Genomic DNA, 144179 nt, shown 5'->3' on the forward strand with positions numbered 1-144179 from the left:
AAATTATACCCTACATCCACTTTTTAATTTTCTTATTCAACACTATAAAATAGATGCTTTTCAAATGATAGGGTTTCTGGAGATAGTTGGAGCAGGGGCCTCTTAAATAGCAGTAAAGCAGGTCACCATTTCCATTTACCCACCACATGGGCCATGACCTACCTCCTAAGGCTACTGGGAGGTACTGCTGAGGAGTGGTACATGGGTGAGGTACTCTTTGGCTGGTACTGATAACAATAGACAAAATATACTTTAATGTTTCTCTGAGAGCCAAGTTTATAAGATGCCCACCCCTCTAGCAAATACCCCCTGTGGAGTCTTATGTTGGTCCTTTGGACCCTTGCTTTCCCTTCATGAGTCTCACTTGCTAAAGAATGGGGCTATAGATCATGGTATGGCTTACCTCCACTCCAAAGAGGGTACTTAGCCATGGGCTTAGGAGAAGATTTTTTATCCTTGTATGTCTTGTCCCTGTACTGGAAGTAAGAGCGGGTTGCCTTCCAGGAACAAAACCTGTGAGAAGAATGCTTCTGGTCACATGGAGAAAGATACCACCAGTTGAAGAGGCTGGAATGCTGAGCACAGGGCAACTGGATTAGGACCAGTCCTCCCAGAGAGTGGAGTGTCAATAGAGAAGAGGAAAGACTTGGCCTTGGAGTGCTGCCCATCAGAGGCCCTTCTTCTGAGCCTTCTCTGTGTCCAGGCTTAGCTCCAGTGAGAACCTGGCATGAACAGTATGTTCGGATTCCCTTCTGGAACCAGTAAATGGAATCTGTAAAGAATCTGCTATATCCAGGTGTGAGGAGGGGTCAATCATTCTGATGCATGCTTGAGCATCAGACTATGAGGTTCCCACTTAACTACACCTGCTGTAGCCAGAGCATCTGACTGGTTTCCTCTCAAGTTCCAATCCCTGGTTTCATCCTGTCCCTTACTGTAGGTCGTGATCTTGTCATCATATCCCCAGCAGTCCTTTCCCTGGAGTAGACCACTGCTCCTCACATGAAATTGGACTTATAATAGGCACAGCAATCTGAGACCTGGAATCCCTTACACCACTCTTCATCTCTCCCTGGCCAACTCCTTGCTGTTCCTCAGTCTATCCTTTCATTGGACCCCCTCAGAGTTGGTCTTGGCTAAGACTGGATTTTTTTATCCTGCCTTTGCTCTGATGGTCTTAACTGGTGTCCTCTTTCCCTTTCACAAGGGGCACTCTATTTGATCACATTCGTTTTCTCTTGTTCCACTTGCTAAAATGAGTCTCCCTCCCATTATGGAGCTCCCAGTGTGCCACAATGCATTCTTTATGGCGCTTAAGAAAATAAGAGATCTGGTTTTTAATCCTGGTTTTACTACTCATCTATAAAATAGGGATAATAACTCTTTGTCCCACCCACCTCATAGGGCTATTGAGAGGTTCATCTGGGATAACATATGTAAACACAAGTTGTGCAATATAAAACTCTTTATATAAGAGTATATAGGAAAGCAAGGGAAGAACCAGCTGCATAAGGATTAGGGATTAAAAGCCTCCCTGAAGCACTACTCTACTTCCCTATTAGTATGAGGGAGTGCTGAGCACTGACTTAGCCATGCATTTCCCAGGGGTTTCTGATCCTAAAGAAAGTTTCAGGACAAATTTCTATTTAATCCTGCTTAGCAGAACTAGAATCAAGTCTAGCCTTGGTGCTAGATAATAATTGGTGTTCAAAGGATAAACTGGTTATCTTGAACTTCGGTTTTTAATTCTTCCAATCCTGTATTAAATAATTTATTATCATAGAGATTTTATTTTTTTAATTGAACTGAGTGATACTTATTTTTCCCTAATTTTTATTTAAATTCTAATTAGTTAACATACAGTGTAATATTGGTTTCAGGAATGGAATTTAGTGATTTATCGCTTACATATAATACCCTGTGCTCATCTAACAAGTGCTCTCCTTAATACCCATAACTCACTTCGCCTATCCCCCCACTTCCCTCCATCAAACCCTCAGTTTTTTTCCTATCATTAAGAGTCTCTTATGGTTTACCTCCCTCTCCTTCTTTTTCCCTCTCCCCACCATTCATCTGTTTTGTTTTCTAAATTCCACATATGAGTGAAATCACATGGTATTTGTCTTTCTCTGACTTATTTCACTTAGCATAAGGCACTCTAGATCCATCCACATCACTGCAAATGACATGATTTCATTCTTTTTGATGACTTAGTAATGGTCCAGTGTGTGTGTGTGTGTGTGTGTGTGTGTGTGTGTATTACATCTTTATCCATTTGTTAGATGAGGGATACTTGGGCTCTTTCCATAGTTTGGCTGTTGTTGATAATGCTGCTATTAATGTCAGGGTGCATGTACCCCTTTGCATCTGTATTTTCATATCCTTTGGGTAAAGACTAGTAATGCAATTTCTGGAATGTAGGGTAGTTCTATTTATCATAGATATTTTAAAATAAAAGGTTGGAGATTGGTAAGCAATCCTGACACTTCTAAAACATAACTTTTATGTGTGTGTGTAGGGGACCCCTAAGAGCTGGAATCACATAATCTATCCTAATTAGACCTGTCTTGTAACATTTCAGCCCGTTGTCCTCTGGTCACTGTCACCCAGGGCACATGCCATTTGCTACATGGAAGGTATAGGGTGAAGCTACAATGTACCACAGGAGTAAATAACCAGCTGGGAGGACCTGGGCTAGTGTCTCAGCCCAAACCTTGACAGGCTAGGTTAGAAACCAGTGGGCCACAGGTTGCATTTGTCCTGCAGATATTTCATTTACTTCATTTTTGTTTTTGGCCTTCGTAATTTCCTTACTATGTTTCAAATTTGAGTTAGTTGCCACATTTGCCATTTTAACTTTGGGATATATGACCCCAAAACCTAAATTTTGGAGGCACCTGGGTGGCTCTGTTGGTTGAGTGACTGACTCTTGGTTTTTGGCTCAAGTCATGATCTCGTGGGTCATGAGATGGAGCCCTGTGTCGGACTCTGGGCTCAGCGGGGAGTCTGCTTGAAGATTCTCTCCTTCTGCCTCTTTGCACTCTCTCTCTCTCTCAAGTAAATAAGTCTTTAACAACAACAACAAAAACCCCTAAATTTCTAAGCTCCTCTTGGAAATTGAAATATCTAGCAACTGTGCCTCTACTGGTAATTATGGTAGGTAAAATTCTTTTGTCCTACTGTCTCAGTGAAGCTCCTAAAAGCACAAGTACAATTGTGTTAGTTTTGACTTCCCAGGTAGCTATAGTACATACTCACACTTTGGTGAGGAATCTATCCTAAGAATACTAACATCAAAAAAAAAAAAAAAAAAGAAAAAAAAGAAAAAGAAAAAGAAAAAAAGAAAACTAACATCCCTTTTCCTTTTTTTAAAAAAAAAAAAGATTTTATTTATTTATTCATGAGACACCCACAGAGAGAGGCAGAGACAGAGGGAGAAGCAGGCTCCGTGCAGGGAGCCTGATGTGGGACTCGATCACCGGACCAGGATCACGCCTTGAGCCAAAGGCAGATGCTCAGCCACTGAGCTACCCAGGCATCCCTAACATCCCTTTTCCAAGCAAGCACAGGGGAAATAGAAGCCAAGCACTCTGGTCCCCAGTCTTACTTAGCCTCCCATCCTCTGATTCAGTTTCATTGTGAGAGTGTGAGGGATGGAGTGTATCAAGTAGGATAAGAATATACCATTGTAGTTCCCAAGAGACTGGAAAACTGTGAAGCAGAGGGCTAGAGGAAACAGAAAACTCTCTAGGAAATAAAATGTGTTTTCCTGCCCTCACAGTCCTCGGGCAAAGGGAAATAGTTACCTTTTCCAGAAGTACATAATGACAGGGAAGAGAGACATGATAGGCCCGTGGAAGATGTTCCGATCTAGGTGGCCCTCTGAAATGGCAGCAAGGATGGCATCCTTCTGGGATTCAGAGATGTTTACCTACCCATAGAGTGGGAGCCTGTTACTGGGAGAGGCTCCAGGGAAGACAGAAAGCCTCTTTTGATCCCCAGGACCTATAAGACCACCTCCTCCCCAGAAGGCAGCAGATTTTCATGCAACTGCTAGGTAAAGTTTATCTGGTTGATCCAAGACTTAACAGGTGCATATCAACTTTCAGAGTTCTTGTGGAAGAAATGCTTCTTGGCAAAAGCCCAGGGAGGAGTGGGAGTCCCCTTTACCCTCAGCCTTGGAGGGATTTCAGAATGCAGGAAGAGCTTTAGGATGATGTTAATTTTGGACCTCATTAGGATCACATCATTCTCATTGTATGCCCGGTTGACTTGCAGCATGTGAGCTGAACTCACCAAATCATTAAACCTAAAAAGAAGCAATAAGTAGGAAATCAGCGAGGAGAAGATAAATACAGCAACTAAATAGGGCAGCCAGCTTAGACCCATTTCTGGCCTAAATAAGACAGGGCCGAATCCTGGCCAGGTTACAACTTAATTCATTCAATCATAATGCTTCCATTGGCAGATACTAACTAATTGAGCACCTACCACATGTCAGGTGATATGCTAAGTGCTTCTTCAAGTGTATTTCTTTACCACAAACTCGCTTATGTATTTCATCTTGTCTCCATCCTGGCCTCTGTACCAGTGTTGCCTCTGAAGACTTCAAGGGCTAAGGGCTGTCTTGCTTTTTCTTTCCCCTTCTGTGCTGATGCTCTTATAATTCCTACCACTCTATGAGCAACATATTCCTTTTCTTAATTTTTTTATTATAGTAAAATATATGTAACATAAAATTCACCAGTGTAATTGCTTTTATTTTTATTTATTTATTTATTAAAATTATTATTATTACTTTTTTAGTGTAACTGTTTTTAAATGTACAGTCAGTGGCATTAAGTACACTGACTTTGTGGTGCAACCATCAACAGAATGCATCTCCAGAACTTTTTTAATCTTCCTCAGCTGAAACTCTATGCCATTAAACAATAACTCCCCATTCTTCCCCTCCCCAGCCCCTGGCAACTACTTTCTATCTCCTAGGAAATATATTCTTTTACTAACCATCAAATATATCAGTTATACCTTATCTTGCTTTAAGTACACAGTTTATTTTTCTCAGGCCTCTTTAAATTTTAATCATTTAAAATTTTCCTAAGAGTAGAATACCAAGATTTTCCCATTAGAATCTTGTTTTGCATACCTATTCATTTATTTAACCAGTGGACATTTATAAAGGCTTACTCTATGCCAGGTGCAGTTCCAAGAGCAGGGATTCAGCAGTGAACATGGTAAACAAAGTCCTGTTTTTCTTTTTAGTTGTCCAAATGCACTTCTTTCACCTACCATCCTATTTCCTAACTCTTACTTGTGTTTTGTCTGCCATCCAGATTAGTTTCTAAGATCTTAGAGAATAGAGAGCACGTCTTAATTTTCTTTTGTATCTCTAATTCCAAATCCAGTGCCCAAGAACAAGTAGCAATCAGAAAGCAATTGTGGAACTGAGTGAATGCCTCATGGGAGTGCAGTGGAAGATCTTTTAACCAAAGTACCTTAACTAGTGTGCTGAATTACCAGGTGTTCTGCACTTCTGAAAATACATTGAGTGATGCCTATGACATGCTCACTATATACACTGGTGTACCTTCTGTGATACACGCACATTTTCTCAATGAGTTGAGGCGATATATACTGAGAATTACTCATGTTTCTTTTCAAATACTTTTGCTATTGTACTTGTTACTATAATTTGAATGCACAAAGATCGATAAAATATGAACATAAAAGGAAAAAGTATTTGTTGTTTCTGTGAAAATAAATTTGAATGTGTTGGAATGTTCCAGTAAAGACAAGCTACTTTTTAAAAAGTTACTAAGCTAGATGTGACATAGCAATTTAAGACTTTGAAAAAACAAGTATAAAAATCCAGAAGGATTAAATTTCCTCTAAATTCTCACTCTACTTTAAAGAGAGAAAAATTAGAATTAGCAGATAGCATTTTGGATATAGTTGATGCAAGAAAAATATGTGGATTTCCAATTAGAGGAATGGCTTTGACTTTATATTTGACTTTATATATTTGATGGTGAGTGAAAATATATTAGTATAATTTAACATAATAATATCTATTTAAATATGGATGTTCTTCATAAAATTAAAAATAGATTTACCATATGATCCAGGAACCCCACTACTGGATATTACCCAAAGAATACAAAAATTCAGAAAAATATATGTACCCCTATGTTTGTTGCAGCATTATTTATAATAGCCAAATTAATGGAAGCAGCCCATGTGTCCATTGACAGATTAATGGATAAAGAATGGTGTGGTATATTTATACAATAGAATATTGCTCAGACATAAAAAAGAATGAAATCTTACCATTTTCAACAACATGGATGGAGATAGAGGGTAAAATGCTAAGTGAAGTAAGTCAGTCAGAGAAAGACAAATACCATATGATTTCACTCATATTTGGACTTTAAGAAACAAAACAAACAAACAAAAAAAGAGACAAACTAAGAAACAGACTCTTAGCTATAAAGAACAAACTGATGGTTACCAGAGGGGAAGTGTGGGGAATGAGTTAAATAGGTGATAAGAATATACTTATCATGATGAACACTGAATGATGTATAGAATTGTTTCATCAATATATCCTAAACCTGAAACTAATATAACACTGTATGTCAACTCTACTGGAATTAAAAATTTTTTAAAAGCTAATCAGTCAGAGGCAAGCAAAAACAATAATAATAATGATACACAATGAGTGAAGTAATATAGAAGATTGAATAACCTGTATGTATGTATGTATGTATGTATGTACAGGAGACTTCTAACTTACATCAATTTAAAAATCATTTATGCATTTCCATCTTTATTTCAAAATTAGTTTAGAACTTCTTATAGTTCTCAAAAAAAAAAAAACACCTACCACATTCTAAAACAAAGACTCATAAGGCAATCGAGTCATTCTACTTTATATAAGATACCTAATCATGTAGTACATTATTTCTACAGGTGAAATGTATTCCAGATTTCAAATCAGTATTCCAGGAACATGCCATTTCTGATAGTGGCAAAGATGTTCCCATTGATGAGGATGGAGAAAGAAGTGGAGACTCATTTCTCTGATAGTCACTTGTTTCTATATGCAAATATTCAAGAGAAATTTTAAGTCAATTCTTTCGGAGGGGCTAGATCCAGGTTCTCAACTGTGCTGCACATTAGAATCACATGAGCAGCTTATGAAAATACCAGTTCCCAGGCTCCATACTGGACCAGTGAAATCCAAGTCTCAGGGATGTTGGCATTGGCAGTATTCACAAGTCCCCAGTGAACCTGTACCAGGGTTAAGAACATTGACTAACTCCTCTATTCCAGTATGGTTGTTTTGCAAATTCAGGCCCTGGGCTCAGAAATTGGAGAGCTGTACACATGAGACACACTTGGTTAAGAATATTTCTAAGTAGAGGGGTGCCTGGGTGGCTCCATCACTTAAGCTTTGGACTCTTGATTTTGGCTCAGGTCATGATCTCAGGGTGGTGAGATCGAGTCCCATGTTGGGCTCTGTACTGTGTGTTGAGTCTGCTCCAGATTCTCTCTCTTCCTCTTCTTCTACCCCTCCATCCCCCTCAAAAAGAAATATTTCTAAGTAGAAACCACACTGAACAACAGTAAGAATTATATGACCCAGACCAGAAAGATGTTTTGCTTCATATATTTCACCAAAAGCTGAAACAGAATGATCTCCAATTTTTTCCTACTACTTGCTTTTTCATAAGATGGATGAATAAAAGCAAGGAATTTTATATAGATATAGTTATCTGTTTAATGTCATCCATACACACAGACACACACAATTTTTATTATTATAATTCTTTGCTCTAACTAAAGAACTATTGGCCCTATGGTGCTATGTAAGAGGATTTCTATCATATTAACAAATAATAGGGGGGGAAATGCTCCAGTTCCTGAGTATAAGTATCATTTCAATATTTCAATCACTTCAATATTGGCAACTCCAGAATACTGAAGAGCTTCTAGGACCTAAAGGGAAGAATGGGAGAAAGTGATACAGTGACGGAATTCAGTGAGATTTTCAGTTGGATATCCCTGCCTGGCAGGGCTGAAATCACTGCTCCACTTACAGGCCCCTCCAGTCTTTGCTGGATGGTACTAACCAGGGAAAGTCATGATCAGGAGAGATGGGAAACTTACTTTTCCATTTCAGAAAAAAAATATAAATCATTGATTGCAAAGTTGACAATGATAATTCTGTGGCCAAATATACGGCGCTTCATAAGGATTATATCACCATTCTCAAGGTCTGCATTCCGGACATTTGTGGCATATGTGGTTGGACGTCCTGATGAATTTGGTGACGTGGAGAAATCTGAGAGAGAAAGAGGAAGGAATTAAAATCTAGTTTGAGCAAGTCCCTCTTAAACTTGAAAGCTTTGGCATGGGCATAACAAAATGAAGAAAGGAAACTATGGACCAATCTTTGGGCCTATTGAAATAGTGATTTCCTACCCTTGGGCTCAACCTTTACTTTGACTTGAAGGACTGCTGAAAAAGCCGTTTGCTCCGATGGTATGACCACATACATACCAAAAAAAAAAAAAAAAAGAAAAGAAAAGAAAAGAAAAAAATCAAATGAGTGCTGAAAAGTGTTTTCCTGGTACTTGTCTCATAGAAATATAATTGCACCGTAGTTACGCTAATCCCTAACATTTCTGCAGAAACTGAATATGCAGATGTGACCTTCAAAATGGAGTCTGTGGTTCTTACATCACTTATTCTAGGTTTATCAAGGTAAGTAATTTAGAAGGAAACTGGGAAAGCAGCACAACAAAAAGCCAAAACATCAAGAGTATAGAAGTTTATTAAAGAAAAAGAGAGTAGGGTGCTAGAGTAGAAAACAGACAGAAATGAGCAAAGAAAAACATTGAAGATTCAAGAAGGTTTGGATTGTGCCTCAGAAAAATATGACACTTTAGAAAGGTTCTTGACTAGGATATATATATATAAAGAAATCCATTCATAGGGATTTAGGGCTAAGAAGATAAGAGTTTTGCGCTGTATCAGGCAAGTAGATCCTGGTTAATTGCCTGGCCAGGTTTAAGAAAATTGTCTAATTCAGCTCTAGAATTTACTATTTTTCCTATAAAATCCATTTTTCTGGATATCTGTTCAGGAATCATTGATGTGGGTGTGGTGCTTCCTGTGGTATAAGTGGCATTCCTTTTGGAGCAGTGTTATATATTGGGTGGGAGGGTACTACAACATTGTATAAATAGCTAGAACCTATTTTATGTCCCAGACCCCATACTAGGTCCTAGGGTTACAGCACCAAATAAAGCAAAGTCTCCTTCTTTTTATCTTACAATCTCGCTTTATCTCTTAGACTTGAGTTTGAAGGGGGAAAAAAAGTTTGCATAGTAGTGGAAGTTGGTATGATAGGGATTTTAGGAAAATGGTGTGCTAAATCCACTCAAGAAATCTGGGAGCAGTGATACACTTGTAAACCAGCTATGACAGGGGAGCAGGAGACTTGATTTGTAGTATTTGCTGATTTCTGTAATAAATACTCCCACCATAGTTGATTTCAAGCTATCAATGGCTCACAAAATGTCCTGAATATTTAACAGTTCATTCTCAATTGGGTTAAGATTGTCAGGTTGGATTATTTTTTTAAACTAAGACCCAACTCCATGCTAGTTACAAGAGGAGCACTTTAAATGTATGTCATAAATAGGTTATAAGGAAATGAAAAAGATAATACATACTAACATTACTAAAAAAAAGCTGGAGTGATTATTTTAATATCAGACAAAGTAGATTTCAGAGAAAAGAATACTATCAAGGATAAACAAAGTGTTTTTTTTTGTAATGATAAGTGGATTAATTGATTGAAGGACAGAAAAGTCTAAATGATAGTGATAGAAAGCAGACCACTGGTAGGTAGATCTCCCACCGAGTTACAGAAGCTTTCTTCTTGGGCTATTCTCATACAATGCTAAGGATGTGGGAAGTTGAATTATGTCTGAAATTGGACTTTGTACCATTCTGGGGAATAAGGGTTTGAACTAATTTTATTTAAAAAAGGAAACAAAAGAGCTAGAACTATTCTAAAATCCTAAATGTTTGTGAAGCAGTTCGTAAAACAAATTAGAATTTGTTTTTACATTTTATATTATAAAATATATTATTTATATTATATATTTTGCAAAAATATATGTAATTTTGAAAATTAGAAAATATATTACAATTAAAATTCCAATAGAAAAATACACAAAAGACATAAGCAATTCAAAAAGGAATACAACTGACCAACAAATAAAGGAGTTCAATTACTAAAGAAATATACATAAGAACAGCACATTAGTTTTCACTTACCAGATTGACAGTTTTTAAAAAGTGCATAATACTCCATGTTGGTGACCATGTGGCACTTATATTGTTGGTGAAAGTTTAATTAGTGTAGTCTTCTTGAAGGACTGAAATGTAACTTTTTAAGCATTTACCCATTTCTCCCATTTTAAAGGATTTATCTCATAGAAATACATGATTGCAAAATCTGTATGTTTTGTAGCATTATTTTTTTTAAGAATTTTATTTACTTATTTGACAGAGAGAGAGAGAGCTCAACCAGGGGGAGTGCAGGCAGAGGGAGAGGGAGAAGCAGGCTCCGTGCAGAGCAGAGACCCAGTTGTGGGGCTCCATCCTAGGATCCTGGGATCATGACCTGAGCCGAAGGCAGACCCTTAATGGACACAGCCACTCAGGCACCCTAAGGATTATTTGTTATGGTGACAACTGGAACAACTTAAAGTCATCAAAAGAGATGAAGGTGATGGGCATTAGGAGGGCACTTGATATAATGAGTACTGGGTATTATATGCAACTGATGAATCACTAAACTGTACCTCTGAAACTAACATTATATTATATGTTAATTTAAATTTAAAAGATTCAAAAAAATGAGAGATGAGATTTATCATTATCAATTCCTTCAGTATTGTCTCAGATACTTTCACCATCTCATTAATCTTAATGAATCATAATCATTAATCTCCAGTCCAACTGGCCTGATTGCAGTTCCTGGAATGTGCCACACTCTTTGTTATTTTTAGCATTCAATGCAGACCTAGAAATTGCTCCCTGCCTATTTTGCCTGTCTAACTTGCTCATTCCTGAAGGAAATTTTATGTCATTTTCTAGAAATCTTCCCTGATCCTTCTCCTTGACTAACTAGGGTCTCCCTACAATTATCATTGGGATCACTCACCACATAATAATAGCAATAACACTGGCTAACCCGTTTATAGCAATGGGTAAAGATACTTTGTGTGTATGAACTCACTTAATTCTCACAACAATCTAAGGGATGAGCACCCATCCCATTATTATTACCATTCTACAGAGGAAAAAACTGAGGCACAAAATCACTTTGACAAAGTCCTTTAGTTCAAAAATGGCATATTCAACCCAGGAAATTTGGCTTCAACATCTGTGGCTCTTACTTTCTGTCCTGCCCTCAAAACGTAAGTGCCATGAGGACATGTCCTGTACTACATGGTTACTACTGTATCCCCAGCACCTGGCAAAGTTCCTGCCACATAGTGGATTCTCAAAAAGTGTGATGAATGAATAAACTGATAAGCGAGGTAGTTGAATAAATCTATACAATGGACAATAGTTTTGTGAAATGTAAGATTTTGCTGTGCTTTAGATTAGTCATTCTCTACCCTTTGCTGGCTCTGTGAGCAGAAGCCACTGGACTTACATCCTGTCTAAGCAGTCTTGAACTTGGTTTTGCACCCAGGACCTGGAGTTCTTGGTAGACCCCAGGCTAACACAGGCATGACATAAAGCAAGAGCTCTGCAGCTTCTTATGTGGACTAACCCCTGTGTCCAAAATATCAACAGGAAAGAGTGAATAGTGAAGTGACTTACTTTCCTTGTTATTTTGCACTTCTAGGTGAAGATATTCTTCAAATTCATGGCACTTCCTGGGATCAGACATAAATCTGCGGTACTTGCAAAAGCTCTTAATAAAGCTAATCATTTTTATCCAGCCTCTCTTCTGGGGAAAGAGAGAGGGGTATGCCCCAATCATTAGTATAGCTGCTGTTCACTGAAAGTCTACTATATGCCATAAACTTGACATTCATTATATTTCATCCTCACCACACCTGCTCTATAAGGAATAATCTTTAGTTCCAATTTAAAGGTGAGGAAAAACAGGTCAGGGAATTATACGCCTTCCCCAAATGAAGCAACTAGTGAGCAGAAGATTCTGGCTTTACCCAGGCATGGGGCCATTGGCAATGCTGTCTACCACAGTTTTTCAACAATAAGATTTAAGATGCCAAAATTAGAAAAGAGAATGTGAAAGCTAAAAATAGGGAGAAACAGAGGTCGGAGAAAAGCATAATTCACAAGAAGGGAATAATGGTTGGGGAAAATTGGAAATGTTGAAGAAATAAAGGAATGAGTAATATCACTTCTAACAATTAAAAAAGTATAATTATGTGCACATACACCACACACACACACATCTTATAAGTTCCTCATCTGTTTCTTAATACCCAGTGACTATTCTGTACTTCATTTATCCCTTGACAAATTGATATTTAGACTCAGAAAGAATCTTAGTGATCAACTAGTTCAGTTGTCTTATTCTACAAAGAGGGATCCTCAATGCAAGTTAGAGAGCCAGTAGTGAAATACAAGAGTCACTGGATTTGGGATCAGAAACTTTGAGTCTGGAGCCTAGCTTCTCCCTAATTGTATAATTTGGGTCAGTTTACTTAATCTATGTCTTGTTTTCTCCATGTGTAAGATAGAAATAACAACCTTCAGGGTTGTGGTGAGGGTTAGTGATTTTATATGTAAACTCCAATGCAGGGTTTGGTACAAAGTAGGCACTAAGTACGTATAGGTTTCTTTTTATCTTTTCTTATCTAAGAGCAACTGGAAGACCTGAAATTAAAATGAAGTCTCCTGGTTCTGGGTGCCATATTCTTTTTAATGTCCCACAAGAGCATTCATGGTACCCCAACACAGAGTTGACTTAGGCATGGAGGGGAAAAGACAGGAGAAAAGAGGGAGGCACAGGCATTGTTTTCAGAAAAAGCATGATTTTTGGAGTCAGAGATGGGCTCAAATTTTTCCGATACTAACCAACTCTACAACACATTGAGCAAGTGATTATTTAAAGGAGCATGTATTTTTTTTCTCAAATCATATAACGAGACTTTCCTGAGTAAAATTCCTGTCTGAGAGAGCATGTGTCTTAGTGGATAGGGGTCTGAAGTACACTGTACCTTACTGAGAATCTTCTTTGTAAAGATGGTATTTAATTATTGCCATTTTCTTAAAAAACTATATTTTGGAAAATTGTACACTATCAATTAAAATGCTTTTGTGCAAGCTGGAAAAGAATTCTATCTCTTCTTTCTTTCCTTTCCTTTCTTTCTTTCTTTACTGTTTGTGTGGAGAAAGAAAGAGTTAAATAATTGATGAGTTTGGAAGAAGAAAATGGATGTGTTCTACTCTAAGCCCTCTACATTCCCTCTTTGGGAATGGCTTGTTTGTAGGATACCTGTGTTTAGGCCTACCCTTCATCATTCAGTAAGGGGTTCACCCAGGTAAGTGGAGGCCTAAGTTGTTCTGTTATGGCAGTGGCTGCACATGTAACTAAGTTTAATTTGGATGCAGGGAAGATTATCAAACCCATTGGGCTTTATGACCAAATCCATGTCCTTCAAGCTAGCTTTTAGCAGTAAAAAAACTGACCTTTTGATCTCCTTGAATCTGACTCGGTGTCTATCCCTCAATGGGTTCTCGTCACAGAGAAATGAAGATAAAGATTTTTCTTAAATTCCAACTGTAACAATTTTCTTTGAGCCTAAGAGTCCTTTGTAAAATGTGAGTTAAGAAGCATACCCAAAGAGCAGTTGTTTTGTGAATAAATACACTAACAATGAAACTCTGCCTACGCAGCACTTTTCCTATCCCCCATGTCGTGTCTTCATTGTCTTCCTCACTGACCTGGGATTCCTGCAGGTGAGTTGTGGTTTTTGAGGGCTTCTTAGAAGTTTGTACGTCAGTAAATCCTTCCTGAGGATGAGGTGGGAACAGCTCTTGGTAATCTTTAAACCTGCCAGAAGGAGATCAAGAATATCAAAGAAGGCAAACACCTGGTACATAAAAAGTAACCGTTAAGGCAAACCTATCTCAGCTTTTGGAGAAGGTCAAAGTGGGAAATTTGGGGAATGGCGAAACACAAATACTCTTCTTAACATTTCAATCCTTGGCTAATGTCCTTCCTGATCAATACTGTATCGTTCCTTGTTCTGGTAAATGAACTAAAGTGTGTATGTGTGTGTGTGTGTGTTTGTGCATGTACACATGCACCATGTATGTGCATGCACATGCATGTGCACAGGTAAGTAGGTAGAGGATTCAAGATAAATTTGGCTTTTCTCTTGTAGGGAGGTCTGGCAGTGAACTATAAGAATAAATTTGAAACTCCCTAGAGTACTATGGCTCTAAGAAGCCAATGAGCAGCTCCAGAATCATCACCTTCGCTGAGCAATACTCACCACTTTTCTTCCAGAGATTTCATGACAAAGCCCTGTAGCATAAACAATGTGGTTGTGCTGACATGACGCATGTGAGAGATTTCTTTGATAATAGGAGCATCACACTGCAGTATTTCTTCTAAAAAATGCAAGAGAGAGGAAAAAAGTCATCATTTTCTTATCTACCTTTTCTGAGGTAGCTGGTATGTTTTTCATGGGATTATGCTTACCTCCCTTTTCCCCCTCTAGGGTTATAGATTAACAATTTATTTGCAAATACTGTTTCTGGCCATGGGTCAGATTGCCCTACCTTCACAGACAAGTAAACAAAATTTAGGACACAAAGATTTTCAAGGAGACTGTTCTTCCCAGTACAACTCTCTCTACAACCCATAGTAGGTGACCACTCCAACTTTACATACAGCTAACTTTTGCTTTTGTATTTAAATTACTGTCTAGTTGATTTAAGAGTCGAATGAATTAAGTTTGAATTCAAGTTTTCTGTGTTTCATCTTCCTCATTAGTAAAATGGAGCTATTCATTCCTACCTCTCAGAGATTAAATAAAATTCTATTTTCAGTACAAAATATAATTAAATGAGAGGATGGATATATTTCACATATAAGTACAAGTGTCTTGCACTTGGCTTCTCGTACTAGTATTTATTTTAGATTTATAATTGTTGCTCTCTGCTTTTACTGACCCTCTTAATCTTTGTCTCAGTTCTGCCCATGTGGTCACTGCTCTGTTCCTATCTTACAGGGGGCACATGAGACAGGTTCTCTGCCAACACTTCTCCTAAGAGGCTAAAGGGAAAAGGAAACCATATCTGGAGAACAGGATGCATACCAGCAGAGACTTTGCCATGGAAGAAAGTCTTGATTATATTTTCAAAGAGAGACTTGTACATTTTTTCATTTGTCTCAATACTGATCTTATGTATGGCTACCAGGAATTGCAAGGGGCTTTCAGCCTTCCGTTCTTTGAGAAACTCCCTGAAGAACTCCAAGTGGTGTGTATTTAGGAGGACTTCTGTTAAGTTTCTGGAAAATAAAAAAAGCATCATTGTTGAAGAGAAAAGGACGGTGACCCTAGATTCTGCTACAGTTAGGGAATGGGGAAGGGCATCTCCAAGACTTTAGCCATGTGTGAAAAGGAGAGTGAATAAATTGGTTACTATGCCTGTTTCCTTGGAGATAAATTTAAACTTTTATATATCTATCCTGAGCTTGGTCCAATCATTTGACAACCCTAGTGGAAAAGAAGGAGAGGTATTTTAAAGGAGATAATGTCCCCCCACCCTGCCCCACCCAAGGAAACCCTCTTTTTACACTGCAGATTCCAAGCAACCTTTAAATGGCACTCATATCAGTGAGTCAGAGCATGAGTGATCAGTTGTTACTGATCAATATTTCTAAATTTCTTTTGCTGACTTATTCTTTCACATTTCCTTAATTATAGGTGCTCCTAATGTTTTATCCTCAATCTTGTTTATTTTTGCTTTATGACTTTTTTTCCCCCTAGGTCATATCTGCATCCTCTGGATTTCCAGTTTTCATTGATATGAAGAAGTGGTGTCATTTCATTTTGATTTTCGTTGATACCATATCTCTAATTCTCATGACCTCCCCTTCAAAATTTCAACTTCCTATTCAACCTCATCTTTGTCATAGTTATTATTTAAACCTTTATACCTACATCCACATGTTGTCCAACTTATTCTCCCTCCTTTATATAACTATCTCATTAAATATGATGTTAGCTCTAAGTTTTTTTAATAAATGACCTTTATTCAAATAAGAGGGTACCCTTCTATTTTAATTTTACTGAAAATTTTTATCATGAATGGGTGATGGATTTTGTAAAATGATTTTTATTCATCAATTGAAATAATCATGTGGAGTTCCCCCCTTATTTTATTCATATGGCATATTGTACTAATTGATTTTTGGGTGTTTGAGCAACTGTGCATTCCTGGGATAAATCCCACTTAGTAACGCTATAATACATTTTTTATATCTAGCTGGATACACATTCTTTTTGAGTACACATGGAACACTCTCCAGAACAGATCACATACTGGGTCACAATCAGCTCTCAACAAGAACAAAGAGATGAGACCATACCATGAATATTTTTGGACCACAGTGCTATGAAACCTGAAGTCAACCACAAGAAAAAATTTGGAAAAAACTCAAATACGTGGAGGTTAAAGAACATCCTATTAAAGAATGAATGGGTTAACCAGAAAATTAAAGAAGAAGTAAAAAAAAATACATGGAAACAAAATGAAAACATGACAGTCCATAACCTTTGGGATTCAGGAAAGGCAGTCCTAAGAGGGGGAAATATATTGCAATATGGGCCTACCTCAAGAAGCAAGAAAAGTCTCAAATGCACATCCTAACCTTACACCTAAAGGATCTAGAAAAGAAACAGCAAATAAAGCCTAAAACTAGCAGGACAAGGGAAATTATAAAGATTAGAACAGAAATAAATAATATAGAAACAAACAAAAACCCAGTAGAATGGATTAATGAAATTATGACCTGGTTCTTCAAAAGAATTAGTTAATACTAATTGATAAGCCCCTAGCCAGACCTATCAGAAGGAAAAGAGAAAGGATTTAAATAGATAAAATCATGAATGAAAGAGAAGAGAGATCACAACCAATATCACAGAAATACAAACAATTATAAGACAAAACTATGAAAAATTATATGTCAACAGATGAGTCAACTTGGAAGGAATGGGCGAATTCTTAGAAACCTACAAACTACCAAAACTGAAGCAGGAAGAAATGGGAAATTTTGACAGACCCATAACCAGTAAAGAAATTGAATCGATAATCAAAAATCTCCCAACAAACAAAAGTCCTGGGCCAGATGGATTCCCAGAGGAAGTCTACCAGATATTTAAAGAAGAGTTAATACATATTTTCAAACTGTTCCAAAAAAATAGAAATGTAAGAAAAACTTCCAAACTCATTTTATGAAGCCAGCATTACCTTGATTCCAAAATCAGACAAGGACCCCACTAAAAAAGGAGAATTACAGGCCAATATCCCTGCTGAACATGGATGAAAAAATTCTCAATAAAATACTAGCCAATATAATTCAACAATACATTAAAAAATTATTCACCACAATCAAGTGGGAATTATTCCTGGGATGTAAAGGTGGTTCAATATTCATAAGTCAATCAATGTGATATACCACATTAATAACAGAATAAGAACCATATGATCCTGTCAATAGATGCAGAAATATTTGACATAACATCTATTCTTGATAAAAACCCTCAAGAAAGTTGGGATAGATGGAACATACCTCAACATCATAAGGTCATATAAAAAGATTCACAGCTAATATAATTCTCAATGGGGAAAAACTCTGAGACTTTGCCTTATGGTCAGGTACATGACAATGATGTCCACTCTCACCATTACTATTTAACATAGTATTGGAAATCTTAGCCTCAGTAATCAGACAACAGAAAGAAATAAAAGGCACCCAAATTAGAGAGGAAGAATTCGGACTTTTATTATATGCATATGACATCATACTCTATGTAGAAAACCCAAAAGACTCCACCAAAAAAATTTCTAGAACTAATACATGAATTCAGCAATATTGTAGGATACAAGATCAATACAGAAATCTGTTGTATTTCTATACACCAATAATGAAGTGGCAGAAAAAGAAATCAAGGAATCAATACCATTGCAATTGTATCAAAAACAGTAAGATACGTAGGAAAAAAACTAATTAAAGAGATAAAAGATCTGTACTCTGAAAACTACAGATCACTTATAAAAGAAATTGAAGAGGACACAAAAAAATGGAAAAAAATTCCATGCTCATGGATTAGAACAAACATTGCCAAAAGGTCTATACTACCCAAAGCAGTCTACATATTTAATACAATCCCTATAATAATATCACCAATATTTTCCACAGGGATAGAACAAACAATCCTAAAATTTGTATGGAACCACAAAACCCCAAATAGCAAAAGCAATCCTGAAAAAGAAAAACAAAACTAGAAGCATCACAATTCCAGATTTCAAGCTATATTACAAAGCTGTATGGTAGATAGTATGGTACTGGCACAAAAATGGACACATAGATCAAGGGAACTGAATAGAAAACCCAGAAATGGATCCACAACTATATGGTCACCTAATCTTTGACAATGCAGGTCACCTAATCCATTGACAATATCCAATGGAAAAACACAGTCTGCTCAACAAATAGTGTTGGGAAAACTGGACAGCAACATGCAGAAGAATGAAGCTGGACCATTTCTTACACCATACATAAAGATAAATTCAAAATGGATGAAAGATCTAAATATGAGACAGGAAACCATCACAATCCTAGAGGTGAACACAGGCAGCAGCCTCTTTGACCTCAGACATAGTAATGTTTTACTAGACAAGTTGCCAGAGGCAAGGGAAACAAAATCAAAATTGAACTACTGGGACTTCATCAGGATTGTTTCCTTTTGCACTGCAAAGGAAACAATCAACAAAACTAAAAGGCAGCCTACGGAATGGTAGAAGATATTTGCAAATGACATATCTGATAAAGCGTTAGTATCCAAAAATCTATAAAGAACTTACCAAACTCAACACCCAAAAAACAAAAAATCTAGTTAAGAAATGGGAAGAAGACATAAATAGACACTTTTCCAAAGAAGACGAACAAGGGGTGGTGGAAAGGGAGGTGGGCGGGGGGTTGGGTGACTGGGGATGGGCACTGAGGGGGGCACTTGATGGGATGAGCGCTGGCTGTTATGCTATATGTTGACAAATTTAACTCCAGTAAAAAAATATACAAAAAAAAAAAAGACATCCAATGGCTGACAAGACACATAAAAAGATGCTCAACATCAGTCATCATCAGGGAAATACATCAGGGAAATACAAATAAAAACCATGATGTGATACCACCTCACAGCTGTAGAATGGCTAAAATGAACAACATAAGAAATAACAGGTACTGGTGAGGATGAAGAGAAATGGGAATCCTCTTACACTTTTGTTGGGAACGCAAATGGGTACAGCCACTCTGGAAAACAGTATGGAGGTTCTTCAAAAAGTTAAAAATAGAGCTACCCTATGATCCAGCAATTGTAGTAGTAGGTATTTACCCAAAGGATACAGAAATACAGATTCAAATGGGATATATGCACCCTGATATGTATAGCAGCATTATTAACAATTGCCAAACTATGGAGAGAGCCCATATGTCCATCAAGTAATAAATGGATAAAGATGTGAGTATACATATATATATATATATATATATATATTATTACTTAGCATCAAAAAAAATCTTGCCATTCACAATGATGTGGATAGAACTAGAGAGTATAATATACTCAGTGAAATAAGTCAGAGAAGGACAAATATCATATAATCTCACTCATCTGTGAAATTTAAGAAAGAAAACAGATAAACAATGGGAAGGGGAAAAATAAGAGGAGAAAGGGGAAAAATACAAGGAGAAAGAGGAGAAAGAAATCAACCCTTTGATGGAGGGAGGTGGGTGGGGGATGGGCTAGATGGGTGATGGATATTAAAGAGAGCACTTGTGATGAGCACACTTATGTAAGTGATGAATCACTGAATTCTACTCCAGAAACCAATATTGCACACTATATATTCACTGAAGTTAAAATAATTAAAAATAAAATACAAAGTGTGCCTGTGTGTATGTATGTGATATATGGAAAGAAGTAAAAAGCCCAAACACAGAAAGATAATTTCAGCATTAAACATGTTGAGATTAAAGAGAGCTTGTGTCTAGAGACCATTGCTGTAGCTAGATCCTATGTCTTACCTGGGTCTTAACGAGGGCTTCCTTACACCAGTCTTTCTGAAGAAAGACATTTTCCTATATGAGGGTGAAAGCACCTTTGGTTCTCTGACAATTTCCACTGCAAAATCTAATGAAAAATCATGAAGTTAGGTAACACCCTGTTATAAAGAACATTTCAGAGAATAAGAAGGCACAAATTAAAAAGGATATTTATCAGGGGATCCCTGGGTGGCTCGGCGGTTTGGTGCCTGCCTTCAGCCTGGGGCTTGATCCTGGAGTCACGGGATTGGGTCCCGCATCGGGGCTCCTGCATGGAGCCTGCTTCTCCCTCTGCCTGTGTCTCTGCCTTTCTCTCTCTCTCTCTCTCTCTCTCTCTCTCTCTCTCATGAATAAATGAATAAAATCTTTTTTTAAAAAAAGGATATTTATCAGACATTGCATGCATGTGGAAAAACCCACCAGTCCCCACAACTGCCAGCATCTTAGGCCATTACTGCTGAAAAGAGACTTAGGGATGATTTTTACCCCTGACTTCAGTCCACATTGTGTTTTTTTTAAGTCTGTTGACCATTAGGCCAAGAACTCACCCTCCTCAGAAGACACCTAAGACCGAATTTATTTTATTTCTCATTTTAACACCAAATGTCATCTATCCTTACCCTAACCAACCATTTTGACCAGATCATACTAGTCAAGTATGACATTCAGTCTGCCTTGACACCTCTATTATCCTATCCTAAGCCCTTTCATTTGCTCTCTGGAACTCCTGCTCTGTAATCAGCAAACTCTCACATAGTTTTTAGTTCTTTGTTAAATGTTCCCTCTATCTTCTTGCTTTAACTGGAATCATTCTCTTTTTTTTTTCATTCTCTTTTCTGAGAACACTGCTTCCACTGCAAGCTTCTTAAAAGATAGTCTATTACACCATATATAGTTTAGAGTGCGTGTTTGGCTCCCTATTGCCATATAAAAACCATTATTTTAAAAAATATATTCAAATATTACTATTGAAGAATAATAGATTCCAAGGATCTCAGTATCTTTGGAAAGTCCTTTGAGATGAATATTGTAGAAGAAAATATACACTCTCAACTAACTAAGGGAAGGATGATATATTACTTATCTTACTCCTAGAAATTAGAACATGTCCCAGTTATATAGTCAATGCTTTAAAATGTTTATTAAATAGTATATAGGTCCCACAGAAAATATTTGTATGGTTTGGTAACACCTTCAGTGATAGCACACAAAAAAGATAGAAAGCTATGAAAGTAAAGTATATTCTGGTTCTAAATAAATGCAGCTGAATAGGTGAAAAAATAAAATCCAGACTATGGAAGACTAGATATTAAAAAAATATCCACACAAAAGAAATTCAAAAACTTTCTAATACAAAAATGTAGTATAAATGCTGGATAAAAAAATAACACGGAAAAAAAATAACATGGTTTTATTTATTTTTTAAAAAGATTTTATTTATTTATTTATTTACTTAATAAATAAATAGAAAGAGGCAGAGACATAGGCAGAGGGAGAAGTAGGCTCCACGCAAAGAGCCCGATGTGGGACTTACTCACAAGACTCCAGGATCACGCCCTGAGGTGAAGGCAGATACTCAACCGCTGAGCCACCCAGGGATCCCAAAATAACACGTTTTTAAACTCATATGTAAACTTGTAGAAAATTATAACAAAACAAAATAAAAACATAGAAATTAGAAACAAAGAGGATGTTAGAAACCAGAAAGTTAAACTGACACCCTGGAGGTATTTGCAGTGTTAAACCACAATAGGGGGCAGCCTGGGTGGCGCAGTGGTTTAGCACCACCTTCAGCCCAGAGTGTGATTCTGGGGACCAAGGATAGAGTCCCGCGTCGCCTGATTCTCCCTCTGCCTGTGTCTCTGCCTCTCTCTCTGTGTGTCTCTCCTGAATTAAAAAAAAAAAAAATCTTAAAAAAAAACTAAAAAAAACACAACGCACTAGGTCAGAAGACAAAAGCCCTGGCCTTTAGAAAATGGACACAAAAAACTTGGCACTGCATTTATTCTCAAGACACTTGTCAATTATGACAGTTGCTACTGAAAAATTTAACAAGGCTTTTGGCAGAGTCTCGGGGCAGAAGAAGACAGAATCGCAAAACAGCAAAGTAGAAGGGGTTCTGATAAGTACCTCAGTCTTTCAATTGTGATCCCAAGAAGTAAGGGAAACCAGAAATAGCTCATCCATCAAAAGGAATAAAAGCCAGCTATGAACCAACTCAATCCCTAAATGAATTTAAGTTATTTGGATGCTACTAACTTAGTGAACAAGATGTAAGATAAAACCCTCTCTGGAGGAAAATAACATTACCTAGAGACTCAAATTATTGCTAGAATTTTTTTTAAACCAGCAATGTTCACACATAAAACAGAAATAACAAGGGATTTAAAAAGACCTGACCAAAAACCAAAGGGGAAAAAAATGGTAGTTGAAATAGACATAGGGAATCCAAATATGAACTTTAAAATTACAATTATTCATATAGTTCAAGAAATTAAAAGGAGGAAAATATCAACATAGACTGAATATCATACAAAGAAAAATTGAAAATTTTAAAAAAATAAATTGGTTTAATGACAAATTATACACAACAAAGATTACTGAACTAAGAGTTAAATCAAAATAAATTATGCAGGGGATCCCTGGGTGGCTCAGTGGTTGGGCGCCTGTCTTTGGCCCAGGGCATGATCCTGGAGTCCCGGGATCAAATCCCACATTGGGCTCCCTGCATAGAGCCTGCTCCTCCCTCTGCCTGTGTCTCTGCCTCTCTCTCTCTCGCTCTGCGTCTCTCATGAATAAATAAATAAAATATTTAAAAAAAGAAATTATGCAGACTGAAACATATGGAGAAAAATATGGAAATAAAAAAATCATATAAGACATAAGCATATGACTATGTTTAATGTGTAATAAAATCATTAGAAAGAGGGAAGAAATAAAATAAATGGAGCAGAACAAATATTTGAAGAGATAATTACTGAAATTTTTCTAAAACTGACAAATAATATCAAGTCAGAAATGCAAGAAGTCCTGAAACCACAAATAGCATAAATTCTGAGATCCATCTTAGTAAAATCCCATAAAAGTAAAGAAAAAAAATGGGGGGAAGAGGAATGAATAAAAGAAGTATTTCCTTCTACTAAACAATGCCAGTGAAGACTTCAGACTGACTCCACAAAATGAACTAAGGAAGCTAAGAGATGGTAAAATAATATCTGTAAAGTGCTAAAAGAACATAATTCCAACAAGAACTCTACAACCTAAGACTATTCTTAACAAATAAAACCAAAATAAAGATACTTTCAAAATTCACACTAAAAGAAATGCCAAAAGGCATTCTTAGAGGCAACTAAGAGGAGCAGGAAATGATGAAAAAGAAAGAAAAAATGAATATGTGTCTAATGCTATAAACATCGGGGTGCAGGTGTCCCGGCATTTCATTGCATCTGTATCTTTGGGGTAAATCCCCAGCAGGGCTGAGTGAAATAAGTCAATTGGAGAAGGCAAACATTATATGGTCTCATTCATTTGGGGAATATAAAAAATAGTGAAAGGGAATAAAGGGAAAAGGAGAAAAAATGAGTGGGAAATATCAGAAAGGGAGACAGAACATGAGAGACTCCTAACTCTGGGAAACGAACTAGGGGTGGTGGAAGGGGAGGTGGGCAGGGGGTGGGGGTGACTGGGTGACGGGCACTGAGGGGGGCACTTGATGGGATGAACACTGGGTGTTATTTTATATGTTGGCAAATTGAACACCAATAAAAAATAAATTTATAAAAAAATGAATATGTGAGTAAGCCCACCTAAATATCGATATATAAAACAGTAATATATATGCAATAAAAGTAGTAACTTACATTAAACTTTAATATGTCAAGGATGCATTTTGAAATCTATATGGTAACCACTGAAGGAAGAAAACATGTAAAAACAACACATTAGCAGAAAGAATATATAGAATTATTAACCAAAAAAATTTGTAATCTTAAAGCCAAGAGGCGAGGAAAGAGAACATACAGCAAAAGGAACAAATAGAAAATAGTAAGGTAGCACTTAAAACCTAAAATATGAGAAGTTACAGTGAATGTAATCATACTAAATAATTAAAAGGCAATTCTCAAATTGAATTTAACCAAAAATGCAAAATACCCCAAAAAAGAGAGATTCTGCTTAAAAGAGGTTCACCTTAGATATAAAAGGAGATGTTAAAAAAAAAAAAAGGAATGGAAAAGGATATAACAAGCAAACACTAGCCAGAAAGAAAGGTGATGACTATAATAATATCAGACAAAGCAAACAATAAAGTAAGAAGCATTATTAGAAATAATGATTTGCTCTATCAGGAGCTATAATGATTCCAAATTTGCTTGCACCTAGAGATGTAGCCTCAAATAATGTAAAGAAAAAACTGCAAGTCTTTATTTTTTTTTAAGAACTATTTATTTGAGGGAGAGAGAGAGAGAAAGTAGGGGGGAGGGACAGAGGAAGAGGGAGAGAGAATCTCAAGCAGACTTCCCGCTACATGTGGAGACTATCAGGGCTCAATGTCATGACCCTGAGATCATGATCTGAGCCAAAATGAAGAATTGAATGCTTAACTGAGTGAGCCATGCAGGGGCCCCAGAAACTACAAGTCTTAAAAAAGAAGGAAAAATCCAGAGTAGGGATTTAAAAATTTCTCTTTTGATAGTGGATACAAATGTAAACTAAAACTATCATAAAAGATATTGAAAATTTGGGGCCTGGGTGGCTCAGCTGATTAAGGATCTGTCTTCGGCTCAGGTCATGATCCCAGGGTCCTGGGATAGAGCCCCACATCAGGCTCCCTGCTCAGTGGGAAACCTGCTTCTCCCTCCCTGCCACTTATGTTCTCTCTCTCTCTCTCTCAAATAAATAAAATCTTTAAAAAAAGTTATGGAAAATCTGAACATAGTCAAATATACCTACTTGTATATACAGAATATTGGATTCAACATTACATGCCTTATAGATAATTAATTATAATTAAGAGAGTATCACAACTTAACAAAATATTTGAAATTTCAAATGAAATAATGTAGAAATAATGTAGAAATAATGTAGAAAAATAACAACATATTAAAATGACACAAGAATAAATAGAAAGTCTGAAAAGTCCTATATATTTTAGAGAAGTTAAGTTTGTAATTAAACCTCTCCCTGAGCACGGAGGGGGACACTTGACGGGATGAGCACTGGGTGTTATTCTGTATGTTGGTAAATTGAACACCAATAAAAATTAATTTATAAAAAAAAAAAAAACCTCTCCCTGAGATTGAGACAAGTGTGCTTGCCCACACTATTTGTATCTAAAAGGGGAATGGAGGACCTAGTAAGATGAAGAAATGAAAATAAATAAAAGGAATAAATATTTTAGCACAATAAATAAAACTTTTTATTGGCAGAGAGCACAATTTTTATTCACACAACATTTGTATAAAAATCAAATAAATTTGTAGACAAATTATTAGAATTTATAATTTAGGAAAGTGGTGGAATACATGACCAATATGTGAAAATCAACTATATTTCTAAATGCCAAATACAATTTAAAAATGAAACTTTAAAAATTATACCATTTACAAGTGTATTAGGAAACATCAAAGGCCTAGAAACAAATGTGATGGAAGCTATAAAATAATATATGGAAAAACATAAAACATTTTTGAAAGAAATTAAACTTAAATAAGTGGAAAAATACACTAAATTCATTAATTAAAAATTATAATAGGGAATGGCATCACAGAAAATTATAAGTAGGGAGCTCCAGGGACCCACCCTCCATAAAAGCAGCTAAAGATGTGGCAAAAATGGTCAGAATCAGGGTTTTACAGAACTCTGGAATCTGGAACTTATAGTAACCAGGGGAAGGCTTAGTGAAGAAATAAGAGGCTGAATCTGGTAAGAAAGTATTGTGGTATTTTAAATTGTCCACCTACCATTGCCCCATCCACATCAGTGGTGGCCATATGAAAGCAGCCTACATACAGAGGTAGCAGTATGGATCTAATTTTCAAAGAATGTGTTTGTCTCTTTTTAATGAAGTTGTTTCTTGGCTTCCTGAAAGACTGGTACAAGGACTAGCCTTTGTTTTGCCCTATTTAGAGTGTTTTCAGGGAATGTGTGGATGGCTCAGTAGTTGAGCATCTGCCTTTGGCTCAGGTTGTGATCCTGGGGTCCTGGGATCAAATCCCACATTGGGCTCCCTGCAGGGAGCCTGCTTCTCCCTCTGCCTATGTCTCTGCCACTCTATCTGTGTCCCTCATGAATAAATAAATAAAATCTTTAAAAAAATAGATTGTTTTCAGGGCTGAGAGGCATCCTATGTGACATTTGTTGAGAGCATTTATAGGCACAGGTACTGGCTATAGTAGGCTGGGCCAACAGCTGGGACATCAGACAATATAAAGCTGGGGAAAGGTGAGGTTGTAAAAGTAGATACATGAGGTAATAAGGGCTTTTAAAGCTTCCACATATACTGGGGAACCAAGAAAGCTATTCATATGCCCAGAACTGGATGTGTGCTCAGAAAAACCATGAGAAGATACAAAACTTTCACCTCTGGCTGAAATTCAGGGTCCAGGCAAATGGAAATGAAGGTTAAGGCAGAGTTGTAAATAGCCTGGCTGAGCAATGAAAGAGTATTCTAAAACAGCGAATCTGCAAAGACCAGTAGAATAATTTTGTTTTGTTTTGTTTTCTTTCTTTCTGACATTTAAGGAAACTATCAAAACACTAGTTGGCCACAAACTAACAGAACACAGACTTCAGTGGTTGCACATAACAAAGAATACAGACTTTACAAAAATAGTTGAGAAAAGTCACCAAAGGAAAAAACAACAACACTTACAAAAGCAGCAGCAGCAAACTTGAAGGAGAGGGGAGAATCTGATTTTCAGAGTTGTCATATTATAACGTCCAAAATGTCCAGTCTTCAACAAAAAAAATCGATAAGGCATGCCAAAAGCCATATATGGCCCATTCACAGTAAAAAAGAAATCAATAGAAACTGTCCATGAGAAGTCCAGTCGTTGTACTTACTAGACAAAAATTTTAAACCAACTGTCTTAAATATGTTCAAAGAGCTAAAAGAAAGCATGGATAAAGAACTAAAGGAAGTCAAGAGAATGGAGTCTCACCAAATAGAGTATCAATAAAAGGATAGAAACGACAAAAAGAAATCAAGTAGCAATTCTGGAGCTTAAAAGTACAATAACTTTGAGCTAAATGAAATAAAGAACATCACATACCAAAACATATGAAATATAGCAAAAGCATTGCTCAAAGAGAAATTTATTCTTATAAATGCAGATATTGAAGAAAAAAACTGCCAAATCAGTAAATACAACTTAGACTTCCAGGAACTAGATAAAGAATAGTAAGCTGAACCCAAAGTTAGCAGAAAAAAACAGAATAAAAAAGATTAGAATGGGAGTAAACAAAATAGGGAATAGAAAACCAATGTAAAAAAAAATCACTAAGACCAACAGCTCTTTTTTGAAAAGATAAAAAAAACCTGATATTTAGTTAGACTAGGAAATAAAAGACTTAAATGACTAAAATCAGAAATGAAAGTAGAAACATTACTACCAACCTTACAGAAATAAAAAAGAGAACATTATAAGCAATTGTATGCTGATAAATAATCTAGATAAATTGAAAAAGTCTTAAAAATTAACAACTATCAAAAGGAGTCAAGAAGAAATAAAAAATTTGAACATACTATTACAAGAGACTGAATCAGTAGTGACAAACCTCTCAACAGAAAAATCAAGGACCACATGGTTTCACTGGTGAATTCTATATTATAACAGTAAGACTGTAGATCTTAACATTAAAGACAATGCAAAGAAGTTACAGTTAAAAAATGAGTATCTCTATGGAGTAAAGATACTTAAAGCAATAAATGAAATCAATTTAATTGGATTATAATTAAAAGCTCTGTTTGTTAGAGATACCATTGAGAGAGAGAATATAATCCTTATAATACATATGACTGATAGGTGGCTCATGTATAGAATATATAAATAACCCATACAAATCGATAAAAAAAGACAGAAACCAAATAGAAAAGTAGGCAAGAGACTTAAATAGGAATGTAATGCACACAGACACACATACAATATCCAATTGAATATTAAATGAAAAGGCACTCAACATTATTACTCTATAGGGAAATAGATGTCAAAACAACAAATGAGACATCACTATATATCCACAAGAATAGCTAAGAATAAAAATTTGGCACATCAAATATTGGTGAAGTTGTGGAGCAACTGGAATTCTCATGCCCTGCTGATAAGAGCATAAACATGTGCAAACACTTTGCAAAAGTATTGAGAATTTTTATAAAAGTTGAATATATGCAGATATTATGACCCAGAAATTCTAGATACATGTTCAACAGAAATGTATTCATAGTGTGCATCAAATAATATGCACAAAGATGTTCATTAGTATTAAAAAACTGAAACAACTCAAACATTCATCATTTTTGAAAGAATTAAAGATGATATATTCATATATTAGAATACTCTATAGCATGTACTCTCAATGGATGATATTGTTTCCAACAGGTGAAAATTAGGTTTTGAGGGTCAGAAAAATTGTACTCTTTTGTATGCCATGCATATATATAGTATTTCAGTGGCACCGAAATTTATGTCTAAAGAGGCTCCTTGGTGGAACAAGAATGAAAAAAATTGAGGCGAGGCTTACACAGCTGCTCTGCATTACTAAAAATAAGTCAACAATTGCTGCCTTCAACATGACTGAATTCATAAACATAACGTTGAGTTAAAGAAGCCAGTCACGGGAGTATATTCTGCATGACTCAATTTATAAAATATCAAAAAATTATGTAAATTTTAAAAATGAGATAAAGCCAAATTACCATTACCCTTGGAAAATAGGAAAGGATTAAAAATTTGGAGGTAATATAAAAGCAACCTTTGTCCAAAAGAGCAGTTGATCAGACATATTCTTCCTTTTCCTATTCTTCACAATTATTAGTAATTACTAGAAAAGAGGAAATGGGGGTTTAGAAGAGAGCAAAGAACAGAGGCTGGGTCATTTGAAATAGAAACTTTTTAATGCCATATTGGGAAAAATTTAAAAATGCCATCATGCCTTGGCTCTTCATTCCCTTCTGTCAGGGAGAGCAGAGCTGAGATATTGGGATGGGGGCATGCTAACTGCATCAGATCACAAGATCTGTTAAGGGACTACAAGGTATGCATAGAATAAAGCTATATAAACTGTACACAGGAGTAGAACTGGAGAAACACACTTAGAATAGGCATAGAAGTTCTCCCTGTGACTGTACTGATTTAATCATGCTCATTACTGTACCCTAAGCTTTTTCTGGGTCTAGAATACTGCAGTTAATGCTATAGGATTGCAGCTCAGATCCCACTCTGCCTATCTGAGTTGAAGCACTCATTCTCCTAACCTGCTGTGAATTTTGCCTGCTGATTGTGCACAGTTGGCCCTCAGCTGGAAGAGCTGCTCAATCGAGGGTGTGAGCCTTTCATAGGAGCAGTGAACCCAGCTAACATGTATTGGCAGAAGCTAGGAGACAATGTATGGGAATAATTCTGAGGATGCTGGCTCAAAAGGGACAGAATATAAACTTGATTAAGGGAGAGTTGATTAATATGGGAGCATTCTCCTAGGATATAGGAATTAAGAGAGCCTGAGAGGGATCCCAGGAAGCAGTGCAACACTGCTAGGCTGACTCTTAGAAGTTTGGGGAAAGCAATGGCTCATACTAAGTAGAAATTTTAGTGGCCAAAACAAACAGGTGAGGAAGACATCAAATGGCTCATAGAACTGAGCCTGCTACAGAAGATAAACTACATAAGACTAAAAACCCCACAAGGCAACAATGTGCCACAGAGGGCTCAATCCTTTGACTAAAGTCAAGGTGGGGGCAGAAAGTTAGAAGTGCTGATAAGAGCAGCATTAGTATCACTGAGGAGCTTTTTGGTGACTTTCTGTGATGAGAAAACATCCATTTTGAGTAACTGCCTAACATTTTGCAGTGCAACAATTCAGAGTCTGGGTGTTTAGATAAGAATCCAAGCTTAGGATTTTCACCCCAAGTTCCTGCTTTGCTTTTCCTCGGGCATCTTTTAAAATGGTCATTCAAATTTGGGTCCATGAAAAATTAGTGACAGTTGCCCTAACCTCCTTATAAGTAATAGGTAATAAGTAATTTGCTCCCCTGCTTGTGCTTTCTCTCTTGCTCACTGGTGACCTCAGATGTCAGGAATGCTTTTTCCCTGGCCCATTGCACCTCATTTGGGGACTTGAAAGTAATAAATTTTGTGACTTTACTTCTTCTGTGTGAGTATATAGTGCTTTTAATCAAAATGGCCCTAGAGTTTTCTTCCATAGTGGGATCTCAGATGCCAAGGGAATTACCTGCCAACCTTGTGGGAGTGGCTTGTGCCTTCTCACTCATAGTCTGCATAGTCTTAACACACCAACTCTGTGTTTTCCAACACATTTTTCTCTGTAGGTCAGGGCCAACTATTATTAAATTGAGGTCTCTGATAGCAATGGAAATCAAATCCCAAAATCATAGAGATAAGGTGGGAGCACTTTGCTGCCAGAAGTAAAGAAGGTGCTATTTTTATAATGAACAATAAAGTGGCAGTAGAACAACATAGTGGCAGCTAGGAGGACCTGACCCTCAGAAAGCTGTAGGTATGGTTAATAGAACATAGTATTCCTAGAGGCTAAATAGGCAGCCAAAAAAGTTCCTGCTTAATATATACAACTAAAAGACACCAAGGATAAATGACTGAGAGCACTTGCACCAAAGAAAGTCACAATCTCTTGTTCAGTTTCTAAACCTGAGTCAATTTTTAGACCTGAGATGCACTGACTGAAGAAAGGTCTCCATGAAGGAAGACCCTACAACATTATAGAAACTGAATTCTAATCATACTCATAGTCCCTCTCCAATGGGGTCTTTGAGCATTTATTCCAGTAACTGGAAGAAAAATATCCAGTTATTTTAAAGACTATTGAACCCAAGGTCCTAGTTAACACTATTTGGATCCCCAGAACATCATCATGGAAGCCACTAGAGAAGACACTTATGAAAATTAGGTAATAAGTGGAGTCCTGGCCCAGGTACATCTCACAGTAGGAACAGTGGGTCCACTGGGTCCACAGATCCATTAAGTAGTCATTTCTCCAATCTCTAAATGTGTACTGGAATGGAATTACTTGGTAGTTGACAGGATCTCCATATTATTTCCTTGGTCTAAGGAGTAAGAGCTATTATGGTGAGAAAGATCAAGTGGAAGTCTCTGAAACTCTTTCCATGCTCCTAGTCAAGATAATAAAAAACAATATCATATTCTGGGGATAATGGCAGAAATTAATGCCACCCTTAAAAACTGAAAAGATGACTTCATATCCTAAATAATTAAGTTATAAAACCATTATTAAGGGCAGAACAAGATATTTGTCAGCATGAAAATGGAGAAAGCCACAAATTGCAGGTAGGGTAAGGGGGACTTCCCCACAGAAGTACTGCCCTACACTTGGTGCTGAAGCTCAAGCTGAGTGAGGAGAACATTCACATGAAGGGCAACTTGGATTGGAGAATTCAGAACTCAAGCAGGATGAGGAGGCATCCACATAAAGGGAATCCCAGAATTTGGGGTTCAACTAGGGTGAGAAAGGCACCCACATTGGGGCACAAAGGAGCAGACCAGGAAGAAGTGTGGAAACTTAAATAGAATGAGAAAGACAGGGACACCTGAGTGGCTCAGTCAGTTGAGAATCTGACTCTTGATTTTGGCTCAGGTTGTGATTTTGAGGTCATGGGATCAAGCCTGGCATCTGCTCCATGCTCAGTGGGGAGTCTATGGCCTCTCCGTCTCTCCCCCCATGTGCACTCTCTCTCTCTCTCTAAAATAAATAAATAAATAAATAAATAAATAAATAAATAAATAAATAAATAAATAAATCTAAAAAAATAAATGAGGAAGATATTCTCATTAGGTGTGGCCTACCACAGGGTATCAGAACTTGAGCAGGTTGGAGGATGTCCATGTTAAGGGGTCACCTGGTATGGGGTGACAGAGTCCAAGCAAGATGAAGAGAGAGTCTACACAGGAAATGGGTGCAGCCTGGTATGGAGCATCAGAGCCTGAGAAAAATAAGACCGACCTCTCCATGGAAGAAGGATGGTCACGTGCAGGAAATCAGAGCCCCAGTGGCAATGAGGAATGACTACATGTAGTAGTATCCTGGCACAGGTCATCAGAACAGAGTGAGGAGAGTTTCCTCAAGAAGAAGCATCCTAAAAACGGTATTACAATTCAAGCAAGGTGAGGAGGGTGCTATGCATGAAAAGGGCCTGGTGTAAGGTGCTGGGCCCAGGTAAGGGGAAGAGGGCATCAGCAAAAGTGGCAGTGTAGACAAGGTATTAGTTACATAGAAAGAATTAATCAAATACATAAATACATTTAAGGCAAAGGGAGTCAATTTTCTCATTGTCAGAGGAGACGTAAAATTATGGAAAAGGAAAAAACTAGAATAAACTCAAATGTATTTAAAGTATAGATATTGGTGGGGTCTCATGGTTTTCAATATGTAGATATGGAGAAATATAGCTATAAATGTGTCTCTGTGTATGCATACACACATATATTCAAACACAATGTTCTCGAGTTCTGTCCATTAAGAAGATTTGATTGCAGTGATTTCAATAGCAATGAACTACCTAAATATCATTCTCTAAGAGAAGGAACCACACTCTTTAGAGAAATGGCTAATTCTGGGCTAGAGTAGGGAGAGTACAAGATGAGCTTGGAACAGATATCTCATACAAGAAAGTAAGACAATGCTCAAGAGACCTGTCAAGAGGAGACAGATGCCAGCTTTGAATGGTATGCCACTGGCCAAATAGGAGACAATTTGAACATCAAAGTAAGTAACCATAGTAATAGATTAAAATCCATTAAATAATATCAGTAAACAATGAATCTCTCTGCCTATCTATCTATCACCTATCATTTATATATCTAAATGAATAAATTAAAAGTGTGGTAGAAAATGGGGTATTTATATAATTTCAAAGTATCCTCTCTCCTCCACACACATAATATTTATTAATTACAAAAGGGAAAAACTAATTTACAGGGGAAGATCCTAGGAGGCACCATATAATTAAGTGATCAAAGGAAATATTACCAGTAATGGAAAAAAGCAAAATGGTGCACCACCTACTGCACTGAAAAGGACTGCAATGATATTTCTGAATGGATAATCCAAGTTTAAACATGAGAAAACACCAGACAAATTTATTGAGAGACATCTATAAAAATAACCTTGCAATTTTTAAAAATGTCAAGGATATAAGAATCAGAAAATTTGAGGAACTGTTCCAGATAATAGACATTTGGTGAGACTTGAACATAGCCTGAAAATTAAATGTAGTAATACATCATTGTTAATTTCCTGATTTTTCTTAAGTTCACAGTCTAGAGGCATAGGCTTACTAAAAGACTGAGACCCAGGACTATAGAATGCTTGCCCTTCCCCCACACCTCACCACCACAGTACTAACGGCCCATTTACAGCAGTTCCTTTTACCTTGTACATCATGTCCTGATATTAGGACAAAAAAATATGAGGCATACCAAAAGGAAAAAGCCCCATAATTTAAAGAGAAGAGCAAACATAAGAAGCAAACATGACAGGGATTTTGGAATTATCAGACTAGGAATTTAAAACTATGACTAATATGCTAAGGGCTCTAATAGATAAAGTAGATAACATGCATGAACAAATGGGCAAAGTAAGCAGAGAGATGGAAACTCTAAGAAAGAACCAAAAAGAAATGCTAGAGATCAAACCACTGACAGAAATTAAGAATGTCTATGGTGGGCTCATTGATAGATTAGAAATAGCTGAGCAAACACATCTGCACTTGAAGATATCTCAATAGAAACCTTTAAAACTTAAAAACAAAGAACACAAAGAGACTGAAAAAAACCCAAAACCAAAACACCTAAAAATTGTGTGAGAACTACATAGAAGGTGTAACACATGTATAATGTGAATCCTAGAATGAAAAGAGATAAACACAAGATATATTTGAAACAATAATGACTGATGATTTCCTCCAAATTAACGTCAAACACCAACCCACAGATCCCTAAAGCTCAGAGAACAGAGCAGAAAAGATGAAAAAAAAAAAGGATAACAAAAAAATTCTGAAAGAAGCCAAGGGGAAATAAAACATCTAACCTAGAGAGAAGCAAACATAAGAATTACATCTGACTTCTCTTCACAAACCATGCAAGCAAGAAGAGAGTGGAATAAAATATTTAAAGTGTTGATTAAAAAATTCCCCCCACCAGCCTAAAATTCTCTATCTTGCAAAATTATTCTTCAAAAGTGAATTAGAGGGATCCCTGGGTGGCGCAGCGGTTTGGCGCCTGCCTTTGGCCCAGGGCGCGATCCTGGAGATCCGGGATCGAATCCCACGTCGGGCTCCCGGTGCATGGAGCCTGCTTCTCCCTCTGCCTCTGTCTCTGCCCCCCCCCCCCTCTCTCTGTGACTATCATAAATAAATAAATTAAAAAAGTGAATTAGAAATAAATACTTTCTCATACAAAAGAAAAAAAAAAGGAATGAAGGAATTTCTTCGAGTAGACCTGCCTTGTAAGCAATGTTAAATTTGCTAGAGAGAAGGAAAATAATATATAGGTCAGAAACTTGGATCTACATTAAAAAAAAAGGAGAGGATCAAAAAGGGAATGAGTAAGGAAAGTCAAAACCCTTTATTTTTCTTCTCCTTGATTGATCTAATGAGTAATAGTTTGTTCAAAATAAAAATAGTAATGATGTATTCAAATAATAGTAACAAGGTATTCAAATGATAGTGGCAATGTATTCAATGATATAATGGTTAGGACGAAGGAATTAAATTATTTTGCTATTATAAAGTACACAAAATACTTGTGAGTGCTATATACTTATTTGAAAGGCGAAGGCTCTCTGCCCCAGAGCCAGGCAGTGGAAGAAGCAGGCTATCTCCGCTTCCTCTGGGAGAGATGAAGCCGCTGAATACCAAGCTGAGGAAAGCTGTCCCATCTCCTGACACCCTTCAAATTGTACGAATCAGTGCCCCCCTCCACCTGCCCCCAGGAGGACCTGAGCCAGTGCGCACTAAGAGACTATAGTTTGGCACCCGCTGGGAGCTCTTGGCTCTGGGGCTGGCTGCCACCACTTTTTTTCCTCCTTTCACCGTGGAGACCATTCGCCCTAGAAAGGCTCAGTCTCCAGGGAACGAGGACCTCACAGGACAAACAGCTTACACTGAACCAGTCCACCTGGCAAGGGGCGGGGCACTTCTGCCCAGGCACAGACACCTGGGAATCGGTGCAGCAGCCTCTCCCCTAGAAGACCAGCTAAAAGAACAGGGGAACACCAAGTTTACTGACCAAACAGCACTGAAAAGCTGAAAAGCTTCAGGACTGAGGGAAAATAGTGTATGGAACTCGAGGTTTTTTCCTTAAGACTTGTTTATCTTTCAGGTTAAAAATTTCCAATATTTCTTTTTTCTTGCTTAACTATAATATTTTATCAACTCTTTGTTTTTAAGTTTTTTCCTTCTTGACTTTCATATTTTTACAATTACATGTCATAGATATATTCCTCATTGTTGGCTTCCTTTCAACATATTCAATTAAATTTTTTTGTATTCAATTAAATTTTTATATGTACATAAGTTTTTGGTGTTTTTGTTTTGTTTTATAATTTTGAATTTAGTACCTTCTAACACACAGACCAAAAATACACTCAGAACTAAGAGGATCACCATCTTGGTCCACTCTGTGAGACTATATTCTCTCTCCCTCCTCATTTCCTCCCTTCTCCCTTTTTAAATTTTTACAATTTTTTAAAATTCATTTTTCACTTTCATAGTCTTTTAAAATTTTCTGGTCCCTGACCTCTTCAGAATTCTTTATGGTATATTTTTCTCAGGTCATGGTTGATATTTTTGACTCTGCTTACTCAGACAGTCATTCTGCACTGGACAAAATAACTAGAAGGAAGAATTCGCCACAAAAGAAAGAACCAGAAGTAATACTCTCTGCCACAGATCTAATGGATATGGATTTAAGTAAAATGCCAGAGATAGAATTCAGGATTACAATCATACAATTATTGGTGGCTCTTGAAAAAAGCATAAAAGACTCTAGAGATTCTGTTACTGCAGAGATGAGATCTAATCAGGCCGAAATTAAAAATGCTTTCACTGGGATGCAGTCTAGACTGGATGCTCTAACAGCTAGGGTTAATGAGGCAGAAGAGAGAGTGAGTGACAGAGAAGACAAGTTGAGGAAAAGAGAGAAATACAACTAAGAGCCCAGGGGAAGAGACTCCAAGAATTAATAGTTTGAGAAAGAATAACATTCATCTTATTGGGATTCCAGAGGACGTAGAGAGAGAGAGAGGATCAGAAAGCATATTTGAACAAATAATAGCTGAGAACTTCCCTAATCTGGCATTCATATCCAAGAGATAGAGAAGACCACCCCCCCAAATCAACTAAAACTGATCAGCACCCCAACATATAATAGTAACGCTTGCAAATTTCAGAGATAAAGAGGAAATCCGAAAGCAGCTCAGGACAAGAGATTCCTAACTTATATGATGAGAAATTTCAAATTAACAGCAGACCTATCCCCAGAGACCTGGCAGGCCAGAAAGGGCTGGCATGATGTATGCAGGGTACTAAATGAGAAAACCATGCCAAGAATACTTTAACCAGGAAGGCTGCAGAAGGAGCCACAATATCCTTCAACAGATGAATGGATAAAGAATATGTGGTATATATATGTACAATGCCATATTACTCAGCCATCAGAAAGGATTTATACCTACCATTACCATTGTTGTGGATAGAAATAGGGGGTATTATGCTGAAATAAGTCAACTGAAGAAAGACAGTTATCATAATGGTTTCACTCACATATGGAATATAAGAAATAGTGAAAGGGACCAAAAGGGAAAGAAAGGAAACTGAGTGGGGAAAGATTAGAGAGGAAGACAAACCATAATAGACTCTTAACTCTGGGAAACAAACAAAGGGTTGCAGAAGGGAGGTGGCAGGGAATGGGGTAAATGGGTGATGGCATTAAGGAGGGCACATGATGAGATGAGCCCTGGCTGTAATACTATATGTTGGCAAATTGAATTTAAATAAAATATTCAATTAAATAAAATATTTAAAAATAAAATAAAAGGCATAAGAAAATAAATGGAAGGAATTTTCTCTAGTGAGGGAGGTTAGAGGTTGAAATTAGGCACAGATATAAAGGGGCTTTGATTGTTTCTATAATTTGTTATTTCTTTGAAAAATGATCAAAAGCAAATATGTCAAAATCTTAAGACATTAAATCTACGTGGTGAAAAAAAACAACTCTCATAGAAAACCAATAGCCCACTTGGTGAGAAATTGCTGACATTGGATCACTTCAACTCTGGAATGAGTATCAGTGTATCTTGCCTGGAATTGACAAGAATTCCTGGCTACAAAGCTTCAGTAAGCATTGCTATCAGGAAGCTTACAAGAAACCTGAATGCGATCCCATGTAACATTTCCTCTGACCAAGTGATATGCTTTAAAGTGAGGCTGGCAATGGACATATGATGATGGGATCCATTAGTTCTATCGACTATGATAGCTGCTGGCCCGGTACAGCAATGGAGCCATTCTTTGAAGGTGCAACTATGAAACCAGCTTGTTTATGATCTTGGGAAATGGGACAACATCCACGAGGATAAACTGGAGACCATTATAAGATGTTATGTCCCCAATAAGTAGAATACACAGGTTATGAGGACAAGGAGTAAAAGTAGGGGTGGCCCATTTAACATCAATATCAATGATTGATTTACTTAGGGAAATTTCTTTTTTAAAAAATTTTATTTATTTTTTTGACAGAGAGAGAGAGAGAGAGAGAGAGAGAGAGAGAGAGAACACAAGCAAGGGGAACAGCATGCAGAGGGAGAGGGAGTGGGCAGGCTCCCTGTTGAGTAAGGAGCCCAATGAGGGGCTCCATCTCAGGACCCTGGGATCATGACCTGAGCTGAAGGCATATGTTTAATCAACTGAGCCACCCAGGAGCCCCATACTTATGAAAATTTTTAATCCTTACAATTTTAGGTTCTGTGGGTCTATACCAGTGCTGTCCAATAGAAATATAACATGAATCACATATATAATTTTAAATTTTCTAGTAGTAACATTAAAAAGATAAAATAAAAGGTTGAAGTTAATTTTGATAAAATGTATTTTGTGTAATCTATTAGTATCAGATACATTTCAAGTATTCAATGGCCACATAATGCTAGTGGATCCTGTACTGTACTGGACAGTGCCAGTCTGGAGATCCTGGTTCCCAGAAGGGGAATGCTTCTACTAGGGACACAGTAGGCACAGTAAGCACTTTTAGCTCCTTAGGCCAAGAGGCTAGCAGGCAAGCAAAGGAGTTACTGTACTGGCAGAGTAATTGACTCTTATCATCCCCTGATAACATCAGTAACACAGCAGGAGCAGAGAATTAATTTGGCATTGGGAATACTCTTAGTATTCTACTGCCCAATTTTGATGATAAATTGTCAAACGCAATAACTATAGCCTGAAAAATCACGATGATCAGGAAGCTTAGGCTCCTTAGGGATGACAATGTATGTCATCCTCCCAGGTAAGTCCCCTAAGACCAGCAGAGACACTATCTAAGAATAAAGGGACTCTAGGATGGGTAGCAAAGAAGGGTGAAGAAGAGTATTCGGTGTGGTCTCCAGATAAGCTCTAGGAGTGTGAGTGAGCTCTTCTAGTATAAGTTCCCTAGGAAAAAGAAACCAACCAGAATTCTGGGGTAACTATTCCAATATGGAGTGAAGTTTCCATACAAAAAAAGTCAACAGGGTGCTGTGGTGCACGGCTGGTGCACAACTCAGATCCTCCTTTTAGGATCTAACCACCCATTCCCAGCTACCTGGAGTATTGGATACAGATAGCTCATAGTTGAGACCCCCTCTGGGCATTGCCTCAGCCAAAGGGTGTTGCCTGACCCAAGGTTGTATCCTCCCCTTGTTCAGCCAAATCCCTTTTGAGTCAATGTGAAAGTGAAAAGAAAAAAAAGGTCCTTTGTCTCAGTAAGGGACAACTCTGAAAGGCCATCCTAGCTTTTGAGCTTCTTCTATGGGATCTGCTGAGGTCTATTGTAACTGCCTTGCAGTTCAACATCTACCTCTGCCAATTCTGCTTTCCTCATTTCTTTAAAGGGCTTATACTAGGAACACACACCAACAAACCTCCTTCCACATATCTCCGACTCTAATGAACTCAGTAGAAGACACATCTGCATTATTTAAAACCCCAGAGTGATAACTAAGTGAGAAAGCAGGAATTAACAATTTTCATCACCACCCTCATTCATTTATAATTGCCTGTCAGTTTCAGGATGCCCTTCTATGGCTGTGTAGAAGAAAAAAGACATGGCAATTCTTCCCTGACCATCCCTCATTTCAAAAGAAGCACAGTTCCTCTCTTGGCTTATGCTTCTTGAGGTTGGAGAATCTCTTACCTGATTGTCTCCAATTTATCTTTGAGTTGTAAATACTTACCTGTTTTAGGTGCTTTTTCACAATATATTTTGTAGTCATCACTGATTCTCTGTATGGCCACCTTTGGATACTTATAGCAGAGTTCCTCAAAGGACATTTTCTCTATGTCTACCAAGTAGGGAAAAAAAGGAATAGAGCCTGATTGTCCACTCTGGCTCAAAGATTCATGCAATTTTATTGAGGATATTACCTTTAAAATATTATTATTATTTAATAAATTAATTTTTATTGGTGTTCAATTTGCCAACATACAGAATAACACCCAGTGCTCATCCCGTCAAGTGTCCCCCTCAGTGCCCGTCACCCATTCACCCCCACCCCCCGCCCTCCTCCCCTTCCACCACCCCTAGTTCGTTTCCCAGAGTTAGGAGTCTTTATGTTCTGTCTCCCTTTCTGGTATTTCCCACACATTTCTTCTCCCTTCCCTTATATTCCCTTTCACTGTTATTCATATTCCTCAAATGAATGAGAACATACACTGTATGTCCTTCTCCGATTGACTTACTTCACTCAGCACCTTTAAAATATTATTTAACTAAGATAAGAATGTTTTAATAAAATGTTCACACAAGGAATATAAGTTCCTCAGGCCAAATCAGAAGTAAGGGAATATAGCTTTCCCTCCTCTCCAGAATGTTAGAACACTGCCCTTCTTGGGGACCCCTGACCCATTGAGATTTTCTGCCTGAAGGATGCTGGGGTAACTGAGTTATGGTTTTGAAAGAAATACTAATATTTAACACATATACAAGAAGTAATTTATCCAAATGAATATTGACCCCTTCGAAGCAGCCATCTGTTATGGGAAGGAATTGCAAATGTATTCCAAACATTCTGCTATTGCTTCAAAGAATTTGATACACTTAGGGATTGTATATGGCAAATAACATGCTAGGAACGTTCTCTCTTGCTTGGCCCTATCTTTGGGAATTACTTTCAGAATTGACAGTTCATATATGTGAATATCATTAATAGTTGCAAATCATTGTCCTTTGAGAGAAAATTATTTTTTCTAGAAATAGCCATACATTATTTCTAGTTATACATAATGAATTGAGAGGGAATACTTTTTTGTATCCAAAATAAAATGAGGCAGCCTTCCTTCTAGTCATGTACTAGACAATAGATACAGATTAGCAGCACCTTACCTCCTACCAAGGTGAAAACACTCAATCATGTTGTGAGTTCTGGGGTTTAAAATAAGTCTAATTGCACACAGTTCTCCAGAAACTCTCCCAAGGCAGTCTAATGCTTTCTGAAGATTATATTGGTGGAGTCTAGAAGGAATGCTGGGGGAGGGACCCACAAAGATTAGTTGTCCTTATGTCAGCTTTGTCATTGTTATCATTCTCCTCTCTCAGCCAGGTGAATCTGGCTGTTAAGTTATAAGAGCAGTAGATCATTCCTACAATAGATCCAGATTTCTAGTCCTGGACCAATCCCTCCCTTATTAAGCAACCTTGGCCAAGTCTTTCCACTTCTCAGAGACTCATTTTCTCCGTATGAAATCTGAGAGAAGTATTCTAGCTCTGATGCTCTGTGAGATTATGGTGCATCCTGAGTGGAGGCATCAGTCCATCTGGGAGTCAGGGCCCTGGGTTGAGCAAATATACAGGAGGACCTTATCAGGTCAGACTTGCATTCCAAAAAGGCAGTGGTTGAGGGAATAATGATGTGTGTTGGGGGAGGGAAGAAGCAGCTTCATGGAAAGTAATTCCCACTCTTTCTGGTCATCCCTCGCACTCCAAGGCCACCAAACCATGCCTATTGCCAAGTATGTGTGTGGTGAAATTTATCAGCCATCCTTTCTTCCACTTTTCTCTTGAACAGGTTGTGGCATGAGAAGGTGAAACTCTGATAGGAAACAGAGGACTTGTTCATGCTAGATTTAAATAACTCATGCCCAAGCATGGCTCTTGAGAGGCAAGCATTTAAGGCACCCTGTTTTATATATGGAGTGCAAATAAAAGCTTTAAAAAATAGAATGTTACTTTTTTAGTGTAATCTACCAAATATGTATTGAGCACCTGCTTGCAGTGTAAATGCATTGCCTTCAATCCCCTCAGCAATTCTACCAAGTAGGGGCCATTATCCTCACTGTATACTTGAGGAAATGAGGCTCAAAGAGATGAGGTGACTCTCTGAGGCTCACAGAGCAAGGGAGTGGTGGAATTGAATTTTCAAAGCTTTGGCTTACTCCTCCTCTGTGTTTTTAAAAGTGCAGGTCACGACTCAATAATATGTCAAAAAACTGTCATTGTCAGCTTTTACAAAATAGAATAGAGAATATTAGGGGAAATCATCTTATATAATAAGGGTAATATTGCTTTGTGAAAATGTTGTTCCATATATATGCACACACATATATACAAGTACATGTTCCCTGAAGTCAAATGTTTTTATTGTGGGTTGAAGTTTAAGAAATGCTGCACATACACAAAAATAAACTCAAAATGGATGAAAGATCTAAATGTGAGACAAGATTCCATCAAAATCCTAGAGGAGAACACAGGCAACACCCTTTATGAACCTGGCCACAGTAATTTCTTGCAAGATTCATCCATGAAGGTAAGAGAAACAAAAGCAAAAATGAACTATTGGGACTTCATCAAGATAAGAAGCTTTTGCACAGCAAAGGATACAGTCAACAAAACTAAAAGACAACCTACAGAATGGGAGAAGATATTTGCAAATGACCTATCAGATAAAGGGCTACTTTCCAAGATCTATGAAGAACTTATTAAACTCAACACCAAAGAAACAAACAATCCAATCATGAAATGGGCAAAAGACATGAACAGAAATCTCACAGAGGAAGACATAGACATGGCCAACAAGCACATGAGAAAATGCTCCGCATCACTGGCCACCAGGGAAATACAAATCAAAACCACAATGAGATACCACCTCACACCAGTGAGAATGGTGAAAATTAACAGGACAGGAAACAACAAATGTTGGAGAGGATGTGGAGAAAGGGGAACCCTCTTACACTGTTGGTGGGAATGTGAACTGGTGCAGCCACTCTGGAAAACTGTGTGGAGGCTCCTCAAAGAGTTAAAAATAGATCTGCCCTACGACCCAGCAATTGCACTGCTGGGGATTTACCCCAAAGATACAGATGTAGTGAAACACTGAGACACCTGCACCCCGATCTTTCTAGCAGCCATGTCCACAATAGCCAAACTGTGGAAGGAGCCTCGGTGTCCATCGAAAGATGAATGGATAAAGAAGATGTGGTCTATGTATACAATGGAATATTCCTCAGCCATTAGAAATGACAAATACCCACCATTTGCTTCGACATGGATGGAACTGGAGGGTATTATGCTGAGTGAAATAAGTCAATCGGAGAAGGACAAACATTATATGGTTTCGATCATTTGGGGAATATAAAAGATAGTGAAAGGGAATAAAGGGGAAAGGAGAAAAAATAAGTGGGAAATATCAGAAAGGGAGACAGAACATGAGAGACTCCTAACTCTGGGAAACGAACTAGGGGGTGGTGGAAGGGGAGGTGGGTGGGGGGTGGGGGTGACTGGGTGACGGGCACTGAGGTGGGCACTTGACAGGATGAGCAATGGGTGTTATGCTATATGTTGGCAAATTGAACACCAATAAAAAATAAATTTATAAAAAAAAAGAAATGTTGCAGTACTCTGATTGCCTCAGTTTTTTTTGTTCAATTTGGATATTAATGGCTGACATTATGGACTTTTACTGTTGCCAAACATTGTGGTAACAGCTTTCATAGGTGACCTGGGGGCTTCTTCACAACAAATCTATTATTATTAGTCCCATTTTAAGGATGAGAAAACTAGGGCTTAACGAGAGGTTAAATACATTTAAATACTTAAATACTTAAGTTTCCAGTCAGCAGGAGAACTAGGATATAACCCAGAGCTCTGGGACAGCAGAGCCTTGTGCTCCCAACCACTCCTCTCTACTCCGTGAGTCAGCTACTGTGTTATGTTGGGCGAGGTCAGTAGCTATTAAAAATATATTCACAGAAATGCTTTGAACCTGACTCTGGAGGAAGTGTGGTAAGGGGGACCATGCTTATCAGATGTACAAAAGTGAATTATTCTTTAATTGAGGTGATGCTTTGGTGGACATGAGTCTGGCCAAACTTCAGTGCTCTGGCTCCCTTCAGAGCTAGAAGAGGCCAGTCAGTCAGTGAAATCCAGGCTCTGCCACTTACTGTGTGACCTTGGGAAGGTCAATTATCTTCTCTGTGCCTCAGTTACTCAGTACTTACCTCACAGGTTATTTTGAAGATCAAATGAGGTAATCTTTGCATTGCACAGTGCTGAGATGTAGTAAACATTCACTAAATGTTAAATATTAATATTTCCAAGTGGCCTATATATTAGGATCAAAAAATTATGGTGACTGCCCTTACCTGCTTGGAACACTGGAGAGTTCAGTTCTACCTGGAGAGACCCGCATTGTCTCAGGTCCTCAGTAGCTATCTTTTGCCATTGCATAGAATCCATTTTCTCCATGTTAGCCAAACCCTGGCTTAACTCCAGGGATTCCTCACACCTCTTATAAAGAAGAATGTTCTCTTCTTTATTTATAGATCCTTTTTTATGCCATCTGCTGCTGCTGAACGTGGTCTAAGAGAAGAGGATGAGGGCAGAGAGCACCTGCTATAGGAGCTAGACGAGAAGCAAGATTTTTTAACAGCCCAGTCCCCTGTGCTTCCTCGTCACATGTCATTTATGCTGCTGATTGCTTTCATTTTGTTAAGAACCATTGCTCCTTTACACACCACCCCTCCACCCTCTTCTAATTAAATCCATTTCTATAAGGAAGAAATTCTATTTGAATGTGACTTCTTCAAAATCAGCTATTGCACTTGAGTCTTTTTCCTTAAGGTTTATCTTTAGAACATCAGGGACCTTGTCAACACCTAGTGGCCTCTAGGAAAAATAAAAATTTCATTTACTTTGACAAATAAGGCTTCTAAGGGAGCAGTTACTCTTGTTCTCCCCACAACCTCATGATTTCTCCCCAACTCAAGGTCCCTCCTACTGTAAAAATGAGAAACCAGTAGTCCTCTTCATCCAGGAATTCATCATACCAGGAGCTGAGCATCTGAAATCCAAAGAGGACATAAGTGTTATAAGGTGCTGCTGTTTGCTGCATCTCTTGTGCCAGTGTTCACGTGGGAGAAAAGCAGGCTGCAGATTCTGGATTCTCTGATTCAACCACAAGACAATCTATGTGTCTCTGAATATGGCAGTTCGTGCAGTCTCCTTCTCAATCTCAGAGAATGGTAGTTGATATTATTTTTTTTGGGGGGGGTGGTTTTCACATTTTATTAGCTACAGCATAGACCCTTGAGCTGCCTCATTCCCTCCCCGCCCCCTCCATGGGGTCAGGCCTTCCCAGAAGCCCCTGCCTTGGCTGCCTGGGCCCTCTGGAACTTCTGCTGCAGCTGAGCCAGGGTCTCCCTCTGTTGCTCTGACTGCCGCTCAAGGTCCCGGAGCTGGGATTCGTATCGCTTAATTTCAGCTGTGATATAGTCCAGCCTCTTCCCCACTGTGGCGCGAGCCTCTCCCAGCTCCTGTTTGACCAGCACAGGGCCCAGAAGTTTAAAGACCACGTTGGATCCATCTAGCAGGGCCAGCTCCTCCTTCACGATATTATTTTGTTAGCTGCGCCTCAAGCTTCTGTCTCCCCGACATGGATTTACTCAAGTCCTTCTGTAGCTGCTGATATTTCTCCACTTCTCCCTGTAGCTTCTTCTGGATTAGCTCAGCCATGGCGGGGACGAAGGCCCGCTGGGAGTAGGAGCGGGCGCTGGGTCTCACTCTGGGAGGTACCTAAACTCCCCTTTCTGGCAATTTACTTAAAGACAATTACTTGGCATCTTTGTACTCCCTTGTTCTTTTCTAAATAAAGTACCATCTCATTTGATTCTCAAAATGGTCCTAAAAACCAAGAATATTCTTTCTTTCTTTCTTTCTTTCTTTCTTTCTTTCTTTCTTTCTTTCTTTCTTTCTTTTCTTCTTTCTTTCTTTCTTTCTTTTAAGGGTCTTCTTTTAAAGTGTATTCTCTTAGTATCTCACACTCCAAGACCTTACTCACTTCTGAAGAATATTTTTTTAATTTTATTTTTTTAATTGGAGTTCAATTTGCCAACATATAGCATAACACCCAGTGCTCATCCCATCAAGTGCCCCCCTCAGTGCCTGTCACCCAGTCACCCCCACCCCCACCCACCTCCTTTTCCACCACCCCTTGTTCATTTTCCAGAGTTAGGAGTCTCTCATGTTCTGTCTCCCTCTCTGATATTTCCCACTCATTTTCTCTCCTTTCCCCTTTATTCCCTTTCACTATTTTTTATATTCCCCAAATGAATGAGACCATATAATGTTTGTCCTTCTCCGATTGACTTATTTCACTCAGCATAATACCCTCCAGTTCCATCCACGTCGAAGCAAATAGTGGGTATTTGTCGTTTCTAATGGCTGAGTAATATTTCATTGTATACACAGACCACATCTTCTTTATCCATTCATCTTTCGATGGACACTGAGGCTCCTTCCACAGTTTGGCTATTGTGGACATGGCTGCTAGAAACATTGGGGTGCAGGTGTCCCGGCATTTCACTGCATCTGTATCTTTGGGGTAAATCCCCAGCAGTGCAATTGCTGGGTGGTAGGGCAGACCTATTTTTTAACTCTTTGAGGAACCTCCACACAGTTTTCCGGAGTGGCTACACCAGTTCACATTCCCACCAACAGTGCAAGAGGGTTCCCTTTTCTCCACATCCTCTCCAACATTTGTTTCCTGTCTTGTTAATTTTCCCCATTCTCACTGGTTTGAGGTGGTATCTCATTGTGGTTTTGATTTGTATTTCCCTGATGGCAAGTGATGCAGAGCATTTTCTCATGTGCATGTTGGCCATGTCTATGTCTTCCTCTGTGAGATTTCTGTTCATGTCTTTTGCCCATTTCATGATTGGATTGTTTCTTTGCTGTTGAGTTTAATAAGTTCTTCATAGATCTTGGAAACTAGCCCTTTATCTGATAGGTCATTTGCAAATATCTTCTCCCATTCTGTAGGTTGTCTTTGAGTTTTGTTGATGGTATCTTCTGCACAGGTCTTATCTTGATGAAGTCCCAATAATGCATTTTTGCTTTTGTTTCTCTTGCCTTCATGAATGTATCTTGCAAGAAATTACTGTGGCCAAGTTCAAATAGAATGTTGCCTGTGTTCTCCTCTAGGATTTTGATGGAATCTTGTCTCACACTTAGATCTTTCATCCATTTTGAGTTTATCTTTGTGTATGGTGTAAGAGAATGATCCAGTTTCATTCTTTTGCATGTGGATGTCCAATTTTCCCAGCACCATTTATTGAAGAGACTGTCTTTTTTTCCAGTGGATAATCTTTCCTGCTTTGTCGAATACTAGTTCACCATAAAGTTGAGGGTCCACTTCTGGATTCTCTATTCTGTTCCATTGATCTATGTGTCTGTTTTTGTGCCAGTACCACACGGTCTTGATGACCACAGCTTTGTAGTACAACCTGAAATCTGGCATTGTGATGCCCCCAACTATGGTTTTCTTTTTTAATATTCCCCTGGCTATTCAGGGTCTTTTCTGATTCCACACAAATTTTAAAATGATTTGTTCCAACTCCCTGAAGAAAGTCCATGGTATTTTGGTAGGGATTGCATTAAATGTGTAAATTGCCCTGGGTAGCATTGACATTTTCACAATATTAATTCTTCCAATCCATGAGCATGGAATATTTTTCCATCTCTTTGTGTCTTCCTCAATTTCTTTCAGAAGTGTTCTGTAGTTTTGAGGGTATAGATCCTTTACCTCTTTGGTTAGGTTTATTCCTAGGTATCTTATGCTTTTGGGTGCAATTGTAAATGGGATTGACTCCTTAATTTCTTTTTCTTCAGTCTCATTGTTAGCGTATAGAAATGCCACTGACTTCTGGGCATTGATTTTGTATCCTGCCACACTGCCAAATTGCTGTATGAGTTCTAGCAATCTTGGGGTGGAGGCATTTGGGTTTTCTATGTAGAGTGTCAGGTCATCGGCGAAGAGGGAGTTTGACTCCTTTGCCAATTTCAATGCCTTTTATCTCTTTTTGTTGTCTGATTGCTGAGGCTAGGACTTCTAGTACTATATTGAATAGTAGTGGTGAGAGTGGACATCCCTGCCTCGTTCCTGATCTTAGGGGAAAGGCTCCCAGTGTTTCCCCATTGAGAATGATATTTGCTGTGGGCTTTTCGTAGATGGCTTTTAAGATGCTGAGGAATGTTCCCTCTATCCCTACACTCTGAAGAGTTTTGATCAGGAACGGATGCTGTATTTTGTCACATGCTTTCTCTGCATCTATTGCGAGGATCATATGGTTCTTTCATCACATTAAAACAAACAGAAAGTAACAATAACAACAAAAAAACTAAGAGTTAGTGCTAGCTAGGTTTATTTTTTTGTAGTCTCACCTTCATTCATTCATTTATTTGACAAATAGTTTCTGAGGGCCTCCTATCTGCCAAGCACATGCAAATGGCTGAGAATACACAGATTAATATGCTATAAACCTTGTTCTCAAGGAGCTCACTTTCTAGCATGATGAGCAGCACAGGAAAGCACATGCTACCATACAAAGGTGAACAAAGTTCTCTGGGAGCAGAAACGTGGGATCATTTATTTTTGTTTTGAGTCCGGGAAATCCAGAAAGAATTCATAAAGGCAAGGAAATTTAAACCAGAATTTGCATTTTGTAGGATAAGTAGGAGCTTACTATATGGAAGTTGAGTAAAGGGCATTCCAGGCAGTAGGAAGAATTTAAGCAAAAGCACAGAGATGGGAAAGGACATGTTTGGAAATGATGAGTACTCCAGCATGGGTGAGCTGCAGCATTCTGCAAAGAGCTCAGGCGTGAGGTAGTGGCAAGGGTTGAGGCAGTGAAGGTTGGTTGGGATTTCACGAGGGACTTGAATGCTTGCTAAGTAGTCTAGGCATTATTTTGCAGGGAATGAGTCAACAACAATACTTTTTAAATAATGTAAGACTGGTTTTACAAACCACCTCAGTCATGCTGCCAGAAGTTGAGTCTAAGAGTACAAGTTTTAGAAACTTCATCAGAACTGGGGAACTGGAGTGAAGTATATTCCTAAGGAAATTCAGCTCAGTGATTGAATACTAACAATATATACTGTAATACAATATGATTGACCAATATATAATCTCTAAATACATATATAAAATATGAATAATAAATAAACATGTGTGAAAGGGGTATCCTACTAATGTTCCTTCTAGTTTAAAAGACTTATGACTCTAATAGCTAGTGAATAAGTGATCTAATTGGTATCTTAACAATGCTTAATAGAACATTTTCCATTAGAATAGTCAGATTTGTAGCAAAATACTACTAATAATAAATATAATAAAACAATATCTTAACCTATACTTTTTAAAATTTGACCTATTAACCTATAATTACTTTTTAAAATTTGACCTATTTGTAATATATATGTATTTTTTCTATAATTATTTTTCATTAGAATGTATCAGAGTTTACTTCAGAATTCAGTTTGTCCATAATTTGCTAAACTCTTCTGTACCATCCTGAAAGCAGTGTAAAAGAGGCCAGGCAGTAAATATTTTCCAGTGTTCATGGAACCCCTTACTCTCACCATTTTCAGTATCTTCTCTCAATCCTCCCCTCTTTGGTTAGAACCCAAGGAAATTTTTAAGCTGATGTTCTGTCTTCCGGGTTCATACCCACTTCTCTCTACCTATTTCCTTTTATAGTATTGTTAATGTATCTGTAAACTTATTAAATCCAACAAATATGATCAAATATGATTTTGTCCCAATTCTCATTTTATATATGAGGACTAAAAGACCTAGGGAAATTCAAGAATTTAGACTTTGGGTTTGTTCAAGACCACATAGCCAAACAATGACACATCCAGAATTTTTAAAACTTGTCCTCCTACTCCTTGTAGACTGTGTTTCTACATTGTTGAGCCAGAAGTCAGGAAATGAACATATCAGCGGGCATGCTATTGGCACTTTACAAAGGTTGACTGGATAATTGGAAGTTGGTTGAAGAGATGGATAAAAATCCAAGTTCTCATAGAATCTATTTGTCTCCAACAAGCAAAAAGAGTCTTGGGCAAGGCCAAAGAGGGGCCATTGCTAACTGGGTTGATTGGTTCAACCAACATCTATTGAGTATGAATGTCTATCTGTACTATCAAGCACTGAATACCATACCCCAAGGTAGTGTTCCAGATTTGGGGGAGACAGTACTGAAAAAACATGAAAATCCCCACCCTCATAAGGAGAAAGAAAATAAGCAAAATAAGTTAAACATATATACATAATATTATGCATCTGAAAAATAATATGAGCATATGTATACATAACAGATGTATATGGTATGCACATATGCATATATGTACATTGTAAGGATTACACATGTATTATACACACACTCACACAGAGTGTATGTATGTATGTAAGGATGGATGTTAGATCTGGATAATGATGATAAGTGCTAAGGAGAAAAATAAAATGGGGATGGGATGAAATTTTATATAGAGTGGGTAAGGAAGGCCTCACTGAGATAACTTGAGCAAACACAGCTGAAGGAGTGGGGGCACAGCTGCATGAGCATCTGCACATTACACACAGTGGGAGCACTGCTACTGAGCTGGCAATATACCTGGCATGGCTGGAGTGATGCGTCCAGGAGAGATATGTAGGCCTTGTCAGTTTGGGCAAGGACCTTGGATTTTACTGAAGACAGAAAGCCATCTGTTTTCAACGTCCCCAATTACTTCCTTTTACTTATTTTCAGTTAAATTACACAACTTATGCTTTTGCAAGATCACCCTGCCAGTGTGGAAATGAGCCTTCTTGTCATCTGCAAGGACAAATCCATAGGCATCAGTTAGGAGGCCACTGTAGTAACCCAGATAACACTGGATGGGGCTTGGACAAGAGTGGTTGTAACAGGGAAGGGGAAGAATGCCAGATTCTGGATATATTTTTAAGGTTGAACCAACTGGATTCAACAGGATTCACAGGACTAGACATGGGTATGAGACAAAAGGGCAAGCCATGGATGATATCAAGATTTTTAACCTGAGAAACTGTGATAGCTAGTCTTACCTAATACAAATACCATCAATATCTTTGCTGAAGACCAAGGTCCAGGCAGGGGGCTTTTCTGTGTGTATCTGCTAATCCAGGAAGCACAGCCCCAGGATAAGCCTCTAATTCCAAATACTTACACAAAGAAAAGTGGGGCCTCTGGCCTTTCACTAAAGAACTATGCAAAGAAGAGCTTTGGCTGTGTACCCACCGGATTGATTTGGTCATACACTACTCAATGTGCAGCTATGGATAACTAAGATGTACTGGAAATTGTGCTAGACTTAGAACCAAGACCTCCTGGTTTCTCCACTAACCTGCTGTGTGCTTTTGGGCTAACCCACTTAACCCTCTAGGAGTCTCATTTACCTCAATTGTACAACAGAGGCAACAGAACTACTCTGCCTCTCAGAGGTTCTAAGAAGCCTAAAAGAGGTAATGGGTGGGAACATGCTTTATAAGGCAAACACATTTTATTTAATGCACTAAAGAAGTTGTTTATATACACCTGCTCTTCCAGATCTACTCTCTATCCTTCTTCACCCTGCTTGTGCCTTGGAAAATTAACCTGTATAGACCTCCTTGACCTCAGGTTGGACTGATCTAATTAAAAGACCTAGTAGGAGATGAGAAAGCAGGAGGAGAGTGAGCTTGGGATTAGCTATTCCCCTTGACCCTTTTTGGCCATATCACTGAGGAATGGCTATACACTTCTTCTGACAATTAGAGTTCCTGCCAAGTGTCCCATACCATATAGCTCTTTCTCTCCTGGTTCTGAAAACTGCTTCCTCTTCTCAATTCTTCAGACCTTGGAGGGAAAAAAGTGACCCAGCCTTACTGGCCTGAGGTATTATCTTATCTCCTGTGGTTTTCCCTACCCTCCTGCCCTTTCCTTTGTAAGCAGTTCCTTGTGTTGGCTTTAATCTATTACTCAATTCGATTCTTCCATTTGTTTTCTGCCAAGATCTTGACCATACAATAGTCAGGCTATGGCCCTTATCTCCTGTGAGTCTTCAGGATAGTTGAATGCTTTTATCTAATGTTTTGGGATAAGAACAAACTCCTACCAACTGGCCCATTTCCTTGATGGCTAGTCTAGGAAAGGGAGACCCTGCATTTCAATATATAATGTTTAGAACAGAATTCTTAGAACTTTCTTCAGTAGAACTCTGAGGTTTCATAGATTTGGGAGATTCCACACAAGGGGAAATTAAGGAAGAAATAAAAAGTGGATGTTGACCACTATGCCACTTCTATTCTATTTTGGATTTTTAGCTGTTTCTTGGGAATTCGCATAGTTTTTTCCTAAGAGATCAACCAACTCTTTGATATATTATATCATTAACTTAACCAGTCTAGATGACCAAATAGGGTTTTTGGTCAGTCTTGACCTAATCTTCCAGATACTAATCCATTTCTGTGGGGCTTAGCCTACCTTGCAGATCTCTCTCTGGGCTCTGGGTATCCAGGGGTTTACTTCCCCAGAAGGCAGCATCTCCTTCAGGCCTTCAATGGTTTGTGATTTGAGTGGTAGGCATGGACCAATCTGTTCATTCAGATAGAGCTCACAAATTCGGTTGCCCAGCATGTGCCGAAAGGTGGCATTCCCAGTCTTCCTGGTACTCATCAGGACACTGAGGAAATGGTGCAGCTCCTGCCAGAGGTCCAGGAGTTGGATCTCCACTTTCAAATCCTGCTTTTTCAGGTGGTCCCGGAAGGGACTCCCTGCATAGGCATCAGCACTCAAGGCCCAGTGGGTGTACCCTAAGGAAATGCTTTGCTTAATGGACTTCTTGATAGTCATCTGGGGGGAGTGATTGATGATGGGGGTGACAGTCCTCAGATGTGTAGAGAATGCTGTCTCAAAGAGGCCCTCCATGTGGAGGTGGCTTTTGGATTTCTTCTTCATGCTGGACTTCCTGGCACAGAGAATATCCTTTTCCAGGGAACTGATTATTCGCTCTTTTGAAGAAGTCACTTTTGGGGAAGGCATTTGTAGGTATTTGTATACGTCCTCCTTAGAACACATCTCCTGGGGTGGAATAATGTTGGCATCTGGCTTAGTATCCATTTCCAGAGTAGAGCCATGGTCTATCAATCGCCACATCCTCCTCTTGGTCTTCCTGCTCGAGTACTGTTTCTGGGGGTGATGGCACTTCTTGATGCTCATGTTTAGAGGGAGTCCTCCTACATGAGTACAGCAAACAGTGCACAGGCGAGTCTCATATTCCTGCATCAAACCTTGGCATGATTCCTCCTTGGCCATAATCGTCCTGGCATGGATGTAAAAGTTGGGGAGCCAATAGCTCTGAAGTTTGAACAGAGACACTTTCTGCATGTGGCTCAGGATCTCCCTCCTGGTGGTTGACTGGTTGGGATGCCAGATGGAGAGGTTCAGGAGGGACTCTGGAAAGAATAGAGAGACATGAAGGATGAAAATAATGTTGGGTGTGTTTTTTTGAATTTTTCCAAATGTCATTGTGTATAGCATTTTATTTGTTCTTCATGCAATCCTGGGGTGTGGACAGTATGAATATATAGTAAAAACATTTTTAGGGTTTTCTCAGGGAATAGTGACCCCTTTCTTTGATTACCTTCCTTCTTCCCCATAGAAATAAGCCAGTTTATGGGATTCCTTGAATTATTTCTTAGAAAATTAGATGTTATTGTAAAGAAGAGCAAAAGGCACAAAAATATATATTTAAGAAGAGACATGTATCTCAGAATGAGATTTCTTAGAGTCACATCTGCCTGCATGAAAGGATTTAGACCAGATAATTTGAAAAAGTCATTACTAGCCCTGATTTTAATGTCATAAATTCTCAATTATCACTATAAATAGAGGAGTGTGACCAATCCCAAACAGCAAATCTTCTGGAACACAATTATATTTGGGTTAGGAATGTCTCCTTAATAAATAAATAAATTTAGGTGAATCTGATGTTCTGAGGAGAGGCTGGCAAACCTGTAAAAGGCCAGATAGTGAATATATTAGTATTTGAGAACTGTACGCAGGTGCTGCTGCATAGCCTTCTTCCTTAACCCTTTAAAAATATAAAAACATTTTTAGCTCATAGGCTACGTGCATTATTTGGCTGATAGGCTGTAGTTTGTTCTAGGGAATCTCAATTTTGAAAAGACAAACAATACAGTCTCAGAAGATGTAGGAGCTGTTTAATTACCCTGTCCTAATTCCTCCTCCTCCTTCCAGCCAATCTTCACTGGAGAGTAATATCTCAGGAAGAAGCCCACACCAGCTTAAGGATAACTTGCCTCTTGCAAACCCTCCTTGTTAAGGGTTCCCAATGGCATCCCTGGATACATAGAAAATGGAGAAGGTAGCAGTCTACAAAATGAGAGACTGAGAGTTATTAGACACTGATTTGATTTCTTTGTTATATCCCTCCATGATTTCACTTCAGATATGCTTTATAATTCTTACTGATGTTCATGTTGCAGAGAGTTACTACTTTTGAGCCTTCCTGCAGATGGGTAGCCTTCAGTACAAGGAGAAGGGACAGATAGTGGTCTCTCATTTCCAGGTCCATCTCATCAATGCTCAAAATCCTCTCAGCAAGGATCCAGAAATCCACCAGCTCTTCACCTACAGATTAGAAAGGGTAAGCACAGAGCTGCAGTCCAATCCTGCCCCTTCAGTGGTTGCATCTGCGTGTAGCAGCTGACACCATACCCTGCCACCAGCCTGCTCTATTTCCTCCAACATCATCATTAGTCACTTCTTTGGGTTAAGTCATCATCTCTAGTAATGTTATAATGTAGAGTCAGATGGAAGCATGGGGAAAAGGGAAAAGGGACTTAATGGGTAAGGATCTTTTGTGACTTTTGTTGCTGTTGTGAGAAAAACTGTCACCTTAGGGAAAACTGCAAGACTCTGAGAATGGATCATGAGACATTTGAGTTTTATCCAAAAAGAACATTTGCTCTATCATGGACCAAGAGCTGCTAGAAGAATAATTGAGCCTAAAGGTGCCAAGGACTACATTCTCTGTTTCAAAATTTTGCCAAGCTGAAGTCTGAATGACATAAAAGATAGTCTGTCTAGTTCTTGCCTACCTGCTTCCTGGAAATCCAGGATTTCACCCTTAAAATAGGGCTTGCCCTTAAATAAAACTTAATGCTGCTAAACTGGAGTGTCAGCCAGTGCTGGCTGCTGACCTTCCAGCACTCAAAAACCACTGGATCTACCAGAACAGAAAACAGTGGATCCCAACATTTGTGCTATCAGGATTTGTTTATTTACTTGTTCCTTGTCTGTCTCCCCACATTGTGGCAGCTTTATTTTTTTTTAATATTTTATTTATTTATTCATGAGAGACACAGAGACAGGCAGAGACATAGGCAGAGGGAGAAACAGACTCCCTGCGGGAGCTTGATGCAGGACTTGATCCTAGGATTCTGGGATCAGGTTCTGAGCCAAAGGTAGATGCTCAACCACTGAGCCAACCAGGTGTGCCTGTAATAGCTTTATTAAGTGGGGATTTATGGCTCTTGTTCATAGTGGCTGCCATACAGTAGTGTTCAACAAACACTGTTAAATTAATGGATGGATAGATGGATGGATGGATAAAAAAAGAAAGGGACTCTGATTACTTTTGCCCTAACCTATACTGTGGGCCTATTTTCAAAGACCTTAACCCAAACAAGAATATAAAACATTTTATTTCCCATGCACATTCATTACAATCAATAAGTGCTCTGGGGCATCCTGGAAGCTGCTAACAACTTTCAAAGTTTCCAGAAACAACTCCAAGAACCTACCTGTACTGCTGTTGAGGTAGGTACAGAAGCGCCACATCCCCCTGACTCCACCAATGCACTTCTGGAGTAGCCACTGGTCTGCTTTTCTCCATCTCATCATCTTGGCTGCCATGAAAAGTCCATGATGAGAGAGAAGAGAGAGAGAGAGAGAATGAGCTCTTCCCCCAGTACCTCTCTCAGCCTTGCAGACAGCTAGACCTCCATTCAGTCAGAGTGAGGAAAAATGGTGGCCAGTTCAATGAGTTGGGTTATCTACTTTTAAAGGTAGGAAACAGACCCAGTAGTGACATGCATAAAATGAGGGACCCACAAACATAGTACAATCCACAAATTAAAAACACCATCCAAAGCAAATGGTGGGTATTTGTCATTTCTAACGGCTGAGTAATAACTGGATGGTATTATGCTGAGTGAAATAAGTCAATTGGAGATGGACAATCATTATATGGTCTCATTCATTTGGGGAATACAAAAAATAGTGAAAGGGAATAAAGGGGAAAGGAGAAAAAATGAGTGGGAAATATCATAAAGGGAGACAGAACATGAAAGACTGCTAACTCTGGGAAATGAACTAGGGGTGGTGGAAGGGGAGGTGGGCAGGGAGTGGGGGTGGCTGGGTGGTGGGCACTGAGGTGGGCACTTGACTGGATGAGCACTGGGTGTCATTCTATATGTTGACAAATTGAACACCAATAAAAAATAAATTTATTAAAAAAAGAAAAAAATAAAGATGAATGAATAAAAAAGATGTGGTCTATGTATACAATGGAATATTACTCAACCATTAGAAACGACAAATATCCACCATTTGCTTCGATGTAGATGGAACTGGAAGGTATTATGCTGAGTAAAATAAGTCAATCAGAGAAGGACAAACATATGGTCTCATTCATTTGGAGAATATAAAAAATAGTGAAAGGGAATAAAGGGGAAAGGAGAAAAAATGAGTGGGAAATATCAGAGAGGGAGACAGAACATGAGAACATTGTAAGAAGTACAAAATGAAAAAATAAGAGAGGGTAAAGGGGGTTGGGACATTAGGGTCATCAGGGTAACCTCCACCTTGGAGGTGAGATTTGCACAGAGATCTGAAGAGGTGAGAGAGGGAGCCAATGTGTATATATACAGAAAGAGCATTCCAGACAGTGAATAGTCAATGCAAAGCCCTGAAGTGAGAATGTGTACAGCATATTTGAGGAACTGCAAGCAGACCAAATATAACTGAAATGGAGTAAGTAAGCAGGGTGGGGGTCGGGGGAGTAGGAGCAGATGAAGTCCTGAAAGTAATGGAATCACACATATAGGACCCTGAAGGCCATTGCAGGGGCACTAGATTTCATACTGAGACAGAAGCCATTGGTAGGGGTAGGGAGTAGCAAGCAGAGGAGTGACATGATCTGAATTAAGTTTTAAAAGGCTCTCTGGCTGCTGTGAGCAGAAAAAGAGCAGAAGGAGGGAGACTAATTAAGAGATGATTTCAGTAGGCAGGTGAGAAATGATGGTGACTTAGACCAAGTGGTAGCAATGAAGGTAGTGAGCTATGTTTGATTCCAGATATATTTTAGGCAATTTCACCATGTTCTGTGTCCACCAGTAATTCTCTCATTTTTGGCTGCAGTGAGACAAATAACACATACAACCTATCTAATTCTTGCTTATTCCTTTAGGTACCAATTTTTCAGTCTAAGATTTCACCTACTGCTGCATTACAAGCTGAGCCACCCTCACATCTAAGGGTACATGGGTAGTCAGTATCTTATAGAATACGCACAGGATCATTATGCAACCTGGTTTCCCATATTTCTCCACTCATGCTTACCTCCTTCTGGGGACTTAATGAAACTGATGAGCTCCTGACAGAGAATGTAATGGAGACACAAGTTGGTTTTACAGAAGAAGGGTAACCGGTATTTTTCCAACCAGGTCAATAATCCTTTGTACTTTGGAATCTAGAGTCCAAACAAAATGAGAACAGAAAAGAGAAATGGAACTGAACTACTAAGTAATGAAGCTTAGCAAGGGGCAATAAATAACTTCATACCTGCAGTATCTGGCCCACAGGATACGCATTTGATTAAAAGTAGTATCAAAGGAGAGCAAAGACTTGAGCTGAGGCTCGTAAACGAGTGAATGAATTGGTAGGAACAAAAGCCCTGGTCTTTTATCAAAAAATTTCCTTATCCCTGAGGGAAGTTGTTAAAGATCTAAGTCTTGCCAGGTAGAAGAGAAGCAGAAGAGATTTCGATCTATGATGTCAAGTCATAACTCTATTCAACTTGCTTCTTTGCAAGCACACTTACAATTTCTCACAAGTTTCTAACCCATATCAAATACACAACATGTACAAAAACAAAGACTTATACTTAATACTATTTAGAGTACAGGTTGGATCCTTGAGGGATTGAGCCACCAGAGAAGGGAGAAGGATATAACTTTTCTTTTTACCTGTATCTCTCACTCCTCTTCCTCCATTTTTTTCATCCTCCCATCCACTTCCTATCTGGCAACCAGCAGTTTGTTCTCTGTATTTATGGATCTGATCTGTTTCTGCTTTTATTTGTTCATTTGTTTTGTTTTTTAGATTCCACATATAAGTGAAATCATACAGTATTTGCTTTTAAAGATTTATTTCACTTAGCATAATATCCTCTAGTCCCATCCATGTTGTCACAAATTGCAAGATCTCATTCTTTTTTATGGCTGAGTAATGTTCCATTGTATATTTATAGTACATCTTTATCCATTCATCTATTGATGGACACTTAGGGTGCTTCCATATTTTGTGGTATTGTAAATAATGCATAAACATAGGTGTGCGTATCTTTTCAAATTAGTATTTTCATTTTCTTTGGGTAAATACCCAGTAGTGGAATCACTGGATTTTATGGCAGTTCTAGTTTTGATTTTTTGAGGAATCTCCATACTGTTTTCCACAGTGGTTGTACCAATTTACATCCTCACCAACATTTGTTATTTCTTGTCATTCTGACAGGTAGGAGGTGGTATCTTATTGTAGTTTTGATTTACATTTTCTTGATGATTCATGTTACTTAACATCTTTTCATATGTATATTGGCCATCTGTACATCTTTTTAAAAAGATTTATTTATTTTAATGAGAGGGGGAGGGGCTCTAGTAGGGGGAGGAGCAGAGGGAGAGTGAGAGGCAGACAATCTCAAGCCGACTCCATGCTGAGAACAGAGCCCTACATAGGGCTCAATCTCATGATCCTGAGACCCTCACCTCAGCTGAAATCATGTGTCCAACCCTTAACTGAGCCACCCAGGCACCCTCATCTGTACATCTTTGTTGGAAATAATGTCTATTTGGGTCTTCTATTTTTTTAATTGTTATTTATTTATTTATTTATTTATTTATTTATTTTATTTATGATAGTCAGAGAGAGAGAGAGAGGGAGAGAGAGAGGCAGAGACACAGGCAGAAGGAGAAGCAGGCTCCATGCAGGGAGCCCGACGTGGGATTCGATCCCGGGTCTCCAGGATCGCGCCCTGGGTCAAAGGCAGGCGCCAAACCGCTGCGCCACCCAGGGATCCATCCCCTATTTGGGTCTTCTGCTCATTTTTAATTGGACTGGTTTTGGTGTTGAGTTGTATAGTTCTTTATATCTTTTGGATATTAACCCTTTATTATATATACATCACTTGCAAATATCTTCTTCTTTCACTAGCTTTTGCTATGCAAAAGGTATTTATTTTGGCATAGTCTCAATGGTTTATTTTTGCTTTTGTTTCCTTTGCCTGAGGAGACATACCCACAAATATGTTGTTAAGGCTGATATCAAAGAGATTACTGCCTATGCTTTCTTTTAGGATTTTTATGGTTTCAGGTCTCACATTTAGGTCTTTGATCCATTTTGAGTTGATTTTTGTGTATAGTATTAGAAAGTACTTTCATTCATTTGCATGTAGCTCTCCAGTTTTTTCAACATTATTTATTGAAGAGATTATCTTTTCCCTATTGTATTTTCTTCTCCCTTTTGTTATAGATTAATTGACCATACAAGTGTGGGTTTATTTCTGGGCTTTATATACTATGGATAGACCTATAGATAGATTTAGCCATAGATCTACCCACATTGATATATGTGCCCATGTTTGTGTCAGTGCCATACTGTTTTGATTGCTATCGCTTTGTAGTATATTTTATTTTATTTTTAAATTTTAAATTTATTTATTTATTTATTTATTTATTTATTTATTTATTTATTTGACAGAGAGAGAAGAGCACAAGTAGGCAGAGTGGTAGGCAGAGGGAGAGGGAGAAGAAGGCTCCTCACTGAGCAGAGAGCCCAAGGTAGGGCTCCATTCCAGGACCCTGGGATCATGATCTGAGCCAAAGGCAGACATTTAACTGATGGAGCCACTCAGGTGCCCCAAATTTGTAGTATATCCTAAAATCTAGGATTCTGATACCTTCAGCTTTGTTCTTCTTTGCAAGATTGCTTTGGCTTTCTGGAGTCTTTTGTGGTTCTATATAAATTTTAGGATTATTTGTTCTAGTTCTGTAAAAATACTATTGGTGTTTTGATAGGAATTGCATTGCATCTGTAGATTGCTTTGGGTATTATGGACCTTTAAACAATATTAATTCTTCCAATCCATGAGGGTATGTCTTTCCATTTGTTTGTGCCATCTACAATTTCTTTCATCAGTGTTTTATAGTTTTCAGAGTATAGATCTTTCACCTTCTCGATTAAGTTTATTCCTAGGTATCTTATCCTTTTTGATACAATTGTAAATGCAATTGCTTTCTTAATTTCTCTTTCTATTTCATTATTAGTGTATAGAAACACAACAGATTTCTGTTTATTAATTTTGTATCCTGAAACTTTACAGAATCCATTTATTTCTTCTAACATTTTTTTTGATGGATTGGTTAAGGCTTTATATATATCATGTCATCTTCAAATAGTGACAATTTTACTTCTTCCTTACCAATTTGGATGCTTTTTATTTTTTTATCTGATTGCTGTGGTTAGGACTTACAGTACTAAGTTAAATAAAAGTGGTTAAGAGTGGACATTCTTGTCTTATTCTTGATCTTAGGGGAAAAACTTTCAATTTTTCACCATCAAGTATGATGTTAGCCATGGGTTTGTCACATATAGCCTTTATTATGTTGAGGTGTGTTCCTTTTAAACCAACTTTGTTGAGAGTTTTTAACATGAATGGATGTTGAATTTTGTCAAATGCCTTTTCTGCATCTATTAAGATCATCATATGATTTTTATCTGTCATTTTGTTAATATGATGTTATCATGTTGATTATTTGCAAACACTGAACCATCCTTGCATCCACAAAATAAATCTCACTTTATTACAGTAGATGATCCTTTTAATGTATTGCTGATTCCCGTTTGCTAATATTTTGTTAGAGATTTTTGCCATCTATGTTCATCAGAGATATTCGCCTGTAGTTCTCCCTTTTGGTAGGCTTTGTCTAGTTTTGGTATCAGAGTAATGCTGACTTTGTAGGAGGTATTTGGAAACTTTCCTTCCTTTTCTATTCTTTAGGATACTTTGAGGAGAATAGGTATTAACTCTTCTTTAAACATTTGATAGCATTCACCTGTGAGTCCATCTGGTTCTGAACTTTTGTTAGAAATTTTATGATCACCAATTCAATTTCATTACTAATGATTGTTCTGTTCAGATTTTCTATTTCTTTTTGATTTGGCTTTAGAAATTATATGTTTCTATGAATTTATCCATTTCTTCTGGGCTGTCCAATTTTTTGGCATATAATTTTTCATAGTAGTCTCTTATAATTCTTTGTATTTCTGTGGTGGTGGTGGTGGTGGTGATTTCTTCTCTCTCAATAAAATAAAGATTTTAAGTTTCAGGACTTTCCTAGAGAAATCAAATATAAGAAGCAGAGGGGAGTATCTTTCTCAGCTCTCCAGGTCTCAGAGAAAAACAAAATCTTGTTGTAAGTATGGGTTAGAGTGGTCTTTGTGATCCCACATGCCACTTATAGAGCATGCAGAAGTCGTTGTAAGTCTAAGGTCTACATAGTGGAAAAAGGGAACCCAAAGGAGGAAAGGAAAGGAGAAAGACAATAGACAAGGAAAACATATAAAGAGATAAAAAGATTAGGAAAAGACATGTTTCTGAAGTAGAACTGTAGGGTAGTCATTAGGAATTGCAGATTGGCACCTTACCTTAAGCTATAACTTATAGTGCAAATAATCACTAGGTGGCTCAGGGGCTGCCACTTCTATCCTGCACCCATGGAAAGCATTGCCAATCAACTCTCAGACTCCTTCTTGCTGAGATGTGGCCCCAGAGTTCTCCAAATGGTGTCCCAAGCATTTCCCACCCAATGACCACAGTGGACATGAAAGGTGAATATCACTTGCTGACCATAGACTAGATATAGAGGAGAGAACTCACCAGCAATTGTCTGCCCATGTGGTAAAACACAAAAAGGAGAAATGTCTACTTGGCTTGATGCTGTTTGCAAGGTCCTACTCACCTGCTTTATAGTTTCTTTCAGAGTCACCTTCTGGGCCTCCTCTTCCTTTTATCTCTCCATCTCTCAATCCACACTTCAAATTTAGCTTCCTCTCTCCCCATCCCAAACCCTCTGCCATTCAAGAATCTTACCAAGTCATAAGGTATTTCTGGCCACAAGCTCCACTGTGAATTTTCAACAGTGTAAAATGGTGTCTGACCAAAGACCTGCAAAAAAAAGCTAAGAAATAGCCAAAGAGGTAGAGTTTCTCTTCACAAATATGTCACAGTCCAACTGTAGCCACAGGGGAAGAAGGTTCCATTGATTTCCTATTTCAAGAGATATTAATTCTTAAATTCATTCCACTAAATCAACTTGCCTTACAGAAAAACACCCAGAATAGACTAAACTGTAAGATTCATCAATCTTTTCAGTCTGCCCTGCCCCAACCTGGGAGTTATTTTGTCTACATACAAAGGCCAAAGTCTATGATATTAAAAGGCATTTACTTTTGCATTACATTATTTATTTCTTTTTTAAAAGATTTATTTATTTATTTGAAGAGAGAGAAAAAATATGAGCAGGAAGGAGCAGAAGGAGAGGGAGAGACGGAATCCTCAAGCAGACTCCCCACTGAGTGCAGACCTGGCCAGGCTGGATCCCAAGATCCTGAGGTCATGACCTGAGCCAAGAATCAGACACTCAACCCCCTGAACCACCCAGGCACCCCATATTATTTATTTCTACATGGATTTAGAAAGAGCAAAGACTTGAAGCCTTTTTAGAAGGACAAACAGCTTTGGATTTGCCTAAACTCTTGAACTGGGAAAAGTAGAGGGGCCTAAGGATATGAGGATTAGGGGTAAAAATTACTTAGTGGGGGCATAAAGAGTGTTCAAAATTAATAGATAATTCTATGTAACTGTCTTGGAGAAGGGACTGCAACCTAGGCAACCAGCTTTGAAACTGATGGGCAAGGGCTTCTATGTTTACAGGTATCTAAGCTTATCAGTCTCACCAAAGGCACCAACATGTCTCAAAATATCCCTACATCATTTGGGGATAAACTAGAGGGGCTGAAGCCCCAACTCCTCCCTGAACTCTTAGCACAGTATGTCAGCCTGACCATCTCCCCAAGACTATCAGCCCCAAATTTTGTTAGTTTTAGGCCCTCTCCTTCTCTCTCCTTTGTCTTTGGCTATGAGATAGAAGAGGAAAGCAATGTCACTGGTTGTAACTTACAAATATCAGCCTGTGAAGAAGGCTCAGTTCTTTTTTTTAATAAATTAATTTTTATTGGTGTTCAATTTACCAACATACAGAATAACACCCAGTGCTCATCCCGTCAAGTGTCCCCCTCAGTGCCCGTCACCCATTCACCCCCACCCCCCGGCCTCCTCCCCCTCCACCACCCCTAGTTCATTTCCCAGAGTTAGGAGTCTTTATGTTCTGTCTCCCTTTCTGATATTTCCCACACATTTCTTCTCCCTTCCCTTATATTCCCTTTCACTATTATTCATATTCCCCAAATGAATGAGAACATACACTGTTTGTCCTTCTCCGATTGACTTAATTCACTCAGCATAATATCCTCCAGTTCCATCCACGTCGAAGCAAATGGTGGGTATTTGTCGTTTCTAATGGCTGAGTAATATTCCATTGTATACATAAACCACATCTTTATCCATTCATCTTTCTATGGACACCAAGGCTCCTTCCACAGTTTGGCTACTGTGGACATTGCTGCTAGAAACATCGGGGTGCAGGTGTCCTGGCGTTTCATTGCATCTGAATCTTTGGGGTAAATCCCTAACAGTGCGTTGGCCATGTCTATGTTTTCCTCTGTGAGATTTCTCTTCATGTCTTTTGCCCATTTCATGATTGGATTGTTTGCAGCCACTCTGGAAAACTGTGCGGAGGTTCCTCAAAGAATTAAAAATAGACCTGCCCTACAACCCAGCAATTGCACTGTTAGGGATTTACCCCAAAGGTTCAGATGCAATGAAACGCTGGGGCACCTGCACCCCGATGTTTCTAGCAGCCATGTCCACAATAGCCAAACTGTGGAAGGAGCCTCGGTGCCCATGGAAAGATGAATGGATAAAGAAGATGTGGTGTATGTATACAATGGAATATTACTCAGCCATTAGAAACGACAAATACCCACCATTTGCTTCAACGTGGATGGAACTGGAGGGTATTATGCTGAGTGAAGTAAGTCAATCGGAGGACAAACAGTGTATGTTCTCATTCATTTGGGGAATATGAATAATAGTGAAAGGGAATATAAGGGAAGGGAGAAGAAATGTGTGAGAAATATCAGAAAGGGAGACAGAACATAAAGACTTCTAACTCTGGGAAATGAACTAGGGGTGGTGGAGGGGGAGGAGGGTGGGGGTGAATGGGTGACGGGCACTGAGGGGGACACTTGACGGGATGAGCACTGGGTGTTATTCTGTATGTTGGTAAATTGAACACCAATAAAAATTAATTTAAAAAAAAAAAAATCCCTAACAGTGCAATTGCTGGGTCGTAGGGCAGGTCTATTTTTAACTCTTTGAGGAACCTCCACACAGTTTTCCAGAGTGGCTGCACCAGTTCACATTCCCACCAACAGTGTAAGAGTGTTCCCTTTTCTCCGCATCCTTTCCAACATTTGTGGTTTCCTGGAAGGCTCAGTTCTTAATAACCCCTATCTGCTCTGCACTTGGGGTATGACATAATATGTTTTGCCTGGCATGTGAAGTTGCCTTTATGAGATGTGTGGTAGGACTATGGAATCATGAGGTTATTTGGGAGTAGTACATGGAAGCAGTTCCACCACATGACATTTCCACCTCAGAGGGCATGGGGCTGATGTGGAAAACATGCGAGGTATAGAGCCTCAAAACCTGGTCAGGTTCCAGAACTTCTCAAGACTTGCCATGTATTCTTAGGTGAGCTATTTAACTTCTGAGATCCATCTTTAAGAAGGGAGTGGTGTCCATCTCATAGGGTGATTATAGAAATTAAATAGTTAAAATTTGTAAATTGACAGTGGTATTCAACATGAATTAATACTGTCTCTCTAAATAGACTATAGCTACCTAAATGGCCAAGACTTTCTTATATTCTTGTCTGGGATTTTACCTCCCACATCATTCTCACCATTTCTAGAACATTATTGTAGACTGCATAAGTTGTGTTGATGAATTAACCAACTAACATGCCTCAAGATTATTTCTGCAACCTTTTGTTAAGACAGTGGCACCACCTTTCACTCAAGCATCTGACTCCTCCCTTCTTGTTACTACCTCTCCCTGATGTTCAAACAGTGACAAGTTCCAATATTTTCCTTTGTAAAAAATCTCTTATTTTTTCCATTCTCTTCATTCTCTTGCCTTTAGACCCCTATCACTGAATAATCTCCTAACTAGTTTCCCTGCCTCCATCATAGTCCCTCTTATAACTGAACCTATGGTCAGACTTCTGCAGAAATAATTTTCACAAATTAAAGTCTGATCATGTGACTTCTTACTTGAAAACCTTCGATGACTCTCTAGCACCTTCAGGATAATATCCAAACTCCTAAGCATGGCCTGCCTGTTCACAGAGCTTGTTTATGCAGCTTTGTCTCTTGCTATGTCTGCCTCTCACAACTTTTTCTTCAGCTTGCCTTGAAGTTGCTTAGAGTTTCTCCCCAAGTACCATAGGATTGTTTTCCTTGGTGCCTTTAGTTACTCCATTCTGTTTGTAAGGTTTCTGCTTTGTAGTACTCAATCCACCACCCCCACTCAATCCACTCTCCCCCCAACACCTGCCATCTTTTCCCCATACCTAAAGAGGTAGCATAAAGATAAAGATCCACATTTTTCTCCCCATTTTATTCTCCAGCCAATTGTCAAATATGTTGTTTTCTTTAAAGATGGCTTGTGTCACTTATTCACTGAAGCCTTTCCTGACCTACCAGGTAGGAATGGTCTCTTCCTCTGATGCACTTGTACTCTTGCTTCCTTCTAGACACTCTTATCATGTCACCCACAACCCGTTTTGCACTCACCTCACCTTAAGTATTACTCTTTCACCTTAGACTGAGGATTCCTTGAGAACAGGGATGGCATCATTAATACCTGCATCCCCAGTAATAATCCCACTGGCTGGCACAAAGTAACTACCCAATAAATGTTTGTGAGGTAGTACAAAATTGTTTTTTCCCAATTGTATGAATTCCATCTTTTAATAGATGGTGTTCCAAGGAAAAGGACACACTGAGCTACAATTTATAAGGCACCAACCTTAAGATATAACCAAAAACTTAAACCAAAAAAAAATGTGATTAGTCAAGGTTTGGATCTAAGAATATTTTGATGTTTGACATTTGTTTTAGTTGCACAGGTTAAGAAAATACATATTTGGTTTCAGGCAATAGCTCAAAAAGTGCTGGATGCCAAACACTTAGTAAGAAAAATAGAGCAAAATAAATAATCCATGGTCCTTGTCCTGCATAAATTCACATTCTCACAGTTTAGTGGGAGAGACACATCCATTTAACACAAGAAGGATGCAAAGTGCCAAGGGGCACAGAGGCAAAGAGAAATAAGTTCTGATAAGGAGAAGCTAGGAATTTCTCAAGAACAGGATTTAAGCAGAGATTTGGAAAATGGTTAAGACTTTGGTAGGTGGAACTATAAAAATTAACAACACAGCCAAGAAGGGGTGCAGAGCTGAGAGAATGCAGACCTGGGTACCAACAAAGGGTATGATGAGAAATAACAGGGCAGGCAAAGGCAATCAAGGAAGCTGAGGATTTGGGATTTATAGTAGTGTGAAGCTCCTAGAGATTTTAAAAGAGATTCTGATACCTATTTATTTGCTCAAATTTATATAGTTTTGAGTTAGTAGCAGTTTATTATTTTTTTTAAAAAATGTACTCATCTCAGTGAGATTCACTCTGATACCTATTTATTTGCTCAAATTTAAATAGTTTTGAGTTAGTAGCAGTTTACTATTTTTTAAAAAAATGTACTCATCTCAGTGAGATTCACTATTTGGCTGTTGATGAAACATTTGAATTTAATTCTGGGAATACTTACCGGAAGAGAAAGAAATGTATTGAAAAAATCAGCAAAGATTTCATCCTCTAGCAGAATTATAAGATTTGTAGAACTGATTATCTCTATGTGGGGAGAAAAAAAAAACCTTATGAATTAGAGTTGCATCAGGATGAGAAAATGAAGCAATAGAATGGATTATTTCACAGGGCCAAATCTCAGCATTTGATGATCTTTAGGGTCATCTATCTTGATTTTTCCCCCTCTCCAGGACTTACTCTGCGATGTCACTCTGCTTAAGCACTTCCAGCTGTGGGGAGCTCACAGCCACACAGGGCTACCCATTCCATTTATGAAGAGATGAAATTGTTATGAAGATTTTCCTACTATAAATTGCCTTCTTTTATCTTCTTTCCATTTGTAGAAGTTCTGCCCTCTGAACCTTGACAGAATTCATCTAAGTCCTCTTAAATGGGTTGCTGCTCTCATATTTATAAAAAAATCTCAACCTTCTGTTCACCTCAACCCCTCCGGCTCATCAGTCACTAAGCAATTCCTCAGCCATTCCTCAGATGGCCTCATTTCTACCTCCCTCTGGCTAGAGTGGCTCCCACAACTCAAGAACTCTGCATTCTTCCCAGGGAAGAGCATAAAACAACTTTGCCCATATTGCATGTTCTATTAGTGTGGCCCCAAATAGGATTAGCTTTGGGAGCTCTCACATTATACTATTAACTCCATTATCCTTTATTTATTCAGTCACTTTTCAGAAACCAAGGGCAGGAATTTACATTTATTCCAGTTGAAATTCAACTGGGCCCAACAGGAGCTTTTTTGAATACTGATTTGGTCATGCAAAGTATTTATAACTTCTCTCAGCCTTGATCATTGTGCTGCCTAAGTTAATCTGAGGAGATGAATATTGAATGTCACAAAGCCAAGCACAGAGACCATAGGTAGAGTAGGTGCCTCCTCAAAGTTTGCTCTGTCTATGCTTTTTAATGCACAACTAGTGAATAATCCAATTGTTTTATCAATGCCCAGCATTTTTCCATCACACCCAAAGTTTATAATGAAAGACTTGTAAAATGAGCAACATAAATACTGTATTAGTCCTATCTCTTAGTTGGGTTAAATGTCTGGTGAGAATAGCAAGTGCTACTCACAATTGTTAGAGTGTAGTTATGATAATATAAGAAAACTAAACAGACCCCTCCATCATTTTTCCTGATGACTCTTGGTTCTATAATAGAAATAGAACCCAGACAATCAAACACTCAATAGACAGAGCTGATGTCAGTTTTGCCCTTTGCTAGACAGATGCCTTTGCTGTTCTTTTTAGAAGCATTCCCTGATCTATTTCATGTATTCCACACGAATTATTCCAAAAATCTGTTTTAAGTCAAGACTTCTTTCCTTGGTTCTAGTTCTAAATATCCAATGAATTATGTATGGGACATCTCTCCATGGACATCTACCAGCACTTCCATCTCAACATTTTCAAAGCTTATATGATCATTTACTTCCTAGCTTGATCTTTTTCTGTATTCCCAATCTCAGTCACTAGAACCACCACTCTTCCAATTATCTAAATCAGAATCCTGAAAATCATCTATGATTACTCCTTTGCTCTATTTCTCTTCTTCTCAAACACTCCCACATGTAACAGAGGACCATGCTATGTGGTTTCTCCTCCTACATATCTCTAGAATCTATCCTCTCCTCTCCATCCATGCAGTCACTGTCTTATTTCAGGGCCCTATCATCTCTCATCTTGAGTTTATGGCATCAGTTTCTTATAATGGTCTCCCTATCTTTCCTGTCCAAGCACTTTGCACACACTACCACCTTAATCTTCTAATGTTGTTCTTATTGATACTGTTCAAAAACTACTCAATATGCTAAAGAACCCAAGCCTTCACTAGATCTGGCTTTTGGGTTGCCTGCCAGCACCATCTCCTACTACACCATATCATGCTTCCTTCTGTTTGCCAGCCAAGACATTGCTCTTTCCTGAATATGCTATACACTCTAACTTCCAACCTACATATCTTTATTCCCACATTCCCATCACCTGAAATGTCCTCTCAACCCATTTTTTTTGCAAAGCACTAGTCCTCTATCAAGAACTGGTTTACAAATAATCTACCACAATGGTAGACTCAATCACTACCCTCCTGCACCATCATTCACACCTCCCATTGTTATAATTAACAAGTCACTGTTTTCTTCCAAAGATCAGGTGGCATAAAGTGGGGGTGCGAGTTGGGGAGGAGAAGAAGAGAAAAAGAAAACAAAGGGCATGATACATAAAAGCCACATGTGGTTTAAGGCTGGGCAGGTGAGAGATTTGCCTTATGTAGCGGTTGCTAGAAGCCTCAGAGACATCCCTTTTAGAGACTCACCAGCATTGCTCATGTTGCCATTCTTTCCCTGCCACTGTGATTGATTTTAGGAGGCAGAATTAGCCCCCAGTCAACAGGACTCCACCCCTTGTGACCACACAGTGACACCCCCTCTAAGGGGTTCCAGATTCTATCAGGAAGTGGCCTATTTATCTCTGGTGTAGACCTTGATCTGAAGATAAGTCTTTGTTACCTGATCTCCTAGATCTCCTGGAATGTATCAGACTCTTCCTATACTTAGGCTTTTAGTCCATAGTATTTTGTGTGCACTGATAGTTTCCTTATAAATTTTTGTCCAATGATATAGATCTTGAGTTTTAGTTCTGTCTCCTTAACTTGACTTTATGCTTCAGGGAAGCAAGGATATGTTCACTTATTTCTAATGTGTCTTTTGTACCAATATCCTTCTAGAAATTTACGAGTACTCAATGAATTTTAATAACTTGACTTATCTTTCAGATAAGCTGGCAAATTCAATCAAATATCCAAGTGTGTTTTCCACCCTCTCTCCTCTTTCTCAGATAGTTTTTCCTCTGGTTGGCTGTGAGTTACTTCATAATCCATTGGCTTTGAAAAGGGATAAAATAAACATTAGTTCAACACCTTCCATAAGGAAGAAGCTAGGCTAGGTATTTATACTTTGTTCTCATTCAGTTCTTAACCTCACAAAATAGAGAGCATTGCCTCCCTTTCACTGAAAGATAGTAATTACACCACAGATTTCTGTGTTGATTCAAGACCCCATTTGATTCAAGAGCCCGTGTTATTTCAAATATGCTAGTAAATCATACTTACTTTTCACATGAAAAATGCATTTGAATGGACTTAAAAATAAGCCCCTTGGACTTCCTCACAATGATCTATTTTTCTGTATCATTTCTCCTACCACTTCTTGTGTATATCCTTACATGTTTAATTAGACTTCCTTTCCTGCAGATGGTACAAAAGAAATAAACCATATTTCTATGGAGAGAAGCTACTTAGAAAAAAGTCATCCCATATATCTAATAATTTACCAGAATATTGAAACAAAGCCATTTAATATTTTCATCAAATCATAGCATAGGTAACAGCTGGAGATTTTCTGTAATAAACTTTGACCCCAAAGTTTTTAATCTTGATCAGTCCCCCCATTCCTCTAGACCAGTCACTCCAGAAAAGATGGAAGCAAGCAAGAGACAATATGGGAAAGAAGCTGTATTTATTTATCTTTCATTTTAACTTTTCTCAAGATGGTATAACGTTTTTCAACTGTAAACTGGGCTCACACTACTTACACACTATCATCACCAGTTCAAAGAAAAAAACAGAAAACTTTATCCACATAGAAATAGTCCTAGAAATGAAAAGAAAGGAGAACAAAGAATTTTCAAGAATATTTCCAGTTTACCAAGGTTCAAAATATTTGTTGCAAGTTGGGGCATAAGTTTACTCACAGAGAACAATTTGTGGTAAGATAAATGTTTAGAATACTTTAATATGGAAATTAAATTTTGTTACTAATTTTTATTGCCTTACATGGATTTGAAGATTAAGATCTTCACTTCAAGTGTAGGTAAGTCATTTTGGGGTCATCCAGGCTTTGGGTCTGATTCACCACATTTGGATCTTTCCTTGCAATGTCCTAGGATACCTGTAAATTAGCCCAAAGAGGGTCCTGATCACTGAGTGGGGTCAGGAGAAAGTAATTTAGTAGGGTTTTGTGCTGTTTTATTTTGGTCACTCAGTTTCTGACCACTTGCCCCACTTGAGTGAATCCTGCCCTGACAGCAAGGACATGACACCTGCCCTAAACTCCACCAGAACGTTTCATCTTAGAGGCATGACTCAAAATCTGAGGGGCAATGTGAGACTATGTATGATGGTGCCTATAATAACGAATGCTCAATGGTGGGGTGCCAGCAGTAGTGGCACACTGTGAATGGCCACAAATGCTGAAAGAAGATGCTCTACTTGAAAATGAGGTTTGATTTATTTTTTTTATGAGCTTTGATTTAAATGGGAGGTGGTGCTTACCACAAATGACAAAGTTTATGCAGGTATCACAATAGCAGCTATGGCAGTGTCAGTATCAGAATGATCCAATCGATAGATTCTTTTTGATGGCTACTGATCTAAGGATCCCTTGGAAAAATGTGTCTGTAGGCCACTAGGATTTTACTTCATAATATAAGTTCTATTATGATGGCAGGGATTTTTGACTGTTTTATTTAATTATGCATCCCAAACCTGTAGAGCAGTTTCTATCACATGTAAGCACTCAATAAATATTTGTGAAGTGAATGTATTAATATCAATAGGAGCCTATGTATAATTAATATAAAAATGAGCCATCACAGTGAAATATTGAATCTCTCGTTCAATTTTCAGTCCTGAGTGAGACACAGGAGCTTTTAAGTAAAAAGAAAGCATTCTTTGCCCTTTAGGAGGAACTTTGCAGTACTTTTGCAGAAATTACTGTGAATCTCTTTCCTAATCTTTGCTAAAGAGATGTACTGCCATTTCCAGTGTAAAGATGCCCAAGGAATGTGGGTATCTATCAATGTTATGTACGTGATTCTTTTAGAAAGAGACTGAAGAGATTTTTTTGTTGTTGTTCAGGTTGTGATAGCTCTTTACAAAGGACATGATAAACTAAGGAATAAAATGAGATTAGTAAACCATCCAGAGCTTCATCCTGAAATCTCTTGTATCACACTAACAAATGAGGTAATTGATAATTGATTGAAGAAATATGGTAGGATATCAACTCATCTTGGAACACATAAAACATCAAGACATAATGAATCTCTTTACTTTAAAAATCAAAATCACTTTAAAGAAGAATATCTGGCCTTTACATATACTAAAGAAACTGTAACACTTTTCCAAATCTAAATGATAAATTATTGGCGGTTCATTATTAACATTTCTTCTAACTTCCAAAGTTCTTCTGTTTTATGGGACAACAAGATTTTTAGATATGACGAGCTTCCCAAAAATCCTAGAGCTTTTCAAGTTTTTAAGCCTCTTTTGGGTATGATACTGAATGATTCTCCTCTCAGTAACTTTTGGCCAAATTAGGGCTTATAGCAGTGATGGTCCATGAGAAGAGAACCAGAGAAATGGAAGAATTGTTTAATAAGATAACCAAGTGCCTGACAGCCCTTCAGAGAAAGGGGATTCAAGCCTCTTGTAGGCTGATGTTTCAGTGGACAGAATGTCCAGGAGATATTGCTTGTCAAAATAATACCAACTAGTTTTCAAAACCCTTGGAAAGTGAGTTTAGTGATGCAAAAGTCACAAGGTTGGAGAGGATAGAGTAATCTGGAAAGGGACTTAGAAAGGTTACTAAACAAATAGAAAGTTAGATGGCAGTACATTGAAATAATGGCCCCTTTGCAATCTGTTCTCTGAAACTAACATCCTATTTTAACAGTAGAAAAATAAATCACAATAATTAGGGATTGGATGAACTCAGCTGAAAGACAATGGCATAGAGGAAGTCGTATTCCATGTCCAACTCATCTTCATGACTGTAGAGCCTGGCACTAGTAGGTGCTGGATAATTCAGTTCAACTGAGAAATCAATGTGAAGACAATATGGAAGTTTTAAGTCCTATACAAATATAAAGACCTAAAAGTTGTGATTGAGGAATTGGGACACAGAAAGAAGATGAAGGAGAGACAAAGCAAATAACCTAGAGTCATTGTCCCAGTGTTCACTTATAAAAGTTTAGATATGATATTGATAGACAATAGACTTCTCCTAGGGAGAACTGTGACTTCTGATTCAAAACTTTGTGTTTGTTACTGCTCCTCGTCAGCTATCTAAGGAAAAGATACAGCATGTAGAATTTAGACCTTGTTCCTAATTATTGTCATCTTTGCTGATACAAAGACCTCAGAATGATGGTCAATACAATTCACGTAAGTTTTAAAGTCAAAGGAGGTGTAATTGTATCCTGCATAAAAGGTTCCAAATGCTTTTGGTACGTAATTAGGTCTTGGTGCAATTATCTACAGTAATACAGAAAAAGAATAAAAATTGGGAAAGTCTTTCACAAAAATACCCTATTTAACAATTCCTTTTAAGGAAACATACTGAGTTATAAGAGGACAGTCTTTTGTACTGGTGATTAGTGAAGTCTTGGCCAAAGGTCAAAAAAAAATCTCATGGATATGATCATAAAAAGGAGTCTACCCTATAGTTCTAGGGTTAGTCTTGGTCCTTTATTCTTTGATCTAAAATACATATAAAAATTCAGACAGAGAAGCCTCAAGAAGTTGGCAACAATAATTTTCTTTTGGTTGAGTGGAAAATCTTAAATTTTGAGTTTCATAATATGAAGTGACTGAGAAATTTTGACTAACAAAATATGGAAATGGTATCTGTTTAGGAAAATTTGATTTATCAAATGTGTGATGACACCTACAACCTGAAAATAAAAGGTTGGAGAACCATTTACCATTCAAATGGTTCTCAAAATATACCCTAAAAACTACAGAACACTTCTGAAAGAAATTGAGGAAGACACAAAGAGATGGAAAAATATTCCATGCTCATGGATTGGCAGAATTAATATTGTGAAAATGTCAATGTTACCCAGGGCAATTTACACGTATAATGCAATCCCTATCAAAATACCATGGACTTTCTTCAGAGACTTAGAACAAATTATTTTAAGATTTGTGTGGAATCAGAAAAGACCCCAAACAGCCAGGGGAATTTTAAAAAAAGAAAACCATATCTGGGGGCATCACAATGCCAGATTTCAGGTTGTACTACAAAGCTGTGTTCATCAAGACAGTGTGGTACTGGCACAAAAACAGACATATAGATCAATGGAACAGAACAGAGAACCCAGAAGTGGACCCTGAACTTTATGCTCAACTAATATACAATAAAGGAGGAAAGACGATCCACTAGAAGAAAGACAGTCTCTTCAATAAATGGTGCTGGGAAAATTGGACATCCACATGCAGAAGAATGAAACTGGACCACTCTCATGCACCATACACAAAGATAAACTCAAAATGGATGAAAGATCTAAATGTGAGACAAGATTCCATCAAAATCCCAGAGAAGAACTCAGGCAACACCCTTTTTGAACTTGGCCACAGTAACCGGAGAAGGACAAACAGTGTATGTTCTCATTCATTTGGGGAATATGAATAATAGCGAAAGGGAATATAAGGGAAGGGAGAAGAAATGTGTGAGAAATGTCAGAAAGGGAGACAGAACATAAAGACTTCTAACTCTGGGAAATGAACTAGGGGTGGTGGAGGGGGAGGAGGGCGGGGGGTGGGGGTAAATGGGTGATGGGCACTGAGGGGTACACTTGACGGGATGAGCACTGGGTGTTATTCTGTATGTTGGTAAATTGAACACCAATAAAAATTAATTTATAAAAAAATAAAAAATAAAAAAAAATGAAAGATAATGAACAAATGATAGCAATTTTAAATCATATTATACTTATAAGTAACTTTATATGTGAAGTTTAAAATTTTAATTAGTATATTAAGTATATACCCTAATATATTGAATATTGAGTACAGTAATTGCAAGTATTTCTGTTGTTTTGGCACAACATTCCCCTTCAGTTAGTAAGAACTCATTAATAATCTGCTGCCTTCAAACTGAAAAGTAAATTATTAAACTTTTCATCAGATAATTTTGCATGGTTCTTCCTTTGCCATCCACTCTACAGGGCAGGAACTTGGTAGTTTTATTGTATTATTGGGCCATGAAATCCCTAAAAGTGCACTGCTTAGCTTCTATTTGCTGAGCTTTGGTGAGCACAGGAACATACAAGACCTCAGAATTCCTGTCTGAATGCCTCTAACAAACTCCTATTTATTTGTCAAAACCCAGATCAGAATTAAACCAACATTTCATCTATGCTACACCTGTACTAGATACTTTATTTACTCATTCACTGATTATTTGTTGCATGCCTATTATGTGATAAGCCAAACAAGAGCATTTTGGTTATATTTACATAGTTGCTGAAAGAACGGCAGCCACTTCAACTCAAAGGGCATTGTGACAGTTTTGTTTTTTGAGATACAAACATATCTATCTATCTATCTATCTATCTATCTATCTATCTATCTATCATCTATCTATCTATCATCTACATAGCTATCTATATGTGTATATAGCTATATACCTTATGTATCTATGTTTCCATGTATCTATCTACATATTACCTGTATCTATTGATTGAATTCTATGCTTATTCATGTCCACACATCTAACAAGAAACAAACAGATCTTCATTATGTTTACTGGATGCCTGGATGACACTTGCTTGTGTCTTTTTCTGCCTTCCTCTTCATCCCTTCATTTCTTTTAAATTGATAATTCAGTAACAAATGGAGAACAATTGCCTTTTCCAGGCTCATGTAAAGATGATGCCCTCTGATGGACAGTGGTGAAGATTACACCTTTCTCTCTCTAATTCGGGAGGGTATTTTGTTGTTTTTCTAAATTTATCTTCTGTTGGTTTTACATTCCAAAGTGGTTAGGATTACTTTTCAGAGTAATCAGACCTACTGTGATGTGAAGAGTACAGAAAGGCCCTTTGATTGAAATATCAAGCCTGTCCATTCCACCATTAGATCAAGCCTCAGTAATAATCCTTTGTGGCTTTGTAGGAGGCTGCTAATATTTATTATTTTACCTCAGAGGAACATATTGTGAAACATGACAATATTTGGAAGCACTATTTTATAACAAGAGATGAGTTCATCAGTATCAAGAGCTCAAAAGTCCTCAGAAATGGACAAATCTGTCAATAGATGGCTTTGGTATCTCTTCGATTTTTATCTTTAGAGAGATAATATATTGAAATACTAATATATTAATATTAGGCTTTGCTTTTCCACCATTGTAAATAACTTTTCCCCCAATTAGTGACAGATACTGCCTCAAGATGAGGTCAGATTGTAATTGTAAAAAACAAGAGTCAATCTTTAGGTTAAAAGAATTGGAGGACTGAGTGAGGTAGAAAAGAGGCCTTTGCCATACCACTAAGAAAGAGCATAGAGGAAATACAGATTCCCCACCTTCCTAGTCTTAGGACACTAGAGGAGGTTCAACTAGGCTTCAGGAAGGAATTGCTGTGAGGCTTGGCAAGGCCTGAGAAATACTCAGAGTTGGGGGAGGTGACAGATGGGATCCAGTGGTGACAACCAGGAACAGGGCAGAAACTACAGGGAAAACTGCAGAGCTCCACCTGTCATCAGGACCAAGGTGAAGCACAGATGCTGAAACAATGCCTGAGAAATATTTTATTTCCACCCCAGGGACCATAGCTCATCTCCAGTGGAGAGCAGCATTGTTACCTGACTGGATATCCCACTGGTGCAAGGTGTAAGCCTTCCGTGGAGAGCTGTCTGCTGGTCACATGCATGCCATCCCAACACTGCATTGCTGGTCACATGCATGCATTCCGAGACATTGCTGAACACCACTGAAATGACACTGGGAAGCACCTCCCCCTTTGCAGTAACTGAGAATGCTCAGAAGCTCCTCGAACCACAGGGTAGAAAACCTTACCAACCAGACAATAACTCACCACTGCTACATCTTAACTTTGGAACAATAAAATTAACAAGGAAGAGTAAGGCCAGAACCAAAGGAAAAGAGGTACATCCAGTTCTAGGAACCAGAAGCAAAAGGTAAATTAGAAGGATGATGACTCCCTAGAATCTGGGCCCCAGCCTCACTCTGTCCATGACCGAGGGTAAGGCAAGCTTAACCATGACCATGACCAAGAGTAAGGGAAGCTTAACAGATTCTCCGTATCCTGAGGACAGCAGGGAAAGAAGCATCAAGACATTCTTTTGCAAGTTGCCAACAATTTAACTCTACTACTAAAAAACTCTACCTTCCTTGACACCCAGGTATGGCATTATGTGACATAGCTAAATCTCTGGCTACCTTATGATATTTTTTCAACCCTTTTGAGTTTTAAGATTATCATCTATAAATCTACATGATAAGATAGTTGTAGGGATTAAACTTTGATGGAATAAATAAGCCACTGAATTTTACTAGACATGAGAACCAGAAAGGAGTGGTTCCAGAGGAGTCTACTACTTGGAAATTGATCGAGGTGTGTACAGAGCAATGGACTGATCTACCCAGATGGAAGAGTCTGACAGACTCTGCACTCAAGGAGACTGATAGATAAATTCCAGAAGCACATGGATCCTTTTTTGCTCTCACTATATGCAAAGTGTTGCTCTGTTCTGCTAGACCCTGCAGAGGAAATTGCCTTCAAAGACTGTGATGATGTTATCATGGTATCACATGTGTCCAAACCCATCAAAATATATACATTAAATATGTGCAATGGTTTTTAAATTAAGTATACTTCAATAAAGCTAAAAATACGAGATCTCTTTATCTGACAAATAATAATCTAAAGAAAGAATTCAACAATAGTTCTCTGAGCTCTTTATAGTTAAAATATCTGTTTAGATTGAGTATAGGCATTGAAGAGATCCAGAAAGAGAACGAGTGAAGAAGTAATTATTATGATGGGTAAAATATTATGATGTACTAAATGTAAGTAGTGATCAGTATTCTCTGGGGTAGGTGAGGATATTTATAAAGACCCAAAGGCAGGATACAGCACATTTATTTTCATATTCTCCTAGGAGGGATGTGAAGAGTACAGAGAAGAGCAAGACAAGGAGAATGCCTTGTCTGGAATTGAGAGGTAGGAGAGGTAGGGGAAATACTTGGGGAGCTGAGAGTGAAGGTCATAACATGCTTCTTGGGTTTCATTTGCCTGTCCCAGCATACTGCGCAGCAGATGACACTGCTCAGAAGCCAGAAGGGGAGAGGTGGATGTCCATCCCAGCAGAGTCTGTTGCCTCAGTCATCTTCCTAACACCTCCACTTCCTACAACTTCTCATCCAGGTATTCCAGAATGTGCAGGTGACAGGAGCCATTCTGGGATCACCAAGGTTCATACCTCAACAAATGTAATAATACCACAAAAAGGAGAAGCCATAGACCCAGATCATTAAAATTGCAATGAAAGCCACATGCCAGCAGAAGAAGGTGGTGACAAATATAATGTTGTTTTTGTCATCATCCATCCATTTATAGCCAGAAATTGGTTTGTACAGCATAAAGCCTATCTGAATCAGCCAAGAACCTATCATCATATAAAAAAAGGCCTTCATAACCCAAAGCTGCAGCATATTGGGAGCCCACAGCTCTGCAATCACCACCAGCACCAGCAGGAATATGGCCTGAGTAAGCAGGATGTGAGACTGTAGCTCCACACCTTCTGAGTCCTGCATGTGAGACATCATGAGAGGCAGAAATAGAAATATGCCCAGGGCTTGGGCACCTTGCTCCAGAGCAGCACACCTCTGGGGCAGCAGGTTCTGGCTCACTACATCCACACACCCGCTCAGGAAGAAAGTCATATACAGAGTGAGATGCTGCCACTGTTTGCAGTACAAAAAGTTTCTCTGATGATATATCTTGCTGATAAGTACAAATTGTCCATGTACGTTATGCAGCTCTTGTGCTGCTAAAATGAAGGCACTTAATATCTTCACCAGCCCAACATAGTATATTTGCTGCAGCCTTGCCCATCTTCCTTTTCTCCAGGGATGACATGGCCGATACTGGACAGGGTGGTTGCACATCAAGGCCCTTGAAGCTAGTCGTGCATGATAAAGTCCATAGAAGAAGAGAGACAGCCCTGGGTACAGATGACCCTCAAAGCCTCCCATGGAACTGAAGGTAGATTTGATCAAAGGTAGAAGCAAGCAGCTCAGAAACGGTCACCACAGATTCTAGAGTGTGGAGGGAACCTCCTGAAGCCTACTTATATCCTCTCTCTAGCTCATTGCATTCACATACACAGGGGAAATGGTTTTGGAGGAAACCCAAACTTATGGTGGGGTGGGTGTCATGGTTTCCGTTCTGGTCTTCTGCTCTAGTTCATTGATAGCTAACCAACCATTGCCAAAGAGCAAATAAGCATATTCTCCATCACAATGCCTGGGCATCTGCAGTTCTCAGAGATTATGCTATCGACTCTCCTTGCCTCTCCAACTTGTCCTTCATGCCATTGCTACCTTCCTTCCTTCCCTCTCAAATTCATAGTACATAAGGAAAAACTGAGAGAAAGCATAGAGAATACACAACGTAAGGCAGAACCCTTAAGATTCCTCACATATAATCTCATACAAATACTAGGTACAGATGTATTCTCATGGGTATAAAGTAAACAGTCTTAAGTAATCACACACAATACCCAATTTCTCTGATGTTGAGGTTTGCCAGAAAAATATTCACTCCTAAGAATCTGTCTTCTGCTGATCTCCAGATCAGAAATGAGGTGCCACTTCCTGAGATTCTTTCCTTTGGGCTGAAGTAATGTTTTTCCAAGTTAAAATGCAAGTGAGTAGGTTCTACTCAAAGGTACTGATGTGGAATTTCTTGAGGGTGGTGGTCTTAAAATAAGCAATAGTGAAAGGGAATATAAGGGAAGGGAGAAGAAATGTGTGGGAAATATCAGAAAGGGAGAAAGAACATAAAGACTCCTAACTCTGGGAAACGAACTAGGGGTGGTGGAAGGGGAGGAGGGCGGGGGGTGGGGGTGAATGGGTGACAGCACTGAGGGGGGCACTTGACGGGATGAGCACTGGGTGTTATTCTGTATGTTGGTGAATTGAACACCAATAAAAAATAAATTTATTATAAAAAAATAAGCATTCCAAGACACATTCCCAGGTAGTTCTTAGGCAGACTAAATTTTGAGAATCACTGAGTAAACTGTAAGTACTGGTTAGAAAGTGATCCTAAAAAAAAAAAAAAAGTGATCCTACTAAGCTAAGCTTAGTGTGAATTGGCCATCGAATATTTTCTCTCATGAAATAAGCATTTAGTTAGAATGTAATGGTCATATTATTCTTCACGACAGTCAGTCAAGTACAGGAATGTCTCAAGTTAAATTTGTCTCATATTGGTCTTACAGATTTCCATTTTGGTTTATTTTTTGGTAAATTTTGTTTTGTTCTTACTACCAACGGATTTCCATTTTATTTTATAATTTTTACTGATCAAAAACCATAATTTTATGTTGATCTTCATATTAATCATCTGTTGCATGTACCTACTGCTAATTTTCAAATGATTTTATATAATCATATTAACTTCAATGATGAAAAAATGATCTCCTTTTAGATATAATTTTATCTTCTCTAATTGTCTTTCCAATTGCATTACTGCGACAGAATTCTATTGTTTTAACTATGAAAGCGCCCCTCTCCTGGGAAGTGTCTCCTCAAACCATGTGGGTTAATGGGAGCTGTCATTTTCTGACAAATCCTGCTTTCCTAGTCACAGATCAGTCAAGGGATTGAGAGCCTAACCCAGTGAGGGTAATCTAAACCCTTCACCAACAATTTAACTAAAGAAAACAGCTCTCTGCCCTTTCATAGATTATAACAATTCTGTTTATAGTAGAACTAATTAGCATGTTTGGATTCTATTTCCTTCTCCATGGATCCAATAATGTATTCATTATCTGTTGCTGTGTAACAGTTTAACACAATTTAACTCAGTGGCTTAAAACAACATGCATTTATCTCACTTTCTGTGGGTCAGGTTGCAGAAAGAGTTTTGTCGGTCCTCTGCTCAGAGTCTCACAAGGCACACTCATGGGGTCAGCCAGGCTGCACTTCGTGCTGAAGCTGAGTCCTCATCCAATATCACATGGTTACAGCAGAATTCAATTCTTTGTAGCTGTGTGTAGGATTTGCTTTCTAGCTATTACTTCTCATCCACCAGATTGACAAAAAATAGCTTGACAACAGTCTGACAAAGTGAAACGAGTAGAATAATTAATACATTGCCAGCAGGAATATAAATTGATATAATCACTTTGGAAAAGAATTTGATGTTATGTGGTATTATATAGAAAATTGAAGATACACATCCTTACACAATATATATATATTATATATAGTATATATATATAGTATATATTACACAATAATTCTCATATATCCATACAAGGATTATATGGAGCAATGTCCATACCAGCACTGTCCATAGCTGGTAGAGAGGAGGAATAATCAAAATGTCCTTCAAAATATACAGATAAATTTATAAGGTATTCATATGAGAGAGAAGTAAAAGTGAAAAATACAGCTACATTCAACAACGATGATAGTTAATTTTATGTGTTGATTTAACTGGGCCACACGGTGCCCAGATTAAACATTATTTCTGGGTGTGTCTGTAGATTAACATTTGAATCAATGGATTTGGTAAACCAGATTATCCATCCCAATGTGGGTGGGCCTCATCTAATCTGTTGAGGCCTGAGCAGAAAAAAAAGGCAAAGGAAGATGGAATCCATCCCCTTATTTTCCAGCCTGTCTACTGGGCTGGGACATAAGTCTTCTTTTGCCCTTATACTGGGGCTTATACTATCAGCTCCTTTGATTCTCAGTTCTGTAGCCTCTGACTGAAATTATACTATAATGTTTCCAGCCTGGAAACAGCAGATGGTCGGATTTCTGTGCCTTCATCATCTTATGAGCCATTTCCTCATGATCCATTTCCTTTATATATATCTTTATTGGTTCTGCTTCTCTGGGGAACTCTGCTGAAACAAACATGGAACCTCAAAAATATAATCTTAGATGAAAAAAGAATGTCACAGAATAATATATACTGTATGATTCCATATACATATATAAAGTTCAAAAACACACAAAACTAAACAATGTGAACACATACAAAGAACCATAAGCAAAATTCAGGAAAGTGATTATCTCCCAGAGGGGAAGAATAGGATAGATTTGAGAGGGACACAGGTATGGAAAATAATAATGCTTTTATGTTCTTATAGTTGGTGGAATTGATTACATCCCAACTCTATAGAGTTCACGTGTATTCTATAAATGCTATTTTGTATCCACTCAATATTAATTTTTTTACAGAAATAAGAATTCTAAGTGGAAACGCTGTGAGGTAAGTGCAACTTGATGTCTATTCAGTCTACTTTAGGGAGAGAAGGTAGGAAGATAGCTAGTTGCAATGGGCCTCTCCCAAATGCCAAAATGAGTTTTTCTCTAGGACATCAAAACTTATATGATCATTCTACTACTGGCCGTTTTTCACTCATAGAATGTGTTGGAGACAGAACTATTTTGTTACATAGAGGTACTGCCGATCCTTTTAATAGCATATTCTTTAACTAGTCCTCTAGTGATGGAAGTGATGGTCTAGCTGGCTTACTTTTGAACAAACAATGCTCAGTAAATACTCTTCTTTAGAGGAGATAACCACACTGGCATTTCTGAGTCACAGACGATTACTTTCTTAAAATTTAATAACTAGTGATAAATCTTCCTTTAAAATAGTGGTACCAATTTTCACTCACCCCTACAATATATTAATCAATAAGTTATCTGGATTCTTTATCCCCACCTATACTGCCCTTTCCCAAGCATCACCAACTCTGCATTGTTGCCACATCTCTTAACTGGGTTCCAATCCTTATCTATTCCTATCCACATTGCAGCCAGAGTGAGCTTTGGGAATAGAGAGCTTATAATGCCACTAGCTAATTTAAATTCTCTAGTAGCATCTCATTGCCTTATGGATAAAATCCATGCCCTTAGACTAACCTTGAAGGTGCCTCTCGCTTTGGCCTGGCCTCATTTCTAGTCCCTTCCCACATGGGAAGCTTCCAGTTCAGCCTGGAATGGATTTCTTGTTCCATATTCTTTCTTTATTTGGGAAGTTCCTCCTTTCTCCTTCAAAGCTCAACTCAAGTGCTTCCCTCCTTCCACATGGGAAGCTTCCAGTTCAGCCTGGAATGGATTTCTCGTTCCATATTCTTTCTTTATTTGGGAAGTTCCTCCTTTCTCCTTCAAAGCTCAACTCAAGTGCTGCCTCCTTCCAACAAGGAAGGATACCTCTCTATGCAACTTAGACACATCTCTATAGTTATACTTGTACACATATACTTAAACACATCTCTACAGTCACATGGTTTTGCCACTCCTTATTTACTAGAAAGTATTTGAAATTGGAGACCATGTTCTCTTGTCTCTTTAGAATCTAGCCCCATGCCTAGAGGTGCTCAGTGAGTGTTTGATGAATGAATAAATGAGTGAACTATCACATGAACACAGGATCTCTACCATAAAATGCTTTATAATCTAGTTATAAAGATGGAACAGATACCAGATACAAACAAGTGATGCAAGGCCACTAATGGTAAGAGCTAGATGCCAAATAAGTGAAACAAATGACCAGACCTATTCAATTAAAGGAGAGAGCTCACTGCAGCTGTAGAAGTCAGGACAAATATGATCATTCCCAGTGAACAGCTAGAAAGACTAACATATGTAAGTTCAAATTTTATCTTCAGCTCCTTTGTCCTTGGATGAAGAAGGTGTGGAGGACTTGGCATAACTGTAACACAAATATTCAGCCCTCTTGGGGGCAATATTGCCCCTACGGAGAGCACAAAGTGCAAACCAAGGGCACAGCATAATCCCAGCAAAGCGCTCATATTCAAAGAATGTTTGTCTTTCAGTGATAGACATTGAGGTACCGGTAGACAAGATGGCCTCAAAAATTTTATGAGATTCTACATATGTGGCTGTCAAAACCCACAGATTTCATGATGAAAATACTGGTATGGGAATTAGAAAACACATGTTCTATTAGAGGGACATAAATGAAAATTGCTTTCCTCTTACTCCTTTCCAGCTCCTATCCCAACAGGGGGACAACTGTATGAAAGAGGGAAGTGTCATCTAAAAAGATGAAAGGAATGGGCATATCCTAATGGTTTGGGGGTTTGTGGCCAAAAATAGGTAGAATGTAAATTAAGAGATTCTGCTTGCCCAAATGTGGCAAAAGCAAGAAGTTCCCCCACATTGAGCCAGATATACCACTAATGGGGCAGACACTTGGTATGGGAAAGGAGCAAGAGCCAAACTAATTAACTGATGTTTCATAGTCTACAAACAAGGCATCTATCTGAGGCAACCCTCCTGGTACTACAGCGGATACTTGGCTACTCATTGACTCACTCCTAGGGACAGGCTCTGGTGGACACATGTCCCAATAGTAAGGTAGGAACCTTAATGTTCATCATAATCATCTCAGAAGAGATTTTTTTAAATACAGAGTACTAAATTTTCACCTTGATCCTACTGAATAAAGTCTCTGGATGGGTCCTGGAATCTTCATTTTGAATTATAACCACACATTCCCTCACCATTGGTGATTCCAATGCAGGCTATCTCTCCTGAGGCTTGGAAACCATTGCACTAGATTAGAAAACAGCACCCTAGTCATTAAGCTGTGCTTGGGCACCCTCTTCCTGCCCTCACCAAACCATAGATTCGTCCAGGAGTATGGAGTGACATCTTTATAAAAACAGAATCTACAGGGGCACCTGGATGGCTGAGTGGTTGAGCATCTACTTTCAACTCAGGTTGTGATCCCAGGGTTCAGGAATCAAGTCCCATATCAGGCTTTCTCCGTGGGGAGCCTGCTTCTCCCTCTGCCTATGTCTCTGCCTCTCTCTGTGTCTCTCTCATGAATAAATAAATAAAATCTTTTAAAACAAAACAAAACAGAATCTACAATGTTTATCAAGATAGGCTGGCATGCAAGAGGAGAGAGATGGCAGAGGTGGGAAGAGGCTAAATGAGGGATGGATAGGGGAGGGAAAGGGAAAAGAAGGTGGAGAGAGAAAGAGAAAACTGAGAGAGAACATAAAGAACTCAACAGAAAAGACAGAAAGGGTGAACACAACTCAGACCCTGAGAAGAGAGAGATAAGGAAAAGGGGAATCAAGGGAGCCAGAAGCTGTGCTTTCTCTCCCAAGGTTGGGGGAGAAGTAAAAACCCTCCTCGTCCAGGCTCCAGGAGACCTTATCAAGTAGTGCTTGAGGAAATGAGGAGTCTGATCTATGTTCAAGACCTGGTTTGGCCATTTGTTAGGTGGATGCTTTAAGACAAGGTATTCATTTTCTCTAAGACTCATTCCTCTCATAGGTACATGTGGAATTGTGGGGCATCCATGAAATATTGTATTTTAAAACAGGCTATAAATATAGAATACATTAAGTTGGTAATCTTAGGGCTGGATGAGATCATAGATCCTATTTCTTCCAAATCTCTGAAGATTCACAGAGGAAGGAATGAACTGAAGCACAGAAAGTGACTCATAGGATGTCGCATGGTTAGCAGGTTAGTTGGTAACAAAGTCTATGCTGAGGTACTTAGTCACAAACTGACTGTTACCAGGAAGTACCAGAAAAGTCCAGCTCAACATGAGACAAAGTATAAGTGGGCAAGGCTGTGAGCCCCCTTTTCACCTAGCCCCTCCACTGATCTAGGATCTAGGGGACTAAGGCCTTAGAAAGACACAGATACTTGGCAACACGAATGTATATGTCTTTACCCAGCACCACCCAAGGAGAAAGACTGTATTGGAAGGAAATAAGTATTCTGTTACAGAAGTACAGTCTTTTTGGAAAAGGGACAGTTTGTCAAGTTTTTCTTTTTTAAAGGTTTATTTATTTATTTATTTATTTATTCATTCATTCATTCATTCATGAGAGACATGGCGCTAGAGGCAGAGACATAGGCAGAGGGAGAAGCAAAAGGGGAGCCCAATGTGCGACTTGATCCTAGGACCCAGGATCATGACCTGAGCCAAAGGCAGGTGCTCAATCACTGAGCCACCTAGGTGCCCCTGTACACTATGTTTTAAAAGATACCTTCATGATTAATTTCTTTTGTTTGCCCCTCAAGTTTGTCTTTTACCTGCAAGTTCCTTTAGTTACCTATATTCTGAGTCAAGGTTATAAGCTAAATTATCCCTAGGGTGAAGGGTTGGGGGGTGGGCAGGAAGCATGGATGGATGGTAGGAAACAAGAGAGAACCTCATTGGCAAGCACTGGTATTTCTGTCACTGGAAAGACATATCTTCTGATGTTAAATAATAAATTGGCCTTCTGGTCTACATATTAATGTTAATCAGTCTTTTAGAACCTAAACAGACTGATAAAATTGAGTTTCTGGATCTGTAATGTCGATTTATCCTGCCTTTCCTATGAGCCCCAAGTCCTGCCCCACCCGACTTTCTGCTACTCCAGCTACAGTTGTTTGTAATGTTGCCCAGACCACATATTTTCATTTAAAGGAGACACCTTAGAAATACCAGTGCCTTAATTTGATTCATTTCAATTTAATGAATGTGTATTAATTACATATAATCAGCCAGACACTCTGCTAGAACCTGGTATTACAAAGATGAATAAGACATGATACCTGCCCTCAAGGAACTCAAAAGCAATACCTTGACACTCAAAGTTTTGGTCCATGGGCGATGAATGTCAGCATCACTTGGGAGCTGGTTACAAATGCAGATTCCAAGGCCCCAAATCAGACCTACCAAATCTGAATCTCTAGATGATCTGTATGCATATAAAGTTTGAGAAGCACTGATTTATCAGAAAAGACCCAACTAAAGCCATTTTTAATTAAATTTTATGTTGAATAAACCAAGTATGATGGGAAAATAGAGGAGAATGTGGTTAACTCTGATGGAAGGGCAGAAATTTGCACTGAAATTTTCATTCAACAGGCCAACAACTTGGGAGTGGGGAGCAGATGAGAGAAGGTGGGAGCATTTAGGTATGCAAAATGGCATGAACAAAGCTATGAATGTGTATGGTGTCTGGGGGCAGGGGTGATGGTAGGGTAGGCCACATGCAGAGCCAGACTAGGACAGGCTGGAACAAAAGTCTTTTAAGAGTTTTTAGATCTCACCCTGGGATGGATGACATCATCCAGGTTTAGATGCTGTGCCCCACTGTGCTCTGACTTGGATGGGGAGTCCCTCCTTACCCTTGTTACCAGCCCTCCATGCTAGTTGCTGATCAGTATGTGGACAGGGAGAGGCCTTTTCTCCACCTCTAGCCCTCAGTGACCCCTCAGGGATGAGGGGCTGATGTTTGCAGTCAGCAAAGGATGCCGAGTCTCAGATCTCATGCCAGGCCACCTGGTCCCTGGCAGCAACTCTGCAGAATAACCTTGGGAGGGAGTGGATGCACAGATTCCCACAGATTCTGATGGACTCCCACGAATTCCTGGCAGCCCAAACAGCCTTTAGGGAGAGGGCTTCCCTCTTACTCAGGTTGTAAGGGAAGTTGACTGTGGAGAAAGTCAAGAAAGTAATGACAAATGCTGGAAAGGGATTAAAGCAGGGTCTGGAGGATGGGTTCCAGTCCTGGCCTGGTCTCTAGACCATAAAGAAGTCTCTGGGCCTCAGCTATAAAATAAAGAAGATGTACCATATGATTTCTAGGGAGCCTAAATAGCCTGTGATTATAGCACTTGCCAATGTCAGGAAGGGTTGCCACTTTCCCATTTTTCAAACTACTTAGATTCTCTTGGAATTCATTGCCCAGTAGCAAAATAAAACATTCTTCTTGGGGACACAGTCTCCACCCAACACAAGGGTATTTGGGTTAGATTGTCCATCTGGGTTATATTTAGGGAGAAAAAATATATATATATTGACTAATCATGAAACATACATTAAATACTATGTGTTTTGTTTGGTAGTTGAATTGGGCATCAAAGAAGCAGAAGCTTTGGTCCTGCCCACAAATATTCTCATATATATTTGGAGAAATATGACATATCTTAGTAAAGAAGAAAGCAGTAAATAATTCCATAATGAGGTGTTTTATCAATGATAATTGTTAACATTTCACAGGGCTAAGCACTTTATAGGAATTACCTCATTTTTTCACATAAATCTATGAGATAATAAGTCACTTAAGATGTTTGGGATGTAAATAATAAAAAACCCTGGTTCCACTGTCTTAAACATTAAGAAATGTATTCTCTCATTTAATAAGATCTCCACATGTAGTACAGCCCCAGAGCTGGTTTTTACAGTTCCTGGGTAAAGTCATCAAGGACTCAGATTCTCTCTAGTTTTTCTGCCATTCTCATTGGTCTTGTTTGCATATTAATAATCATCATGGTTTCAAGCTGCTGCCACACTTCCAAATAGCATATCCTTACAGAATGTCCAGAGGCAGAGAAGAGAGCTTTTTTCTTCATTATGTATATAAAGCCACCATTATGTATATAAAGCCTGGAGATCCATCTCTAAAGATATATGCATAAAGGATTTATTCATGATGGGGACATCTCCCTGACTGGACCTGACTTTTATGCCTATACCCAACACAAGCAAAGGAATGAACACTGGGCTCAACTCGCTTTACTCTATGCAGCTGGAGCTGGTGCTCAGGCCCATCTCCTCTATACACAGAAGAGGGAGGAGAGTAACTAGTGCACGCATGCACACACACACACAATGGAGAGGGGACAGTTTTCTTTAGGATGAAAGAAGAGGCATGGGCCTATTAAGAAGGCAAAGAAATAATTGTTTCCATTTTACAGTTGGAGAAACAGAAGTTTTGAGAATTAAGTAATTAAGTCAAGGTCATACAACTTGTACACAGTAGAATTGGAATTAAAAATGGAGCCCACAGCTGCAGCAACTTTTTGCTAGACTGTCTCTAAAGGCAAGGGGAACTAAAGCAAAAAATGAACTATTGAGACTTCATTAAGATAAAAAGCTTTTGCACAGCAAAGTAAATAGTCAAGAAAACCAGAAGACAACCCGCAGAATGGGAGAAGATATTTGCAATTATCTTATCAGATAAAGGGCTAGTATCCCCAAAATCGATTAAGAACTTATCAAACTCAACACCCAAATAACAATCCAATCAATAAATGGGAAGAAGATATGAGCAGACATTTCTCCAAAGAGGACATACAAATGACCAACAGACACATGAAAAAATGCTCAACATCACTTGGCATTGGGGAAATATTAATCAAAATCACAATGAGATACCACCTCACACCAGTCAGAATGGCTAAAATTAGCTACTCAAGAAATAACAGATATTGGTCAGGATTTGGAGACAGGGGAACTTTCTTACACCGTTGGTGGGAATACAAGCTGGTACAGCCACTCCGGAAAACAGTATGGAGGTTCCTGAAAAAGTTAAAAATAGAGCTCCCCTACAACACAGCAATTGCAACTCCTAGGGATTTACCCCAAAGATACAAATGTAGTGATCTGAAGGGGCACCTGCACCACAATGTTTATAGCAGCAATGTTCACAATAGCCAAATTATGGAAAGAGCCCAGAAGTCCATCCACAGATGAATAAAGATGTGGTACATACACACACACACACACACACACACACACACACTGCTAGACTATTACATCAGAAAGAATGAAATCTTGTCATTTGCAATGACATGGATAGGACTAGAGTGTATTATGCTAAGTGAAATAAGTCAATCAGAGAAAGACAAATACCTCAAATACCTTATAGTTTCATTCATATGTGAAATTTAAGAAACAAAACAGATGAACATAGGAAAGAGAATGAAAAATAAAATAATATAAAAATTGAGAGGGAGGCAAATCATAAGAGATTCTGAACTCTAGGAAAAACTGAGGGTGGGTGGAGGGAAAGGATAATTGGGCGATGGGCATTAAAGAGGGCACGTGACATAATTAGCACTGGATGTTATATGCAACTGATGAGTCATTCAATTCTACCTCTGAAACTAATAAATAGTAAATGTGAAAAAATAAACAAAAGAAAAGAAAATGAAGGATGAGATGGAGGTGATGTTTCCACAAGCCAGGGGACACTAAAGACTGCCAGCAAACCACCAGAAACCAGGGAAGAGGCATGTAACAGACTCCTCCCAACAACCTCAGGAGGAACAGCCCTGCTGACACCTGCATCAGATTCTTCACCTCCAGAACTGTAAGACAATTTCTGTTGAAACCACTCAGTTTGTGGTAATTTGTTATGTCACCTCTAGCTAACTACCACAATCTCCTTGGGCAGGGGGCTATAAATCTGATTGTGAACCCACTTCTGCTGGGATTGCTTTTTCCTTTGGGAGTCCCATTGCTTCTGCTGGGCAGAAGCACTCCATGAGTTTTACTAGGCTGATGCTAACTACATTTTACATTAATTTCATGGCTTGAGATTCTTGCCATGAATCAAGCCTCATACTTGAATAGTGCGAATTTAGAGAGGCTTCAGAATCTCACTTGTGACTTGTTTTATTTTCTACCCTGAGCTCTTAGCATAGAGCAGTTTCTTTACTTCCTGAGTTGGTGGGAAGTTTGTTTAGTCTCTCTTATACTGACAGGACCATTTCCAAATCTAGTCTTTATGTAGAAACCGTGTTTTAATTTTCCCAATGTCTGAGTCCAAGTCCATACCTTCTGTCCCCCTATTGGCATGAAAACCTCAGCTAGTAGGGCCTCTATACTAGCAGGGACCAGTCAAACCCTGCCTGCCACAGAATCAATTCCCCATCATGATCCTGTCATCGAGCTATAGTTTATATTTTATTATCTGGGAATTGAGGGTTTCTTCTTTAGATCTTGGATAAAAAATAATAATCTTGTTCCAATACTTCTTACTTATTTTATCCATCTTTTTTTTTCCTGTGGAGGTGGAAGGGGGGTTACATCAGTCTGTTATATTGCCCAAACCAGAAGTCCTTGGAGTAGTTATTAAAGAGAAGCTCATCTTCTAAAGGGAGCAAAGGTATTTGAGTTGGGGCAGTTCACACATCCAGGTGGGTGCTTTGCTTTCTTCTCTCCAGAGCATGGTGTCACTGGTCTAGCCAAGCCATTTGTGAATGGGGCTGGGAGAGGGCATTCCAGTCTAGAAAGAGCCTCCTCTAGGAGCTGGTTGCTCCCAAAGGAGGGCCCTTGATGCAACTCTCTTTCCTCCCACATCCATTCCTATTAGGAGCTTTCAGTACTCCTGAGAAATCAAAGAACATTGTTGTACTGCAACTGAGTCTCAAACCATCTGAAAAGGATTTTGATTTCTCCTTTCCTTGGGAGGACAGACATATGGGAGCCAATTACAGAAAATCCCAACTACTTAAGTCAGGGTTACAGCCATCAGAAATATCCCACTAAACCCATAATCTGTGTTAATGATCATAATTAAGAGAACCTGTCCATTCTCATTAACATCTCCATCACGAGCTTAAGAGACTCAAGTCCCCAAGAGAGCCTGATTCTTCATGTGAGGGAAGTAGATGGTCTGTTACTTTAAAGCCTTCTGAGAACCTGAAGTCCCCCCAAGTGTTCTTAGCAATTCCATCTGCATTACTAGATTTGGTATTGTGATGCTTCAGCCAGCTTGTTAGCCAGCCAAAGATGCTGGCCAGCTTTCTGAATAACCTTAAAAACTATGACGTACTCCACGCAATATGGAAGCTCTTGTTTCTCATGATGGGGAATTCAAGCAAGTTTCCCCTCCTGGAGGCACATTCAGGGCCCAGACTTGATTTTTAAGCATTGCAACACAAGGCTATTCTGATATATCTTCAGCTGGCTAACTAGCTGGCTGAAGCATCACAGTACCAAATCTAGTAGACGCAGATGGGATTGCGGAGAAGAAGGGCATCAAAATAACTCATCTCCTTTGAATAAGAACCATAAGAACGGATGGTTTGGTTATGTGAACACCAGACATGAGGATATATGGCCATTTTCCCTGGTCTCCTAACTATACAGATGTAAAAAATTACACATAAATGGTTTCACACTCTCTGGACAGAAGTAATGCCATTCACTTCTGAAATGAAAATAGAACTGGCTCTAGCCCCAATCTACCAGATTGTCAGGAGATGGACCTATCATCATCTACTACTACCTATCTCCCTCTTTTTCCAAGAACCCCATGGCTAATCCAGTCCTCTAAGTCTTTCAAACAGCCTTTCTCAGAGAGAGGAGAAACATGATATGCACTGCTCTTGCTGTTGATACAGCAACAATCTCCCTGCCCCTCTGGCTCTGGAGGGCCACTGAATCTCTGTTTCTGGTGATTTAGCCCCAGTAAGGTAGTGGCTGCCACAGTGTAGTCCCTACTCAAGCTAGCAGAGGCCTTTGAAGGAGGGCCACCCTGGACAACACTATCGCTCAGAATTGCCTCAGACACCAGTGTTTGTTGCCTGGGTCCCAGGACCTTGTCTTTCTCATTCAATCCTGTCAGACCCCTAGAGTCCCCTCTGAGGCCCTACTCAGAAGAAGTCATTGCATTTATTCCCAGTTTCTGGAATTTCCTCTAGGACCAGGCTGCTGCTCACTTTTAACTTCCTGAAGCCCAAAGACCCGTTCTGATTCTTCTGCTTCAATAGTTTGAACACCATTAGCAAGGGTCTGCATTTTCAGGACAAAAAGAGAGACATCTACCCTTTCAAGGAGGAGGATCCAAATTTTAGGAATACAAAGGCCTATCTGCCAGCCTGGCAGTGTAGTCAGGACAATATCTTTTATTCCTTCATGGATGAGTTTCTACCTCTTTTCCCAGCGCAGAAAGGGGGATGTTTACTGCAGCAGGGACACATACACAACATACCAGTGAAAAGTCCCACCAGGTCTTCCTGATACACAGAAACAGAAAATTCAAGTTGAGTTTTTAATGGCTTACTCTTTTGTAGCAGAAAATGATGTGTCATGACTTTGAGATCTGACACACTGTTCCTGTGCATTTAATAGTGTTTATACAAATGAATTACTTTTTAGTGACAATAAAATCTAAGCTTGTCTGCTATCAAATTGCCCAGGAAACTGGATTAAGAATAAATTTTCTTTTTCTTCAGTTTTTCTTTTCTTTTTTTTTTTTTTTAAGATTTTATTTATTTATTCATGAGAGACACACAGAGAGAGAGAGGCGGACACAAGCAGAGGGAGAAACAGGCTCCATGCAAGGAGCCCGATGTGGGACTCGATCCCGGGTCTCCAGGATCACACCCCGGGCTGCAGGCGGCACTAAACAGCTGAGCCACCGGGGCTGCCCCTTTATCTTCAGTTATTGCTAAAAGTTTTATTATGTTGCTAAAATGTATTAAAACATATCTGCTACCTTGATAAGGTATAATGAATACATTTTACTTTTTAAATCTTTTTATAGCTCAGTTATCTTGTTCTGCTATGATATAGGAAGGTACACCACAAAGCAGGGGGTGGGATATGGAGGGAGCACTGTGATTATCTACATTTAGACCCAAACTGTTAAAGTGTTTTAAGTTTTATTTTGCTTGTCATAGTTTTTTCCTCTTGTCAGGCAATAGCAAATTCTTTTCTGCTGTCAATACGTGAATTTTTCTTTTTCGGTTGCTATTTTGCTTCTAATCTATGACCTAGGGAATGAATCAGTAGGACAAATTAAGACTGCATATATAGAGTGTAAATTGGTTTTGAATGAGATTTTTACATACCTCTCTCCATAACTGTCACTGCTTGAGTCTTAGAATGTTAAACTAAAATTTTAGGAGTGCTCCTTTCTTTTCTCTTGGACATTCTTCATATTCTGAATACTTGAGGTTCCTATATATGATCTTTCAAAGGTAAATTGAGTGTAATTACATATCTATTCTCAGAGATTCCAGTAGTTAACACCAAATTCCATGCACAAAAGTGTGGATTTGGGTACCCTCTCATTTTTCCTTCTGTGTGCCCTCCAATTCCCACCAAATACTGCTCTGTCCCTTTCTCTTCAAGTATTCACGCTGGCAGCACATGGCAATAAATAAAATTGGCATTTGAAGATGGACCACCCCGTCAAATCCTAATTTTTCTTACTGTATAAACCTGTAAAGTCACATAGCTTCTCTGAACTTTAGTCATCTAATTAAAAGGAATAATGATTCTTCTTATATACTAGGGTGTTATAAAAATTGAAAGTGATAATGCTTGGGAAAGCATTTTCTAAAAATATTGTCATTATCCCAGTGTAACATTCTCATGTCCTTGTTGCTAACATTTATTGAGGTATTCTGTGACAGACACTGAGTTAGGCTTTATGGTTGTTGTGGGGTTTTTAAAGATTTTATTTTTATTTATTTATCTGAGAGAGAGAGTGAGCATGAGTGAGGGGCAGTAGGAGAGAGAAAGATCTTAAGAAAGTTCCATGCCCAGCACAGAGCCCATCATGGGGCTCAATCCCACCACCCTGAGATCAAGACCTAAGCTGAAATCAAGAGTCTGAGACTTAGTGATTAAGCCACTCAGGTGCCTCTAGGCTTTATAGTTTTTATCATTTAATCTTAACAAAAATATCTGAAATTATGCAATAATACTGCTAATTATTATCCTTACTTTAAGAATGGGGAAACTAATACTGAAAAACGTTAACCAATTAGGAGTGCCAGAGTGGCTCAGTTGGTTAAGCACCTGACTCTTGTTGTCAGCTCAGGTTTTGATATCAGGGTCATGAGTTCAAGTGCTGTACTGGGCTCCATGCTAGGTGTGAAGCCTACTTAAAAAAAAAAAAAGAAAGAAAGAAAAGAAAAGAAAGAAAAGAAAGAAAGAAAAGAAAAGAAAAAGAAAAGAAAGAAGGCTAACTAATTAGCATGAATCCACACAGCTAAAATGCTAGAGTCTGGGTTTGAGCTCCAGGCCCCAGGTCTGGGACCCCATACAATAGCAGAATTCAGGTATTTTGGCTCATGAGGATCAGGAAAAGAGAAGAAGCAATATAGAAGAGATTGTGGAAGGCCCTTCAGATCACATCTTGGTGTGTGGCTGTCTGTCCACCTCTCTCTACAAGCACAGAGGTTCTTCTGGCCCCTGGTTCTCATGGCCACCTTTCAAAGTTCCACTTGAAGAATAATTCAAACTCCCTTCCAGGTGGAGGGGTCAGACTCAATTCCCTGACTAGACCTGCTGAATTCCTATGGCTGCCCATATGTAGCTGGCACTGCAACTTTTCCACAGTGGAGTTGGGCAAGCCAGGCTCTCACACTCATAGAAACATATCTGGTGTTTCAGTCATCCCATCCAGCAGTTGATCATCTAACAGAAAGCTACAGTTTAAGTTGCTTAGAGAGTCGAAGGTCACTTGTTTACATTTTCTTTGCCTGCTCATTCCCTGTAGCTATGCACCTGCCTAATCTCTCTATGTGAAAAGCTCCAGGATCACGAGGGATATTGACTCATGATCTAATAATTTTTTAAAAATCAGAAACAACCACAATCTCCTGTTTGAGCTTTCCTTATAAATGACCACAATCTCCATTTGTACCATGTGAACAAAATAGGACTGCCAAAGAGTAGACTATAATCTAAGGCTTAGGGGGGGGTTTATCTAAGTGGAACCACCATGTCCCAACCTGAAACTCTGCGTCTCTCCCATTGTTCTCCATTTACTCCATCATTCATTGACTGGACAGAATTTAAAAACTAACGGAAGCAATAAATATTCTTATCAGCAAATGCTGGTGATAAGTAATCCTTACAATCAGCATCATCTCTGTTTGACAGATAAAGTGATCAAGGTTCAAGGATTTGCCAAGGTCACACAAGCAGGAGGTGAAAGATTGGAATTCAAACCCAGGTCCAGTGGAAACCAAAGCCTGGTCCTTGATCCTGGGCCACAATGCCTCTAAGACCCATCCTCACCACTCATTCCCCTGTGTTCTGAGATTGCACCAACCATACCTGGTCAGGACCTCAATACGATATGTGACAACGATGAATGACCCTGACTTTAAAATATCCAGTGAGGTCACTGTTCTTCACTGTGACTCACGGAATGTGAGAGATACCACTAAGAATGTCTCAGAAACCAGAGACTTCTGCTAAAGTCCAGCTGAGACCACAGTTCCTGGCTTTCTGCAGAAACAGTCTATTTTTAAGCCAAGATCAAATATGCTTATTCAGAGGACCCCTTCTCCCCATCCCTCCTTAAATCACTAAAGTGAATTTCTGTTTTCGATAGTTTTCTTTTTTCTTTTTTTTTCATTTTTATTTATTTATTTATGATAGTCACAGAGAGAGAGAGAGAGAGGCAGAGACACAGGCAGAGGGAGAAGCAGGCTCCATGCACCGGGAGCCCGACGTGGGATTCGATCCCGGGTCTCCAGGATCGCGCCCTGGGCCAAAGGCAGGCGCCAAACCGCTGCGCCACCCAGGGATCCCGAATTTCTGTTTTCTATTAATCTTTATCCTCAGAATTTTATTTCCAGCATTGCCCTAACCTATGGAAGAAACTAAAGGTTGGAATTAGCATGAAAACATGTGTTTCTCATTAGATTGTCTGGAACATGAGTTGTAACCTGCCCAACTTCAACACTTAGAATGGAAGCACAGCATGTAGTTGAAAATACAATTAATGCTATATTCCCATTATGTCCCTGACTGCTTAGGATCTCTGGCTCCCTACTGATTCATCAGACCCAAAATAAATGCCACAGTCTGACATTCAAGGTCTTCTGTTAGCTGTGTCTCCAGATACTTCTATTCAAGCCTCCTGTTTGGAACCCCCCAAAACTCCCTGGCTTGGCAGACAGGCTGCTTCTCCCTCAACATCTCTCCATGTGGGTTCCTTGGCTTGTGCCTGAAACACTGCCTTACCTCTACACTCCTCTAACTCATCATTTCTTGTAAAGCTCAAAAGAGGGGCGCCTGGGTGACTCAGTTAAGCATCTGCCATCAGCTCAGGTCATGATTTCAGGGTCCTGAGATCGAGCCCTGCATTGGACTCCCTCCTCAGTGGGGAGCCTGCTTCTTGCTTCTCCCTCTGCCTGCTGCTTTGCCTACTTGTGCACACACTCTGTGTGTCAAATAAGTAAAACCTTTTTTAAAAAATAAAGATCAAAAGAAAAGATTCCAAGAAGCCCTTCCTGATCATCCCCTATGCCTACATGTCTTTTTGTTAGTACTCAGTCAATAGACCATTTCCTGAGCACCTTCCATGGGTCATCATGTCCTCCTCTGACCAGCATGTATTGAGCCCTTTCTATGTGCTAGGCATTGTGCCAAATGCTCTGCATATCACCCTATTGCTCTGCTCCCTGTTACAGAAAACCTTCTCAAAGAAGTTGTTTATCCTCGTGTCTCAATTCCTGTCCTCTCACGCTCTTTTGAACTGACTTCAAACAAACTCTTGTCCCCACCTCTGCACTGAAATTGCTCTTTTCAAGGCCACTAATGATTTCTATGCTGCTAAATCCAATGGTCTATTTCCAGTGCTCTTCTTCATTGATGTCTCAGCAGTATTTGTACAAGAATCTGATATTATGCAATATTATACCTTCTCATAATGAATGAGTTTTAAGAGAAGTTAGATAATATTCCAAAAAAAACCCTTCATATTTGACCTCATGAAATAAAAGGGGAATAAATATATATCCACATACACATAAAATCACTATATTTGTGTCAGCTATACTTGTAGTCTGACATAAGTATGGCTACTCAAATAACTTGTGTTGCTATTAGCAATGTATTTTTTTCCTCAAATGGTAACTTTGACAGAATTCTAAACAAAGCAAAGTACAATGTTCCTTTGATTTAAATAATTAAATATTGAGTATATAGTAAGCTGAAATGGGGATATTTTGTAAAGTAGAAATAAGAGTCTAGACTCAAATCATTCAAATAATTATATATTTTTTTCACTCAAGTGAATGCTTGACATTAAAAGTTGTATGGGACATGAGAGAAGTCTCTTTGTGTGATACTGTCCCATTTATTACAGGATATCTAAAATTCCTAGCTCCTGCCTATGAAATGACAGTAGCCCTTCAATCATTATAAAAACAAAAAGTGCCCCTTAAAATTTCCATAGTGCTCCTTAGGGGGTGTACCCTGTGGAGAGACAATTCTCCACGGTCTCTTATGTTTCTGTAACTCATGAGCAGAGATGATGACTGACTTTATTATGAATTATCTTTTTCAAGAATATAGCAAATAGATTTCAAACACAGAGATAGTGTGTCCCCCTCAGAGCAAAGGGTAGGCATGCTTATTTCCAGTTACAAAAGATTTAGGTTCCTCAGCCCGGGGTTCCTCTTCTGTCATGCAACCTACTGCATTTGCAGGTTTTCTCTGGCCCTTCCACATTGCCCTGGGGAACTGAGACTCAGGGAACCAAGGAAGGAAAAGGCAGATACTCTGCCTACTGTGATTACTGTAATAAAGGTCTTTATCTATGACCCCAGAGGCTCATGTCTTCTGCCAGCATCCATGGCACTGTGGTAGGCTGACTTCTTGGCTTGTAAATCGGATAAAATTCAGATCCTCTACAGTTCTTGACAATCATTTCACTAACACTAGAAGTATATGCTCACTCCCAAATCTATATTCTAGTCTTGATCTCTCCCTGAACTCCAGGCATTTCTAATCAATCGCTATCACTATTTGAATATCAAACAGGCATTCTCAAGCTTAAAGGGCTCCAGATAAACTCCTTACCTTTCCCCCAAGTCCTTTTTCTCCTGAAGCCTTTGCCAACACAAAAAAATGCAAATTCATCTTTATAGTTTTTCAGGCTGAAAATCTTGGTGTCATTCTTTTGACAAAGGTCTTAATCCTTTTGACACTACCGTCAAAAAACATGTAACATCTGACCACTTCACATCATCTTCACTTCTCCTGGTCCACAACACCATCATCCCCCATGTGGATAATGGCCATAGTCTTAACCAATCTCTCCTCAAATATCTGCATGACTCACCAGCTTATCACTCAAGTCTCTGCTCAAATGTCACCATTATCACACTGGCCTTCAAAGATGATCCCATTTAAAATAGTAATCTTTCACAGGCCTGGAATGTCCTATTCCTTTTCCCCATTTCATTTTTCTCTCTAGCCTTTACCAGCATCTCATATATAATCATCATCTTCCTCTTTCCACTAAAATGTAATTACTTGTTGAATGAATGAATCAATCAATATAATCTTATAACACTTCCCTATAATTCCAAAAGTAAAATTTGAAATAGTCTCTAGAACTGAACTGCTCATAACATGTGTGGAGGGTCAGGATTAAACACCATGAATCAACTAACAATACCTGAGACCAGGGAGCCTGGGTTCAAATGCTGGTTGTGTCATTGGCTAGCCATGCCGTACTGGGTAACAAAATAACATAGACCCACAGTTATTTCATTTGCTAAATGCACATTCCCCACCTGTCCCATGGGTTGTGATAATGATTATATGAAGTAAGATATTCAAAAGAGCCTTGCAAGAGCCTTGCAAACTGTAAAGTGCTATGAGAATCTTTTAATCCCAACTGCCACAATTATAATCTTTTTTTTTAATTTATTTATTAATGATAGTCACAGAGAGAGAGAGAGAGAGGCAGAGACACAGGCAGACGGAGAAGCAGGCTCCATGCACCGGGAGCCCGATATGGGATTCGATCCTGGGTCTCCAGGATCGCGCCCTGGGCCAAAGGCAGGCGCCAAACCGCTGCGCCACCCAGGGATCCCCACAATTATAATCTTGATCTCCAAACATTCCTGTACATTCTTGTATACTCATCTTGCCTGAGGCAATTCTGTCTATATTAAATGCCTTTACCCCACTCATGCCATTTGCTCCAGCTCAGATCCCTTCTACAAGGGCTCCCATGGGGATCCTAAGATGGAATTTCTTTACCATTTCCCTATATTCCATTGGAATGATACTGCCAGACTTTTCAGGGTGTGCCTTTTACTAAAATTATTCCTGTTCTTTAGCAGCTCCTGGATTGCAGATACTGGGCTATGTTCACCTTTTAACTCCCACAGCTCCTAACACAGTTGTGATTATAGCACAGACTCTAGTTGGTTGAATGAGCCCAATATATCCAGGGACAAGCTTGGATCAATTTATTCTTTTCTACCATGGTCCCCCTAAAACCTGCTCTGTGGAACCAATTTTCTTTGCTCCTGGGCCAAAATCTCAGTCACTCAGTCACTCCAATCTGATACACTCATCAAATAATCTAGCCCAGGTCATATGCATTATCTAAACCCTGAACTTTTGTTCAGTTTAAAATTCCTCATCTCCCAGCTTGGGCTGCTGTAGGCTGAGAAGTCTGCAGAGGTGGTGGTGGGGTGGCTGAGATGGTGTGTGGTCAACTTCTATCTCTTCCTTGCTTTACTCTGCCCACTCTCTAGTGCCCTTCCTGATCTGTCCCAGGCTGGCTTCGGGAAAAGGAGATTGGGGAAAGGAGCATAGTCTTATGAGGCCGGTATATTTGTCCATGTCCTTTGCATGATCCTCTTTCTAGAGCTACCTCTGTGGCTCCTTCAGAGATTATGCAGTGAGGTTACCTCAATGCTGGCTATACCCTTCCTCCACATGGTTACCTGCAATTCCCCCTTTCAACTTCTTAGATACCTTCATCCCTACAGGGAGCTTCCTAGGGGAAGAACCCTTGAAGAAGCCCAGTCCTACTGACTTCCACACAGTTCATATGCAGACTTTGGACACAACCACCATTGCCCTTCTTTTGCCAGTGGGCATGCCCGTCACTCCCTCTGTGCCACCTCTTACCACTTTGCACCAGGCATATACAACCCCATGAGAGCATCTTGCCACTGGACCTCCAGGTGAGAGTCAGACATAGGCCCTCCATCCCTCCAAGTAACACATGTCCTGCTCTCCACACAGCACCTCTTGGAGTCCCTGTCACATGGCTTGAGGTAAGGGGAGTGGACTTTTAGCCCTCTCACTAGCCAGTGAGGATGGTGCACAGAATGCATAGGACGCTGACAATTCTTTGCAAAGAAATCCCCACTTTCTAATCTCTTGTCTACCTCAACTTCTTAGATGGGCTAGAGCTCGGTGGTGAGCAAAAGTCAGCAGCATGACTCCAGGCCTTTCCTTTGAGTCTTGCATAGAGGTTCCTACACCTGCCCTTGGAATAACAAAGGGACTTCCCACCAACAGTTTTATTACTAGCCTTTGAAACTCAGAGACAAAAGGATGAGCTACAGTTAAGATCCTGTTTCAAACATTTGTTGAATACCAGAAATGGAAAATGACAAGATATGGGTCCAAATGAGGTCTATTACTCTGGAGACAAGTCCAAAAGACCAACTCTTTAAGAACAGAACATCTGGTGGATTCTTAAGTTCCTTTCTGGGAAAGTCTTTAACTAGAAGCCTGGGAAGGAGTGAAGGAAAAGTCTTTGATAGAAGACTTTTCCGGTGGTGTGGCAGTGCTGGACACTTGGAAAAGATGACCATGCCAGCCAGGATTTGTAAAAAGGACAGGAATAGTGGAGATGGTTAGTCTAGGATTGGTTCTATCCAACACACTAGGGCCATTTTATGACAGGACAAAACTGCCTCTGCTGAAGACTGTGGAAATCCTAAACATCCTTATTTAAATATCAGTATTGACCTGCAGCAACCTTTTTTTTTTTTACCCCCAAACTCCATATCCTCATAGAAATTCCTAGGGATATGCTTCTCACCAGTTCAAGGACTGTAATAAAAGAGAGAAACAGAAATTGGCATGAGGGACATTACCATTATTCAAGCACATACGATGATCCAGATCTTTACCTATTTTAAAACAAGTTGTTTAATCTTTACAGTTATTCTGAGGAGTAGATAGAACTAACCCCTGGGAAAACTGAGGCTTGAACTGATTAAGAGATTTTCTCATGAACACACAGATAGAAGAAACAGAGTAGGGACAACTTGCTATTACCAAAACATTCCCTGGACTTCCCTGCCAGTTCTCACAGTGTGTTCCACTGGAAAGACCACTGTCCAGATCCCACTATTCTTAAAGGGTAGCATTGATTTAACTTCCTGCATATAGCAGTCTTGGTTCTCTCTGAGGTGGAGGCAATTGCTTTTTCCTTGACTTAATGGAAATCTGTACCTCTTTTGTGACATCTCACAGTCTTCCTCCCCGCACCCCCAACATACAATGCTGCCATTTGTGTGCACCTATTTCCTCTACTAGAACATACAATCCTTGAGGGCAATGACAGTGTGTTATTCACCTTGATATTATTACTCAAAGCATATAATAAAAGCATTAGAGCACAGTTCTTGCTTATATTAGGTATTCAACACGTTTGTTGAATGAGGAACACAGAGGCATTGCAAAAGATAAAATCTCAGGTATACTGATTTCTCAGAGCCCCTTGTTTGCAGCTCAAATGAACAAGATCTGAAGGTTCACTGTCATCAAAAGCAAACGTTGGCCCACCTCCAGAGGGCATCTACCCCATTCTGGCTTCTGCTTCAAAGTTTCCCCTAAGTCCCAGTCGCAGCCTCTTGATCTTTCCCTGTTTGCTCATTAAAGTTAATTTGGGACATAAAAAGATCTAGGACTGAATATTTCATTAAGGTCAGGTCTTCTTAATGCAGCAACTGCAGATAAAATGTAAACATAGGACAGGGGTTGCCAGTACAAGGCCAGTGCCTGTAGCACCTGTTTAAACCCCAAACCCTCTCTGTTCACAGATTCACATCTTCGGGCAGTTTTCAGGATGCTAACAATACCAAGAGAAGTAGATTATGTCTCTTCAAGAGTCTTCAAGGAGCTCCATTGCTCTCCTCCAGGGAAGGGGAAGGGCAATAAAGAAACAGCAATTTGTATGAAAATAGTTTTGTCTTGAGTCCTGGGTATGAACTAAGATAATTGCTAACAATGTCAGGTACCATTTTCTGAGTTCTTATTGTGTATCAAGGATTGTGTCTAGTGTTTTTACATGGATTATTTTTTCTAATCCTCACAATAACCCCCTGAGGAGATACTATTATCAATCCCATATTATACTTACGGGAAATAAGTGAAATTCCAACCATGGGATAAGAGAGTCCAACCATGGCAGAGTTGGTACTACTGCCTCACTCTATTGTTTCTTAGGATATCTCAGAATTTTCTAGTCTTTCTTAGCAGTCAAGAAAGATTCTAACCAATAACTGGTGCATCCAATAGTGTGGCTTTGAATCAATGAGGTACTGGTGAGGTGAGGCCATGATTTTTATTAAATTTCATATATAAAAATTTATTTATGAGGAATAAAGGAATAGAGGTTGTCACATCAACTGCTGGTGCTACAAGAACTCAAGGACAACTTTGCCTTATGTGACATGCCAGGTGGCACATCAGGTTTCCAAGATTCTACAGGATTGTTTATAAAGTTTAACAAAGCTGGAGACCAAAGGGTGAGGAAAGTTGGAGAACACAGAAATACAGTAATGTGTCACCAATCTCAAGTCCCAAAACCTTCAATTCCAAACAACATATGTTTATTTCAGTAGAAATTTTAATTCTAGTAAATGTAATTTATTTCTATGAAAATATTTTTAATAAATTTATTTTTTATTGATGTTCAATTTTCCAACATATAGAATAACACCCAGTGCTCATCCCATCAAGTGCCCCCCTCAGTGCCCATCACCCAGTCATCCCCACCCCCGCCCACCTCCCCTTCCACCACCCCTAGTTCGTTTCCCAGAGTTAGGAGTCTCTCATGTTCTGTCTCCCTTTTTGATATTTCCCACTTATTTTTTCTCCTTCCCCCTTTATTCCCTTTCACTATTTTTTATATTCCCCAAATGAATGAGACCATATAATGTTTGTCCTTCTCCGATTGACTTTCAAAAGAAGAACCGGGGTCAGGACCAAAAAACGACCATGGAACCATGAACTAGAAGGTTAAAAAAAAGTCCAAATATATCAATGATCACAATAAGAGTGAGTTTCTTAAATTCCCCTGTTGAAGTAATGGATTTTTCAGAACACATTAAAATAAAAAGTTAAGCTAAATACATAGCATGCTTAAACAAAGGGCACAGGAAGGTTGAAAACATAGGCATTTAAATATACTAGAAAAATAATAAAAGAAAATAGATGTTAAAATGCTAATATCAGACAAAAGAAAACTAAAGATGAGAACCATTAATTAAAAGGAACAAATATGTTTTTTTTCCATTATATTCAATTCACCAAGAAGATATGACAATTATGAATTTAACGTATTAATATAGGGCAGCTATATGCATGAAATAAAAACAAAGAAATAAAAAGAGGGTGAACAAACCCAGAGTCATAGTCAAGAACCATATTACAGCCATCTCAGAAGTTATCATATCAAAACAAATAGAAATATCAAATACTCAAATATCTCTCATGGGACATTTATAAAGAAAAACAACGTACTTTTAAAAAGCAGAAATAACATCAACATAAAAAGGAATTTTAAAAGGGTTCAATTTGCAAATTAAAAGATATTTTCCTAGATAACTTTTGGATTAAGTAGAAAATAAAAGTAGAAGTGTAAAAATTATTGAAAAGTGAATGGTAATGAGAGCACTCCATATATCAAAACCTGTGGGATACAGCTAGAGTGGACTTAGATAAAAAAAAAAAAAACAGTGTTTTGGCCATTTCCCTGAGCCTTCAGACTTCCTACACTAGAACTGTACCATTCAATACAATGGCTACTATACACATGTGACTTGTTATGTTTAAACAATTAAAATAAAAAATTCAGTTATCTAGTTGCACTGGCCACATTTCAAGTGCTCAATAACCACAGCTGGTTAGAAGTTACCATATTGGCAGGACAGATTATAAAAAATCCCCATCCTTGCAGAAAGTTCTCTTCGGTAGTGCTTCTTTAGAGTTTGCCAGGGAAATTTCAATATGTCTACTTCACTGAGCGTAAGCTACCATGAAGTCCAGCTTTCAATCAGCCAATCTAGCAGACTACTTACACCATCTCCAGATGTTCAAGCTATATATTAAACCTAGAATCTCAGGAAAGTAAACTCAGCCTCACCTGTTTCCCAGTCCCATCCCAGTCCTACTTCTTCTCCTACAAGTGCATTAGATTCAGCATTAGAGACTGGTGGGAAAAGCACTTGATTGACCATGCCACTCTAGAAACCATATACCACCCTGGTTTCTTAGCTGTATGAGCCCTATAATGATAAGAAATGAAGGATTCCTTGAAAATTGGTATAAAGTCTTTTGAAAGAATCTGAACTAGAACCTTCCCTGACTTACTGGCAGTTTTCTAGAACATATCTAGGGATGATTCTAATTAAACTTGAACCTCCCTCATGAACAACAACTGTCACTGAAATCTTCTAAAATGCACTCTGTACACCACTCAGCATGCCATTCTCTAATTCTAATTAATTCTGTAATTATTGTATATTTTCTATGTGTGTGTGTGTATCTGTGGGTACTACATAATTAATTAATTAATCATAAGCTTGATGAGGACAAGATTATCCCACAGTATTTAGTAAATTCATGTTCACTAACTTCCTGAGGATATTCTCGCTTTACTCTGGCATTTCGTACCAGACAAGTGGCAGTGATTGTGCCAGTGGCCCCTTGAGAATGGGGGTGGGAGGGCAGGTCTGAGGGGCATCTCAGTGTGGAACAGCCAGGACATGAAGGAACTCCATGGGCTCTTATGGTCAGTTGGAGTTTCCCTCATGAAACAGCTGTCCAGGCACTCGTCCACAGACTCTGGAGCTGTCTGCCAGTTCTGCTAATCATTCACCACCTTTGGCTTCCTTCTTGGCTACTTGTGGGCAGTGTCTGGGTTGGGAAGAGTGATTCCTATCTTCACAGCCTGAGATCAGGATGTTCATGTTTTAATGAACAACATGCAGTGCTGGGGTCTAGCCAGGGTGGGGGGCCTGAGCATCCCAGATGAGACCTTAAATGGAGCTACTTGTCCTCATATGTGCCACTTTCAACCTCGCATTGCTGTTGGGTCAGTGCTGCTAATTTCTCTCTTCCCCTGACCACTGCTTCACAGCAGCCAGGAGTGGCCAAACATGGAGATAAATGTGGTGGTCAGGAGATGAATGGCATCTGCTTGTTCCTCAATGTCTACTATGTTCATTAAACCCACAGCATGGAGGTGCTGGAGATAACATTACTAGTGACGCCAAACAGTCTTTTTCTGATACTTGCAGTCCATTCTAGGTAGAACTGGGCTCCTCAGAAACACACACTGGTTCTTTGCTGATGGTTAATAGTGGAGCAATGGGCTCTGCTGTACTGAGACCTAGTTCCCTCAGGGCAGCTCAATGATTTCCCAGGACAAGACAAGAACCACAGAGAGTACCAGAGATTTTGCCTCCCTATCCTACTCTATTACAATGTCATACTCTTGGCTTCCTTCTGTACCTTCTCTCCCTGAGAATTCAGCTCCTTGAGGTTTCCTGGGTGTTTTGACCACTAGATAAAAAGGAAAAATTTGGGGGTGACAAAACACTCCTTTCTATGCAAAATCCCCAAATGTTTCCCCTCTCCCCTGTTCCCCATCTGCTCTCTCTCTCTCTCTCTCTCTCTCTCTCTCTCTCTCTCTCTCTCCCCCTCAAGTTAGAGAACATAGATGCCACAGTTCTTTCTTTTCTTCAAGAAGCCAATTAGAGGGGAACTGGGACTGTGATCCTGGTCTCTTAATTTTTAGTCATTTCCCCCCAAAAGCTAGGATTTTACAGAAAAGTGTTAACAGTAGTTATCATCAGGTTTGGAACTGCAGGTGCTTATTTTTCTCTTATTTTGTTTATGAATTTGTCTAATTTTTTCTATAAAAGCTGTGTGTTAGTTCTGCATTTGGTTGGGTATTACAGCTACAATAGCAAACAGATGTGAAAATTTCCATTGCTCAAGAAAAACAGTTCATTCCTTGTTTATATATAGTTAAAAAATGAGTGTTCCTGAACAACATATTGGTTTCCTAGGAGGAGTAATCCAGGCAACCTGTTCTTTCCATCCTAGGGCTCCTCCATTCTCCACATATATTAAGCTGCGAGATTCTGTATAAAGCCAGAGAAAGGAAAATAACATGGAAGAGTATGTGAGGGAGGATCTTATAGCTGAGACCAGGAAGTAATCTGTATCATTTCCATTTATACCTCATTGTCTCGAAGTCAGTTGCAAGGCTACATCTAACTGCAAGGTAGAGTGCAAAATGTAGTTTATCAGTGCACAAAGGAAAAAAAAAGGAAATGAATAGAGTGAATTGCTGGCCAATGTATGCCACACTTGTGTAAGAAGGGAAAGTCGAAATTAAAATGGAATAAGGAATTCAAGTCCCTCTGTAAAGCAATCTTCATGTCTCTTTCATACAGCACTTTCACATCCAAATCCTCATTCTCCCACTATCAAGAAATGGCCTTCATCCTCAAGGGCATGGACAGATTGGATTTTTTTTTCTGATATTAAGTGGGTGTAGGAAAGAGAGATAATAAGTGGTGAGGGCTCAGAGTCAGTGCTGTGACCTGGGTGTAAACACTCCTCCACCCCGCTGGGGGTAATATCAGCATACAGATGCTGCCTCTCTGCCCCAAAGCATTGCTCTACCCTGAGGACAAATGATTATGCAGAAGACTGTGATGTCAGCACCCTTCATGTTGAATGATGAACTTCCTCCTCCTCCACATACCTATCACTCTCAGAGTAACTCCTATTCCATGTACCTCCTGCAATAAACCCAGAACACTTGTGTGCCAAGGGCCTGCCTCACATTCCCTGTACCTTGTTCTCTACCATCCCCTCTAAATGAAGACTCTTGCCCTAGATGCATTGCCTCAGATCAACTGGCTGTCATCTACTGCCTAGGACTTATTCTACCTATATATATTAGACACATAGCAAATGATAATTAGAAAATAAAGTTGATGAGCTAATTCACATGAAATATAAGTAGCTCACTGAATCTACCTGTCTAAACATATCTACATTTTAACAAATCACACCTTAACATCCCAAAATTGATCTCAAAAAGTGGCTTTTCAAGTTTATCGATTACTCACGAGAAAGAGATTTAGGGACAGGAGGGGTTTTCTTGGTAGTCCCCTAAGTATGTTACAGAAAAATGAAGAGGCTAGATAGATGCTCAGTGTGTGTATATGTGAGCATATCCCAAAATGTTTATAAACTTCCATATCTGGGAATAATATATTTGCTTTTAAAATTTATGGCCAAAGATGTGAGTATGGGTTCTTAAAAGATGAACAAATTTTGGTGAGTAAGTCAGACCTTTTCTGGGTAATCTCCAGTTCATGTACCTCTCTACTGCTCCTCTAAACACTAGACAGGAGCAGAAGAAAGTAAGCTCTAGGAGAGAAGGACAGTGTGACCAGAAGCATCTCAAAAGTCCAAAAACAGAGCTCATGAGAACACACATTCTTATAGGTGTATACTAGAAAATATTAAATATTCATCTTTTTTTTTTGGCAGAAGTCAGCTTGTTCCCAGTGTCCTAGAATGGAATGGAACAATGAGACTCACATCACCAAAAGTATAGGCTCCTGTCCAGAACTTTGCATTCTCTCTGGGAGCAGTGGGCAGAGGGAGATGATAAAAGTAGGTAGAAGTTAGCCGAAAACTTGAAGGGCCCTCAACGGAGAAGAGAGCAGAGAGACCCTGAGTTTTGATCCTCACCCTGTAGTAAAACAGACCTGTAATTTCATGGGAAAGTTTATAGGTCATTTATACCCAGGGCTATATCTTTTCTCTTATGGACTGTATCAGGCCGCAGTGGTCTCTAAGGCCATGATAGTCAGTGACTCACTCCTCTATCTTTCATGCCCCCCCAGGAATAAGGGAAGATGGGCCAGGCTGTGGAGAATATCCTACGGAGGTTTGCTGAAGATGGTGACTGGCTCCATCTTAACAGTTTATGTGGTCTTCTGTCTTGATGATAGGATGGTGCTCATGGACAAGAAGTACCCACCGAGATTTCTGTACCCCAAAGAGTGGCAGCATCTCACCATGTTCATCCTCCTCACCCTCAATGGCTGTGTAGATGTCATGAGCAGGAATTTGCTGCCTCAGAGGTGTGTGCTTCTAGAAAAAGGTACCCTGGTCCTGACCTTCTACGTGCTCCTGCTCTTGTTGGTATCACATGTCCAGGACACAACAGGGATAGAGCTTCAGATTCATTATCTGCTCATCTTGGTGGTGTTCCTATTGATGCTGGTGTTGACTATAGAGCTGTGGACTCCCGACACATTTCAACTCTTGCTGATTGAGGCTTTTCTGTTTCTGATGATGGGCTCTTGGCTGATGCAGGCTGGCTTTGTTCTGTACAGGCCAGTCACTGGCTACCCATGGCAGGATGATGACATCAGTGACATCATGTTTGTCACCACCTTCTTCTGTTGGCATGTGATGATCAATGCCTTGTGTCTGCTGGGAATCTATGGCCTCTCTGCCCTCTGGCATCGTTGTCACTGCCCCAGCTTGAAGCTGATGGGATCCAAAGAAGCTCCATATCACAAGGGCACAGTAGGACCCCTTTACAAATTGCTGCAGGAAGTGGAGCAGTCAGAGAAAGATGAGCAGGCTCTTCTCCTTTCAAAAAGCTCTTCCTGACACAGGGCCTAGAATGCCTGGCACACTGTCCACCCATCTGCCTCCTTGTGGGTTCTCTCAGATATGGGCACTGCACCCTTTTTGGTCTCCAGTGAAGGTAATGGCCATGAAGGAGAGCAGCTGATCTCCATCTACTGGTACATCTCCTCCCCTTGAATGTCTAATTGCTGAGGAGATGAGGAGAGAGGAGCCTGAGAAAGAGTTGCTGATGGGACTCATGGAGCAGTGGGGAGGGCACCAGGGTGGGAAGGTAAGGGTGCAAGAAGAGCTATGGGGGGCAGAAGATGTAATAGAAGGGAGGCCTTCAAAGAGAGAGCAGAGTCCAGCAGTTATGCCATCACCAGCTACTTCTCCAGGTTTTACTTAAGGAATAAAGACTTCTCACCAATCAAAACTGCAATGTTGGGTATTTCTATTTTCCAACTAAAGGGACAACACCGTGTGGAACAGATGCAGTACAATTCACTTATCTCACCTGGTTGAAGTGATAAGAATCTCATGTATACTTTTAAATTTGGGTAGATTCATATTTCAGGTTTCATATAGACAGTGAGAATCAGTACTTCCATATCACAATTATTCAAGTTTCCATAAGCCAAATTTTCATTAAATGCCATCACATGTCTTATCCCTGACTTCTAATCTAGCCAAAGCAAGGTGCTTACTTGTTTACCACCAGTCCCACCAGCCATCTACTAGGTTATAGTTTATTATATGCTATACTTGTGCCTTTGCCAAATAATATGGTGTATGATTTAGAAAAAGTTACTGCCAGTCACATATTTAGTACACAGAGTTATTTTATACTTAGCATTAAATCTCCTTGCACTGCTACCACCAAAAATTCCATCTCCAGAGAAATTTCTTATGCTCCTTTGACCTGGAACTCCAAGAACTCATCTAATTCTGCTTTGCTATTTTTCCCAGGCAGCTGATACATTCAGTTGTGTCCTGTTTCTCATGGGGAAGTTTTGTCTCACAGAAAGGTAGGCTCCTTAGGAGTGGAAAATTTGTCATATACTAGTTACTTAATTTGCTTTGCAAATATATCAGGATATAACATTGTCCTCTACATGGTTGATGCTTAATAAAGTTTCACTTGCATCTAGAGCCTCTCTGGCTCTTTGGGATTTGGAGACGCTGATGGGCCCCTGAACTTCTGACTAGGGCTTATATTTCTAGGAACAGGTCAGAGCAGAGCCTGAGACAACATGTTTCTTTGAGTATTTCTAATCCTTCTTGTTTCTCCTGTTATACCTAACTCCTGAGTCCTTTGCCATTGTTTTTTTTTTTTGGGGGGGGGGTCTTCCAATTTATTATTGCCATTTTAAATATAATCATGATAAGTGATGAAGAAATACAGAAAACACCTCATTGTTCTTAACAAGTTATGTGTGCCTCAGTTCTAAACTGCTAAGGAAATCTTTAATAGTTAAGTGAATTTCTCCTAACATAATACCATAAAACATATCTTGCAGGGATCCCTGGGTGGCGCAGCGGTTTGGCGCCTGCCTTTGGCCCAGGGCGCGATTCTGGAGACCCGGGATCGAATCCCACGTCGGGCTCCCGGTGCATGGAGCCTGCTTCTCCCTCTGCCTGTGTCTCTGCCTCTCTCTCTCTCTGTGACTATCGTAAATAAATAAATAAATAAAAAACCTTTAAAAAAAAAAAAAAACATATCTTGCAAGTAACATACCTGTGTTTACAGAAACACAAATTAAAGGTACTTCCAATCAAAAACATTCTCCATGTGATTTTTTTTAAAGAGATTTTTTTTTTATGATAGTCACAGAGAGAGAGAGAGAGAGAGGCAGAGACACAGGCAGAGGGAGAAGCAGGCTCCATGTACTGGGAGCCCGATGTGGGATTCAATCCCGGGTCTCCGGGATCGCGCCCTGGGCCAAAGGCAGGCGCCAAACTGCTGCGCCACCCAGGGATCCCCTCTCCATGTGATTTTAATGGAATTCAGCAAACCTATTCTAAAATATATCTGGGAAAGAAACATAGAGAAGAGCCTAGGCCTTTTTTTTCCTAGAAGAAAACAATGAGGAATAAACTGTTTTACTAGCTTTTATAATACATTATAAGTATTCAATAATTATAAACCGCGGTATAGGAGCAAGCAAGTATCATTATAGAACCTTAAATCAACATAGTGTCATGTAACAGAGACTCCAGAAACAGAAATATGTAGTGGGAGAGTTAAATACATGTTAAGAATGGGCTCTTCAAATAATGTGAGGAATAACTGGCTCTCTCCACTTGGAAAAACAAAACAAAACAAGCAACAATCAGTAGCTTAAGTTTCTACCTCATAAACACACACACAAAAAGAATTATAGATGGCCTGAAAAATTAAACATGAGCAACAAGAGTATAAAAATTTTTGAAGGGCTTGAAGGGCATTTTATAATAAGAGATATGAAAATTTTTCTTGAGAAAAATAAACTCTGAAAAAATTACGCATTTTATTTCCTATTACTAAAAGATGTAAGAAAAAGATAAAAGGGACACTGTGAAGAGTATTTGCAACATATTAAATAGACAAAAAACACAATTCAATACCCAGAATATATAGAGGTGTTCAAACATTAACAAAAAAGCAACCTACTATAAAAAAATGGGCAGAAGATAGAAATTACTATGTCTCAGAATAAATGGCTAACAAACATTTTTTTAAATTGTTAACCTAACTAATTTTAAGAAAAAGAGGATTTTTTTAAAAGGATCTTTTTTTCACTGTCAGGTTGTCAAAAATCATCAAAAGTATTAAACAATACTATCCATTGCTGGATAACATCATACACTGTCTACATTTCCTTGAAGTCAGTCTAGCAGAGTGTGCCAGAATTTAGAGTGGACATAGTCTTTAAACAAACAATTCCACCTCTTGCTGTTTGCAGTGGACATCTGACATAGAAGCCTAACACCATCTTTGAAAAAGACTCCCAACATTTTGAACAATTTCCACATTATCAGGCCTGTCTTTTTGGTAGATTTTTATGTTTAATCCCTAGCCTCCCCTGTAGCTAGCTAGATTTCAGGCATGTGACCAGGTAGACAACCCACTTAAGACTTCAACTCACAAGTGAGTAATGTAAGGAAATCATCTGTGCATGGAGCTTCTATTCTGTAGAAGAGTAGTGGCAAAGACAGGAACTTATATGCATCATTATGCTGGTCTGCCCTGTAGTTCTGGGGTCAATGCCAAAAGCAGCAACCTAAGCCCATTTCAGTAGTGTGATTCTGGGCATTGGTCCTTTATACTTAACCTGCAATCTTTTTCTCCAGCCAACCTAATGATTATGTGAACGAACATAACCTATTAAATAAATTCTTTCTCAGGTTAGCCAGAATTGTCTGTAGCTAGGGACTCTGATGCAGTATCCATTCTAAAAATACTCACATCTATACAAAGAACATATACAAAAATGATCACTGAAGCATTGTTTTTCTACCAGGAACTTTAAATAATAAACTTTCACCAGTAGGGAAATGGTTAAATAAATTCTGGAGTACAATACAGGAATTAAAAAGAACAGGGGACATCTGTATGTCGTGACATCAAGATATCCAAGATGAAGTAAAAAAGACTAACTCCAAAAAATATGGGGTCTATGGTCCAGATTTTGGAGACAGGTATGTTCTTGTCAACCTCAGAAGGTCTTAATTTTTCTCCTTACACTTTCAAGAATGGTCAGGACCACAGGGCAATCAGGAGGGATGGTATCCTGATGGTGTAGTGACTCATTTCACTTAACATATCTCATAGAAAACTCTATATCCATTTGGATACTAATCCAATTGGATTTTAACCTATATAACTGATGTGACCATATAAAATTTATCATTCAAACCTGGACAACTGAGAAAGAAAAGGCAAAATTAAGATTTGCCCTGGGACAACAGGTAAAAACCAAACTGCCACAGACACATTGGGATTTATGGTTACCCTACCTAAAAGCTAAAAAGAGATGTACTTCAGATTGCCCCTCTAAATCCACCTTTTACATCCATCCTCCTCTCTCAGGAGACTGCCCAGGTCTATAGCATATCACTGAGCAACTTATCCTCTGGCTTCAGGCAACATCTGGCCAATGACAAGCCCCAGGAAAATGATGGATAAGAGTGAGATTAGAGTTTAATAAAAACTTTTAGCTCCTACTTTTCTGGGGTCACCTCAGACTGGCAGTAACCTGCCCCCCATCACACCATTGGTATCAATCTCCCAAGCTACCACAACAAATTACTACAAACTTAGTGGCTTAAAACAGAAATCTACTCTTCCACAGTTCTGGATGCCACAAGTCCAAAATCAAAGTATTGATTCCTTCTGGAAGCTCTCAGGAAGAATCTGTCCCATGTGTCTGCCCTAGCTTCTGATGACTGCTGGCATTCCTTGGCTTGCAGATATCACTCCATTTTCTTCTTCCATATTCACATTGTCTTCTCCTTTATGTGCTTCTGTCTCAAACATTCCTTAGATTTTCTCAGAAGGTTACCTATCATTGGATTTAGAGCCTACCCTAAAACCAAGATGATTTCATCTCAGGATCCTTAATTATATCTGCAAAGACTCTTTTGTCAAATAAGGTCACAGGTTCTGGGTTTAGGACTTGGAAATATCTTTTTACAGGCCACTATTCAACCCACTACACTATCCTTGCATATTACAGAACTTCTCCTGTTCTATGTCCCTTGGGCCTAGAGTTAATAACAGCTCCGACTGTTGCTCAGCTATCTCTGTGGTCTCCTTCCATCCTGCTGACAACTGCATAGGAAGTACCTTTATTAAACCAACCTTGAACTATCCTGAATTGTGTTGCCATCTATTTCTTATTGTGACACTATCTGAAACACCAGTGGAACAATTGCACAGGAGGCCAGAATCCTTAAATACAATTCAACCCCAGATATCTGGAATAGTGACAAGAGAAAAACTACAACTGAATTTCACAAATGTGAATATACAATGGAGACTAATTTGTAAATGTGGGTGATAAATTAGTAAATGAAGGGGATCAGATTCAATCAAGACAACCAAAGAATTAAACTAATTTATTAAAAAATCCTAAACAGATACTATTGTCCAGGTACTCTGCAGGGATCAGCAATACATTAGGAGAAAGATACAAAGATATACACAATTATATTGCAACTTAGAGTAAGGAATGGAAAGGAGGAATTCTAAGATGTCTCCCATTATTCCTGCCCCCAGCATACATGCTCTATATAATCCCACCCCTTAAATGGGATCAATGAATATAATGGATTATCATTCCCATGATTGGTTACTAATGGTTGAGTTTGAATTACTGAAAAGAGAGATTGTCCTGGATTGTCTAACTTTGTCAGGGAGGTCTTTAGAAGAAGCTAACCTTAAATCCAAGCTAACCTTGCACCTAAAGGAATTGGAGAAAGAACAGCAATTAAAGCCTAAACCAAGCAGAAGAAGAGAGATAAGAAAGATTAGAGCAGAACTCAATGAAATAGAAACCAGAAGAACTGCAGAACAGATCAATGAAACCAGGAGCTTGTTCTTTGAAAGAATTAATAAGATAGATAAGCCCCTAGCCAGTCTTATTAAAAAGAAAAAAGACTCAAATTAATAAAATCATGAATGAAAGACACTACAACCAATATCAAGGAAATACAAATGATTTTAAAAATGTATTATGAGCAACTATATGCCAACAAATTAGGCAATCTGGAAGAAATGGATGCATTCCTGGAAACCTACAAATTACCAAAACTGAAACAGGAAGAAATAAAAAACCTAACAGGCCAATAGCCAGTGAGGATATTGAAGCAGTCATCAAAAACCTCCCAAGGCACAAAAGTCCAGGGCCAGATGGCTGCCCAGGGGAATTCTACCAAACATTTGAAGAAGAAATAATAATTTTACTAAAGCTGTTTCAAAGGATAGAAATGGGGGGAATACTTCCAAACTTGTTCTATGAGGTATTACCTTGATCCCAAAACCAAAGACCCTACCAAAAAGGAGAATTACAGACCAATACCTCTGATGAATACAGATGCAAAAATTCTCATCAAGATTCTAGCCAATAGGATCCAACAGTACATTAGGATTATTCACCACGACCAAATGGGATTTATCCCTAGGATGCAAGAGTGGTTCAACATTCATAAAACAATCAATGTGATAGATCATATCAATAAGAAAAAACAAGAACCATATGATCCTCTCAATAGAGACAGAGAAGGCATTTGACAAAATACAGCACCCATTTTTTATTAAAACTCTTCAAAGTGTAGGGATAGAGGGAATATTTCACAATATCATAACAGCTATTTATGGAAAGCCCATAGGAAATATTCTCAATGGGGAAACACTGAGAGCCTTTCCCCTAAGATCAGGAACACGACAGGGATGTCCACTCTCACCACTGTTTTTTTTATATAAATTTATTTTTTATTGGTGTTCAATATGACAACATATAGAATAACACCCAGTGCTCATCCCATCAAGTGCCGCCCTCAGTGCCCATCACCCAGTCACCCCCACCCCCCCTTCCACCTCCCCTTCCACCACCCCTAGTCCGTTTCCCAGAGTTAGGAGTCTCTCATGTTCTGTTATTCAACATAGTACTAGAAGTCCTAGCCTCAGCAATCAGACAACAAAAAAAAATAAAAGGCATTCAAATTGGCAAAGAAATCAAACTCTCTTTCTTTGCAGATGACATGATATTGTGTGTCCCAAAAGACTCCACCCTAAGATTGCTAGAACTCATACAGCAATTCAGTAATGTGGCAGGATACGAAATCAGTTGCATTTCTATACATTAACAATGAGACTGAAGAAAGAAATTAAGGAATCAATCCCATTTACAATTGTACCCAATACCATAAGATACCTAGGAATAAACCTAACCAAAGAGGTAAAGGATCTATACTCTAAAAATTACAGAACACTTATGAAAGAAATTGAGGAAGACATAAAGAGATGGAAAAACATTCCATGCTCATGGATTGGAAGAATAAATATTGTGAAAATATCTATGCTACTCAGAGCAATTTACACGTTCAATGAAACCCCTATTGAAATACCATGGACTGTCTTCACAAGAGTTGGAACAAATAATCTTAAGATTTGTTATGAAACCAGAAAAGACCCTGAATAGCCAGAGGAATGTTGAAAGAGAAAATCAAAGCTGGGGACATCACAATACTTAACTTCAAGCTGTATTGCAAAGCTGTGATCATCAAGATAGTATTGTACTGGCACAAAGACACATAGATCAATGGAAAAGAATAGAGAACCCAGAAATGGACCCCCAACTCTATGGTCAAATCATCTTCAACAAAGCAGGAAAGATTATCCGCTGGACAAAAGACAGTCTCTTCAATAAATAGTATTGGGAAAACTGAGCAGTCACATGTAGAAGAATGAAACTGGACCATTCTCTTACACCATACACAAAGATAAACACAAAATGATTGAAAGGTCTAAATATGAGACAAGAATCCATAAACTAGAAGAGAACACAGGCAACAACCTTTTTGAACTTGGCCACAGCAACTTCCTACAGGACACATGAATGAAGACAGGGGAAACAAAAGCAAACATGAACTATTGGGACTTCATCAAGTTAAACAGTTTCTGCACAGTGAAGGAAATAGTAAACAAAACTAAAAGACAACCTTCAGAAAAGGAGAAGATATTCACAAATGATGTATCAGATAAAAGGCTAGTATCCAAGATCCATAAAGAACTTATCAAATTCAATACCCAAGAAACAAATAATCCAGTCACAAAATGGGCAGAAGACATGGACAGACATTTCTCCAAAGAAGACCTACACATGGCCAACAAGCACATGACAAAATGCTCCGCATCACTTGCCATCAGGGAAATACAAATCAAGACCATGATGAGATACCACTTCACACCAGTGAGAATGGCTAAAATTAACAAGACAGGAAACAACAAATGTTGGAGAGGATGTGGAGAAAGGGGAACCTTCTTGCACTGTTGGTGGGAATGCAAACTGGAAAGCAGTGTGGAGGTTCCTCAAGAAGTTAAAAATAGAGCTGCCCTATGACCCAACAATTGCACTATTGGGTATTTACCCCAAAGATACTGATGTAGTGAAATGCCAGGACACATGCACCCCAGTGTTCATAGCAGCAATGTCCACAACAGCCAAACTGTGAAAGGAGCCATGCTGTCCTTTGACAGATGAATGGATAAAGAATATGTGAGATATATATATATATACACACACACACACACACACACACAATGGAATATTACTCAGTCATCAGAAAGGATGAATACCTACCATTTGCTTCAATGTGGGTGGAACTGGAGGGTATGATGCTGAATTAAATAAGTCAATCAGAGAAGGATAATCATCATATGGTTTTACTCATATGCAGAATATGAGAAATAGTGGAAGGGACTATAAGGGAAAGGAGGGAAACTTAAGTGGGGAAAAATTAGAGAGGGGCCACCCATGGGAGACTCTTAACTCTGGGAAACAAAGAGTTGCAGAAGAGGAAGAGGGTTATGGGATGGGGTGACCAGGTGATGGGCACTGAGGGGGGCACTTGATGGGATGAGCACTGGGTGTTATACTGTATGTTGACATGTTGAATTTCAATAAAAATTAAAAATAAAAATACCTTTATGGTGAATCATCAAGGAGATGTACTCCTGTTGGCCTAGAAGAAAGCAAACAGCCATGTTGTGATCTTCCTGTGGGGCTCACAAGGCAAGGAACTGTGAGCAACCTTTAGATGCTATGAGTGGTCCTGGCTGACAGCCAGGAAGAAAATAGTAGCTTCAAGTCTTAAAAACTACAAGGAGCTGAATTTTGCCAACGGTCAGTGAGCTTGCAAGAGAACTCTGAGCCTCAGATCAGAATCACAGCCCCAGTCAACACCTTGATTTCAGCTTGGTGAGATTCCAAGCAGAGGTCTTAGCAAACCCATATTGGATTCCTGATCAATGGAAACTGTGGGATGATAAATGTATCACTTAAATTCCTAAATTTATGTTAGTGTGTTATGCAGCAATAGAAAACTAATATAGCTGGCGTTAGTTTTGGGTGAAAGTATATCCACTGGTCAGTGATTAGGAAACACTGTATCTAATTAAGATGAGTGGCCCATTGGTGAAAGATTGGAACCAAAATGAAGCAGGGGTCCTAATGAGAATGAGAAGCTTCAGGACCATCAAGTACTTTTGTTCTCTATAATTATAAGGCAGCCTTTGTGAACTTAGTTTCCTGGGCTCCAGAAATAGTGGCTTAGGGCACATGAGAATAATTCCAGACTGTCAGATACCTAAGGCAGAGGAGGGAACTGGTTGGGAGAAATCAGCTGAACCCTTCAGGTAGTTTGTTAACATCAAAGTTGATGGCCAAGTGATGAATTTACATGAGATTCCAGGGGCCTCTTGGAGGCTCGGCAGACAATGTATACTAGCTAACTGATTTAAAACAGATAAATCCTTAAATCTTACGGGCTAAACACAAAAGAAGGTTACTTCTCCCATGCATATAAGCTTTCTACCTAGTCTTTCAGATGTGATTCCTCCCATCTTGTGACTTGTCCTTCTCTAGTGCCTCAGTCCTACTGTATTCAGCCAGTAGACTTGGAAAAAAGAAAGGGCGAAAAATAGGAAGATGTTTCTAGAAGCCTTGTCTTGAAGTGGTGTAGATCACTTCCACACACATTCCACTGGCCCAAACTCAGTCACTCAATGCCTGGGAAGTGTGGTCTCAGCAACACCCTACATTGTGGGAGGGGGGGCATGAGTATTCAGTGGTCAGATAGCTGTATCTCTCACAGAGAATTTTGAAACTTATCATGGGCTTCCCAAATTGCAGGATTAAGAATTCTGAACAAGTGGGACCAAGGGTCAACTCCTAATTTGGGCACACATATTCTGATATAGAAGAGAAATGATCAAAAAAAAAAAAAGGAAAGAAAAAACAGAAATGATCTATGAAAAAAGAGACTCAGGGTGCTTGAGTTCTGTCCTCAGCCATGGGTATAAATAAGTTCACTGCATAGTCATAATGGAAGAAATCGGTATAACAGAGGTAAGGTGAGTATATACTTCCACCTTGCCAAAAGTTTCCAGAAGAAAAAGAAATTCGCAGCTGTTGAAATGTGATCATCAAAAAGTACCTGAAATCTATTATATAAACTGTGAAACCTAACTCATAATTATGCAACGAGGTATATAAAGCTCACGTTTTGGAAAAATCCAAAGAGGAAAATTATGGGCTGGTGTGCCAAGAGAAATACAGTACGTACATCCTTTCAAACTAAGAAATTAGAATGTTGTTTTCCATCTTCTGTGAGCTTTGTTTTGGAAAGTCAGTGACAAACCCCAAGGCTTACTAACTCTTACTTGAAATAAGATGAAAGTTTGGCCCATGAACAAATGGGCTATCTCTGACCTTGTGCATATTTCCGTGGACCCACTTCCTGTGTGGTTCTGCTTGAGTTCCCAGCCTCTGGCTTGCCTTCTTCCTGTGGTATATTTCTGCCTTGAAGCAAGGTGAGTTACAATCATTTTTTGTTGATGATGGTGATGAGGATATCTCTCCTAAATAGAAAGGAGGTAAATTAAAAGATGCTTTTGGAAAGCACCATACTAAAACCACACAGTTACTGAGAAGTTTATAGTGTAGTTCTCTAGATCCCATTTTTGACCTAACTTCTATCTCCTCCATGATCTATTCTTTTCACTAAAACTTTAAAATTTGCTCAACATGTCATTTCATACTGTCTAAATCTGCACAATCCAATACAGCAGCTGCTAACCACAGACAGATATTGAGTGCTTATTCTGTGGCTTGTCTGAACTGAGATGGGCTGTAGGTATAAAATATACACTGGAGTTTAACAACTTAGTATGAAATGAGGAATCTGACATACATCTTTAAAACTCTTATATTAATTACATGTTGAAATAACATTTTGGTAATGTTGGGTAAAAATAGTGTCTCATTAATATTAACTTCACTATTTTGATGTTAATGTGCTTTTCAAAAACTTAAAATTACATGTTATATTTGATTTCCATGGAACAGAGTAGTCCAAATAGTTTCTAATGTCTGTTGTATGTGTGTATATAGAGGTGTACGCCTTCAGCTAAATTGTAAGCTCTTTGAGGGTGAGGACTATGTCATATACTTTTTTTTATATGCCTTGCTATACTCAGTAGAATCAACAGCCGTAACAAATTCTTATTTACTGAATTCCTAAAGACCTTCTTGCTCATTCTAGCATTTCATGCCAAACAAATGGCAGTGTTTATGCCTGAGGCCCCTTGAGAATGGGGGTGGAAGGGCAGGTTCGAGGGGCATCTCAGTGTGGAACAGCCAGGACATGAAGGACCTCCACAAACTCCTGTGGTCAAGTGGCATTTCCCTCATGAAACAGCTGTCCAGGCACTCGTCCACAGACTCTGGAGCTGTCTGCCAGTTCCGCTAATCATTCACCACCTTTGGCTTCCTTCTTGGCTACTTGTGGGCAGTGTCTGGTTTGGGAAGAGTGATTCCTATCTTCAAAGCCTGAGATCAGGATGTTCATGTTTTAATGAACAACATGTAGTGCTGGGGTCTGGCCAAGGTGGGGGGCCTGAGCATCCCAAATGGGACCTTAAGTGGAGCTACTTGTCCTCATATGTGCCACTTTCAACTTCCCATTTGGGTCAGTGCTACTAACCTCCCTCCTCCCCTGACTATTGGCAACCAGCTCACAGCTTCCAGAAACAAGTGGGAAAATGAATGTGGGAGCTGGATTGAACTCTGCTGCCCTCACCTTACACAGACCACAGCCTTGAAGTATGAGCAGCAATATTCAAAGTGACTAAATACAGCTCCCTGGGGCCTGCAGACCATGTATTCCCCAGCCCAGCCCTACTATTACTTACAGGAGTGATGAACCCTGTGCTTCTCCCAGAACAAATCTAAAAAAAAACAAAGAGAATCCCTGGGGTCCTCGCCTCCCTGACTCACTTCAGAAGTGTCACTTAGATTTTCCTTCTGCATTTCTCTGCTCTACCATGCTCTCCAGGCATTTTGATAATTCACCAAAAGAAAGAAACAGGAGATAAATATGCTCACATCTATGCAACAACATTCATGCTCTTTTATTTTCACTTCAATAGAAAGTTAAATTCAACACTCAATTTTTTCAGATAAGAGGTATGATATACAGCAAATGAAGGGAGAACTAGAATTAGAACCCAGATTTATGACTTCCGGTTGATACATTTTCCACTTCCTTATGCTGCCTTCTTAAAATTGCACTTCTATACCTCAGTGATGGGTCACCTCCAGATTACAAGATTAAAGATGATTTTTAATGTTCTTTTTGCTTATATATTTACCTGATTTTTTACAATGACTATACTATCAATTAAAAAAAAAACAAACATCTGGGGCATCTGGGTGGTTCAGTTGGTTAAGTGTCTGACTCTTAATTTCAGCTCAGGTTATGATCTCAGGGTCTTGAGATCAAGCTCTGTGACAGGCTTCACAGTGGGCATGGAGCCTGCTCAAGATTCTCTCTCTCCCTCTCCCTACACTGCCCCTACATCTGCACTCACATGCTCTCTCAAAAAAAAGAAAGAAAAAGGAAAGAAAGAAAGAAGAAAGAAAGAAAGAAAGAAAGAGAAAAACCTAAAACTAAATTTTAAAATAAGCAAATTCCTTCATAAAGCAGAATTAAACTTCATTTTTCCAACTTGCCTTCACACTCAAATCTTAGCCCTACCGAATCTCTCAATAGTAAGAAGCAATCTGAATTACTGTGATCCTTAAGGGCAGAGAGAGATTGAATTTTTCTGGAATTAAGTGAACTTGAGAAAAAGGTATTTTGATAGGAGTGAGGGCTCAGAAGCAGTGCTATAAACTGGGTGTAAAAGATAAACTCAAAATGGATGAAAGATCTAAATGTGAGACAAGACTCCATCAAAATCCTAGAGGAGAACACAGGCAACGCCCTTTTTGAACTTGGCCACAGTAACTTCTTGCAAGATACATCCACGAAAGCAAGAGAAACAAAAGCAAAAATGAACTATTGGGACTTCATCAAGATAAGAAGCTTTTGCACAGCAAAGGACACAGTCAACAAAACTCAAAGACAACCTACAGAATGGGAGAAGATATTTGCAAATAACATATCAGATAAAGGGCTAGTTTCCAAGATCTATAAAGAACTTATTAAACTCAACAGCAAAGAAACAAACAATCCAATCATGAAATGGGCAAAAGACATGAAGAGAAATCTCACAGAGGAAGACATAGACATGGCCAACATGCACATGAGAAAATGCTCCGCATCACTTGCCATCAGGGAAATACAAATCAAAACCACAATGAGATACCACCTCACACCAGTGAGAATGGGGAAATTAACAAGGCAGGAAACCACAAATGTTGGAGAGGATGCGGAGAAAAGGGAACCCTCCTGCACTGTTGGTGGGAATGTGAACTGGTGCAGCCACTCTGGAAAACTGTGTGGAGGTTCCTCAAAGAGTTAAAAATAGACCTGCCCTACGACCCAGCAATTGCACTGTTAGGGATTTACCCCAAAGATTCAGATGCAATGAAACGCCGGGACACCTGCACCCTGATGTTTCTAGCAGCAATGTCCACAATAGCCAAACTGTGGAAGGAGCCTCGGTGTCCATCGAAAGATGAATGGATAAAGAAGATGTGGTCTATGTATACAATGGAATATTACTCAGCCATTAGAAACGACAAATACCCACCATTTGCTTCAACGTGGATGGAACTGGAGGGTATTATGCTGAGTGAAGTAAGTCAATCGGAGAAGGACAAACAGTGTATGTTCTCATTCATTTGGGGAATATGAATAATAGTGAAAGGGAATATAAGGGAAGGGAGAAGAAATGTGTGGGAAATATCATAAAGGGAGACAGAACATAAAGACTCCTAACTCTGAGAAACAAACTAGGGGTGGTGGAAGGGGAGGAGGGCGGGGGGTGGGGGTGAATGGGTGACGGGCACTGAGGGGGACACTTGACAGGATGAGCACTGGGTGTTATTCTGTATGTTGGTAAATTGAACACCAATAAAAATTAATTTATTAAAAAATAAAATAAAATAAAAATAAACTGGGTGTAAATTCTCCTCCTCTCCTCTAGGGGTGCTGTTGGCATACAGGTGCTGCCTCTCTGCCCCCAAGACATTGTTTATACTGTGAGGCTGATGATTATGCAGAAGACAGTGATATCAGCATGGTTCATGCTAAGTGATCCACTTCCTCCTTCCTTAGCACAACTGTCATACCTGGGAAAACTCCTATTTCAGTACCTACTGCAATAAACCCAAAACTATGTTGGGCCCCGGGGATGCCTCACATTCCCTGTGCCTTTTTCTCCACCATTCTCTGCATTATTTTTTTTCCATAAACAGATAAATGCATTAACAAATAAATGAAGCTGATGGGCTAATTCACATTAAAATACAAATGGCCAACACCAACTCACTGGAGTCACTCACTCAACAGTATCTGCATTTTAAGGATTTGACTTTAATCCCATGAATCATTGGAGGAAAATGACATGAAATATGAATTTCTTATGGATATTACACCTTGACAGATTTGTAGTGAAGAAGTCTATGGTAGGCTGTGGCTATGTGATGAGGCTTGAGGTCATTTCAGGTCAATGTGGCAGCAGTCAGGAAGTATACTGCATGAAAGCAAGGACAAACTGAAACCTATGAGAACAAAATGAAACCTGTGTCTTTCTTTTACCACCTCATACTTCAACGGCAAGTGACTTATAGAAGAAGCTGGTGCCCCAACACTAAAAGAAGCTAAGGGAGCTATAGGCTTGGTTGCTGCCCATGCCAAGGAGGTGAGCCAATGGATCAAAAACAGAATGCATGAGGTAGCCTGGGTGGCTCAGCAGTTGCGCCCCTGCCTTAAGCTCAGGTCATGATCCCAGGTCCAGGGATCAAGTCCTGCATTGTGCTCCCTGCGAGGAGCCTGCTTCTCCCTCTGCCTATGTCTCTGCCTCTCTCTGTGTGTCTCACATGAATAAATAATATTAAAAAAAAAAAAAAGAATGCATGAGCTACAGTGGCAGGTACCCAACACTTCCAGAGTGTGCTCAGGTTGCTGCTTCACTTCCACCTTCAGATTCTCATGTAAATCTCTCTTGTAGCCAATCCAATCTGGAACCACATAAGGAAGGAAATTATGGAAAATATGGCTTAAGCTTAGTTAGGTTGACACACTATAAAACCACCACAGCCGCTGAAAATCAATATCAAAAAGTAGCCTTTCTGATCCATTTATTGGCCAGTAGAGATATTGAAGTGGGGTTAAGGGCACAGATGGAGATGTGAAGAAGAAAGAGGTGGAGGTGAAGGGAGATTTCTTGGGGATCTTCAGAATGTGTCTATAAAAGAAGAGTAGAAAAGTCAGATGCTAGGTATGTATTATATGATCACATCTCCAGATGTTTATAAATATATGTGTTCAGAAAGAGAACTTTACAACTAGACCAAAATTATGTCTGAATGGCCAGGCTACCTCAGGATACCACAGCAACCCCTTCCCCTATCCCATGTTCCTCTCTCCTTGTTTGCGCGCTGGGCAGCACAAGGGGAAGGAAGCCATGGGAAAAAGGGACAGGTGTGCACAGAAGTACCTCAAGGGCCATAGAAAGGAGCCACTAAAAGCACATTCACAAGCCTTCTTCTTTGGCAGAAGTCAGTTAGTTCCTAATGTACCAGAATGGAATGGAACAATGAGGCTTTACTCCACCAAAGACGTAGGCTTACTTCAAGAAGCATTTCCTCTGTGGGGAAGCAGTAGGTGAGGTGAGATGATAAAAGTTGGTGGAAGGCAAATTCTTCCAAAATCCAGACCTTGGAGGATCCCCAGAAGGTGTGGACTTGCCCAAATTTTGCTCTTCTCTCTTCATTAGACAGATCTGTAGTTCAATGGGAACCTTCATTGGTCATGTGTACCCGGGACTGTTTCTAATCTTATATGGACTGTATCAGGCAATAGTAGTCTCCAAAGCTGTGATATTCAAAGACTCTCTCCTGGATCCTTCATGCCATCCTAGGAATAAGGGAAGATGGGCCAGGCTGTGGAAAATATCCTACAGAGGTTTGCTGAAGATGGTGACTGGCTCCATCTTAATAGCTTATGAGATCAGTTGCATTAAAGGAGGGTTAGTATTGATGAACAGACAATTGCCACCAAGATTTCTGTACCCCAAAGAGTGGCAGCATCTCACCATGTTCATCCTCCTCACCCTCAATGGCTGTGTAGATGTCATGAGCAGGAATTTGCTGCCTCAGAGGTGTGTGCTTCTAGAAAAAGGTACCCTGGTCCTGACCTTCTACGTGCTCCTGCTCTTGTTGGTATCACATGTCCAGGACACAACAGGGATAGAGCTTCAGATTCATTATCTGCTCATCTTGGTGGTGTTCCTATTGATGCTGGTGTTGACTATAGAGCTGTGGACTCCCGACACATTTCAACTCTTGCTGATTGAGGCTTTTCTGTTTCTGATGATGGGCTCTTGGCTGACGCAGGCTGGCTTTATTCTGTACAGGCCAGTCACTGGCTATCCATGGCAGGATGATGACATCAGTGACATCATGTTTGTCACCACCTTCTTCTGTTGGCATGTGATGATCAATGCCTTGTGTCTGCTGGGAATCTATGGCCTCTCTGCCCTCTGGCATCGTTGTCACTGCCCCAGCTTGAAGCTGATGGGATCCAAAGAAGCTCCATATCACAAGGGCACAGTAGGACCCCTTTACAAATTGCTGCAGGAAGTGGAGCAGTCAGAGAAAGATGAACAGGCTCTTCTCCTTTCAAAAAGCTCTTCTTGACACAGGGCCTAGAATGCCTGGCACACTGTCCACCCATCTGCCTCCTTGTGGGTTCTCTCAGATATGGGCACTGCACCCTTTTTGGTCTCCAGTGAAGGTAATGGCCATGAAGGAGAGCAGCTGATCTCCATCTGCTGGTACATCTCCTCCCCTTGAATGTCTAATTGCTGAGGAGATGAGGAGAGAGGAGCCTGAGAAAGAGTTGCTGATGGGACTCATGGAGCAGTGCACGGTGGGTAGGTAAGGGTGCAAGAAGAGCTATGAAGGGCAGAAGATGTAATAGAAGGGAGACCTTCAAAGAGAGGAGAGCAGAGTCCAGGAGTCATGCTGTCCCTGGCTACTTCTCCAGGCACAAGTGATTGCCTTTTACCTGAGAGTATAATGATTTCTCACAATTCAAAACTGTAATCATTCAAGTCTTATCCTGATAAAGATAAGTAGGTACTTCAGTTTGCTCACCAAAGTTGCACCACCATGTGGAAGTAATAGAAACAGAATTTATAATTAATTCATACTGGTTGAAAGTATGCTTATGCTTCCTTCCCACTTTTAAGGACTGCTTTCATGTCAAATCCAAATTAATAAAGTGAGACTTTATTAATGCTTAAGTATACTAACATTTCAAATGTGCAGAATTCAAATGTAGAATTCAAATGCTCAGTACTTCTACTTCATATTGTATTGCTCCTATTCCAGTCAAAGCTTTTCTGTTTCACCACTACCACCACCTTCACACATGTCACTTTCTGGATGGAATCCTGGGTCTTTGCAAATATCACTCTTTTGCATCTCACAGAAAGCCATCAGACAATCACATTTTTACCATGGTATTTGGTACGCAGCATAAAACCCACCTTCACCCTCACCCCCCTGAGCACCCCCAAGGAGGCCTTCTCCAAGAATTTTTACTGACTCCTTTGTTCTGGAACTCTTAAGAACTTATATGAAACCCGTTTTGTTAAGTTGTTCATACAGCTGATACATTGTGCTTTGTACTGTCTCTGAAATCATTTCTTTCTGGGGAGGTTTTCCCTCCCACCTAAAGCATTGACTCCTAAAGGGTAAGGACTTTGCCATATCCAAGTTACATAATTTCCTATATGTGCACCGAATATATAGCATAGGTGATGCTTAATAAAAGCTTATTTGCTTCCAGAATCTCTGCCTACCCTTGGTCCTTTTTTTTTAAGATTTTATTTATGTATTCATGAGGGACACACACACACACACACAGAGAGAGAGAGAGAGAGAGAGAGAGAGAGACATAGGCAGAGGGAGAAGCAGGCTCCATGCAGGGAGCCCGATGTGGGACTTGATCCAGAGACTCCAGGATCATGCCCTGAGCCAAAGGCAGACACTTAACCACTGAGCCACCCAGGTGTCCCTAACCTTGGTCCTTCTGTGTTTCAGGATGGGTCCAATGTTCTATGAACCTCTGGGAAACACCAATAGTCCTAAAGCCTGAGTCATCTCCTTAGTAATAGGCCAGCTTTCTTCCTCGTTCCTGGGATAACAAAATCCACCAACATATTTCTAAATTGTTTACTCTGTTATTGCTTTTTAACCCTCAAAAGTATTTCTATAAGGAACTTCCAGAAAACTGAGACTCAGCAGGCTGACTTACCCAAGCCTTAGCTGGTACGAGGCAAGACAGGAATTTGAGTACAGTTGTGTCTGACTCAAGCTGGTGACTGTGTCCCCTGGGCCATAGTGACTTTGCTAATAGCAATGGTGAGGGAAGTGATCCTCAAATTGAAATTGTTTTAAAAACGAGAAAAGAAAAGAAGGGAGAAAGGAAGAAAAAAATGGTTACCCAGAAGGCCCAGCTGGAACAGGTGGCACAGTAGAAATACTTGAGATGTCCCCTAAAGGGTGCATCTATGTCTTCCTGCCCACCACCCAATCTCCCCACCCCAGGCACCCCTGGGAGTGAGTCTGGCAGACTCACTGGCTGAGTCTTAAATTTCTGGGCTCATATCCTAGTGAGGGCTGAGGATAAGACTTGTTTGTAACATGTTCTCTGATCTTTGCCATTCCTCCCTTAACTCTCGGGTTCTAGACTCTTCAAATACTCTTACTGGGGGACATCACTGGTGGGAGATGAAAGCTGCTCTTTCCTAGTCATCTGAAGCCTAATTTCATAATAATAAACAAACATCTGGTAATAAATTGATACTTCCAACATAGTGTCTCTTAGATATCCAGTGTAGGTAATAGACTTGCATATTATTAATTTACTGTATTTGAGATACAACACAGAGGCCCTCCCCTTGCAGGCCAGGGGAAAAATAATTCCCACGCTTAAACTTGGGGGAGATTCTCACAAAATTACACCAGAGGGCGCTACGATCCCACAGCCCGGGGCCAGGACTCTGGCTCTCCAACCTGGTAAACAAGTCTCCTCCAACTGGTTTGAAAGAAGTTGGGGGGAGGGGAAAGGCGGTCAGGAAAAATACGGAACTAACTCTAAGTATTGCCCAAGCAAGCATCCAGAGGACATATCCCAGGGTTGTTTGTTTCCCATTAAAATTTGGCACGTGAACATGAAATAAACAGGGATTCAAATCAACTAATCGGACAGAGGGTGAGGAAGGCAGGGCTGTGGAACCAGTTGAGGATATCTCTGGGAAAATTACCCACGAAGGGACACACTCTGGTCCAAGCAATTTTTTTTTTTTTTACCACAATGCTAAATTTCCTAAGTTTTTTAAAAAAATAAAGATTCACTAATGTTTCATCAATGTAGAAAACAAAGAGAGATCCATACAAGTATTGAGGATAAGGAATAAGATTTATCTATGAAAAATCTCAGATTCACAAAATAATGAAACTGGGGACAGATGATTAAATATGCAAAACGCTTTCCAAAGATTCCTTTAAAAAGAACCTGACATAAAGTATATCCCCCCCCCCCCCCCCCCCCCCCCCCCGTTCTTCACAAAGAGTATATTGAATGTCCACTAGGTCGAAGGCCCTGGGCAAGCCACAATGTAGGATTCAGAGGTAGATGGCTGGTCCCCTCACTGAGCCCTTTCCACAGTGGGTATGAGAGGGACTGCGGTGTTGTGGAAGTGGTGGCCCAGGATGCACCCACAGCAGCCTGCAGAGACTGGAGGAAGGGAAACACAAAAGGCTCTCAAGGGAGTTACACCTGGGAAGTGCCTGGCTGTGAAATACTGCCCTAAGGTGACTTCAGCAAGCTGCTACAGGTTATAGATGCCTCAGCCTCCTCATCTTTCAGAATGACGTGCAGATTACTTCTAGAAGAGCACAGCTTTAATTTTCTCAGCGGGACTTATTTCCCCATGTTAGCTAAGATGAACTGAATTCCTCCCAGCTCCCCAGGTTCCTATTTGAGTCAAGATTTGGAGTAGGGTTCAAACAGACCCAAAACCTTGGTCATAATACGCGCTTTGGGAAATAGAGTGTTCCCTGTATTAGGGTGATTTACAGGGGGCCTTCAATAAACCTAGAATTAGGCTGAAGGACCAATAGCTGAGACCTGAACTTCTGATTTCCTAACCTGCGCTTAAGAATATCAGTCAGTCAGTCTAGGGCCATACCACCCTGGACACACCCCATCTCATCGGATCTGGGAAGCTAAGGAAGGCCAGGCCTGGTTAGTATTTGGATGGGAGAAAGTCAAACAACCAGAACAGATATAAAGAACAATTCTTCTGTATTCAGTGTTCAGTACTGAATTGAGCTAACACCTGGTCTGTCCTTCTTTAATTATGTAGAATGAAACTGGAAAGATTGGCCAACAGTAGCTTCTCCCCCAAAATTTAAGATTCATGACATCAATTTCCAAGGCTGTTTGTATTGTTCTTCTTGTTTTGTTTTAAGATTATACTATGGTCTATTCTTTGGGAAGGAACTGATGTTGGCTTAATTAAAAAAAAAAAAAAAGAACAGTTTACAATTCTGGTTTGGGTTTCCAGGGTGTTCCTCAAGTCTTGGTCTCAGCTATGTTTCTTGAATCTGAGTTAAGAGTTTTGTTGAATGCTTATTGAAATCATTCGAATATAGGGAAAACTCCACTTCCCCAACTGCCGGTTATGGTTGAAGGTTTGGTTACGTTTGAGCCTTACCCCAAATCTTGTCTACGGTGAGTGCAAGACAACTACACAGGCCCTTGGAAGGCATTTCCAGATCACCAGATTAAGAAATTTACAGCTTGCAAGTGAGAATTGGTCCTTTAGGAGAGAGAGAAAGAAACTGAGAAGAACTCATAGATAAAGCCCACCCAAGACAAGGCCTTTATTACAGGTGACCGAACAACACTAGAGAGATGCCTTTAGTCCCCAGCCCATTCTGCAGGTTAGAACAAAAAATTTGTACCTATAATACTGCTCTCCCAGTCCACACACCTGTTGGACATAGCTACCCTACTTTAAGAGAGAACAACCTGACTTCAAAGCACATGTAAAAGGACACCCCCCCCCTCATGCCCCATTGGGTTTGGTAGTGGGTATACCAAGAGATGGAACAGTTTACGGTTCAAGCATGCTAATGCTCTTTAATGGAGAGGGTGGAAAATGGGGGCGAGTGGCAATTTAAGGAAAAAGGGGGAAGAGAACAGAGGGCAGCAGACACAGCAAAGTCTAACTGAATGACTGGAATGGTCCTCCTTTAACTTCTCTTAAAGTACAGTCTGGGTTTCTGGGGGCGAACCAGTTAGCTGCTTCTCCTTTTCCTTCCTCTCATACTCTTTTAGGCTTCTCTCATCAGTTCTTGGACTCATTTGGTCACTAACTGGGTTGGTTTAAGTAAGTAAGGGGCTGACCAAAGGCAAGGCCTCTTGTTCCCTCCTGAAAGACTCAGTGGTCATGTATTCTACTTCTAACCCTCACGAAGTATGCCTCTGGTCACATGAATGGATCAAAGCAAATCCATTTCCATTCTTGGAAAAGCAGCTCAAAGCACATGTTTTCTTGATGGTGCCGCTGTCATTTCTGTGTAATCAACAAACATCATTTATTGAACACTCTCTCTGGACACTATTGGAGAATAGAAAGATGGATCAGTTGCTCAAGGAGGTGAAGACACCTAGCAAGTGAAGCAGGTATACACACAGTGAAATATAATACCATGAGTTTTAAAGACTGCATTTGCTTCTTTCTACCCCATTTTCTACTATGTTTGCCACCTACGTCTCAGACGCTGGTGGTGAAGAGTGCAGTAAAAGGCTCTGGTTTATGCTTAGGCAGTTTGGCATCTGAAAATTAACATCTTTTAAAATAAAAACATTCCCTTTCCTCTCCCCCACTTACTCTCCTCAATTCAAGACTGAGTCAAGGGATCCCTGGGTGGCGCAGCGGTTTGGCGCCTGCCTTTGGCCCAGGGCGTGATCCTGGAGACCCAGGATCGAATCCCACATCGGGCTCCCGGTGCATGGAGCCTGCTTCTCCCTCTGCCTATGTCTCTGCCTCTCTCTCTGTGTGACTATCATAAATAAATAAAAATTAAAAAAAAAAAAAGACTGAGTCAGAAAGTTGTACCTAATGGGTTGTTATGGGGAAAGAAAGAACCCAATCTCCTTGGATTACCTTGACCTATAATAATTATAATTACTGTTTTCTAAGTTTATGATATGCACCAAGTGTATATGCTACCAGACTTAATCTTTGCAATATGCAAGGTAACTGTTATCCCTACTCTGTAAGCAAGAAAATTGTGGTTTCATGTGGCTCGGAAAGCTAACCGAAAGCTGGTAAGAAGTAAAGCCCAGAAGTGAACCTATGTTTGTATGACCTGAAGCTCAGCCTTTAACCACATCATAATGTTTCAACATACAGCACTGAAGCTTGAGATGAAATCTTTTACTTTTGCAAGGGACCTTACCCAGAGTGGAACGTCACCTGTCTGAAGTATACCAAAATCCCGTTTGAGGCGAAAGCTGCATCTATCATTTAAAAGCACTACAGTGTCAGAAACACTCTGGAATGGAAGAGCGTTGACCAAAGAAGCCAAGTTATGTGTGTGCGGTCACAGGCAACATTTCTTTTCCCTATTTGTGGTACAAAAAAATAACCACAGGAACAAACTTTTCCCCTTCCTCTCCCAAAGGCAACGAGGCCTGACTTCTTGGGTCAAACAAAATAATCTCAAAGTCTCAAATGCTGGGGCTCCTGAAAAATGCAATAAAGACTAGACACCATCAGGTGGATTTCAGGCAATAAAAACAGACAACCAAGGGAGCGCACTGGTGGCAATGAAGATATCAGATGTGCCCATGTGTTGCATGTGTGCATCTCTATGTATACTATACAGTTATTATGCATCTGTTGACAGGCATCCATCTCAAGATTGTGTTCACATACCCGTTTTCTCACCCATCACAGCAAGGCTGAGAGAAGGACGGGGTACCGATTCTGATTTTCCAGATTAGAAAGAAGGCACAATAAGTTAGTTGAAAAGCAAATCACAGCATTATTTTCAAAAATCCTAAAATTTTGATGTACCGTGGGCTTCAAAGGGGGCATGTGAAGGACTCACTTTTCACTCAGCTGCCCTCGGGGAACAGTCTGCCGTCAGAATTTCCAATCTGGTGGGCAGCTGGAAAGGTGCTCTCTCCCAGGGCTGGATCTGCAGATGTGGAAGCCTGGGCCTAAAGAGTCGCTGAAAGACTGGTCTCTGGAGTGACAGGGGCAGAATCTGACAGGTCTCCTGAGCCTTCCTACACCCGCCAGGATCCTCTCTAAGGAATAGCAGAAGCACAGCACGTAGGTTAGGGAGGAGAGAACGGCAGGCCGAGCGCCATTCACTTCCCAGGCCCCCCCTCGGGGACCCCCCACCCCCCCCAGCGCCCCGCCACCGCCCCCACTCAAACTGGACGCGAGCGCAGAGGAGGGCTGGAGGTTCTCAAACAACAAAAGGCAAAATTACGTTCTCGGGGATCAGAAGGTCCTTAGGGGGCCTTGGGGTCTGCAGTACGACCTCGAAAAAGAGAGGCCTCTCCTGCAAAACTATCCAACCTGGAGGCGGCAGGGGCGGAGGCCGGGCGGTCGGGGGGCGCCTGGCTCGGGCCGGGGGTGGGTGGGGGCGGGGGTGGGGGCTGAAGGGCCGGCGCTCGGCCCGCGGAGGCGAGCGGCGGCCCGGGCAGGCGGGGTCCTTCCCGGCAGGAGGTCGCCCGTCCGCGCGCCGCGGGCCAGACCTTCCTCGGCTCCCCTCCCCCCGCCCCCCCCCCCCGCCGCCTCCACGCGCCCCCTCCCCCCACGGCCCTTTCCCTTTCTTTCTTTGCAAGCGCTCGCCCCCCCGCCCCGACGGCGCCCGCTCGCGGGTTCGCCCAATGGCCGCGGCGCCGGGGCGCGCATCAGCCGCTCCGCCCCGGCTCCCGGCCGCTGGGAGCCAATCAGGGCGCCGGGGGCGGCCCGGGCCGCGGATAAAGAGCGCGGGGCTGCAGGCGGCCTCGCAGAGCCGAGAATGGGAGCGGAGGGGAGCTTCTGAGCAGCGCCCCGGCCTCCTCTCCTCGCCGCACCTCGCTCTCGCGGCCTGGCCTGCCCGCCCTGCTGCCTGCGACCCGCCAGGTAAGCGCGCCGCCGGCCGGGGGACCTCAAGTGGTGCGCGCCGCCCCCGCCGCCCCCGCCGCCCCCCGTCCTGCCCCCGAGCCCGGCACGCCGGCCCCGCGGCTCAGGGCGGCCCCTCGCACCGCCAGCCCCCGCGGTGCTTCTCCGCCCCCGCGCCCTCGGGGTGCCCCCGCGCCCTCGGCTCCCGGCTGCCCTGGCCTGGCGACCGCGGGGTGCGCGCTGACCGCCGGGCTTGCGGGAGGGCGGGGACTTGTTTTGATCTTTCTTCGGCTGCTCGCGGCTCTAAGCGCCGCCCCTGGAGGTCTCGGCGAGGCGGACGGTGGAGCCGGTGCTGGGGCCCGGGCTGTGCGCGCCGCGGAGGAATGACGGGTGGCCCCGCGGGAGCCTCGCTCTCCTGCTCCGCGGCGGCGGCCCTGGGGACCGTCGTGGGCTTGATCTCTAGGCGCCTACCCGAGGCGAGTAGCCGTGAGCGTCGCTCGTGGGGTCCGGGGGGGAGCCCTGCACTGTGACTGAACAATGGGGAGCCCGGGCCGCGGCGTGGCCCCGGCACAGCGGGCGGAGAGGGGCGGCGGCGGCGGCGGGGCGCTGGCCCCCGCCCCCACCCGCACCCGCACCCCCACCCCGCGCCCCGCACCCCTGCCCGCTCCCCGCCCGGGCCCTCGGAGGGTGATGGCGCCCTCGGCGAGGCCCTGAGGCCCGAGGGGCGGGGCGCCGATTTTAGGGACGCTTCAGGGGCCGAGGGCTGCTCTCAAAGTGGATCATCCCAACTGCCCGGGGGGCGGGAAGCGGGGAACCCCCCCCCGCCGCGAGTCCGCGAAGACCGCCGACAGCGAAGATGAAGCCGAGGCGGAGTCGCGGTCCTCGGAGTCCCCCCCCAGCTGCTTCGGCTTCGTCGCCCACTCGGTGAACTCGGGAGAGAAGTCGCGAGTCAAGATTCAGGCCGCGTCCACCCGCCTTCGTTGGCCTCCTCGGCGCGCCGCGACCCCGATCGCTCCCTGACCCCTTCTCCGTCTCCGTCTCCGTCCCCCTCGCCCAGAAAGCTCCGGTGTATGGACCAGCGGGAGCCCGAGAGCCTGGAGAGGCGCGAACGCAACTCCAAGCGGAGAAGGGCCAGGGAAGGCAATCCCAACGACCCGATTGACCTTCTGTGGCTGGGGTGAGTGAAGAGACAGGGAGGAAGACCCCGGAGCCAGTGACAGCTGCAGAAACAGCTAGGACGCGCACAGTCCCATTTTTTATCCCACCTAAAACTCTGGGCACCGCGGCGGCACCAGTCGATAACCAGTAGCCTAGAATGTTGGCATCCAGTTCGTCTCACCCAAAAGAGCAGAAAAATCTGGAACGGAGGCTGAAAGCTGGAAAAAGTGTGGCTTGATGATGGCTTGATGATGGTGTAACGAGCCGGGGAGACCATCAGTAGCCTTTAGTGGGAGCTGAAAGGGTCAGGTATTGTTCCTTTCGGCCTTTAAAGGCAGGGGTGGGGGTGCTGTGTGACCCACCGAGACCCCTGCACTGGATATGCAAAGAGATGCAAAGGTTTTCTAGTGGGAGACACCAGAGAGGTTCTGCTTTTTTTTTCCCCCCAAGGGAAGGGGTGAGGCTATGGGAGGGAGAAGTAGTTCTGTTTTCAGCTGGGCAAACATGGACGGTTGCCCATAGAAACTTAGCCACTGTACTTCAGAAAGTTGCCCAAGTCGTCGGAGAACAATGTGTTCCCTTTCAGCCACCCTGGGCCACTGAGCTGGGGAGGGTGGGGGTACAACATTTCCTCTTGTGTTGGGTTTCTCTCCTTTCAGAGGTTTTTGTGGCAGTGGCTTGCAGTTTCTAGCATGCCACTTGGCTTTTGAAAACCCAGATCTTTTTTGTTACCCAAGTGGGAATTTGCTCATTAAAGTTCTCTGGTGGAATCTGAGGATGTCGTTTGCAAACATAAATCTGCCTTCTCAAGTGAGAAGACCCATGGAAACGGTAGCAGTGTACATTCTAGAATCCAGCTCAGATCAGCTCTTTTGATGCCTCGGGGGTTCCTAATAACTTGCACTGCTTTTAGGAAGCCCACCAGTCTTTAAAGTCTTCGAGCTGGCCTCCACCATCTCAATGTGTGGAGTGGAGGGATCTCTAAAAAAAGGGTTTTTCACTGAGATGCCAGCCAGGATGCAAGGAAAAGACAAGACTGACCCAGAAACCATAAGCAGCCAAGCCATTCTGTGGCTGGATTTTATGCATATTGGGAGAAGAGACCTTCTGTGAGCTGTGTCCTTCTGAACTTGAGTGTTTTGTTTTGTTTTATTAGGAGCTCCCTGCTCCCGTCCAGTGTCTTGGTGTAAAAAATAAAACACTTCCTCTACGTTGGCTACATTGAGAAAATAGAGCTTAGTCCTCACAAGTGTGGATTCTAGCCTGAGGAAGCCTAGAAGATTTTTGTCTGATAGAAAAACTTAAACCCCTTGAAAGCAGAGTGAATAACTATACCCCGGAGAGTGTGGCTTCCAAAGGGAGGGGACGACAATCCCATTGTGACTTTTTGATTGAATTGTCCTTACTTGAGTCATTCCTGCGGAGGCTCAGTTTGGAGTCTGTGACCTTCATTGTTTTTTTGTTGGTTCTTCCTCTGCAGAACAACTTCCACCATGGCCACCTCTGCGAGTTCCCACTTGAACAAAGGCATCAAGCAGGTGTACATGTCCCTGCCTCAGGGCGAGAAAGTGCAAGCTATGTATATTTGGATTGACGGGACTGGAGAAGGATTACGTTGCAAGACCCGGACCTTGGACAGTGAGCCCAAGGGTGTTGAAGGTGAGAGACCAAGCAGAGTGGGAGTTGGGATTGGGTGGGGGGAGCAGCCTGAAACCAAGCCACTAGATTTAGCCACTTTATTATTCTGTTTGTTAAGGTTTTCTAAGGCGGGGTTTCTCAGACTCCATTCAGTTGATGTTAAGCTCCTACACTGCCTCAAAGCATAGTAACAATGGACCCCTTTATTTCAATAGAATCTTACACGTAAGCCAGTGTATTGAAGAAAAAAGATTAAAAGTCTAGTTGGGGCAGGAGGGGGGCTGGGGAACTTTGCTGACTTGGGCATCCCCATTTAGTTGGCCCTAAGGCACCCCCAGGAACCCCGTTTGAAAACCATTGTTGTAACCTGACTCCACTATCTACTTGATAAACACTGAATAAATACTGTTTCATATTCCTATCAGTGAGGTTCTAGATGCAAAGCAGACTCTGTAAAGTGGTTTCTAAATAGGACTAGCCGTTCATTTGTTTTTAGTTGATGCCACTTTTGGAAATTCTTAAGCCACCTGATTGCTTATCACACCAGGAGCTCATGACTTTCATTTTTCAGTCAAGAGCAAGCCATAGCCCTCCTTCTTCTGGAAGGGGACCAGAGAAAAAATAATCACCTCTTACCTACTTTTAGGAAGGGTTACTCTTCTAATGGTGTTCACACTGGAGTGAATACATGACCATAAAATATAAAGTATGAATTATATACGTGCTATGAGGCAGGTGTTAGGCCCTGGGGGTACAAGAGAAGAGTCTGTTTCTCTGCCTTTGGAGAGGAAGAAACCAGCCTTTAATACATAGTGCGGCAAGTGGATAAGTGATAATGGGAGCACCCTTGACTAAGTTATCCTGCTAGTCGTTCATTTCCTTATCTGTAGAATAAGGACAGCTTGAGCTAGAACAGTCCCTGGATGCAATGGGGGATGAGTTAATGAAGCGACTCGGGGGCCTAGTGGGGGAATCTGAATCTGCTTCTCCTATTCCAGTTTTCTAAATGGTCACTGACTTCCTGGTTATGTCAGACTATTTCAGTTTGTCTCCACAGTGTCTAGCAGATGACCTGGGGAAGATAACTTCATGCTCAGGTTGTTTTTGTGACTTATTTTTCTTAAAGGAAGTGATGCAGTGGTCTTACTTGCAACCCATGTGGGAAGGACGTGAAAGCCAGGTGCAGTTGTCAGAGTGTGCATATTGATGGCAGGAGTCATGTATCACTTGACTTTCTGAAAAGAAAGTGTATCTCTTTCAACATAGTAAGGTTAAGTAAGGGTCTGTACTCTTGCCTGAAAAGCTCCACATTCTTAACCTAATTTTCCCTTCTCCTTTTACCCCAGAGTTGCCTGAATGGAATTTTGATGGCTCTAGCACCTTTCAGTCTGAAGGCTCCAACAGTGACATGTATCTTGTCCCTGCTGCCATGTTTCGCGACCCTTTCCGCAAGGACCCCAACAAGCTGGTATTCTGTGAAGTCTTCAAATACAACAGAAAGCCTGCAGGTGTGTACAGGATAGGTATGGACCTGTCCTCAGTCCGTGAGTGTTGTAAAGGAAAAGGACAGGAGGTTCCAAAATTGACCGGGAACACGAGACCATCTTATGTCTCAAACTGTTGTGGGAGTCTGGGTGATGGGACATGCATCTCTACCTTGAACGCCCTGCCCTCATTCAGAGAGGTAGTGTGGTCCATCTACGCATGGTCTCCTCTATTGGTTGTACAAAATAACAGTGAATTCCTTTAATCTGTCTACCAGTTCCCCCATGACATAGCCCTACTGCCTGCCTGTAGATTTGAAAAATGTGAATTCTGAAGTCAGAATGATGGGTTAGAATTCTGGATCTGCCACTTAACTGGCTATGAACCTTGGCAAGTTATTTATCCCCTTACACTTAAGTTTCCCTGATTTTAAAAGGGCGGGGGATAAAATCCATCTCCTGGCTGCGTTCACCGAGAGTATACATGTGTCTTGGAAGTTCACCGTAACTGCATTTTTGATTTTTGCCCCTCGTGGCCTTTGATCCTGATTCTCTGCCATTCACCTCGTTATCTCCACCAAAGCCCCCCACCTTCCCCGCTGTTAGTCTCTTGCTGTGCCCTGCCAGTGCGACTTGCAACAAATTACATAGTTCCTGGACCTTACTGCCTTTGTTTTGAGAGGCAGTACCATTGTGGTAAAGGGCGAGAGCTCTGAGGCCAAGCCAACCACGGCTTTCCTGGTTCTGCTACTTGCCGGGTAACTTGGGCAGGCCACCCAATGTCTCTGAGCTGAGCTGCATTTTCTCTTTTATAAAAGTAGAGGCTATAATCCTTATGTTAGGAAGACTCCCTTGTGGTTTTTCCTTCAAGTAGTAGAGGTCTTAAAATGGTTTGGGGACACAGTTAAGCTGCTGATTTTAAGTCTGTATCTACTTATTTTAAAGTTCTTTTCTAGCTTAGAAATTGTCAGGCTCATATCATTTTAATATTTTGCATTTGTACTAGACAACGTAGCCCTTAATCTTCTCACCTGGAATATGAGGCCCCCAATAGACCAATGATTCTCAAAATTGTAGGTTTGGCTCTAAATACTTGAGAAACCAGGAATAAGTCTGACAATTAAAGCAGCTGCCTTGTGAATAGAGTTTAAGTGCCTGACATGTGGTACTTGGGAAGTGGCCAGCATGCAGATAAGGTGCAAATTTGCTCTCTTCTGGATCCACTCCATATGATTTGTTTGTGACCTACGAGTCTCCCTACAGACCAATGATTACTACTTCTCCTATTTTCCCCACTTAGGTTGATGGAACACACAAAAAAAGGTTTTACTCTGTATCATTCACCTTATAGTCCACACTTCAGCTTTGTGGGATCCAAAGACCTTTCCTCATCTGCACTGGGATTCAGTGTATTTGCCCATATGTCTTCAATGGCACATTGACTTTTTTTTTTTCCTTAGAAACCAATTTAAGGCATACCTGTAAACGGATAATGGACATGGTGAGCAACCAACACCCCTGGTTTGGAATGGAGCAGGAATATACTCTCATTGGCACAGATGGGCACCCTTTTGGTTGGCCTTCCAATGGCTTCCCTGGGCCCCAAGGTGAGTCCTCTTGATGAGAGGTGAACCTCCTGTTCCCTTGTTGCTTCATTGCCAAAGAAAGACTCTCTTCATAGCTGACAGTAAACTCCTTATGGATCAGAAAAACTATGGGAATATCCCTAAGGCTGGCTGAAATAATACTATAGGGAGCCCCTCCTGTTACCCAAATCCAGACATTGTATTTAGACATTAACATGAGGGAAATCCTTTGGCTCCACTGAGGTTATAATATAATGGCCAAGAGGAGCCCCCTGCATGCTAGCACCCCCACCTCCAGGTGAAGACAGGCATAGTGATTCTGGAGAGCAAATGTTGAGAGCTTTCTGATTTCTGACCTTTGTGGAAAAGGATTTCTTGGGTTTCCTGTGTCTTGACCTTTCACCTTAATGCCTCTGCAGGTCCGTACTACTGTGGTGTAGGAGCAGACAAAGCCTATGGCAGGGATATCGTGGAGGCTCACTACCGGGCCTGCTTGTACGCTGGCATCAAGATTGCTGGGACAAACGCTGAGGTCATGCCTGCCCAGGTAAGTGACTTGTTCATCTGTAGGACCTATGGGCAAGTGGGGACTTTTGCCAGCACCCTCGTTTGCCTAAAACTTAAGCGGGATTGGAATAGAGGTGAGAAAAAAGCACGGTTAAGAGCTTCTGAACCGGGGTAAGGAGTTGGCATTATTGTAAAGGCCAACTGTGTTGTTCTCTCTAGTGGGAATTCCAGATAGGACCCTGTGAAGGAATCGACATGGGAGATCATCTCTGGGTGGCCCGTTTCATCTTGCATCGTGTATGTGAAGACTTCGGAGTGATAGCAACCTTTGATCCTAAGCCCATTCCCGGAAACTGGAATGGTGCAGGCTGCCACACCAACTTCAGCACCAAGGCCATGCGAGAGGAGAATGGTCTAAAGTAAGTGCTTTCTCTTGATGGGGCCATCTTTTCCTTGCTCGCGTACTTGCCAAGGGTCTGTGTTGGGGCTAAATGAGCCAGACTTCTCCATGTGGACTTGAGCTTTTAGCACTTGGCTTTACAAGTGGTTTTCTGATTCTGTCATTTCATTCCTATTTGAAAAGTACCAAAAAATACTCTAGGAATCGAATCCAATGGTAGCGATTGGAAAAGGGGGGGCCTAATTTAATTAACGGGTTTGAAAGTCTTCAATAGGAAATAACTTAGTAACAATAAAAAGCATGTGAATGAACTTAATGCTTAGGGGTGGGGGAAGGTCTTTGATAAGGATCTTTTCCTTTAACAAATACCATGTAGTGAGTGTCCAGCACCATCCTGAGGCACTGGGTGGGATACACAGGTAAGAAGGCAGAGTTACTGCCCTGGTGGAATGTTTGATCTGTGGGGACCATGTTTTGGTGAATTGTAAGCAGTCGTTGATAGAGGAGCCCCTCCATTCTTAGATCCATACCTGGCCCCCTGCCGTGAAGGGCAGATTTCCTGGTGGCAGGTTGGACCCCACCATCTTCTCCATTTACCCTAGGTACATTGAGGAGTCCATTGAAAAACTGAGCAAGCGGCACCAGTACCACATCCGAGCCTATGATCCCAAGGGAGGCCTGGATAATGCCCGGCGCCTAACTGGATTCCATGAGACATCCAACATCAACGACTTTTCCGCCGGCGTGGCCAACCGTGGTGCTAGCATCCGCATTCCCCGGACTGTCGGCCAGGAGAAGAAGGGTTACTTTGAAGACCGTCGCCCCTCTGCCAACTGCGACCCCTTTTCGGTGACAGAAGCCCTCATCCGCACATGTCTTCTCAACGAAACTGGCGATGAACCCTTCCAGTACAAAAACTAAGCGGACTAGACTTGCAGCCATCGAACCCCTCCTAATTAATTCTCCATCCTGCCTCCGTGTTTGCCCCTCTCTTGACTGTCCTAATAGCTGTAACTCAAAGGGCGGAATATCAAGGTCTTTTTTTTTATTCCTCATGCCCAGTTAATATCTCTTGCTTTCTTTGGCCAGGATAGAGGGGTCAAGTTCTTAATCTTTTTACACCCTCCCCCTTTTTTTTTCCTGTCACTGAAAGCTGTCTAGTATGTTAGTAGGGAGGGGGGTAGGGAGACATAACCACTGTTCCCGTTTAATCAGGTGTGTTTGTCCAATAGGCGTAGCTATCCGGACAGAGAATAGTGTTTGTGAAGGGAGGGGGAGGGCTCTTTCTTCGAGGTAGCTGAGTGTTGAGGGGGGGGAGGGTTACTTACTCTGGGGTTAGGTTAGGATTTCCCCTCCTGGTGGGAAGTTCCACTTCGAATAAGGTTATAACCAACTTTCTATTAAAAGTGAGACTTAATGAGAGAATCAGGCGGGAATGTGCCTCCCGTCCTCCTGGTGCAGGGCTTCCCCTACCTGGGGCGAGATAGCCCTCACCTGAAGACAAGCTCAGCGTAAGGATGGATTGACCTACCTTAGCAGAAAAAGTTCTTATTGCTTGGTCCTCCATTTATAACACAAAGCAGAGTAGTATTTTTATATTTAAATGTAAAAACAAAAAAAATTATATATATGGGTGTGCAGATATGTGTGGTTTTTTCCCTAAAGGAGGAAAAACATTCTGGTTACAGAGAGCCAGATTTGAGGTGAATAGTCTGGAAATAAGGATCTCCTACTGAGTGGAGACTTGGTATTCCCTCACTGTCACTATAGGGCTCCCATGTGCCCTGCCCACTCTTCTGCAATTGGGGGTAGACACCGGTCGGTTGACAGGTGGAAAGCACGGTGTAGAAGGAGGAGTCACCTGAGCCCCGTGGCTTTGGTTTAAAAGACACACATGTACACACAGAGGTTTAGAAATAAAGAGTTGGCTGGTCAACTTGCATGTTACTGACAAGGGGTTATTGGGATTATTTTCTGATGGGACTAGCATGTCACTAAAGCAGGCCTTTTGATATATTAAAATTTTTTAAAAAGCAAAACAGAAGTTTAGATTTTAATCCTGTTGTAGGGTTCTTCTGAGTCTTCGTTGTTACAGAATCACCTGTTTGCTTTGGCTGTCTCCTTCCTGTCTCTGCTCTTATGGGGACAGCCCTGGAGTCAGAACACTTGTCATTTTGTATCCTGGTGTCTATTCTGAGTGTGAGATGCTCCTTTCCATTGTTAAGATTCCTGAGGCGTTACTTTTTCTTTTATAATAAAATGCAAACCCCATCTTCATCCCTATGTTTTCCTGGCTGTGTCTGGCTGTTTTCATGTTGGCTGCAGCCGGCCGGCGGTGGCTTCCTCTTGCCATGACGACTTCTAATTGCCATGCACAGTATGTTCAGTTAGGTAGCTCTTCATTGTAAACAAACTGTTAACTGCCCAGCGCAGCTCTTATAAATCAACCTAACATTTATAAGATCTCTTCTGACTCGATTCTTTGTGTTTCTTTTTAAATCCCTGCGTGCCTTTTCACTCTTTTTCCTACCGAAAAAGGGGATTTTTTTTTTTTAAAGCAACAAAGGAAGCTCAAATTCACTCGTTCTAGGAATTTTTAAAAATCTGTCTTGAGTCATGTTGCCAACCAGCTCGCTTTTGTACTTGGAGTGTTTGGAGTCTCAGGATGAAGGCATATCCCAGCCCTAGAGTTTTGGAGGATGGTACAAACCCTAGCCCTCTCGTGCTCCAGAGCTTGGTTTTGACTTATGATTCTATAACATCGCCTTAGCACCCTTTTTAATTTTATAGCAGCCTGAAATGGTTAATGTGTTATCAAGGGCTCTCACCATCCCTACTGGTCTTG

The 144179-nt window shown here is 40.2% G+C and overlaps 5 protein-coding genes, 1 long non-coding RNA gene and 1 pseudogene across 7 annotated transcripts in view; 3 read left to right on the forward strand and 4 right to left on the reverse strand.

Moving 5' to 3' along the window:
- LOC129505949 (uncharacterized) overlaps positions 1–496 on the reverse strand; it is an 8551-nt gene extending 8055 nt beyond the window's left edge. The window contains exon 1 of the long non-coding RNA XR_008663637.1: positions 404–496. This is a non-coding gene — a long non-coding RNA (uncharacterized LOC129505949). The remainder of the gene's footprint in view (positions 1–403) is intronic.
- A 3287-nt stretch (positions 497–3783) lies between these two features.
- RGSL1 (regulator of G protein signaling like 1) lies at positions 3784–69945 on the reverse strand. Its single transcript, XM_055319032.1, has 18 exons — positions 69933–69945; positions 67570–67652; positions 62650–62724; positions 57843–57972; positions 56024–56128; positions 54687–54848; positions 52680–53650; positions 45137–45199; positions 44502–44718; positions 40100–40207; positions 20390–20495; positions 15393–15586; positions 14565–14682; positions 14011–14119; positions 11911–12040; positions 8170–8344; positions 4171–4309; positions 3784–3931 (listed from the first exon to the last, which is right to left on the reverse strand). Exons 1-18 carry the CDS (start codon positions 69943–69945, stop codon positions 3803–3805), a joined length of 3027 nt encoding a protein of 1008 aa, XP_055175007.1. The 3' UTR covers positions 3784–3802.
- Positions 45475–45928, reverse strand: LOC129505948 (prefoldin subunit 6-like; annotated as a pseudogene).
- Positions 69946–78906: 8961 nt separating the features above from the next.
- Positions 78907–79680, reverse strand: LOC129505890 (transmembrane epididymal protein 1-like). The gene has a single exon (XM_055319199.1). It carries the CDS (start codon positions 79678–79680, stop codon positions 78907–78909), a length of 774 nt encoding a protein of 257 aa, XP_055175174.1.
- A 29596-nt stretch (positions 79681–109276) lies between these two features.
- LOC129505797 (transmembrane epididymal protein 1-like) lies at positions 109277–110182 on the forward strand. The gene has a single exon (XM_055319033.1). It carries the CDS (start codon positions 109277–109279, stop codon positions 110180–110182), a length of 906 nt encoding a protein of 301 aa, XP_055175008.1.
- A 15965-nt stretch (positions 110183–126147) lies between these two features.
- Positions 126148–127053, forward strand: LOC129505798 (transmembrane epididymal protein 1A-like). The gene has a single exon (XM_055319035.1). It carries the CDS (start codon positions 126148–126150, stop codon positions 127051–127053), a length of 906 nt encoding a protein of 301 aa, XP_055175010.1.
- Positions 127054–134445: 7392 nt separating this feature from the next.
- GLUL (glutamate-ammonia ligase) lies at positions 134446–143797 on the forward strand. 2 transcript variants are annotated; one of them, XM_055319302.1, is made up of 8 exons: positions 134462–134582; positions 135619–135738; positions 137200–137378; positions 138704–138865; positions 140302–140448; positions 140847–140974; positions 141154–141353; positions 141937–143797. In XM_055319302.1, exons 2-8 carry the CDS (start codon positions 135632–135634, stop codon positions 142253–142255), a joined length of 1242 nt encoding a protein of 413 aa, XP_055175277.1. In that variant the 5' UTR covers positions 134462–134582; positions 135619–135631; the 3' UTR covers positions 142256–143797. The 2 variants fall into 2 exon arrangements, with proteins under 2 accessions (XP_055175278.1, XP_055175277.1); XM_055319303.1 differs by lacking the exon at positions 135619–135738 and having other exon boundaries at positions 134446–134582.
- The last annotated feature ends 382 nt before the right edge of the window (positions 143798–144179 follow it).

Source organism: Nyctereutes procyonoides, unplaced genomic scaffold (assembly GCF_905146905.1).
Source record: "Nyctereutes procyonoides isolate TBG_1078 unplaced genomic scaffold, NYPRO_anot_genome, whole genome shotgun sequence".
Lineage (NCBI taxonomy): Eukaryota > Metazoa > Chordata > Mammalia > Carnivora > Canidae > Nyctereutes > Nyctereutes procyonoides.

What these genes read in the sequence shown, in the direction of transcription:
- LOC129505797 (XM_055319033.1), top strand. Translation starts at nt 109,277, where the DNA reads ATGGGAAAGTTTATAGGTCATTTATACCCAGGGCTATATCTTTTCTCT.
- RGSL1 (XM_055319032.1), bottom strand. An exon ending in CAGAAATACCTTATGACTTG is followed by an intron (nt 57,973 to 62,649) that starts GTAAGATTCTTG and finishes TTTGGACTCTAG; the next exon opens with ATTCCAAAGTACAAAGGATT. An exon ending in TTTTTTTCTGAAATGGAAAA is followed by an intron (nt 4,310 to 8,169) that starts GTAAGTTTCCCA and finishes GCTTCTTTTTAG; the next exon opens with GTTTAATGATTTGGTGAGTT.
- LOC129505798 (XM_055319035.1), top strand. Translation starts at nt 126,148, where the DNA reads ATGGGAACCTTCATTGGTCATGTGTACCCGGGACTGTTTCTAATCTTA.
- GLUL (XM_055319302.1), top strand. Translation starts at nt 135,632, where the DNA reads ATGGACCAGCGGGAGCCCGAGAGCCTGGAGAGGCGCGAACGCAACTCC. An exon ending in ATTGACCTTCTGTGGCTGGG is followed by an intron (nt 135,739 to 137,199) that starts GTGAGTGAAGAG and finishes CTTCCTCTGCAG; the next exon opens with AACAACTTCCACCATGGCCA. An exon ending in ATACAACAGAAAGCCTGCAG is followed by an intron (nt 138,866 to 140,301) that starts GTGTGTACAGGA and finishes TTTTTTCCTTAG; the next exon opens with AAACCAATTTAAGGCATACC.
- LOC129505890 (XM_055319199.1), bottom strand. Translation starts at nt 79,680, where the DNA reads ATGGGAGGCTTTGAGGGTCATCTGTACCCAGGGCTGTCTCTCTTCTTC.